This window comes from Rana temporaria, chromosome 1 (genome assembly GCF_905171775.1).
Source record: "Rana temporaria chromosome 1, aRanTem1.1, whole genome shotgun sequence".
NCBI lineage: Eukaryota > Metazoa > Chordata > Amphibia > Anura > Ranidae > Rana > Rana temporaria.
Genome location: NC_053489.1, coordinates 223,686,529 through 223,830,707, shown reverse-complemented (window position 1 = coordinate 223,830,707; position 144,179 = coordinate 223,686,529).

Genomic DNA, 144,179 nt, shown 5'->3' with positions numbered 1-144,179 from the left:
GTATCTACAGATATGCCGTTGTATCTCTGAGTTGCGCCGTTGTATCTAGGCGCCTGATTCATAGAATCAGTTACGCATAGATTTCCCTTAGATCGGGGCGTGGCCTGGACAGCGAACAGGATGGATGCACACTAAAGGAGCTCCGTGCTAAGGACACAGCCGAAAGCCTTTTCATCTGCTACTTGGTCTCCAGAAATGGGCAAGCTGAGTTACCAGTCCCCGCACACCAGAACACGCAGCAATTCGACCGCATCCTCATCCAGGAGCATCCCGGATCTGTTCAAATCCGCCTCTGCCTCACGAAGCAACGTGGCTCCTCTCAAGATGGCGCGGCCCCAGCATGAGGATGAAGACTTCAGCGAGGACTCACAGTACAACGCTGAGGACTCAGGTAGGAGCCGCTCCCGCTCTGGAAAGCCCCTGACTGTTGCTGACATGTCTGTAATAGCAGCAGACATCAAAGCCACCTTTTCGGCGGCGATTACAGACCTAAAATCCAACATCCTTGTCCTGACTGACAAGATGGAGGCAGCCGAGACAAAAGGGAAACAGAGGGACAAGGCCATACACAGGCTAGAAAGAGTAGCAGACACTTATGCGGCCCATTTTATTGAAATGAACCGGCATTTAGAGGACCTGGACAACCGTGGGCGCAGGTGTAACATAAGGGTGAGGGGGATACCGGAATCGGTGTAAAATGACCAAATCGTCCCTGCACTACAACGGGTATTTAATTCTTTACTGGAAAGACAGGAGGACACTGACATAGAATTTGTCAGAGCTCACAGAGCTCTCAGAGCCAGAGGACCTGACGATGCGCCGCCAAGAGACATTGTTTGTTGCCTACAGAGCTTCCAACCTAAGGAAGATATAATGAGAAAAGCACGCAGAAATTACCACATTGCATTTAATGGTGCCAACATTATGCTATACCAGGACTTATCCCAAATAACACTAAAAAATCGGAGAGCGCTGCGCCCCCTGTTGGAGCACTTAAGGGAGAGGGAAATAAAATATACATGGCGATTCCCCTTTGCTCTTGTAGTCACTGTCTCTGGCAAACAACATATTCTCCGCTCACCAGCAGACCTGCCGTACTTTTGTGAGGCTCTACACCTTGATCTCATGGATCTACCCGATTGGTATCAGGAGTATACCCTACCACCCCTCACTAGGAGTCCTCCTGAATCGCCCTTCTCTACACCCGACAAACAAAGTGCTAAAAAACAGAAACATGGCCGTGGAGGAAACTCCCAAGCTGGGACGCCTGCTCCCCGTTCCACCCCTGCAAGGAGCCGTGCTTATGAATAACTGCTGTCAGATTGACTTAACCACCAAAACAAGGGGGAGAAAGAAAAAAAAAACAGAGAAGGAAAAAGCAAGTGTAAAATGGGATTATAGCATATGAGATTTATTCCCGATGACATACAACCTGAGATAACCACTGATGAGCCGAACATTAGGCTGTATAAGAACTGTGCAGGAGAAGATGGAAAGAAGACTTAAGTTCTGGGGTCTGACTTTACAACCTTTTTTTCCCTTTCTTTAGGTTAGCAGAAACCCTATTTGGCCCATGCCAATGTGACTAATTGGTGATCATCTATTACTCGCTAGGAACATTCGAATAGATATGCCAAACCTAGTGTCTGAATACTGCCATCTAGCGGCGGACAACAAATTGACCCGAGCCTCAGGCTTTTTCTTTATTTTTTCCCCTTTTTTTTTTTTCTTTTTATGCTTGATTCTTATTTCTTTGTCTGGCTTCATCTCTTACTGCACGTTTTGTCTCAGGATCCACCCTTGCTATGATCTCTGTGAAATACTTCCATAGCGAATTTTTCATGCCTATGCTATTTTTCACTGGCGGATTGCAGTTGTAACTCACCATTACTAACTGGACCAAGTTTTCAAGTTTTCAAGTTTTCAATTTTGAATTTTTTTCTTTTTTTCTGGTTGATTGCCTCTCAGGAAGGCTGTGTCTTTTTCACGATATGTTCTACCAATAGTTTGTTTCATATAACCTAACCACTAGGTATATTGGGCCAGATCCACAAAAACCTGACGTAACTTAAAAAATCCAATTTAAGTTACACTGGCTTAAAGTTTCTACCTAAGTGCCTGATCCACAAAGCACTTATCTAGAAATTTCAGGCTGTGTAACTAAAATTCCGCCGGCGCAAGGCGTTCCTATTCAAATGGGGCGAGTCCCATTTAAATGAGGCGCGCTCCCGCGCCGGCCGTACTGCGCATGCGCGTCGGCCGTACTGCGCATGCGCGAAGTTACGTTACGCCGAGTTTTGAGGATCGCGACGGCTTAAAGTTGCGTCGGGGGAAAAAAAAATGACAGCGGCATGCATTCCTGAGGGAGAACTCCATGCCAATTTTCAAAGAAAAAACCGGCATGGGTTCCCCCCCCAGGAGCATACCAGGTCCTTAGGTCTGGCATGGGTTGTAAGGAGACCCCCCCACGCCGAAAAATTGACGTAGGGGGTCCCCCTACAATCCATACCAGACCCGTATCCAAAGCACGGTACCCGGCCGGCCAGGAAGGGAGTGGGGACGAGCGAGCGCCCCCCCCCCCTCCTGAGCCGTGCCAGGCCGCGTGCCCTCAACATGGGGGGGTTGGGTGCTCTGGGGCAGGGGGGCGCACTGCGGGCCCCCCCACCCCAGAGCACCCTGTCCCCATGTTGATGAGGACAGGACCTCTTCCCGACAACCCTTGCCATTGGTTGTCGGGGTCTGCGGGCGGAGGCTTATCGGAATCTGGGAGTCCCCTTTAATAAGGGGGCCCCCAGATACCGGCCCCCCACCCTAAGTGAATGGATATGGGGTACATCGTACCCCTATCCATTCACCTGGAGGCATAAAGTAAAAGTTAATAAACACACAACACAAGGCTTTTTAAAATATTTTATTATTCTGCTCCGGACGCCCCCCCTGTCTTCGTTATTAGCTCAATTACCAGGGGGGGCTTCTTCTTCCACTCTCCGGGGGGGCTTCTCCGCTCTCCGGGGGGCTTCTCCGCTCTCCGGGGGGGTTTCTGCTTCCGCTCTCCGGGGGGGGCTTCTCCGGACTCCGGGGGGCTTCTTCCATCTTCTCCCCTCTTCCGCTCTTGACTCGGCGAACCCCGGTTCTTCTGCAGCTCTCCGGTGCCTTCTTCTTCAGCGCTGGCTGCCTGCTATGTTTGTGTGTTAGCTCGATTTCAAACAGGCAGCCGGCGCGGTCTTCTGTGGCGTCAGGGTCTTCTGGTCTTCTGTTCTTCCGATGTTGTCTCGTCGCCTGTTGTCGCTGTAATGATGGAAGCGCGCCTTGCATCCCATTTATATAGGCATCACCGTCCCATCATGCTCCGGTAGGTACCCACGTGGTGGGTGCCTACCCACGTGCACCCACCACGTGGGTACCTACCGGAGCATGATGGGACGGTGATGCCTATATAAATGTGATGCAAGGCGCGCTTCCATCATTACAGCGACAACAGGCGACGAGGCAACATCGGAAGAGGGGAGAAGAACAGAAGAGAAGATGACGTCACAGAAGACCGCGCCGGCTGCCTGTTTGAAATCGAGCTAACACACAAACATAGCAGGCAGCCAGCGCTGAAGAAGAAGGCACCGGAGAGCTGCAGAAGAACCGGGGTTCGCCGAGTCAAGAGCGGAAGAGGGGAGAAGATGGAAGAAGCCCCCCGGAGTCCGGAGAAGCCCCCCCGGAGTCCGGAGAAGCCCCCCCGGAGAGCGGAAGACCCCCGGAGAGCGGAGAAGACCCCCGGAGAGTGGAAGAAGAAGCCCCCCCTGGTAATTGAGCTAATAACGAAGACAGGGGGGGCGTCCGGAGCAGAATAATAAAATATTTTAAAAAGCCTTGTGTTGTGTGTTTATTAACTTTTACTTTTTGCCTCCAGGTGAATGGATAGGGGTACGATGTACCCCATATCCATTCACTTAGGGTGGGGGGCCGGTATCTGGGGGCCCCCTTATTAAAGGGGACTCCCAGATTCCGATAAGCCTCCGCCCGCAGACCCCGACAACCAATGGCAAGGGTTGTCGGGAAGAGGTCCTGTCCTCATCAACATGGGGACAGGGTGCTCTGGGGTGGGGGGGCCCGCAGTGCGCCCCCCTGCCCCAGAGCACCCAACCCCCCCATGTTGAGGGCACGCGGCCTGGCACGGCTCAGGAGGGGGGGGGGCGCTCGCTCGTCCCCACTCCCTTCCTGGCCGGCCGGGTACCGTGCTTTGGATACGGGTCTGGTATGGATTGTAGGGGGACCCCCTACGTCAATTTTTCGGCGTAGGGGGGGTCCCCTTACAACCCATACCAGACCTAAGGGCCTGGTATGCTCCTGGGGGGGGAACCCATGCCGGTTTTGTTTTTTACAAATTGACGTGGAGTTCTCCCTCGGGAAAGCATACCAAATGCCGTCGCTGCAATGGGCCTTTACAAGGTGTGACTAACTTTACACTTTGTAAAACGAGCCCTAATTTTACACTTGCAAAATAACACTTACGGCGCAAAAAAGAAGCTAGAAAGCTTTGTGGATCGCCTTAAGTGCTAATTTGCATACTAGCAACGGCATTTCGACTCGAAATGCCCCCAGCGGCGGATGCGGTACTGCATCCTAAAATTAGGCAGTGTAAATCAATTACACATGCCGGATCTTCTGTGTAACTTTGGAAAAAGCCTTTTGAGGATCGTTTCCAAAGTTACACACAGACTGAACAGCACTTAAGTCGGAGTATCTCTTTTGAGGATCTGGCCCATTGTTTTCGTATCTGGGAATCTTGGTTGCTGTCATCCTACGTTCCCACAGAGTGCGCTTTGAGGGAGATTTCTCTGTCCAGGTGTACTACTTTATTTCTACTTTAGAAAGTGTTGTTAAAGTTCTAAAGTGTACTGAAAGTTTATCTCCCGCTGCTGGATCTATCTCCCAGTACTCATATCATCTCTCTCTTATTTCACCCTTTTCTTCTGCTCTTCCCCACCCTAACCCCATCCCCACCCCACTTCACCTTATACCTGAAACGCTGACTAGTTTGTGATATTGTGTCCCCTGACCGACACAGATTGTTAACATCATTTTGAAAGTCTATTATAGGGTCACTTTTGGTGACAACTTTTCCTGAGAGCGATGGCCTACTCATCCCTGGGGAAGGACCCGTTGATCATTTCACACAACACAAAAGGTTTAAACATACCTGAGAAAAGGACATCCTTACTCAGAGAACTTAAAAGAGGTAAGCCCCATTTCGTCTTCTTACAGGAGACCCACTTCAAGACAGGGCAAATCCAAAAACTGACCAACACCTACTTTACTACGGCCCACCACGCGACCAATGACAAGGCTAAGACTAAGGGAGTAACAATCCTGATCAGCAAGGACGCCCCCTTTACCCTTACAGACCGTCTGATAGACCCAGAAGGACGATATGTTGTGTTAAAGGGCACATACCTAGGCAAACCTATAACTCTGGCGAACGCATATTTACCAAATACCGCACATGTCACCTTTTGCAGGAAACTAACACGAGAACTGATGGGATTCATGTCAGGTCCCCTTATACTGGGTGGTGACTTTAATGTTCCCTTAACACCGTCCATGGACTCTTCATCGGGTAAATCTTGTATTACGTACCGGGTACTTAAAACGCTCAAAAAACAGCTTAACTCACTACAACTGATAGATACGTGGAGATTCCTACACCCTGACACAAGGGACTTCACGTTCCATTCAATCCCGCACAAACGTTACTCCCGGATAGACTACCTGTTCATTACTCAAAGAGACCTTCACCTGGTGAGGGGTGCACATATCTGCATCCAATCCCTTTCAAACCATGCCCCAATCTCCCTGACACTAGACTTCGATCGAGCAACGCATAGGTCAAATACCTGGAGGCTGAACGCCTCGCTCCTTACTGATCCGGAGTTGCTTCCGGGGATCACCTCCTCCCTCAGGGAATATTTCCACATCAATAACACACCTGGAATTGACAGTATGATGGTCTGGCAAGCACACAAGTGTTACATGAGGGGGGAGTTGATTAGACTGGGGTCCCTAAAAAAGAAGCAGCGCTCCCAAATGGTCATGGACCTAGCAACCAAAATACACAAATTAGAGAGCAAACACAAACAATCCCTGTCACAACAATCTGCATCAGAACTCCTGGAGGCCCGTAAAGCCCTTCGAGAACTATTTGAATTCAAAACGAAAAGGATGTTATTTTTTAAAAAGATGCTTTATTATGAAGCAGGCGACAAATCGGGAAAATTCTTGGCAAGAGCCTTAAGGGAGGCGAATGCTGTTAATCACATTCCCTGCATTAAGGCAAGCAGTGTGTTAGGATTAAGTTCACCTGCTGGTGGCACTATCCTGCTCTGGGCTGTTTGCTGCAGTTCCAGTGTCCACCAGCAGGTGTCTCCCAGAAGCCAGCAGGTTCTGATCAGCCACACCTGGCTCCAGCTGCCAGGTGGATATTTAAGGCTGCTCCTCCCTTCCCCCAGTGCGTTATGATTCTGGTCCCTTCCTGTCTGTCTGCTACCAGCTTGTGCCTGATAACCTGCCCTTGTCCTGATTCATCCTGCACCCTTCTTGCCTTGTTTTATGCTCTTGTCCCCAGCCGTGTCCCTTTCCTTGCATCCCTGTTGCCTTTTCCCTTATGTTGTAGATATTGTATATAGATAGCTGTTAGGTTATTAGTAGTTCTTGTTTGCTGGAGTGGTTTATGTTTTCACTGGTTGTTGTGTATGTTTATTGGTGTATGTTCACTGTAAATAAATATCACTTAATATATATATCCTTTGTTTGGTCTCAGTTCCTTTGTGTAGCTACGTGTCTGGTCACCTTAGCTGCTGATCCTGACATAATCGTAACGCCCACTATCGACCAGATCTGCTACACTTGGGGACTGAGAGCCAGTTGGTTTGGATTTTTGCTTTTCCTTTCACAATGTTGAGGGTGCAGGTTATTTGCCGTGTGCAGCTTGCAGTAGAGGATAAGGATTTGTGTCATTCACTGTGGCAGGATCTCACTGAGGAGGAGCTGCTTGGAGGCATTCTGACTGCACATGCTTTAGCCATGGAGGGTAGATTTTCATTTGATCAAGTACAACCTTTCATTCAGGTCTGTTCTGAGCTACTATTTCAGGTTACCTCTCAGGGCCATGATGTTTTCACTCCTCCATTTACTTTGTACCAGGCTGGATTTTTGGGATGGTTGCTGAAAAATTGTGCAGGTTCGTTTCTCCAGCAGTATGCAGCCTATTCACAGCAGGTGGTGTTGGATTGTATTGCTTCTGTGCATTGTTTAATTGAGCAAGGGAGAGACAGACTGACTTTAGTTCAACCTCTGCTACAAGCTTGGTTAGAGATCATATCCCCAGTGCTAGATAAGTCACATAAGTACCCTGCCACCAGAGGGCACACTTCCCCTGTATGCAATCAATTGAAAGCTACCCCTGCAGTACCGTTACCCATGGCAACATCTCAGGCCTTTTCCAGTATTTCTGATACTCTTCCCTCTATTCCCCCTAGTATTGTTACTACCTTCCCACCATCAGCAGTACAGTCTGGTCAGCACAAGGCAACTCCATGCAGTAATGCAATATCTAAGCCTAAGAAAAAGAAACAAAGTTCATCTCCTGCTCTTATATCTGTGCCACTATCCATGTTGCCTGTTGATCCTGTTCCCACCGATCCGGTGCCTGATGCGATCCAGACCTCCATGTTGCCACCTGCTGATGCGATCCAGTCCTCCATGTTGCCGCCTGCTGATGCGACCCATGCCTCCTCCATGTTGCCGCCTGCTGATGCGACCCATGCCTCCTCCATGTTGCCGCCTGCTGATGCGACCCATGCCTCCTCCACGTTGCCGCCTGCTGATGCGATCCATGCCTCCTCCACGTTGCCGCCTGCTGATGCGATCCATGCCTCCTCCATGTTTCCCCCTGCTGATGCGATCCATGCCTCCTCCATGCTGCCGCCTGATGATACGATCCATGCCTCCTCCATGCTGCCGCCTGATGATGCGATCCATGCCTCCTCCATGTTGCCGCCTGCTGATGCGACCCATGCCTCCTCCATGTTGCCGCCTGCTGATGCGACCCATGCCTCCTCCACGTTGCCGCCTGCTGATGCGATCCATGCCTCCTCCACGTTGCCGCCTGCTGATGCGATCCATGCCTCCTCCATGTTTCCCCCTGCTGATGCGATCCATGCCTCCTCCATGCTGCCGCCTGATGATACGATCCATGCCTCCTCCATGCTGCCGCCTGATGATGCGATCCATGCCTCCTCCATGCTGCCGCCTGATGATGCGATCCATGCCTCCTCCATGCTGCCGTCTGTTGCAAAGCCTGCGGCGGGGGATCTGCCATCTGTTGCCAAGCTTGCCACAGCGGGTTCCCGGGCTGCCGCTGACCAGCTGGACTATGCTGATTGCGGGGCTGCCACCCCTCTGGACTATGCTGATTGCGGGGCTGCCGCCCCTCTGGACTATGCTGATTGCGGGGCTGCCACCCCTCTGGACTATGCTGATTGCGGGGCTGCCACCCCTCTGGACTATGCTGATTGCGGGGCTGCCACCCCTCTGGACTATGCTGATTGCGGGGCTGCCACCCCTCTGGACTATGCTGATTGCGGGGCTGCCACCCCTCTGGACTATGCTGATTGCGGGGCTGCCACCCCTCTGGGCTATGCTGATTGCGGGGCTGCCACCCCTCTGGACTATGCTGATTGCGGGGCTGCCACCCCTCTGGACTATGCTGATTGCGGGGCTGCCACCCCTCTGGACTATGCTGATTGCGGGGCTGCCACCCCTCCGGACTATGTCAAATTTCTACTTGCTGTCAAACTGGTCACTGATTGGGTTAAACATCAACCTAATGATGTGTCTGAAGCTTCTAAAGATCCAGTGTTATGTGGCCTAAAGGGGTTGTCTGGGTGGGTCAAGATCCCTACATTTGCTCATCCCAAGTTCTTTTTGCAGCCAGAGGATCCTGTTGTGCCAAGGCCAGGTGGTCCAGATCTCCCCTTTAAACTTGAGAGCCAAATCTACTGTTACAGCCCCGGTAGTAGAGGTCCCATGGGGAAGGACAGTGTTCCATTTGAGATTTGTTCTGACCCAGGGGTAATCTCTGCGATCCCTGGTGCATTTGGGGACCCGAGTGGGGTAACCTATGCGCTGGGTAGACCCGAGGTACAGTGCAGAGCGGCCTCTCGTAACAGAGGAAGAGAATTCCCTGGCATCGGGGTACCTGCACAGACCAGGGACTCTGGCATTGGGCGGTCGGGTGTCCTTTGGTGTCCCGGCATTGGGACACAGGCTGCTTTTAAGAATGTACCTTTGGTGTTGTGCCTCATTAGGGATCTGACCAGCAGAGAACCCAGACAGTTTTGGGACCCCGGCGGTGGGGTTCTCACCAGGCCTTCAGACATGGACATTGGAGTGCTCAGTCAGTTTGCAGATCCTGGTGGTGGGGTCCTATGGAGCGTCCAGAGGCCGCTCCTTAAGGGGGGCAATCTGTTAGGATTAAGTTCACCTGCTGGTGGCACTATCCTGCTCTGGGCTGTTTGCTGCAGTTCCAGTGTCCACCAGCAGGTGTCTCCCAGAAGCCAGCAGGTTCTGATCAGCCACACCTGGCTCCAGCTGCCAGGTGGATATTTAAGGCTGCTCCTCCCTTCCCCCAGTGCGTTACGATTCTGGTCCCTTCCTGTCTGTCTGCTACCAGCTTGTGCCTGATAACCTGCCCTTGTCCTGATTCATCCTGCACCCTTCTTGCCTTGTTTTATGCTCTTGTCCCCAGCCGTGTCCCTTTCCTTGCATCCCTGTTGCCTTTTCCCTTATGTTGTAGATATTGTATATAGATAGCTGTTAGGTTATTAGTAGTTCTTGTTTGCTGGAGTGGTTTATGTTTTCACTGGTTGTTGTGTATGTTTATTGGTGTATGTTCACTGTAAATAAATATCACTTAATATATATATCCTTTGTTTGGTCTCAGTTCCTTTGTGTAGCTACGTGTCTGGTCACCTTAGCTGCTGATCCTGACACAGTGTTAAATTGGAAGTCACCACAGAAGCCATAGCCGCACAATTTCATAAATTCCACTCGATAGAAGGTGATAGGACGATTGCCATACTAGACTACCTGACTGAAAGTGGCCTCCCCAAACTGGACGACCTGCTGCTGGACTCCCTGGAAGGGCAAATAACAGTCGAGGAAACTCAGTCGGCAATCAAAGATTTGAAATCTGGGAAAAGTCCGGGACCGGACGGATTCACGTCAACTTATTATAAAACTTTTTGTGACATCCTGTCGACACATTTGACCGGAGCTTTAAACACTCTGTCCTCCCCCAGATCAGTGCCGACTGACTTTCTTTCTGCTCATATCACACTGATCCCGAAAACCAGGGAAGGACCACACAGATTGTTCCAGTTTCAGGCCCATCTCACTACTGAACCTGGATCTTAAGATCCTGGCGAAGGTTATGGCCAACAGATTGAGACCCTTGCTGACTTCTTTGGTAGGACAGGAACAGGTGGGCTTCATCCCGGGAAGGGAGGCAAGGGATAATGTGATTAAGACCTTGCTTTTGACGGATGAGGCATGCAGGGGGACAGTCGGAGGTCTTCTCCTGTCTACTGACGCGGAGAAGGCCTTCGACAGAGTCGCATGGGACTATATGAAAACCACTTGTGAGTTCATAGGCCTCGGCCCTCACATGTTGTCCTGGATTAACGCCCTATATAATAGGCCTACAGCCAGACTTAAAGTAAATGGATTGCTATCGGAAGAAGTACTGATTTCAAACGGGACAAGACAGGGCTGCCCCCTGTCACCCCTCCTGTTTATTTTGACATTAGAACCCTTCATCAGGACGATTAACAAGGATAACTCAATAACAGGCTTTAAAGTGGCTGGAACTGAATACAAGATCGCGGCTTACGCCGACGATCTACTTTTTTTTCTGACAAACCCCCACATTACGATTCCCAACTTAATGAAACAATTCTCGGCTTACGGATATGTCTCAAACCTTAAAATTAATTTTTCCAAATCAGAGGCAATGAACCTCTCATTGACAAAGGAATCACTAGCCAAAACACAAGCGAACTGCCCCTTTAAATGGGTAACAGGAGCACTTAAATATTTGGGCGTCTGGTTGACCCCTACAGTGACCGCTGCCTACGAACAAAATTTCCCTATACTGCTTAGAGACATTCGTAAGGACTTGCAAAAATGGAACGCTGAGTTTTTTTCGTGGTTCGGGAGAGCAGCGATCCTGAAAATGGTTATCCTACCGAAATTGCTATACCTTTTTAGAGCACTCCCAATTAAAATTCCTCAGTCATTTTTTAAATCTCTGCAGTCCACTCTCATTCAGTTCCTCTGGAAACATAAAAAATCTAGAATAAAATTCTCACTCCTCACCAGACCAAAGGAGAAGGGAGGAATGGGATTACCGAACTTCTACCACTACTATCTAGCCTCACACCTCATGAGGATAATTGATTGGCACTGCCACAGCAGTTCTAAAGACTGGGTCAAACTGGAGGGCTCCCTGTTTGAGACTCCCCTCTTGTACTCCCCCTGGGTCCCCTGGAGATGTCAACATGATTCCATAAAAAAAAACCCTTTGACAGGTACCACCTTAAAGTTATTTTGTGAAGTAGCCACCAAGACAAATCTGACTGATGACATCAGCCCACTGACGCCACTACGGAATAACCCGGATTTCCCCCCAGGCATTCAGAACGACAGATTGTTGCCCCCTAGATCCAAAGATCCCATACTAATGGCGGATTGTTTCTCATGTGGGAAGTTTAAAAATCTAACGACACTTAAACATGACAGTGGACTACCGACACTGCCCTGGTTGACGTACTTTCAAATCAGGGATTACGCCAACTCAGGGGGAAGAAGGCCTCTCTTCTCAAGGGAGCTGACTGATCTCGAAAAGGCGTGTAAGGAAGGGACTCAATTTGATAAGGCAACCTCCACAATATACTTATGGCTACAAGATGCAACTACCACATTAGATGACAGGTTCAGACGAACATGGTCAAAGGATCTGAATATTGCCATCACGGACAAACAGTGGACAAATGCCTGCTCCCTAGCACACAAATGCTCTATAAGTACCCGTATACAAGAAACCTCCTATAAATTATTGACACATTGGTATTCCACCCCTGACAAACTCCACAAATGGTACCCACAGACTTCAGACAAGTGCTGGAGATGTGGGACTGACACGGGTACCCTTAAACACATATGGTGGGACTGCCCAGTCCTGCAAAACTACTGGACTAAAGTGAGAGAAATAGTGAAGCGAATCACGGAGACCAGCCTAGATTTAGATGCAGCGAGCTGCCTCCTACATATCAACAATTTCCCCACGAAGCGATACAAGTGTTCACTCACAAAACACCTTTTGAATGCTGCCAAATCTTTGATCCCTCTCCTCTGGAGGAATACAAAACCCCCTTCCATTCGAGAGTGGCTTAAAAAAGTATCTGATACATGTTACATGGAAGATACCTCAGCCCAAAACTCAGATAAAGTGGATGCTTACCACAAAACATGGTCTACGTGGTTCGCTTTTAAGGCCTCCTCAGAGTATGATTCATTGCTAACCCCCTGAATCAAACACCCGCTGGCTCATGCCACGGTCTCAGGAAATGACCTACCCTACCTGAATAGATACTATAGCTTAACAGCAGCCCTCAATTACCCCCCAACACCCTACTCATACCTCTCCCTCTCCTTTCTACCCCCTTTTCTCTTTCCTTTAAGCTGAATAAACTACATGTTATGCCATGTTTCACTGGCCCATATTAACAGTATTGTTGATTATTCGATTTCACTCCAATCTTGGTCGCTGTTAAGTGCCTCCACGGACGAAGGAGTGAACGCATTATGTCACGCATATGTCATGACTAGATCTGGAAGTTTACATATATAACAACTGAGCCGAATGCAACATTCCATTTACATTGCCATTCTGTGTAGCACTGTATAACATGTTTACCTTATATTGCCTTTTGTATCGCAATCTTTGGCCTTAATAAACCTTTTGATGAGAAAAAAGATTTCCCTTAGATCTGTCAGGCGTAAGTCTCTTACGCCATTGGATCGTAACTGCATATTTACGCTGGCCGCTAGGGGCGTGTACGCTGATTTAGGCGTCAAAATATGTAAATCAGCTAGATACGCGAATTCACAAACGTACGCCCGGCCGACGCAGTAAAGTTACGCCGTTTACGTTAGACATTTCCGGGCGTATAGTTACCCCTGCTATATGGTGGTGTAAGTGCGGCGTACCAATGTTAAGTATGGCCGTCGCCGCTGCAACTTACGGAGCAAGTGCTTTGAGAATACAGCACTTGCCCGTCTAAGTTGCGGAGGAGTAACGAAAATCGGATACGTTACGCCGCCACAAAAATACACCGCTGGACGAGAATCTGGCCCTAACTGTCTAATAGCACTGAACAGTGCCCTGTTCTATCTCTCTTCATGCCTATATCACACTAAAAATGGCCACTATTGAAAGAAAACTTTTATAGTGTGGGGCGGGACTAACAGCAATGAACTATGATTGGATAGAGTCATCATCAGGGCTCTGACAGTGCTCTGTGCCCTGATTTGGCAAAGATTTTATTGCTTCAGACAATCAGGGCTTTCAATGCACTGTGCAGTGGCACAGTGCATTGTGGTAATTCGGTGGGCTGAACAAATGGTCGTATGCCCTGATAATTCGGTTGTTCGGCGAATGTGCAAACAGCCAATGTTCGGCCAAAACTCATGCTTAGGCTGAACTGTTTGCCAATCCCTAATCCTCAACAAGCATGGTCAGTTTTTTCTAAAAGTGGATGTAAACACAAAAAAATGTTTATTTTTTTGCTGTCACAATGTAGATTAAAAGCTGTTGCATTGCTGTAAGTGACAGGTTATTTACATATCTCATGCACTAGCTTCCCACCCCCACTCCTTTTCTGAAGTCATGTGGTTACTTTTCTGGATTTTGACTGGATGTTAGTGATCATAGCATAATTCAGTGTAAGGGGAGTGTAGAGGTGGGCAGGGAGTCTACTGACATCACGACTCCACCCTCCTAGCTTCAGACAACAGATCCACCCACAGAATCTGCAGTTTTTCAGTTCTTATAACAGACAGAGTAGAGACATTTGACAGGTAAGGATACATGCAGGAGGCATCTATATAGCTCAGCACTATGACAGTAGTTTAGAAAGGATGAGAGTGGGTTTACATCCACTTTAAGACATCTGGTTGCATAGTGTGAATAACTCACTTCCTGGTGAAGGCCTCTTTAAATGTGTACTGAACAGGAAAACATTTAGGCCCCATACACACGAGAGGATCGATCCGCTGGAATTGATCCACGGACCGGCTCCAGCGGATAGATCCCCTGGTGTGTACGATCCAGCGGATCTGTTTCCGCGGATTTTTGTCCCCGGGGATGGATTTCCAGCGGATCAAAATTTCTTGACATGCTAAGAAATCGATCCGCTGGAATCCATTCCAACGGATTGATCCGCTGGTCTGTACAGACTCACCGGATCAATCCGTCCGAATCCATCCCCCGCATGCGTCGTAATGATTCGACGCATGCGTGGAATTCCTTATATGACCACGTCGCCGCGTCATCATCGCGGCGACGGCGCAACACGTCACTGCGGACGGAATTCCGCTGGGATTTTGATCTCATGGTTAGTACAACCATGAGATCAAAATCCGCCAGAGGATTTATCCGCGGAAACGGTCCCCCGGACCGTTTCCGCGGATAAATCCTCTCGTGTGTACCTGGCCTTAGGAAGAGTAAACAGTTTATTAGGAGTTTTCCAATATCCCTACAGAGACAGAGAAGTACATTTATAGCCTCCTAAGTACTGAGCCAGCAAGCATGGTTGCAATTTGGCTCATAAAATTCTAGCATAGCTTTGGAGAACTCCTCTTTGGGTAAGACAGAAGAGGGGACCTAACCTAATGGAGCTAAAGAAAGACTCTGAAGTATGTACAGTAAAACCTTGGATTGCAAGCATAATTTGTTCCGGAAGCTTGTATATCAAAGCAAATTTCCCCATAAGAAATAATGGAAAATCAAATGATTTTTTCCACAACCATTTATTCATAAGTCCTTCAGTCTATAGTCCATATAAAAAGCACATAGCAATGTGATAGGTTGTGTAACCATAAAATGTCCATCCACAAATGGAAGCCTCCACAAGGGGATTAGAAGCAAAGTCCAGCAGGAGCCACAGAGAAGAGAGGAGCCTCTGAATGTGGCAATATGGTTACATTTAATGAAGTTACAACATTTAGCAACTCACATGGTTGATGATTAAAAAGAGTCATATCTAACATACATACAAGCATTTGGGGGAAAAGCTGTCCACATACACCGTCCTCTGCACCGCCGACTCTCATCGCTGTCAGTCTGCAATCGTGACCAGAAAGACTACCCTGCAGAAGAGCTATCTGAAAGCGAGGCTTGAAGTGCTCATAGAGCACAGTGTGGAAGGGATGACGTTGATGGCAGTGCGGGGGATGGTCTATGTGGACAGCTTTACCCCGGATGCCTGCATACTTAGATGTGCCTGTATAATCATCAACCATGTGAGTTGCTAAATGTTGTACCCTCATTAAATTTAACCATATTGCTACATTTAGAGGCACCTCTCTTCTCTTTTATACTCAGTTGTGACATGACACTACTCTTATATCAAGACATTGCTTGTATATCAAGTCAAAATGTATTAAAAAATGTTGCTTTTACTCTCAAACCAAGGTTTTACAGTATATATAAAAAAGCTACCCAATCTAATTAACAGGAACTGTTGTACTGTTGAAAATAGTGTCTCTTTTTACTTTGTAATACCGTTTTTTCTGTAAATGTGTTTTGCACTTTATTTTTATTTTTTAACTGTTTTTTAATAAACTATTTTTCGAAACAGTTAATAGCGTCTGTAATAAACTAAGACAGAACTTAGTTAACCAAACCCAACATCGATTGCTCTCAGTATGCTGGAACTTCAGTGTGGTCCCAAACTTTGAGCTAGATTCACGTAGTTCGGCGTATATTTTGGCCGGCGTAGCGCATCTCATATGTGCTACACCGACGTAAAATAGGGCGCCCAGACAAGTATTCAAAAAGATCTGGCGCCGTACGTTGCGCATGCATGCTCAGTGTCACGTCGCATATACTCCCTAAGATACGTTGGCTCAATGCTTTCGACGTGAACGTAACCTACGTACAGCCCCATTCACGTACCACTCACGAAACGACGTAAATTTTTACGGCTGTTCCGATGTCCATACCTTAACATTGGCTGCGCCTCATATAGCAGGGGTAACGTTACGCCGGACGTAAGCCTTGCGTAAACGGCGTAGTGGGCGCAAGTACGTTCGTGAATCGGCGTATCTAGGTCATTTACATATTTTACGCGTAAATCTACAGAAGCGCACCTAGCGGCCAGCGTAAATATGCACCCTAGATACGATGGCATACTAACACTTACGTCGGTCGGAGGAAGCTATAATTCAGGCGTATCTAGCTCCCAGAATGGCACGCATAGATACGGCGGCACATCTTTCAACTTACGCGACGTATCTATAGATACGCCGACGTAAAGCAATGGTGAATCTAGCTCTTTGTGTGCAGGGTGATGCTGAGAGAGCCATCATCCCGTATCAGTGACAGCGCTGTGTGAGTTTGACCAATTCATTGTCACAAACTGGTGAAGGTGGCCAGGACCTGACAACACATTTGCTGCAGAAGATAACTTGCCAAGAGGGACCTCCCTGCTAAAGTAACAATGCACCTTTTTCTTATGTTGATGAATATCCCCTGTTTATTCATTCACAAATAAAAATGGAAAAAGTTAATAACTCTACCACACAACTTACAAAAAATCCTTTAAAAACTGCACTGTAACAAAGTCCTTTAAATATTAAAGGTCTTTAACTATTATGAAAAAAACAGCCCCACAATATAAATAATAATAATAATTACATTGGGCCAGATTCTCAAAGAATCTGCGTTGGCGTAGTGTAAGCCATTTACACCACGCCACCGCAACTTCCATAAGCAAATGCCGTATTCTCCAAGCACTTGCTCCGTAATTTGCGGCGGTGTAGTGTAAATGGCCGGCGTATGGCCACGCAATTCAAAGGGGGCGGCTTGTATTAAAATTATGCGCGCCCCCGCGCCAATCGAACTGCGCATGCGCCGGGCAGAAAAAGAGCCCAGTGCGCATGCTCCAGCTCACGACGGAAAACGTCAATGACGCCGACGTGAGCGTCATTGACGTAAAGTCGTATTCGCGGACGACTTAGTAAAACGACGTAACTGACGGAAAAAGACGATGCTGACCCGACGCCATACTTAACATGGCATACGGCGGACTGGCGTAAGGTTACCCCTCATATAGCAGGGGTAACCTTAGGCTTACGGAAACTACGTAAACGATGACTACGCGGCGCAAATTCGTTCGGGAATCGGCGTATCAGGCTCATTTGCATAGTCAAATGAGAACTGAACGTAAACGCCACCTATCTTGGCCGTATCTATGCGAAAATTATTCTAGGAATCACTCGCATAGATACCCGGGGCCAAAAACAGAGATACGACTGTGTTTCCTGAGATACACCGTCGTAACTCTTTTGAGAATCTGGCCCATTGTCTATATACCAAATATGGCCATGTCATCTGTCATTTGCAGTGAGAAGTCACCTAGACCGGATGTGTCAGGGTGAATGTTTTTTTTTTTTGTGGATCAGAGTCAGATGTTCATGGTGATTTTCCTGGATCTGGACATCGCTGAACAACATGATTAAAATGTAATTACAATTGTGGAACCTTTATTTTATGGTCATGGTGTGCATAGTTTCTTTTCTCAACAAAATATATTAAATGCAAATGAAATAGTAGAAAGGAACAGTGAATATTTAAACATACTGAGACAACCACCTAGTGCTTATGCCTTATCAAGGCCGTTCATGTTAGAATGATGCTGTATAATCCAAATGATAATTTTTATCCTAGGTAATGTTTTGAATTTAACTGCTGGCTTCACTTCTAGTCTGCTATGTTCTTCTTTCCTTTTACTTTTCTGTCCAGAGGATCATTTTTCAGACATCACCATTTCTCTATGTTACAGTCAGACTGTTTAGTCTGGTTTTGGTGACCCTGTCTGAAAGAGTATATGCTCTCAGGTTACACTACTTTTGCAGTCACCATTCTGTTTTATCAATATAATAAGGCCCTTTTACATTACAGGGATTTTCTGAGAAACAGGCATTTTATATACAACAGTCTGTAAAGTAGAAATATCCTTTTCATTTCAATATTGTAAAAGTACATTTTCAAGTTTACAATAAACATAAGTACTTGTCCCTGAAACATACTGTACTATGTTATACTGCTATGCACGATAATGTTTAAAAAAAATGTTTTACACATTTACAAGATCAATGGTAAAAATTGTTTGCATAAATCCCAGTCGATTCCTGCCATTCAGTACATCCTCTTTAAAATGTTTCAATAGAGGATATGCATTAACGTGTCAGGATATGCATCAATAAAGAATTTAGGTGCATTAGAGGTTGCAAACACATATTGGATAAGGAAGTATATATAGTTTATTTTGCCAGTTCATATCCTGACCAGTTGGCTACAGAACCTACTGTGGTTGTCACTAGCTCCAAGCACCCGAAGTATATGCCCCACATCTTTTGTTGAGTGCTAAGATCCTGATGCTTCAGTGTCTTAAATTTTTCTTGTTTTGTGTGCTTTGACAGCTGCAGGCTTCATTTCCATCTGCCAACCTACTGCCTGTGAAACAGAGGTGAGGGAAATGCTCTGAAACTCCTACTTGGCTCTCTGTTTGACAATCAGAGAGTAGGCTGGCAGTTAGGGACAGAAGCTAGCAGCTGCCAAGGCACACAAAATAAATACAAAAATTTGATAACTAAGTTGCAGCATTGGGACCTGGGTACTTACCAGATGTAAAGCCACACCAAAGTGAAGAGATGTAAAGCAATATCCTGCTGAACAATAATATTGATCCATGCATGACCGGCTTTACTCTTTACATACTATTCATTACTGTGCCTTGTACATGAACTCTACATTACTGTTGAACCCTGTGCTTTGTGCATTTTATTGTGGACCCCGCTCTCAACCTTGCATACTCCTACGTCTACTGTAATTATTGTATAGTTTATACTCCTAATATATACTCTTGAGGAAAGTGTTCACGGTCTCAACAGTTGCTAGTTGCTAGGCAGTCCCAAACTATTGGGAGGGGCCTCACACATGATGTCGTTTTTCAATTTGGGCTAACCACTTGGACCTGCTGGTTGTTTGTTACACATCCATCACCAGAAATGTCTAATTTTCAATATAAGCCTCCACCTTATAGTTTTTGCTTACCGACCCAAATTCACCCCTATTACATAGTGTCAATCTCACTTGTGGCTAATAGCCTCTACTTATCCAGGAGAACCAGGAGATATGTGTAAGAAATCCACCACTCTAAGAAGACTCAGTCATGGAAGATCCCCAAGAAGAAATAAAACTTGCCATAGCATAAAATACATTATACGTTTATTTGAATAAAAAGGTTGCACTTACAGCATAAACTTAAAAAACATGCATGAAATCTACAAGCCGGCTGGCTCCAAACAGCAGCCCATCTCCTGGGAATTGCATAAGCGGTGATGTAAGCATGTCAATCCACCCTACATGCTTTGTCACAATCTGACGTCGCCCTGGGGCATGGGCGGCGTAGTGACTCACCGCTATAAATAGGAAAACATAAAGAAACAACGCCTCGGTCTGAGCCTCGGGTAGTCTATTATGGATCTGGCATCTTGAAGGAGGGTGATGCCCATACGTCTACCACTATATTGAATAGATTTAAATTTGGGATAACAGGTACTATAATCTTGAACCTGCCTTCTATAGAACAGACACAAACCTCCTGCTAAAAGTAGTATATATAAATTTGCAAAATGCAACACCGACGTGGCAACCACACTGGTGTCACAAGCTAAACTACAATTTAATAAAAATGGTAAAAAAAAACTTAAATACCCACAATGAAAGGGAACTAAAAAAATATATAGTATTAAAACAATGTGCAAAACATGTAGAGGTTTCATATATGGGGCCATAGCTCACAAAATAATAAGTGACCCCTACTAGGATGGGGGGGGGGGGGGCAAAAGTATCCTATAATGAAGTGAATGTACAGGAAATGTGGAAATTGCAGAGAAGGGGCCACAACCTACAAAAAAGCAGATGACCCCTACTGGCACCAGCAAACACTCCATACATACAGTATACAGCCAATATATAAAGGGCAAAATGAACTTAGACACAGCAGGAAATATATAACCACAAAGAGGGGTGGCATCCAGATAAATAAATAATGAATGTCCCCAATAAATAGGACACAATGAGGCAATAATAACTTTGGATATTGCATGGTTATTATTGTAAAGGATTTTATGCTATGGCAAGTTTTATTTCTTCTTGGGGATCTTCCATGACTGAGTCTTCCCAGAGTGGTGGATTTATTACTCATATCTCCTGGTTCCCCTGGATGGCTAGAGGCACCAGCAGGGTTATAAGCCACAAGTGAGATTGACCCTCCTTAATTGGGGGGCAATTTGAGTCGATAATCAAGCAGTTTATAAGGTGGAGGCTTATATTCAAGATCACACACATTTCTGGTGATGGATGATTAATACATTGTTTCAAGACGTTTTCACTATATGGACTATCTTTACTAAAATAAACCTTTGATTAGTATTAGCGCAACTTTAGGAGTGATTATTGTTGTTACTGTGTGTGTCTTGCAGGTTAGTTGCTGCTGTTGGTGTTTTATCCAATAGCACAATTTTTTCCACGTTTGAAATTGTTTGTAACACATGCTGTTTTAACCTTTGGAGTTTGTAAGTGTAATTTCATTGTTTTATTAAAATCTATTGGTGAAATACTACACTATGTGGATCTCCCTTTGCATTTTAATCCTCTCAGTGGAGTCTTTTTCAGCTTATGTGTTTGGGGAGCTTTAATTCTGGATCATGGTGTATGTGGCTGCTATGCAGCAAGGCATTTAGTGATCTCCTTTGCATAGATTAAGAGCAGTTGGCAAGGAACTCATTTAACAGTTTGTGGTGATTCCCTTGGGGGAGCAGTTTTCATGGTGGTGCCTACTATCATAATTTTTCACTGCAAGGGAGAATAAATGCTGATAATTTGGAACTGAGCACTTTTTTGCACATTATATATGAACTTTATTTTTATGAGTTTTTTAATATACTACATTATAAATGTATTAGATGTTTAAGGTACTTTATTTTGTTTCTTGTGTATCCATTTGTATAAGGACAGCTCACTTTGGAATATTGTTTTATTGTAGTCCCTAACTATGTGTTAGTTCTGTCTATATTCATATACAGTATATAACAAAGTAAATAGGATGAAAACGGGGTAGGGGAAATTTAGAAGAAAGAATGGGGGAATTGAGTGAAAGGGAGGAAATCAGCCAATAAGGCTTAAAGGGATTACTATAGGCAGCACTGTAGTGATCAATGGTAAGGACAAAGATACATTTTAGTAAATTTATTTGTATCAAAAGTATGAAAAATAGGCATTAAATATTACAAGTTACATAATGGGTACTAGGTTGCCATAAAGATAAATTGAATGTGGCTACCTTAAAAATTCAGATAAACACTAAAAATTAAAGGACAAGACAGAGACAAACATTTAACAGAGAACGTGATCCGGACACGTGGTGTTCAGACCGATCATGTATTGACACTAAAAGTGTATGAATTTTAGTGCAGTTCAAGTAGTAGGATAGAGGGTGAATAACAATAATTATCCACTCTGCAAGGTCAATAGAGTGTCAATAGTAAATGATGGGGCTGAACACAGGCATGGTGGAGGACAGGAGGTAGGAGGGTTAGGTGAGTTGGGGTGGATATGCACGAATCATGCATATATTGTTGGTCGACTTTGCGCTTGATGGTTTGTTAGTTCACAAAGAGTTCAGTATTCAGAAGTTTTGGCAATAATTGAAAATATATTAAATTAGTGAAAAAAGAATTGTGTTGAACAACTGGATATTGATCGTTTGTCAATGTGACATTTAGGAGAGCACTGATAAATTGCCTAGTATTGGTTAGTATATGTGAATATACCAGTGGTTAGTCCAGGGAAGTAAATATTTACTAGGCAATAAAAATTGGTGTGCCAACAGAGGAGAAACGGGATCATTCATGCACAGAAAGAAGTCCAACCCGTATTAATGTACTGAACCAAACACCAGAATCAAAGATAGCAGCTGGTAAGAGTGATGAGAAATTACATGACTGGCCGTCCCATAGAAGGGAGGCTAATACGTTACCAGTCCGCTGCTTGTGGAGTTAATGGGATAAGTCCATCCATGAGATGCAGCTTTTGTCAGATCCACTCTGGTGCTCTGCTTATTGCTGGCTGGTTAGTTGTGATGTGCAGTTGTCACATCAGTGACATGCCGTACCAGGTTCTGTGAGGTGCGTTCATCCCTTGATGGCAATCCACTTAAGGTCTCCTCTGTGCCGTGTGACGGCTTCCGGCATCAAGCGCCACTTACAGGTCGACCAAGACAATCCATCCGATGCGGATGCCCGTAGGCTTCCGTCCTCCGTCCAGCCGGATAAACTTCAGGGGTCACGTGATCACGTTGCTTAGGTGACGTCAACGCGTTTCGCCATGCGCACTGGCGTAGCTTCGTCTTGGACGTGTTGGGCGCAGGCAGCGGTGCTTTAATTTATGCAAACCGCTTGTCAACGCCCATCACCAATCGGGAAAAGGGAAGTACAACTGTCCTGTTGCAGCCGTGGTGAGCAGCTTGTGTTGCTCTTCAGAGCCATTTATTAAGATTTCTTTTCTCTTTTCTGTAACTTGTTCCGGAGAAAAAGGCCATCTTCTAAATGAAGGGGTACATCTCCAGATCAATCCATTTTGGCTATGTTTCTCATCTATGGATGATTGGAGATAAAGAAAAAGAAAAAGACATAGGGAAGGGGTAGGGGAACATACACTGGGATAGACAAAAAAATGAGGGAGGGGGGAGGGGAAGGGAAGACATAACAGGGAAAAAAAGAATAATAAAATACAAAGAAAGGGGAACATCCTTATAGTGAAGAAAAGCATATATGGCTTATTGCGATGATGGTTTTTCATTTTTCAGAGAGCCCAAAGTCAGCAATCCAGAAGAATATATATAGGGATGCTTGTAGTTGGGTTAACATAAAAAATGGATGTAAAGGTCAGGAGTGAAAATAAATAAATAAATATTATACAATAAATATAGGAAGGGGTGGGTATGTTCAGAGGGGCATATTTTACAGTGATTTAAGTTGGGGTCCATTATCAACAGTGGTGTAGAGCCACCGTCGGTTAGAGATGGAATTCATTGGTCAGGGGTCTAGGAAGACCTGCAAGTTGAGTTCTGTATTTAGTCCTACGGGCACCAAGGATTTTAAATGGTATACCCACCATTTCTCTTTTTGTAATAGGATGCGATCGAAGTCGCCTCGACGGTTAGGAAGTTTAAGGGCGTATATGCCTTTAACCGTCAGGCCATCCGAGCACCTATTGTGGCACTGTGCAAAGTGCCTGGCGAGAGGTTTCTCAGGTTCTTTCACTTTTTCGTTTATTTCCCTTAGGTGTTCGCCCAGACGTACACGCAAGGGTCGTTTAGTTTTTCCCACATAGATTTTGGGACATGGGCATGTAATAAGATAAATGACGCGCGCTGTCGAGCAGTTTATTAAGCTCCTGATTTCATACGATCCTTTACCATGGGCATCAGTAAAACTTGATGTTCTGTCCACATAGGGACAGACCTGGCATCGGTTACAGGGGAACATGCCGAGTGACCTTGGATAATTAGATAACCATGTGGTTTCAGGTTCTTTAGTAAATTCTGATCGTATTAATATGTCTCCGATACTTTTGGCCCGGCGGGCAACTAATTTTGGGGAATCACCGACAAAGTCTGTCAGGACGGGAGCATTTCGTAAGATACCCCAATGTTTTTCGAGGACCTTACGGACATTGTCCCATTGGGACCCGTATGTGGTAATGATTCTGATGGGCTCTATCGTCTCATGGGAGATTTTGTCGATGGTTCTCTTTTTGGTAAGGAGGTCCAGGCGGTCACGTATCGCCGCCCTTTTTCGAGCTTTTTTAATTTGTCCGTGGGAATATCCACGTTCACGAAAACGTGAATATAATTCTTGACTTTTGCGCCTGTAGTCCTCTGGATTTGAGCAATTCCTTTTGATACGGAGAAACTGACCCACCGGGATCCCATTTTTCAGCCAATTAGGATGATGGCTAGTGGCATAAAGTAGATTATTCGCTGCAGTATCTTTACGATAAGTACATGTATGTAATTTTTTATTTTTTAGTGTTATTTGTAGATCCAGGAAGGACAGTCTCTCCGCATCGTAGGTATATGTTAAATGTATATTGCGTGTATTGGTGTTTAGTTGCGTTGCGTGTAAACACCAATACACGCAATATACATTTAACATATACCTACGATGCGGAGAGACTGTCCTTCCTGGATCTACAAATAACACTAAAAAATAAAAAATTACATACATGTACTTATCGTAAAGATACTGCAGCGAATAATCTACTTTATGCCACTAGCCATCATCCTAATTGGCTGAAAAATGGGATCCCGGTGGGTCAGTTTCTCCGTATCAAAAGGAATTGCTCAAATCCAGAGGACTACAGGCGCGAAAGTCAAGAATTATATTCACGTTTTCGTGAACGTGGATATTCCCACGGACAAATTAAAAAAGCTCGAAAAAGGGCGGCGATACGTGACCGCCTGGACCTCCTTACCAAAAAGAGAACCATCGACAAAATCTCCCATGAGACGATAGAGCCCATCAGAATCATTACCACATACGGGTCCCAATGGGACAATGTCCGTAAGGTCCTCGAAAAACATTGGGGTATCTTACGAAATGCTCCCGTCCTGACAGACTTTGTCGGTGATTCCCCAAAATTAGTTGCCCGCCGGGCCAAAAGTATCGGAGACATATTAATACGATCAGAATTTACTAAAGAACCTGAAACCACATGGTTATCTAATTATCCAAGGTCACTCGGCATGTTCCCCTGTAACCGATGCCAGGTCTGTCCCTATGTGGACAGAACATCAAGTTTTACTGATGCCCATGGTAAAGGATCGTATGAAATCAGGAGCTTAATAAACTGCTCGACAGCGCGCGTCATTTATCTTATTACATGCCCATGTCCCAAAATCTATGTGGGAAAAACTAAACGACCCTTGCGTGTACGTCTGGGCGAACACCTAAGGGAAATAAACGAAAAAGTGAAAGAACCTGAGAAACCTCTCGCCAGGCACTTTGCACAGTGCCACAATAGGTGCTCGGATGGCCTGACGGTTAAAGGCATATACGCCCTTAAACTTCCTAACCGTCGAGGCGACTTCGATCGCATCCTACTACAAAAAGAGAAATGGCGGGTATACCATTTAAAATCCTTGGTGCCCGTAGGACTAAATACAGAACTCAACTTGCAGGTCTTCCTAGACCCCTGACCAATGAATTCCATCTCTAACCGACGGTGGCTCTACACCACTGTTGATAATGGACCCCAACTTAAATCACTGTAAAATATGCCCCTCTGAACATACCCACCCCTTCCTATATTTATTGTATAATATTTATTTATTTATTTTCACTCCTGACCTTTACATCCGTTTTTTATGTTAACCCAACTACAAGCATCCCTATATATATTCTTCTGGATTGCTGACTTTGGGCTCTCTGAAAAATGAAAAACCATCATCGCAATAAGCCATATATGCTTTTCTTCACTATAAGGATGTTCCCCTTTCTTTGTATTTTATTATTCTTTTTTTCCCTGTTATGTCTTCCCTTCCCCTCCCCCTCCCTCATTTTTTTGTCTATCCCAGTGTATGTTCCCCTACCCCTTCCCTATGTCTTTTTCTTTTTCTTTTTCTCCAATCATCCATAGATGAGAAACATAGCCAAAATGGATTGATCTGGAGATGTACCCCTTCATTTAGAAGATGGCCTTTTTCTCCGGAACAAGTTACAGAAAAGAGAAAAGAAATCTTAATAAATGGCTCTGAAGAGCAACACAAGCTGCTCACCACGGCTGCAACAGGACAGTTGTACTTCCCTTTTCCCGATTGGTGATGGGCGTTGACAAGCGGTTTGCATAAATTAAAGCACCGCTGCCTGCGCCCAACACGTCCAAGACGAAGCTACGCCAGTGCGCATGGCGAAACGCGTTGACGTCACCTAAGCAACGTGATCACGTGACCCCTGAAGTTTATCCGGCTGGACGGAGGACGGAAGCCTACGGGCATCCGCATCGGATGGATTGTCTTGGTCGACCTGTAAGTGGCGCTTGATGCCGGGAGCCGTCACACGGCACAGAGGAGACCTTAAGTGGATTGCCATCAAGGGATGAACGCACCTCACAGAACCTGGTACGGCATGTCACTGATGTGACAACTGCACATCACAACTAACCAGCCAGCAATAAGCAGAGCACCAGAGTGGATCTGACAAAAGCTGCATCTCATGGATGGACTTATCCCATTAACTCCACAAGCAGCGGACTGGTAACGTATTAGCCTCCCTTCTATGGGACGGCCAGTCATGTCATTTCTCATCACTCTTACCAGCTGCTATCTTTGATTCTGGTGTTTGGTTCAGTACATTAATACGGGTTGGACTTCTTTCTGTGCATGAATGATCCCGTTTCTCCTCTGTTGGCACACCAATTTTTATTGCCTAGTAAATATTTACTTCCCTGGACTAACCACTGGTATATTCACATATACTAACCAATACTAGGCAATTTATCAGTGCTCTCCTAAATGTCACATTGACAAACGATCAATATCCAGTTGTTCAACACAATTCTTTTTTCACTAATTTAATATATTTTCAATTATTGCCAAAACTTCTGAATACTGAACTCTTTGTGAACTAACAAACCATCAAGCGCAAAGTCGACCAACAATATATGCATGATTCGTGCATATCCACCCCAACTCACCTAACCCTCCTACCTCCTGTCCTCCACCATGCCTGTGTTCAGCCCCATCATTTACTATTGACACTCTATTGACCTTGCAGAGTGGATAATTATTGTTATTCACCCTCTATCCTACTACTTGAACTGCACTAAAATTCATACACTTTTAGTGTCAATACATGATCGGTCTGAACACCACGTGTCCGGATCACGTTCTCTGTTAAATGTTTGTCTCTGTCTTGTCCTTTAATTTTTAGTGTTTATCTGAATTTTTAAGGTAGCCACATTCAATTTATCTTTATGGCAACCTAGTACCCATTATGTAACTTGTAATATTTAATGCCTATTTTTCATACTTTTGATACAAATAAATTTACTAAAATGTATCTTTGTCCTTACCATTGATCACTACAGTGCTGCCTATAGTAATCCCTTTAAGCCTTATTGGCTGATTTCCTCCCTTTCACTCAATTCCCCCATTCTTTCTTCTAAATTTCCCCTACCCCGTTTTCATCCTATTTACTTTGTTATTACAGTTATCGATTACAGCAACACAACCCATTTGGGTATTAGATCAGTTTAGAGAACCTACACTATTCTCTATACACACTAGTGGATATTTTGCACTCATTCCTTCCCTGTCCTTTCCCCCTTTTTTACATACATATACAGTATATGCCTTTACAATAACACATTCCAAGCAATCTGATAATGCTATCATAAAATATCATGGGACTGTTCATGGCTGGGCACAAAGAGCATCATGGGAATACATTGATCACTCATGCACACAAGGCTCTACAGTAAATAAACATACTAATAAGCTCTTAGTAACGCAAGTCATCACTTTATTGTGATTTGGCCCCTCATTAATTTCTCAATAATTTACACATGGACATTAGGGATGGGCGAACATTGCCCATTCAGGTGTTTGCTGCACATTCAAATTTTCTGTGCACTTGGTGTAATATTCGCCTGTCGAGTGCACAGTCAATAGGTTGTTAAGAAGCGGGGCTGGAAAATGTCCCCATGTCCTTAACAATGGATGAATCGTCAGCTGTCAGCGGGCTTCCCCGCTGACAGCTGAATGAAAAAAAAAAGCCAAATTTGCAGACAATAATGTTTTTTTTTTTTTAAATGGCATGGTGCCCCCCAATCCATACTAGGTCCTTTGGGTTTGGTATGGATTTTAAGGGGAACCCCACACCAAAAGGTAGAAAAACACCAGACCTTATATTCCAGACCTTTATCTGAGCATGCACTCTGACAGGCCAAGAAAGGGGGGATGAGCAAGCGAGCAACATGGGGACAAGGTGATTTGGGATGGTTTGAAGAGCCCACATGCCCTAAAACACCCCTCCATGTTGAGGGCATGTGGTCTGGTATTGTTCAAGGGGGGGGGGGGGGGGGCTCTCGCTCGTCCCTTCTTTCAAGGCATGCCAGGCTGCATGATCAGGTAAGGGTCTTGTATGGATTTTGGGGGGGACCTCATGCCATTTAAAAAAAATATAGTTTCTATTCTGCAAATTTCTATTATGTTAGAGGGGAAGCCCAGCTAACAGCTATGACTCATTTATTATTAAGGATTCGCCCAAACAGGCGATGTTCAGGCTGAACTTATGCTCGACACGAACTGTTCACCCATCCCTATTTCTAAGTTGTTGCTTGAAATTCATTTCTGGGGCGAACCTCATTCTTACTGTTCCAGATGTATAAGTATGTGAAAGGTTAATTACTGCGCTGTCTTAAGAACCACTCTACCTCACTGTAGTGTGATGTGTAATGAATACTGCTGCAACTTAAATGTGAGACACACACAATAAATACATTCTAAAAAAATAAGCTGCGCTGTGTAAGAGATAAGTGTAGTGACATATATTCACATATACCATGCATCAACATCAGTAGGGGCTATAATGCCTCCCAGTATGCTCATGCTATAGTAAACAATGAACTATAATGCTCCAAAGTGTGCATATGAATCACAAATAAAATGAATAAACTCAGATAATAGTGAAAGTGAATCACAAATTCCTCAAGGCTGAGTGCCCTATAAAAGTCCACAACTCAAATATTACTGAGAAGAAAGTTCAACAATCATGCAACACTCCCAGGGTCAGTTCATATGGGAGATCCTCAACTCGCTGATCATCGGTGACTTAAAATGACAAAAACACCCAAGAAAAAGTGATGAGTTGAGATAGAAAGGTTCCTCCACCTACAAAACCACTGCCACTTACCAGCTGTATTGATCTATTTTTTAAGAGATGGCTTATACCCCAGCCTGGGTCTCTGTGCTTGCCAGCAAGATGTCCCATCTCTTCTGCTCAAGGTATCCTCAAGGTATCCTTGGTATTGCCCACGGTCAGTAGTTCCCCATGTTAGAATGAAAGAAGGCTTCCATAGTGCAATTCAATAAACATTTAATAAATATAAAAACAGAATTGAACTTACAATGTATGGTAGATAAAATAGCGTGTCATAAAATGCATCCGATCCGGCTGACTCTCGATAACTGCCCGTTCCTTCCAGGACTTTGTGTTATTCGCAGTGACGTCAGCACGCCGCTCCTTCCTACGCCGATTTGTCACAGATGACTTCGTCCTGGGGCACAGGTGGCATGCTGACTCCCCGCCAATTATACTCTGCATCAAGTGAGAGAACGCCGAGCTCTGAGCGCCTCCTTTTCAGAAACCGCCATTTTAAAGTGGGGCAACTGCCCATACAATGCGGAACACTGAACTCTGCCGGATCGTGGAAATTAGCTACTCTAAACCTAGTGAGTGTCCACACATTTCCATACTACGTGACTTGATAGGAAATGGTGTTATCACACAATTGTTTGCATGATATATATCTGATTCTCTAAAAAAACATGGTCGTGTTGCACAAACCAAATTGAGTATGTTGACAGAATCACAGCGTCCCACTGTATATAAGCGTGATTATAATTGAATACAGACTATAAACCCAACTTAATTTTTTTAATCAAGGGATCGGATTATGTAACAATATGATCCCAGATATACCACCCATCATATGGGATTTATAATTTGAATCCCATGATGCAGTGATAACAACTCACTTAATCGCTCCTGGTCAATTAATCCAAGGGATATCCCCCCCCAGCAACTCCCAGCGGTCTATCAGCACATATCAATGCAGCATTTAAGCTGCAATGTAGTTGTTTTTCGATATTTAAAATTAAGATTGAAAAAATTTCAAAAAGAAAAAAGTACAAAAAATAAAGAATCTGTATCCTATTTATGTACAAAAAGAGAAAACATTTTGTTGTAAAAATAAGAAGATATTTGTATATGTTATCTTTTATTTACCTTTTATTTTCAAAAAAGGACAGGAAAAATGCTCTCTATTAGAGATGACTGGGAAATGATGTGACATCTCCAATAGAGGAGGGCCCATACCCCAAACAGGGAAGTCAGATTCTGCAAATCCTAAAGTTACTTGTAATTACACCCAATGTTAAAAACAAGTAATTATAAACACCCAACATATAAACTTATATAAATTAATAATGTGAAATGATGAATTTACCAATGCAATGGGGGCCATCCGGGAGCTCAACTCTAGTTCACATTCATAATCCCTAACCATTATCAATGAAAGCATTGACATCTGTATCAATATTGAGGCCATACCCTATGGATCCTTGCCATCTCAAGTCTTTATAGCTTCCTAATTAAGGAACCACCCCTCCAGTGGGCGCTATATCTGTCAATTACCAGGAACAGTGTGTTTGCCAGATTATGATTGTGATGAGTGTCATATTGTTCAGAGATGGAATGATATTAGAAACAAGTTTTGATATTAGTGATGTGCTCTCCCAAGCGAACCTGCATGGATTGCTTGGTCCTGCCAATATATTGAAGCCCACACGGGCGTTGTAATACATAAACAAAGCCCGTAGAGCTTCAGGTGAGAAATGTTTCGATTTTATGTTCCAATGTTTGCAAATTATTTTTTGATCAAGTAATGTGGAGTCGAATAGGTTGTGATAAAAGGTATAACAGGTCTATCCTTAGCCTCCCTGGGACCTCCATAACCCTTGCAGTCTATTCTTCACAATACCAGCTTGGAATTTTTAATTCTCCATCTCCGTGCAGTTTCATCTCATCTTGACGAACTGGCTCTTTGTCACTGACTTCAGCCAGGAATCATTATGGCAGCTGCCCATGGGTATAAAGGCATTATGATCAGTTTGTTTAACCACTTACCCCCCGGACCATATTGCTGGTCAAAGACCAGAGCACTTTTTGCGATTCGGGACTGCGTCGCTTTAACTGACAATTGCGCGGTCGTGCAACGTGGCTCCCAAACAAAATTGGCGTCCTTTTTTTACCACAAATAGAGCTTTCTTTTGGTGGTATTTGATCACCTCTGCGTTTTTTTTTTTTTGAACTATAAACAAAAATAGAGCGACAATTTTGAAAAAAATGAATATTTTTTACTTTTTGCTGTAATAAATATCCCCCAAAAATATATAAAAAAAATTTTTTTCCTCAGTTTAGGCCGATACGTATTCTTCTACGTATTTTTCGTAAAAAAAATTGCAATAAGCGTTTATTGATTGGTTTGCGCAAAAGTTATAGCGTTTACAAAATAGGGGGTATTTTTATGTCATTTTTATTAATATTTTTTTTTACTAGTAATGGCGGCGATCAGCGATTTTTTTTCGGTACTGCGACATTATGGCGGACACTTCGGACACTTTTGACACATTTTTGGGACCAGTGGCATTTTTATAGCGATCAGTGCTATAAAAATGCATTGGATTACTATAAAAATGCCACTGGCAGTGAAGGGGTTAACACTAGGGGGCGGGTAAGGGGTTAAGTATGTTCCCTGGGTGTGTTCTTACTGTGGGGGGGTGGCCTCACTAGGGGAAACACTGATCTTCTGTTCATACATTGTATGAACAGAAGATCAGCATTTCCCCTGCTGACAGGACCGAGAGCTGTGTGTTTACACACACAACTCCCGGTCCCTGCTCTGTAACGAGCAATCGCGGGTGCCCGGCGGCGATCGCGCTCGCCGGGCACACGCACGGGAGTCGGGGGTGAGCGGGGGGCGCTCTAATGCCGCGTACACACCATCGCTTTCTGCGATGGAAAAAAACGTCATTTTCAAAAACGTCAATTTAATTGACCGTGTGTGGGCAAAAACGTCGTTTTATGTCTTCTAAAAAACGACAGAAAAAAATTGAAGCATGCTTCAATTTTATGTGTCGTTTTTGGCCGACGTCGTTTTCTGTGTTCTAAACATTGACCGTGTGTACGTAAAAACGTCGATTTAAGCCTGCGCATGCTCAGAAGCAAGTTAGGAGACGGCAGCGCTCATTCATGTAAAACGACTGTTCAGAATGGAATCAGCACATTCGTTAAGGTGTTTTTCAGCTTATAGACAAGAAAATAAAGCGCTTCTTTAACCCCTGCTTTTAACTGCTACCCAGAAATGGACGTTTGTTGCGGCTGATCTTGTTGCATAGTTATGACAAGCTTTTAATTAGTTTCTTTCTTGTTTGATAATGTTTATGTTTGTGTTCTGTTATTTAGTTGTATCTTCCATCTTAAACATTTTAAATATATATATTGGTCCACCTTTTTTTTTATTTTTTTATTTTTGTCACCAATTTGATTAGTAATCTCTATTTTGTTTTTATTTAGGAGTGTGTGAAGTGTCTGCAACAACCTAATTTTTTAGTTAACTCACCCACAAGCATGTTTTTTTACCTTGTTAATGTTTGCATTATTTATTTTGTAATGGGTCTGCCCACTCAATACTGATCTCTCAAATCTACAATAAAGAAACAAGTTGAAATTTGGCTGAAAAATTAATTTTTATTTTAGTCTTCATAAAAATTTCAAAAAAAAAAAAGTGGCAACCCAAAAACACAACATAATAAAAACAAAGATGCCAAGGTAGGCAGCACTTTAGAGCATGCTTGTTTTTTTCTGAAAACAAGGGTCCCCGAAGCCACAAATACAGCCTGTGAGTCCACATTAAAATTCCATCAGGGGCACCGTATTATTTCTTCGCCCTTTTCTTCCCAGCAGCCTTCCCTGCAGTCTTCCCTGCAGCCTTCCCGGTAGCCCGAGTCCTTGGGGGCTGGGTTCCTGGAGGAGATGATGTGGCAGGAGCCAGAGCAGCCTCATGAGGTGGAGGAGCAGGAGCAGGTGCAGGAGCAGGAGCAGGAGCAGGAGGAGCAGCAAGGACAGGAGGAGCAATCCGCACAATGTGGGTGTCGTCATCGAGCTGCCCCAGGGATGCCATGGTTATGGCTTGGAAGATGAGGAGTTCGCAGCGCACACGCTGGCTCTGCTCCAGATTGTACATCTTGGCTGCAATGAGCGCTGCGAACCCCTCAACTTCACTGGGTGGCTCTCGGATGGCTGCAGTAGCTTGGCGAAGCAGGCCCTGGGTCTCCTCCTCCATTTGTCGCATACTCCTGAGCCGTTTATTGGGATTGCGGAATGGAGGGATCCGGGAGATGGTATCCCGCCGGCGTGCCTCCTGGGTCCCACTGGGGCCTGCCACCTCCTGGCTCCCAGTGGGCTCTGCCACCTCCTGCCTTGCAGTTGGCCCTGGCTCCTCCTGGCTCCCTGTGGGCCCTGTCTCTTCCTGGCTCCCTGTGGGCCCTGGCTCTTCCTGGCTCCCTGTGGGCCCTGGCTCTTCCTGGCTTGGGTCTGCCTGTGTATCAAAAATAGGAACATATGTTATTTGTGTTTGTCATTAATCACACACATTTTTACAATCATGAGTGATGCAAATTGAATGTCAATATATATTACACACAGGGTCGCCATCCTTAATTATGTGGCCCCTTAAACACCTTCAGACATGGTCCCCCTGGAATTATGTGGGTTGTTGCATGCCTAATTTAGTAAATAAGTGGCCTTTTCCCCAAAAATTAATTTATTCAATTTAGTGTCAACTAGATAGTACTCAAAAAGGGTGTCTTCCATCTGGGACCCCTTGCAGGTGTATTGCGTTACTCCCCCCTACTGGCCTATCTGAAAATGCCACCCACTCCTTCATAAACATTATTAATTTGCCCATTTTGACCCCATCATGTTTTCCCACTACTGACTATTGATCCTATCCCTAAACTTACGAGATTCACATAGAATTTAGAACAATAGTAACATACATTTACCATTATTACTATACTTGTCATATACTAACTAAATTCATACAAAAAACACATACCATTCTCCATGGCTCACAATTGGGGTCCTCCAGGAACTCTTCCTCTTCCTCCGAGCTTGCCTGCTCTTGTCTGCAGGGAACACTGGAGGATTGGCTGCTGGGAAGCTGGGAGCTACCTCTTGGGGGAAGGGTAGACATGGATGTCCTGGTCTCAATGTGGTCGTCCAGGAACTGCAGCTGACTATAGTACCACAGGGTTGGTTTGTATATGGAGTCAGCTGCAGCCCCAGACCTCATTGAGGCCAGGACTTGGACCCGTTGGGCCCTGTAGGTGCCCCTGATGGAATTGATTTTACTTTTCACAGTGGCTGTTGTGGCGTTGGGGACCCTTGTTTTCACAAAAACAAGCATGCTCTGTCTAGCTTTCTCCCTGGCATCTTTGTTTTTATTTATTGTGCTTTTGGTTTGCCACAGAACTGGATGTTCCTTCCATTTTTGGATGAATTCTGTCAGGAAGTCCGCATCCTTGAAGGCATCCATTCTTTCTGCACATGAAACAGAAGCCAAAACATAATGTAATTAAAGGCACTAGCTTACTTCCCCTAACTAGCCCACAAACTCATTCCCTATTCACTATAATAAAGTCGGAATAAAAAACTTACGTCTCGTCGTTAGGAAAGATCGTGATTTACGCCTTCTTCCACAGACTATGCACGCCGTTTACAAACACGTCCCATCCCTTTTACACTACGCACGCGTGACGCTCCGCACGACACCCCGCCCCTGACGTTCGGTATCGTCCTTTCCACGCCCCTTCTCTGTCGTTTGGTGAGTGAGAAAAGATGGACAACATGGAGGTGTATTCTAGCTCAAGCCAGGAGGCAGGCCAGGCCCAACCACGCCGCAGATTCCGCTGCAGAGCCTCCAACATGAGCTTTAATGAAATGGTGGAGATGGTCACCATATTGAGGAGGGAGGACTATGATGCCAAGCATGGCCCCTACATGCATCCCAATAAAGTAAAAGCCCAAATTATGGAGAAGGTCATCCGTAGGCTCCAGCGGAAGTTTGGGAAAACCAGGAGCAGAGAGCACCTGCGCAAAAGGTGGTCGGATTTAAAAAAAAGGGAACCCCACCAACTTTACAGAATTAATAGGGTGATTCGAAGAAGAAGTAAGTTTTTTCCATGTGTATTTAATTATTTTGGTGTGTTCTTTGTGCCATTTTTTTTTTTTGGCCAGGTTGACCATAAAATGAATATTATGAATGTGGACGCATGATGCAGTCGTCGTAGTCGTCGTTCATTCGGTGACTTTCAATAATCCAAGACCATATTAATGAGAAATGGCATCATGCCTAGTTTGCATGTGCAAAGGGGAGTTGAAGCACTGTATCTGAACAAAAATCGTAAATTTATGAATTGTGGGCGAATGAACGACGACTCCTATGACCAATTAGTCGACACAAATATGAAAGTTGTGACATTTTTGGGGCTTAAAAAAAAGGTGTATTTAATTCTGGAATAGATGGAAATGTGTTTCAGCTTATTTTAGAAGAAACGTAAATACCTTGAGATTCACAAAAAGGAGCGTTTGCTACTCCTTTTTTTATTGAACATGTGTACTCAGTAGCACAATTGTTTGTCACAATCACAACCTATGTTGGGTCACACACAGGGGTGAGCAGATCCAGGGGAGACTTGTTTAGCTTACATATCTAAAATTAAAAATTGGGTTAACTGATTTGACATTACTTTGTGAATGGATTAAATATTGGTCTATTTTCTTGATAATTGTTTAAAAATCAACAATAGTGACCTTTTGTTTATCATTTATTAATTTTTGGGTGTCATTTCATGCCGCTCGTAATGGTTGAACCTCATGTTTTCCCTTTCTTCAATCTTGTAGGGCACAATGAAGCAGAAAGGCAGGAGGCACAAGCCAATCAAGCCACACCCCCGAGGGATGTAGAGGAAGAGGAACCTGCCTCAACATCCGGTAAAGTAACATCTACCACATTTTCTGTGAATATAGATATAGGCATACAATCTTTTAACACATGTTTTGGTTCCACATTTCAGGAGGAAATCGGGCTGGTCAGGGACTGGACACGTATAGTGCCCAGCTCCTCATCGGCGAGGTTCTCACCTGCAGGGCCCAAGTCGAGGACATACGTCTGGCCTGCCGTGAAATACGCCACAAAGCAAAGACGCTGGAACGGCAGCTTAAAAATTTTATTAATGTTTTGGGGAGGGTTTAATTGTTTGTGTATTTTCTTTTTTCCTTGAATTTGAAAAAAAAAAAAAAACTAAATTATATTTTGTACTAATCAAAAAAGACCAAAAAAACAAAAAAAACTAAATTATATTTTGTACTAATCAAAAAAGACCAAAAAAACAAAAAAAATATATTATATTTTGTACTAATCAAAAAAGACCAAAAAAACAAAAAAAACTAAATTATATTTTGTACTAATCAAAAAAGACCAAAAAAACAAAAAAAACTAAATTATATTTTGTACTAATCAAAAAAGACCAAAAAAACAAAAAAAATGATTTGTTGTACTAATCAAAAATAAAAAAGTAACAAATAAATAACATTTTGGACTCCAAACAATTTGTGTGTAGTTATTGGTATCAATGCAGACTCATTCAATTACTCAGGCATATTTGTAGAGTTATTAAGATTTAACACTCATGGGAATTTATGACATCCCAAACACATGGCTGGATGAGAACCTAGGAAAAAGAAACATTACCCCCCAAAACTTACAAATAACTAAAATCAAACAAATAAACACTGTTTCATCAAACAAAAAGTAAATTTAATTATTTAATCAAGATCAGGCATTGCAATGGCCCCCCTCCCCATAAAATAGTCCACATAGGATTGACGCACTGCACGTGCAGTTTGGGGGGCCAAGCCTCTATGGCTAGCCTGATGTCCCGGCTCCGGAGCCACAAGATCAGCCTCATCAGGCAATACCGTCAGGTAAGTTTGAGAATTTCGTTTCAAAAAATTGTGCAAAATGCAACAAGATAGGATGATGTAATTCCACTTGTATTCCGCCAGGTTTATTGCTGTTAAAAACAATCTGAATCGGCTGGCCATGATTCCAAAGGCATTCTCTACCACACGTCTTGCTCTGGCCAGCCGATAATTAAAAACCCTCCTCTCATGGGTGAGGGTGCGTACGGGAAATGGCCTCATGAGGTGGGGACCCAAACCAAAAGCCTCATCTGCTACAAACACGAAGGGCAGACCCTCTTCGTTCTCCTCCGCAGGTGGCAATCCTAGGTCCTCCAACCGAAGCCGTTGGGCGAACTCCGTCTCCGCAAACACACCGCCATCCGACATCCGGCCATTTTTCCCAACATCCACGTACAAGAACTCGTAATTTGCAGACACCACCGCCATCAAAACAACGCTGTGGAACCCCTTGTAATTGAAGAAATGGGATCCACTATGGGGTGGGGGCACAATGCGGATGTGCTTGCCATCAATGGCTCCTCCGCAGTTCGGAAAGTTCCAACGCTGGGAGAAGTCCGCTGCCACAGTCTGCCATTCCTGTGGCGTGGTGGGGAACTGGATAGAAAGAAAAAAAAAAAAACATTATAACAAAGATTTTGAACAGAATATAGCTAAAATTACAAGGGATCCCACCAACAATTCCACAAAAAAGGTTAGTATTAAAAAATAACATGTGAACAATTAAGCATATTAATCACCCCCCTCTGATGTTGAAAAAATATATTTAGGGGGAGTGGGGCTCAAGATGAGTTTCTCACATGAGAAACAACCCCCCAAAAAAAATCTAACTAAGAAAAATAATTATTAGTATGTAGTTCAAAAATCTAGGGGGGGGGGGGGTTTGGACAATGGAGGCCACAAATAAACGGGGATATAGGGACACACAAAATGCAGCACTACAATGGAGGCCACAAATAAACGGGGATATAGGGACACACAAAATGCAGCACTACAATGGAGGCCACAAATAAACGGGGATATAGGGACACACAAAATGCAGCACTACAATGGAGGCCACAAATAAACGGGGATATAGGGACTATGCTAGGTGGGTTTGGCCACAACATAGAATGATGGACAGGTTGGCTAAATTAAATAAACATGTAGGGCTTTACTAATTGTGTAGAACAGCATACATAGAGACAAAGTGAGCATTCTGAGCATATTAGAAAAGTTTTTTTTTTTTTTTTTTTTTGGGACATAGTTTGACCATTGAAAGAACACCACTTACCTTAACATAGTCCTCCTGAAGAACCTGAATGATGGCCGAACAGGTCTCAGGGATTATGAGGCCCAGAGCCTGGGGGGAGATGCCCGTCGAGAACTTCAAGTCCTGCAGACTTCTCCCTGTTGCAAGGTAGCGCAACGTAGCAACTAGCCTCTGCTCAGCAGTGATGGCTTCCCGCATAACGGTGTCCTGCCTGGTGATATATGGCGACACCAAAGCCAAAAGCTGCTGAAATACGGGGTCAGACATCCTAAGAAAATTCCTGAAATCATCAGGGTTATTTTCTCGGATCTCCCGCAGCAGAGGCATATGAGAGAACTGGTCCCTGCGTAGCAACCAGTTCTTGGTCCACAACCTCCTCCTCACCCTGTTCATGGACCGTCGCTGGGATGCAGCACACATCCTAACAACAAGCACAGCACGATCTCGGCGACGAGTTCGTACCCGCAACATGGCTAGAAAACGGTCGTCAAATCAGATCAGACTAAAAATTACGCCCTGAAGTAAAGAATGGCCTTTGAAGAACGACCTGCTAAACAGCACCGTGCACACAAAACGTAATGCCTAAACAAATATGTCCTTAGTACAAGCACTGTATCACAGATCCGACAACAAATAGACAAACTGTACGACAGAAAACGAAATTTAAAGCACAGTCACTGAAAATCACGAATCGTATCTCACCAAACTTTTACTAACACGCAGCAACACGATATCAGCAAAAGAGGCCGTCTTCCGCATGGAAACGACCCTTTATAGTGACGTCGTGCGTGATTGACGGAACTGCGCTGTGCTAGAGCGTTGTGAAAAAGCGATGGTGTGTATGCTACGTCGTTGTTCAAATTGAAGTTTGAAAAATGACGTTTTTTTAAAGCACATAAAGCGTCGCATTTTTCCATCGCAGAAAGCGATGGTGTGTACGCGGCATAAGAGCCAACGTAGTATGACGTGCTCTCGCCCAGGAGAGCTGACCTGCCGCCGTAGAATGACGGCGGCTGGTCGGCAAGTAGTTAAAATAAGAAATTGTCCTGAAGCAGCCCTCACCTTTTGTTATTGTAAGGTCTAATTTTTTTTTCTTGGCTCGCTTCATGAACAAATCTGATCCCTCTATCATTGTCATTAATGGAGGAAAATAACTAATTTAGCTGAGAGATGGTTCCATCCCATAGGAGGAGGACATCATCAATGTACCTTGCCCAAAAGGTTTAATGTGGGCTACAGTTCATATACATGACATCCTCCTCCCATAAAAAGGTAATTATGGTCAAACCAAAAATAATTATGGTTTGCAGCAAATTCGAGCAAATCCATGATAAATGCCTGTTGTTGTTGTTGAGGTATTTTTGAAAAAATGTTTAAATAATACTTAACAGTTGATGACCCCAAATTGTGCAGTATAATGGTGTACAACGGTGTAACGTCCGCTGTCACCAACCAAGTGTTGCCACTGGGCTTTATTTGAGACAACAGATTGATTACATGTCTTGTATCCTTCAGGTATGATGGTATTTGCTGCACTAATAGCTGGAGAAAGTGGTCTATATACTTGCCCACTTACGAGCAGATGTCCTGGGGGCAAGTAAGACTGTTGTCCCTTGCAATAAAGCACTGGGACTCGTGGGGCCTTGGGAATCAGAAAAATGTTCTTTCTCATTAAGAATAACTAACTGGGACCCCCTCTGGACTAATACGTGTAAGGTTTTTTTTTATACTGAATAACCGGATTGCCAGATAGGGGAATATATGTGTCCTGATCATCAACGATCTTGTGCATTTCCTGAAGATAATCTTTCCGATCAAGGACAACAATTCCCCCACCCTTATCCGATGGGCGGATAACCAATTCTTTATTATTACAAAGTGAATCCAGTCCTTCTTCCCGGTTCTTCTCCATCTTACAATTAGTGTTTTTAATAGATTCCAAGTCCCTCAAGTCCATGGCCCGGATTCACAAAGCACTTACGCCGACGTATCTCGAGATACGCCGCGTAAGTGTAAATATGCGCCGTCGTATCTGTGAGCCGTGCCCACAGAACTAGATATGCCTGAAAATAGGCTTCATCCGACCGACGTAACTTTCCTATGCCAGTGTATCGTGGGCGCATATTTACACTGGCCACCTCACTGCAAATATGCAAATGAGGAAGATACGTCGATTCACGAACGTAGTTGCGCCCGGCGCATAATATACGCGGTTCGCGTAAGGCTTACGTCCGGCGTATAGTTATTCCCCATCTCTGAGGCGCAACAAAGGTATGGACCAGGGAACAGCCGTCGTATTTTACGTCGTTTACGTAGTAGTACGTGAATAGGGCTGGGCGTAGGTTACGTTCACGTCGTAGGCAGTGATTCGACGTATCTTAGGCAGTTGTTTCAACGTGATTCTGAGCATGCGCACTGGGATACGTCCATGGGACGGTGCATGCGCCGTTCGTTATTCGTATATTTATGACGCTCAGTCCATCATTTACATGGGGTCACGCCTCATTAGCATGGCTCACGCCCACTTCCACCAACGCTGGCTTACGCCAAGGAATCGCAGCATAGATTTGAGAGCCAGTGGGGGCGAGTGCTTTGTGAATACTGTGCTTGCCTCTGTGCGCTGCGTCGGCGTATATTCGATACGCTACTCCGGCATAAATATGTGCCAAGGTATGTGAATCTGAGCCACGTCTCTAAAAACCCTCACGAGGGGGCCAAAACACCAGGGGGATTGAATGTGGAGGCGTTTGCTATCCTGAGTGCTGGTATTCATGTTGGGCTGATCCACCTTGTCTTATCGGTATGCTCGTAAAATGTCTTTTGATATTGATTCCAAATGTATAATAATGAGAAAGATGTGGCATTTTTGGAAATCTATATTAAATGTAATATGGTTCCAAGGAGCCAGAGATGGGAAGTTTGCCCTCAAAAAGGCGAACTTGAATTAGATCAATGGTTCTGGTATTTCAATGATGCCGGGGTCAGTTTCCTCTGAGTTCTGGTCTCCAGAAAAAATAGTAAACTGGTCAGACTAGATGGAGAGATAAAGGTTTTGAAGGACAGTCTTCTTCCATTTAAAGATGGGGAGGAATATAAGGACAGAACCAACAATCTTTTAAAAACTCGTAACAAAGAGGAGAAGGAACAGAAAATTAAAATGGGAACAAAAATACAATAGAGATTATGGGGATTGCCAGGCGAATAGTGTATTTGACTGGCAAAAGAAACTGGCTGCCGATTGGGGGTGAAACTCAGAAAACTCCTAAGAAATCCCAGACCAATAATAATCATGGGAAAAAAAGGTAGACATGTGTCCTATCAGTCACCGCAGAGGACATCAGGACCTGAAAGAGGAGGGCAATATGCAAGAAATTCATATATATATATATATATATATATATATATATATATATATATATATATAATATATAGATATATCTATATCTATATCTATCTATCTATCTATCTATCTATCTATCTATCTATCTATCTAGATAGATATAGATATATCTATATCTATCTTTATATCTATCTTTTTATATATATATATATAGATAGATAAATAGATAGATAGATAGATAGATAGATAGATAGATAGAGATAGATAGATAGATAGATAGATAGATAGATAGATAGATAGATAGATAGATAGATAGATAGATAGATAGATAGAGATATATAGATATAGATATATATTATATTTATTGGATTATTACATTACAAAATATAACCATTTACACAGTGGAAAACATAGCGCTGAGAAGCGTCACAGTATTAAATCAATATATAAGATAAAAATATTTTTATTTTCAATCACAGTCAGTATTGAAAAACCTTTTCTCACTAAACAAATGTATTGAAGCTTGGAAATGATGTACGCTATTGTATTTTTTGTAAACTGATATTGGAAAACACTTTTCTTGAAGAATCTATATAAAGATAACAGGGTCTTTAAGGCACTATACGCTCAGTGTAGGGATAAAGTAACAAATTTACTATTTGAATTTTAGGCACCGCCAAATTTTAGAACATGCTATATACATATTTTACATAGGCCTGATTTTCAAAAAAAATTAATACGTTATGTATGTAATTTTAACCTTTAAGTTCATCTTAAACAAGTTAGTCACTAAAAACACAGAATGCTCATTAAACCAAAAACACAGAACTTACTGGCCTCATGAAGCATGTTAATTTATTTGTTATTCAAATTCAAACAATATATACTAACAAACTAATAAATAAAGGATGGCAAATTACAGGGGTTCCGTACCCTAGTTTCTGCAAAACCTATTAATTTTTATATTCACAGTGTATCAATCCAAATCCTCATTCCTTACCCAAAGGGAAAACACAGGTAATTGCTCATAGTGTGAATGGGCCCTGAAATGCACCCCACAAATACCCCACCCTTCCAGCCCTCCTACCCCCTTCATACCACTACCAAATCAGTCCTCGAATTAGACTCCACTAATGCAGGGATATTTCCTCCCAGTGACAACACAGACACAGGGATATCTTTTCCTTTTAGTGACACACAATGATACTGGGGCATTTCTTTCTACGTCTCTGTTATCCCCATATTTTACTGTGAGAATAGATTATGTTTAGCTATTAAACTCATAGGCACGGCACAGAACGGCACTGGCGGGAAGGCAGGTATATATACGTTGCTTTGAATCCTGACCCCTATCGGGCTTGCGCGCCCGGCACAGTCTCCGTGACTGTGCCCGCGGGAACCGTGGACTCGATGTCCCCCGGTGTCCTAGCGATCGGGTCACAGAACGGCAGGACGGGTGGATTCCTTTGTAAACAAGGCATATCCCTGTTCTGCCTGGTGACATGTTACTGATTGTCTGCTTCCTCTCATCGGAAGCAACGTGTCACAGTAAGTCATGCCCCCTAACAGTTAGAATCTCTCCCTAGGACACACTTAACCCCTTCCCGATCCCTAGTGATTAACCCCTTCCCTGCCAGTCACATTTATACAGTAATCAGTGCATTTTTATAGCACTGATCGCTGTATAAATGTGAATGGTCCCAAAATAGTGTCAAACGTGTCCGATGTGTCCGCCATAATGTCACAGTCACAAAAAAAATGCAGATCGCTGCCTTAAGAAGTAAAAAAAATAATAATAATAAATGCCATACAACTACCCCTTATTTTAACCAATCAATATACGCTTATTGAGATTTTTTTTTTTACCAAAAAAAAAATTAGAAGAATATGTATTGGCTTAAACTGAGAAAACAATTGCTTTTTTGAAAAAAAGATTGGGGATATTTCACTCTATTTTTGTTTATAGTGCAAAAAAATGAAAACCGCAGAGGTGATCAAATACCACCAAAAGAAGGCTCTATTTGTAGGAAAAAAAGGACGTAATTTTTTGTTTGGGAGCCATGCCGCACGACCGCGCAATTGTCAGTTAAATCGATGAAGTGCTGAATCGCAAAAAGAGGCCTGGTCATTTGGCAGCCAAATGGTCCGGAGCTGAAGTGGTTAAAATGGTTTTGCACAGATCAGCCGCTACTCTTCTTGGGTCCCCCGTTGGCACTTCAAGCTCCTCCTCCCTGCTGAGTACCCCCAAAGCAAGCCGCTTGCTGTGGGTTCACTCATGCATACTCATTCTCGAGCCCCGCCCCCCACTCCCTTGTCACCACCTGTGATTGTCAGCAGAGGGAGCCAATGGTTCTGAAATACAGTACTAAAAATGGTACTGAGTTAGGTTACCAAGAATCATAAATGTCCTCTGAAACACATCTCAAACATTGTATAAGCAGTACAATCACAGTTAAAATAATTGTAAAGGCAGAAGGTTTTTCACCTTACTGCTTAGAATTCAGCTCCACTGCAGCCATCCTAGTTACATATCTGAGCCAATGAGGAGGGAGAGAGCCGAGAGGGCCCGACATCGGACTCAGATATGTAACTTGGATGGCTGCAGTGGAGCTGAATTCTAAGCAGTAAGGTAAAAAACCTTCTGCCTTTACAATTATTTTATAAATATAATATATATATAAATATAAAAGCTGTACAGTTTAACCAGTGGCGCCTGCTCCTTCTTGTTGTTTTTTTACAATTATTTTAACTGTGATTGTACTGCTTATACAATGTTTCAGTTGTGTTTCAGAGGACATTTATGATTCTTGGTAACCTTACTCAGTACCATTTTTATTACTGTATTTCAAAGTTTGCATACTCTTTAAAAATTAGCAACAGGCCAAGTGTTTTTAACCACCAATACATTACAACACTTGGACATTGTAGCCCTGAATTGCAGAAGTATATATATATATATATATATATATATATATACTGTATAATATGTGTGTGTATATATATATATATATATATATATATATATATATTGTAAAGTTTGGGGAACCAGCTAGATCGCAGGACAAAGGCGTTTTAATCAAAAAGGAGGTTTATTAAACTTAAATAGCTTCACAGCAGCAAAACAAAAGAAATAACAGTCTCACCGACTTGTAGAGCTCAGAACTGCTATCACAGTTAAACAGTCCTTACTTTATGTTGCATGAGAGTTCCCCAGCCAGCAGGCTTCCAGGCAGGACACTGCCAAGTGCTTTCACAGCTTTTCACAGCTTTCACACCATTCCCCATCCACAGTCTCCACTATACTCCTCCACACCCACCTACAACTACCTGTCTTGCTTTAAAGGGTCACTAAAGGATTTTTTTTTTTTAAATAACACAAATGTTATACTTACCTCCACTGTGCAGTTCGTTTTGCACAGAGTGCCCCGATCCATGTCTTCTGGGGTCCCTCGGTGGCTGTCTCTGGTCCTCCCCACAATTAGTAACCACAGTCATGCGAGAGCTCGCATGGTGGTCACTAATTGCGGGCGCGCTCCCGTGATACAGCAAACGGCCATAGCCTCTCACTGTATCACTCGGCCCCACCCCTCGGCGTGCCGCGTCACTGGATGTGATTGACAGCAGCGCCAGCCAATGGCTGCGCTGCTCTCAATCCATTCGCTCTAGCCAATCAGCGGCCAGGCTGAACGGCGAAGAGGATATCGGGACCGCGCGGGACTTTCAAAGGGGTCAGGTAAGTATAACGGGGGCTCGGGGGGAGGCCGGCAGCAGCAGATGTTTTTTCACCTTAATGCATAGATTGCATTAAGGTGAAAAAAAATTCCTTTACAACTCCTTTAAGCCACTTCCTTGGACAGGTGCGTTAACCCTTTCTGTTCCCTTAAAGGGACCACAGTCCAAACATAGGGGAAATATAGCGTGCTTCCAGGACCCAGCCACGGCATCCTGTACATACCCCCCTGTGCCCCAACGCCAAGGAGGTGGAGGCAACAGTGGAGCTCAATCAATGGACTCGGGAGAGGGTATCTGAATTTTGATGCAGTCTCCCGGGCCTATTCTCCACTACAAACTTAAATTCCTGGAGCGCCAGGAACCAACGGGTAATCCTGGCATTAGTCCCTTTACCTTGCCTCATCCATGTTAAAGGGGAATGAACAGAAATCAACCTAAACTTCCTCCCCAAGAGGTAATATCTGAGGGACTCCAGAGCCCACCTAATGGCCAGACACTCTCTTTTAATTATAGTGTAGTTTTTCTCCGCTGGTGTCAACTTCCTACTGAAGAAGACTACTGGGTACTCCTCACCATGAACAACCTGTGACAACACAGCTCCCAATCCTACATCAGAAGCATCAGTTTGGACAATGAACTCTTTTGAAAAATTGGGTGCTATCAGGACAGGGTGTTGGCACAGTGCTGATTTGAGCTCCAAAAAATCCTTTTCAGCGTCTGCATTCCACTCTACCATGACCGATTTCCGACCCTTAGTCAGATCGGTCAATGGAGCCACCAATGTGGCAAAGTTGGGTATGAATCTTCTGTAGTATCCCACCATGCCCAGGAATGCACGTACCTGTTTTTTTGTGAGGGGGCGGGGTCAACTCTTTATAGCCTCTACCTTGCTGACCTGAGGTTTCACCACCCCTCTACCCATGATATAGTCCAGGTATTTCACCTCCTCCATTCCCAAAGCACATTTTTCAGGGTTTATTGTAAACCCCTCCTTCCAAAGAGAGTCCAGTACTGCCTGGACTTTGGGCAAGTGTGATTCCCAGTCTCTGCTAAAAACGACTATGTCGTCCAAGTACACTGAGGCATACTCCCGATGAGGTCGTAAAATCCTATCCATTGCTTGCTGGAATGTGGCTGGAGCAGTTTGCAGTCCAAAAAGGCATTCTTTTGTACTGAAATCTCCCCTGTGGGGTAGAAAAAGCAGTTTTCTCTCTAGCAGCCTTAGTTAACAGGATTTGCCAATACCCCTTGGTAAGGTCTAATGTTGTGATAATGCTGGACCTAGTCTCTCAATAAGTTCATCTACCCAGGGGATGAGGTAGGCATCAAACCGTGAAACCTCTATAAGTTTCCGGAAATCATTGCAGAATTGCAGAGTCCCATTGGGCTTTGGTACCAACACAATCGGGCTCGACCACTCACTCTGCGATTCTTCAATGATCTCCAGGTCTAGCATCTTCTTCACTTCCTCTGAAACAGCCTTTTTTTGAGCCTCTGGGATGCGGTAGGGCCGGACAAAAACTTTGACTCCAGGTTGTGTGATAATATCTAGCTCTATGACACTAGTTAGCACTGGCAAGTCTGACAACTTATCTTTATTTCTCTGCAACAACTCCTTGCCTGCTGACTTTGGATTTTAGACAGGGTACTTGCTACTTGGACACTATCCGCCCCAACCTGGGGCTTAAGTCTTGCACTAGCTAGGGAGGTCACCGGTTCCCTGTCTGTCCAGGGCTTTAACAAGTTGATATGATATATCTGATACGGTTTCCTCTTGCCTGGCTGGTGGACTTACCTCTCCCACTTTTTCCACAACTTCAAAGGGACCTTGTCATCTGGCCAAGAATTTACTTTCCACAGTGGGAATTAGCACCGCTACTCGATCCCCCACTTGGAAGTGCCTTATTTTAGCAGCCCTGTTATAGACCCATCGTTGAGCCATATTCCAGGACACTCTTATGCTGAACAGGTTCACTTTCCCATTCCTCTTTAATAAAGTCAAGTAGTCCGCGAGGTCTCCGCCCATATACCAACTCAAAGGGTGAAAACCCTGTGGAGGCCTGGGGCATTTCTGGGATAGCAAACAGGAGAGATGGTAACACGCAGTCCCAATCTTTATCATCCCTTTTTTTCCACTTTCTTGAGCATAAACTTAAGGGTGTTATTAAAGCGTTCCACCAACCCGTCCGTTTGGGGATGGTAGACCGATGTGCGCAGCTGTTTAATCCGTAACAGCTTGCACACATCGGCCATAACCCTTGACATAAATGGGGTGCCCTGGTCTGTGAGTATTTCCTTGGGGAAACCAGTTTGTGTAAACAACTGGAATATTTCCCGGGCAATGGCCTTAGAGGAGGTATTCCACAGGGGTAGCGCCTCAGGATATCGGGTGGCATAGTCAAGAATCACCAATATGTAGGAGTGACCTCGAGCTGACTTTACTAGGGGACCCACTATATCCATGGATATCCTCTCGAACGGGACCTCAAATATGGACAGAGGGGCCAAAGGGCTCCGGACGTGAGTCACCGGAGCAGTCAACTGACAGGTGGGACAAGAGGTACAGTATTTCTTTACCTCTGCTTTCAGACCTGGCCAGTAAAACCGGTCGGTGATCCGTGCCTCCGTCTTCTCAACTTCCAGGTGTCCCCCTAACACATCGTCATGGGCCAGGTCTAGAACCTTTCATCTATTTTGTTGGGGTACCAACAATTGTTCTACCACATTTTCTCTCTCCTTGGTAACCCGATACAGCAATTCATTATATATTGCAAAGTGTGGCCACCGCTTATATATATATTGTTAGGCTGCTAGTTCAACTAGACCCGGGTTTAAGGATATTCTGAATGTATGGAAAGTCCGCAATGCATTGCCAGTCAGAAGCACACGCACTCATGGTTTGTTCAAGACTAGCTTTTTTTCTCCTGCGTACTTGTACATAAGAAAATCATACAAGCAAGGGATGCTCTAGTCCCAGCCAATCATATAAAAGTAATTAGGTTATACAAGTAATATTCGTCACAATTATACTACGTGCATAGTATACAGCAATACCATCTTTGTGCCCTGTTTATCTAATTTCTACTGCAGCTAATCTTAATGTTTTTCATTCTTCATCTAGAACATAATAACAAACTGGCAAGGTTGTTTCTATGTAACTTGTCCTAAAAGCTCTAGACAAAAGGGTACATAAACATCATGCATTTATCACTAAGGGGGAACTCTAACAAGCCTTATAATGCATTATTAGTACAGGGGAACTATTAGCCTATCAAGACATATGGGGGAACTCTAACCGCCTTTCAGTCCCTCCTTTGATTGCGTCGGCTCTAGCCTACGCAATCACTCATTATACCATTTCTGCTCTATGGTCAACATCGCCATGCTGACACGCTCACCCCTTTTCGCACAGGGTTTTGTCAATCTTCCAATAGTGCAAAGGGTTATTTTAGCAATCAGATATATAACAAAAGCGCAAATCAATATAATTTTCCTGGGGTTGCAATAAGGAGAACACAACATGTAACAATCGGTGACAAAGAAAAATATTCTGCAATTTGGGCCAATATGGAGTTGGACGTGGTCTGGGACCGAAACGGGGGAGCAAATTGGGGGTCAGTCTTTGACAATGTTCAAGGTAGTTGCACTGTGACCTGTTCCAATCCTTGGATTCAGTCCTCCAGTTGTGTGGCTTGTTGGTCCCTCCTTTTCTGCTCTTCTGTTGGTGCCTCTGAAGTTGGAAGGGGGAAAAAAGGGGGTTGTCTTTATCAGGGATGCACGGATCCATTGTGGTCCCTGGGAAGTAAGTACAGCCGTTCTGGAGACCTTTTTCTACTTTGTGTGGGCTGGTGTAAACGGGTCCTATATGTCTTCTCACTGCGAGTTGATCTATTAGGACTTTGTCTCCCAGTATGACCCGGTGGATCGGATCTGTGGAAAGAGGAGGAAAGGTGACAGCCATTGCTTCATAATTTTCACTAAGTGTACTTACCAGATCTTTCACGTACTTTTCCTGTAAAGAATATAAGTTAGGATCCTGCCTAGGGTTCCTATCCTCTCTGTACCATTTCTCCTTCTGAATAGGCTTTCTCATTAAAGTTCATTTCTTGAACTAGGGGTGTTTCTGATTCGATATAGTATCGAGGGTAAGTGTACTAACCAGTCTTCTAAAGTTTCTTGCGTGGCTTTCCTATATTCAATGGACAGCCCCACCTAGTATGTGCGTGAGTATGCGCACTACTGTCTATGTGTCTTCTCTTGTGGTTTTGAATGCTTCCACCCATCGTGAGAATACATCCATGATGACCAAAAGGTATTTTTGCTCTGTCCCTTTCTTTGGCATGTGGGTGAAATCTATTTGCAGATGAGTGAAAGGAGTAGTAGGATATGGGAGGTGTTCATGTTTCACCTTGTGTGGTATGTTTGCATGTGATGTGATGTGATGATTGAAGAAATCCTTCAGTAAAATTTCACATGTGTTCTGCCAACCTCTATGACCATAAACAAAGATGCACTAGCTGCGGGGGTGCATTGGCTAGCTGCGGGGACTAGCTTCCCCTCTTCGAGGAAAAGTATTTTAATGTCTTTTCCGAGCCAGTCCCCGCCCAAACTTTCAAATCTTTCATGTGTCTGGAGATCTAATAATGAATGATCTAGCAGTGCTATTGTACTATAGTGTTTAGTACTGGCATTTGGGTATGTGCCGGCTGCTCTAGTAGCTGATTCTGCAATGTACAATGTACTCTAAAAACAGCAGAATCTACAAAAAACCCTTGTGTATATCAGGAAAATCAGTGGAAGTCATAAGTGACCTGGGACAAACGTCCCGTTGAGCAATGTGTATATAGTCATGCTGTGACACTACCTCACCCTGTTCTCCTGCTTAATCCCAAAAAGGCATTGAAAATCCTAGCCTTTGGAATAACTCCATATCCGCCCAAACTTTGAGCAGACATGGGCGTGAATATTTTTATTATAGTTGGCCCGCCCAGCGTAAATGATGTTGCCGTCCCCTACCACCATCGCTCAGGAGGTATGCCCTGAACCTGAACCACTCTTGGAAAAAAGACCCCACAGGGCAAAGCTCTTCACCATGTTCTTTTTTGGTGAGGACACCTGCCATAGTCCTACAATTGTCCCCTGCATACAAACATAACGAGGAGGCCAAATCTGGGTGCTACAACCACAGTACTATTCAGATACCTTCACTTGTGCACCCGGATATATCTCTCATATTTCCGGAAGGGAGGTTCAACCCTTGGTAATACCTTTGGTAGCAGGTAAAACAAGAAGTGGTATATTATAATACCAACTGTGGTGAACTTTGGTGAAGTTAAATTCAACAACGAGTGAAGGTGACGGACCTGTGGGGAGGTTTCTGAACAGGATTTTATGTTTAAGTTTTGAGTATTGAGGAGAATGATTTCGTAACCGCTTGCTCTTTGGGCTGACATGTGTTGTGGTGTTATGCTTTGCATAAGGTGTACTACAGAATGTGTCGTGTACAGTGTCATTGGGTACCCTAAGGTGAGCTTTGAAGCTTCTTTTACTGCCATAGCGCAGGCCGCCAAAGTTTGTAAACATGCTGGCATCCCGGTGACTTGTAGTGGCATTTTCTTCCCAAGGTATGCTACTGGTCTGAGAGAGTGACCATGGGGCTGTGCCAGGACTGCAGCGAACGTGTCTCCCTGCACTATTGTGTACAATGAAAAATGCTTCCCGTGATTAATAAAACCCAGGGCAGGTGCACGCAGTAGGGACTGAGTCAGGGAGGTGAAGGCCTGTAGCCTTTCCTCTGTCCAATCAATTTGTTTAGGAGAGTCAAGCAAAGTAGCTGGTCGTAGCAGGGAGTTGAAGTATGAACAGTCTGGGATCCACTGCCTGCAGTAGACGATTGAGCCCAAAAATGAGAGGAGGGCTGATTTTTCCTTTGGAGGGCTCAGGCAAGAGATGGCATTGACTTGAGCTGGTGACACCAGGCGTTGACCCCGGATTCTACACCCCAGGTACTCAACCTCAACTTTGCACCATTGGATCTTTTTTCGAGACGCCAAATGACCGTTTGAAGCGAGGTGAGTTAATAGGTGCTCTGAGTCCACGGCACAATCCTCTAGATTTTCAGAGCACAGCAGCAAGTCATCTACATACTGGAGCAGGGTGGATCCTTCTAGAGCTGTCCAGTCAGTCAAGGATTGGTTCAAGACCATAGCGTACGCTGCTGGACTGTCAATAAAGCCTTGTGGCAAGCGGGTCCAAGTTAACTGGCCCTGCCCCCAGGCAAATGCAAATAAGTCCTGTGCCTCAGTCTGTACTGGTACACTAAAAAAACGCGTTTGACAAATCAATCACGGTATAATAGGAGGACCCCGGTGGTATGGAAACAAAAATGGAAGTAATATCAGCCACTAAGGGGGGTAGTGGCTGAATGCCCTTGTTCACTGTCCTGAGATCCTGTACTAACCTCCAGTTCCCCATTGGCTTTTCTGACAGGGTTAATGGGCGTGTTCCATGGGCTTACAGTGGGTCTCAAAATCTAGGATGGCTACCTCAGCAAGAACCTGGAAAGCTGAAAACAGACAATCAATCTAACTTATTGCTTGATTGATTTACCTGCCGAAGTAAAACAACTTCTGGCCCTTTAAGTGGAACCAAAAAAAATTATATATATAAATATATCCACCGACCTCAAGTAAAGGTTTCAATGACTCTGAATACAGAGTGTCATTCTGGGTGTAAACTCCACCCGTCCTTACAACCGGCCTCCAAGGAGTAACTACATACTGCAGCAGAGCCGATCTATGTGCAGGTGTGTCTTGTAGGAGGGCTTGCGAATGTGGTCTGGAGCATAATTGCGTAGACCCCAAAGGTACATAACCCTGTGGATATTATCCACCAGGTTAGTCATCAGCCGTGAAGGATACATTTTCAAAAGATTGGCTAGTTCATAAGGGGATGCCCTCCCCTCGTCCACCAGGACGCTAAAACATATTTGCTGAACCATTCACTATGAAGTGAAAATGGGTGACACAGATTAAGCTTAATAAGCATTTAAAGTGTTATGTTCTTTTAAGATGTGATGTTTGCAAAAACCCTTCATGTTTCTTTGGCAAAATGCCAAATGGCAATATTTTGCACGGAGATACCTTATGATGTGGCTGTTAATGTTCAATAATCAGTTTTTTCAAAATAAACTTCTTGTCAAGGAAAAAAAATATTTATTTGGCATAATGCCAACTATTTGTATGGGACCCATCCCTGATTCCCAAATACAGTCAGGTCTCAGCTCATCCTGCCTCATTTCCTTGTCCCCTATCTCACTTGTGTGTCCTGTTTCTGTCAGGAATAGGGGGGGCGGGGGGGGGATTTCGGGGGGGGGGGGGGGGGCGTGTGGATAAAAATTCTATATGGGTTGTGGCTTGCACCTGAGTACTAGGGAAATTTTGCCAGAAACTTGGCATCCTTCTTAGGTTGGGTCTGAAGACAGAATTCTTCTTCTCTGACCCTGAACCCATGTTCAAACCAGTGCTTTGCTATTTTCAACCTATCTCCTTCCATAAAAACCCAGAACTCTACATACATATACAATATAAACAATACAAATAATAAATGCACAAGTTCCTTTTAATATTCTGGCCTGCTCAACCAACCCGGTCACACAGAATATTTTTTAATTCGTTCCAAACTCCTTTTTTCCTTCACAAGTACGGAAGGAGGGGTGATTTTCATCACAGAGAACCCTGAGGAACTTCTGCGGAACTTTACTCACACTTAACATTTTTCAAATGCTTTGTTTCTGTATTAGCCAATGGACCCCAGACACCGATTAATTATTAACCGCTCATAACAAAATTATGACAATAACCATTTGCCACCGCGGCCGCTTCTTCTGTTAAAAGCGGGGTTCACATCTTTTTTGGTCTGGGGTTAGCATTGACCCTAACTATCAGCATTCCTAATTTTTCACATTTACTCATAGAACACCTTTGTTCATGGAGGTACAAGACTTTCATGTACCCTCACATAATCACAAACAATCACTTTGTTCACTTTAATTCAATATCACCCTTACAAACAAACAGATTATTTTATATTTGTCATGCAAATATTTCTCTCCCTCACCCATAGTTATTCCCACTACTTAAACTGTTGAGGTCTAACAAAATTACAGATCCTACATAAAACGGATCGGTATCAGACCCGCTTCATGTATCCATACATTTTTGAACCGTGCCCAGTTTTCTATCTGCAGGCTATGGCTGCGGGGAGGAAGGTTCTTACTTCCTTAAATAAACAACCTCTACCGATCCTATATTTCTACTTATAATATCTTTAATCACTTAATTAAAACTTTCTTAAAACTTTTTTTAAACCCAGGGTCTTTTACTATGTGCTTCCAAAGCACCGTATATATTCTTGTATATATATATGGGACACAGTCTATGACCAACAAAGTTATACAGATGGTCGAAATTTAGCCCCTTCTAGGGTAGACTTGTCCCTGACCAGGTTGTCCCTTAAATCATCTTTTACTAGACAATTTATTCAACCTATAAACTGTCTAGATTCTGTCTATGTACCTTTAAGATGCAGCAGGGGGTGTAACTTGTAAGTCTGACCCCCCCTGCTGCCCCCCTTAACGATCCCATGTCCGTGTTCATACTCACTACTCCAGGAATATCCCTTTCTGCTATGGGGGAACCGAAATAAGGGATCCTTACTGATCCTTGAATGATACCCACCCTGCACACTTGATATTAAATATGTGTGACTTCTGTAATAACAAAACAGTACACCCACAACACATTCAGAACATCTATGAGACATTAATAACGTTCTTATACTCTAAAATATGTCTGATTACTGAAATAACAAAACAGTCCACTCACACTCTGTGCACTTACCAGGCACCAATAATATTCTTATACCTCTATACCAGATTATACTTATCCCTCTATGCGATAGAAAAAATAAGCAAAAGCAAACAGATATGTATTTTTATGTATACACCTTTAAATTTAAGTTTCTATTAATAGCCACCTAGGACCTAGGGATATACAAACATGTAAACAATAAACCAGTTAAGCAGTAATCACATTTAGATGTCATATATACATGTATATACTTTCAATCATATAACATTTAAAAACATATAAAAATGGCCAATCTAGAAAGTGATTATATAACCCCTTAGAGTTTCCATACATCCGTCCTTTTGTGGGAGACAGCAATAGCGCTCTCACTCCCTACTCTAGTCCGGCCAACCTAGCGGGACAATATCTATCTTAAACTTAGTCCGGCCAACCTAGCGGGACAATATCTATCTTAAACTAAGTCCGGCCAACCTAGCGGGACAATATCTATCTTAAACTAAGTCCGGCCAACCTAGCGGGACAATATCTATCTTAAACTAAGTCCGGCCAACCTAGCGGGACAATATCTATCTTAAACTAAGTCCGGCCAACCTAGCGGGACAATATCTATTTTAAACTAAGTCCGGCCAACCTAGCGGGACAATATCTATCTTAAACTAAGTCCGGCCAACCTAGCGGGACAATATCTATTTTAAACTAAGTCCGGCCAACCTAGCGGGACAATATCTATTTTAAACTAAGTCCGGCCAACCTAGCGGGACAATATCTCTTACCTTTATTCCGGCCATCCAAGCGGGAAAAATATCTCTAATCTACACAACCCTAACACCTACTACAGGGAAGGCCAACCTAGCGTCCCCTGAGCATAAAATAATAAAAAATATTTTTAAATTAAAATATGAGTGCGATCAATCGCTGACAGAGTAAGTGAATATTCTTTGCAAATAAAATCTTTACAAAGATCTTCACCTACCTGCAAGACGACTATCCCACCGCTGCCACCATCTGTTAGGCTGCTAGTTCAACTAGACCCGGGTTTAAGGATATTCTGAATGTATGGAAAGTCCGCAATGCATTGCCAGTCAGAAACACACGCACTCATGGTTTGTTCAAGACTAGCTTTATTTCTCCTGCGTACTTGTACATAAGAAAATCATACAAGCAAGGGACGCTCTAGTCCCAGCCAATCATATAAAAGTAATTAGGTTATACAAGTAATATTCGTCACAATTATACTACGTGCATAGAATACAGCAATACCATCTTTGTGCCCTGTTTATCTAATTTCTACTGCAGCTAATCTTAATGTTTTTCATTCTTCATCTAGAACATTATAACAAACTGGCAAGGTTGTTTCTATGTAACTTGTCCTAAAAGCTCTAGACAAAAGGGTACATAAACATCACGCATTTATCACTAAGGGGGAACTCTAACAAGCCTTATAATGCATTATTAGTACAGGGGAACTATTAGCCTATCAATACATATGGGGGAACTCTAACCGCCTTTCATATATATATATATATATATATATATATATATATATATATATATATATATATATATATACACACAGGTGTGCGCAGCCAATTGTATTAGGGTGTACACCCCAAAGCGCAAATACATATCCATTTCTCTGCAGCCTCAGCTGCACAGGGCAGTGAATGAATGGGAAGTGCTCTGTGCTGAACGTCTTCCTGTTCATTCACAAATTGAAGCATAGTCAACATAGAACTTCCCCATTATAGTGCCGTTGTACGTCACCGCGCTTTGGACGGTGGGATTTTGTATGACAGTCTGTACGCAAGACAAGCTTGGCAGGAATCCCATCAAGCTTGGCAGAAAGCCCGTCGGGAAAACCAATGTTTTTTTTTCAGAGGGGAAAACCGGTCGTGTGTACAGGGCTTAATAGTTGTGCCACTTCCCAGGTAGGGTCAAGGCACCCCTCAGGCATATCATTTACTAAAGTTTTGCATTTTTAATATTTTACTTTTAAACATTATTAAAACTATTGCTCTCTGTCAAATAACACTTTTACATTTTTACATTTTATTTATCTTTATTTATTTTTTTTGCATTGGTACATGTTCCCCTATGTTAGTGCTGAGCCCCATGCCATTTTTTGACAATCCCTTGCCCATTATCCTAGCAAATGATTAGAACTGTTTTCTAACATTTGTCTCCCATTGACTTTCATGGGGTTCAGATTCAGCAGCTAAACTTGTCACATTCCCTGTTTAAACTGGTGCCAGGAACATTCGGCTCATCGCTTCTGTAGATGGTGTGGATCCCTCTCCTTTTCTTTTAAAATTAAAATAATACCTGGTGCACACTAGGCTGGGCTGAACGAAAAAAAAACAAAAAAACAAACAAAGAGGATCTTGTAAGGAGGTCTCTGTACTAACTATAATACAATGTACAATAGAATGTAATCCTGCCAATGTTTTTCTGGCAAGTCGGATGTTAGGCTTCTGTCAGACAGGCTGCCTTGCACACAGGCCAATATTCAAACCCATGTGTATCAGGCTTTAGGGTTAAAGTTAGGTTTATGGTTACAGATAGAGGTTATTTTTGTAATCATTAAAGTTAATGGTTAAGGTTTGTTATAGAGTTACTATTAGAGCCTATTCACACAGGGGCAACGCAAATTTCAGCGCGACTTTGGGAGGCAACTTGGACACAACTTGAGTATGAATCACAGCACGACTTGGGGCGACTTCAGCATGACTTACAACGCTACTTGAAGTCGCCTTCAGGAGGGGGAACTTCATGCCAAATTTTAAATAAAAAAACGGCATGGGTTCCCCCTCCAAGAGCATACCAGGCCTTTAGGTCTGGTATGGATTTAAATGGGAACCCCCTACGCTGAAAAAAAGGTGTGGGGGTCCCCCCAAAATCCATACCAGACCCTTATCTGAGCATGCAGCCCGGCCGGTCAGGAAAGGGGGTGGGGACGAGTAAGCGCCCTGTGGCCCCCAAAGCACCCTGTCACCATGTTGATGGGGACAAAGGCCTCTTGCCGACAACCCTGGCTGTTAGTTGTCGGGGTCTGCGGGCGGAGGGCTTATCAGAATCTGGGAGCCCTCTTTAATTAGGGGGCCCCCAGATCCCGGCCCACCTCCCTATGTGAGTGAGTATGGGGTACATCGTACCCCCTACCCATTCACCTGGGGGTAAAAAGTGTCAAGAATAAAAACACACTAGACAGGGTTTTAAAGTAATTTATTAGGCAGCTCCGGGGGTCTTCTTCCAACTTCAGGGGTCTTCCAAATTCTCCGCTCTCCAGTTCTTTCTCCCTTCTGCCCTTCTGCCGGGCACCTCCGCTATCTTCTTCCAGCTCTTTTACTACCTTCTTCTGACTTCGGGGGGTCTTCTTCTGACTCCGGGGGGTCTTCTGACTTCTCCGCTCTCTTCTCCCGCTCTCCGGTTTTTTCTCTCTTCTGCTGGGCACCTCCGTTGTCTTCTTCCAGCTCTTTTACAATCGGGGGCCCGGTCTTCTGCGTCACCTTTTTTCATGTCAGAGCGACTGTAGTAGTGTGCATTAAGACGGCTCCATTCACTTACATTGATTTCTTCATGCAGCGGGACTTGAGGCGACTAGGGGCGACCTGGGGCGACATGAAGTCGGATCCAAAGTCGGACCTGTCTGAATGGGCTCTTAAGGTTAGCTTTGTTTACTGTATGTACTGTATATCTTTGTTTACCAAAACAGTCAACATTACAAAGTTTGCTGACAACATTGTCCATTCATTCCTAAATGCACCTAGTTAAACAAACACATTGGGGGTTATTTACTGAAAGTGCACTTGGAAGTCCCTGTAGATCTAAGGAGGACATGCAAGAAAAATAAAAAACAGCATTTTAGCTTGCACATGATTGGATGATAAAATCAACAGAGTTTGCCCTCATTTCAGAGCTTCCCCTCAGATCTACAACGATCTACAGCGACTGCACTTACAAGTGCACTTTCAAGGGCACTTGCAGTGCACTTGTAGTGTAGAGTGGATTTCCCTTTAGTAAATCAACCCCATTGATTCACATTATAGCACAGTGATAATATATATTGTGAGGTTGCAATTAATTTGGCATATCATTCATTGGCCATACTGCTTATGATTCTGCTTAGACTTTATCTGTGTCCTATATTTTGATTATACCCCTTAAAGGCTGTCTCCATATGTACCACAGATCACCTCAGAATACTATAAACACTAAAAACAACACCAGCAGTGTAAGGCATAATCAGGAATCTATGGGTAGGTCTTATCCTGAGAGAATCCCAGGGGGTGTAAGACTTCCAATGGGTGTCCATCTTGAGATCAGCCTTTGGGGTTGTCTAAAAAAACACTTTAATGCTAAAAAGTTCTACTACAAGGTCAAGCCATATGTCAATGTCATTCTAAAAGTAGTCTGTTCATTTACTTATTCAAAGTGGTTTATTCTATTTGAAATTTAGATGTGTTGGAAACAAAATCTTGTATTTGATCATGTTAAGCCATTAAACTGAAAAGAAAATGTTTGTGATTTCTTAAGTGATTCATTGAAAAATAATCTCTTCATCTTCCTACAACCATCTTGAAATCTCTTCAAGTGAAGGAGCCTGCAGCTAAAACAATAAACACCTCAGCCACAACCTGTGCCTCATTTACATAGTAGCAGGTTTAATTTTGATGAAATATGCTAATGTATGCAAAATGAAATTCATCTTCTAATGGCACAAGACGATTAAACAATTTTTATGCTTAAATATTCTGTTTAATGAAATCAAACAGACCTGTGGGTGTGTGACAAATTTGCCTCAGCATGGAGAAATTAACGGATATCAAAAAAGACTAAGGCAGAATCACAAGCGCTTTTCCTGATGTGACGGGCATTTAAATGGATTTGCATGATATGAAATAAACTTAATTTTGGTAGGTAAATAATCTCATGGTTCAGCCTTAAAACTATATTACAATTTATATACATCTATACTTTTGATCCAATATATTCTGTATTGTATATTTCTCAAATGTATTTTCTCCACAAATCCAAATTCCACATGATATTACCACAATAAATTGAAAAAAAAATTATTTGAAACATTTGCTATTAGGCATGGGTATGATAAACCTAGCAAAACAATTTCCTCTGTGATTACCAGTTTTGCTTTCAATTTCACTCAATGATACATTGGTGAATTTTGCTTGGAAACAAATCTATCTATGGTCTTTCATTAAAATACATTTTATTGGGTGGTGTATTCATAGTAATTTTATTTATTTTCATTTTGTTTTTTTGTATTTGGCTTAATTTTTTGTGTATTTGATAATTGTTATCAAATTTATATTTTATGTTCTGAAACTGTATTTTCTTTATATGAAAAACACTTAAAATAATAAAGCTAATGAGGAGTAATTTTTTGGCACAAGAAAAAGTTCAAATGAGTTAAAAGCAGGTTTTGCAGACTATAGGGGCCATGTCACATTAACAACTTTGTATTATAATTTGTAATAGCTACAAATCTCTCTGCTTTTTTCTCTAGTGAAAATATCCCCAGTGTAACAAGGTCATTTAAAGCCCATTAATACTTTAAAACCCACCTTAAAGAGGATCTTCAGCACCTCCAAAAAAACTAAAAGTCAGCAGCTACTAATACTGTAGCTGCTGACTTTTATTAAAGGGACACTTACCTGTCCAGGGATCCAGCTCCGTTCTCATCCAGGCTTGTTCTTCACCAGTCTCGGGTTTACTTAAAAAATAATTATTTACCTTCAATGTTATGTGTTCCTTGTGTTGTTGTGTTCTGGTTTAGCAGAAATCTCCCTCCTCCAGTGCCCCCACCTCCACTGCCATAATATTCTGGTGCGGTGGGGATATTAGAACTATGGGAGCTGTGACATGCTTTAATCAAGAGTTACTGACTATACCCAACCTTTCAGCCTAGCTCCTCCATTCAAAGAAGCCAGTACTGCAGATCCTATGCATGAAACATGATCTATGAATGGAGGGTTGAGTCATTTTAATAATCCACCTGTCCTCTATTCATAGGTCACATTTCATTCATAGAAGGTATAGTGCCACAGGAGCTGGGCATAAAGGGCATGCATAAATTCTACTTATCCTGTTAAAGGGGATTGCTACTTGTATTTATTTTTTTATAGAAAAAATAGGGTCGCTTTAAACTCTTTGAATTATACAAGTAAGCATGTTAATAAATATTTGCTACATTTATGATGTCACTACACATCTGAGTCTTATGAATAGCAATACACATTTCAATCTAAATGTACAATCTCCTTTAGGTTGACTATGCACATTACAATTTGACTGTAAAACCTGACCTAGTTGTTGGTAAATCAGTACATTGTACAGATATTGTAAATTAGATTGTATCACATTACCAGGTTTATCTTAGGTGATTTTTAGGGGGTTTCCTCACAGCCATCAATTAGACTCAAGCCTACACTGGATAATTACAGATTAAGGGCCGGATTCATATAAATTGGCGCATATTTATGCCGGCGTAGCGTATCTTATTTACACTACGCCCGCCCAGCGCGGAGAGGCATGTACTGTATTCAGAAAGATATTACTCACCAAGATGCGCCAGCGTAACGTATTTTCTATGGCGTAAGGCAGCGTAAGTGTGCGTCACCCCATGCAAATGATGGTCCGACCGTGTTGCAGAGAGATACGACGGGGGCGTATCTTAAACGGCGCATGCGCTGTGACGAGGACGGATTGTCTGCCCCCATCTGCGCATGCGCACAACTACGCCCGGCGTAACCCTTAAGATACGTGGCCCACTGCCTATGCCCAGTGCATAAATACGCCCAGAGATGCGCCCGTCAAGTGCAAAAGTACACAAGCATTTTTCAGTACTACTAGTACTTTTGCATTTTGTTGGAGGCATGTCTGCACCAGGTGCTAAGAGAAGGAGGAAGCTAAATTTCTCCCCTGCTGAGAAGGGTGTGATTATTGAGGGCCTCAATAAATATGGGGCGTGCCTCTGTGGGGCACAGGCTGGCACTACCAGCAAGGTGGAGAGGGATTGTATTGTGCTGGAAATAACAACCCAGGTGAATGCCCTTGGCGTTACGGCTCAGGGATATCAGCAAAAAATTTAACGATCTGCGGCGTCTTGTCAAAGAGAAGCTGGGCAAGATCTGCAGGCATGCCAGTGGCACAGGAGGAGGACCAGCCACCAACCTAACCCTCACTGCCGATGAGATGATCATTGCCAGGTGCCTGGATAGGGAGCTGATGGAGGGCCTGGAGGGCTTTGATTCTGTTGATCAGCCCTTGAGGACAGGTAAGCGTGTTTTATCTTCTCTCTGGTGTGTAGCATGTGTGGGGGGGCAAGGGAACATGTTACAAGTGTGTGGGTCCACCAACATGTGAATGTTTTGTGTCATCCTCAGATGTCCAGGAGGTAGCTGGGCCGTCGTCGGCTGCTGGGCGACCGACCCTATCCCTGGAGGAGAGTGACCCCTCCTCACCTGTTGAGGAAGTGGAAGAGGAGCAGGTAAATATTGAGGACGGGTTTTTATCGTGGAGGAGACCCCCATACCTGTTCCCTCCCCAACCTCCTCCCCCATCAGGGATAGCCCCTCAGGGGCCACCATCCCCATCAGGGATAGCCCCTCAAGGGCCACCATCCCCATCAGGGATAGCCCCTAAAGGGCCACCCCATCCAGCCTGCCCCAAGCCTCCTCTGCCCCAAGGAAGGCTACCCGGAAAACAAGGGGTGTTCCGGAGGCATTGGAGGAGAATTTGGCCAGGGACTAGGCCCTCCAAACCCACCATATGTCAGTATTAGTGGGGGACCTGCACAAGGTGGCAGAGAGCCTGGCCTCCTCGGCTCAGACCCAGGCTGCCTGTGTGCTATCAGTGCAGCAGGCCCTCACCCAGCAGGAGGGACATAATGTGGCATTCAATTCTAGCCTGCAGGACGTGAGTGCCAATTGCACTGGCATTCTGACATGTATGGGGGATCTTCAGGCCACCACATCAGGTCTAGTGACAGAGGTGCGGAGCCTGGCAGAGGCAGTCCAGGCCAATACGGCTGCCATGCAGGTGGAGGGGAGGAGCCTGGCAGCTGCTGTACATGAGGAGGGGAGGCAGGCACGGCGCCACCAGCGCAATAACACCACCCGCCAGCTGCGGATGCAGGCGGTGACTAACACCTAACTCCGCCGCATTGCCCTGGCATTGGAGGGCAGCCAGGCAGCCAGGGACAGACCGGGGGATGTCCCTCCACCAAATAACCCCCCCCCCACCTGAGGCTCCCCCCAGGCGACTGCGGACCAGGAGCTTAGGCACTAGGCACAGCCCACGCCAGGGCAGATGATTTTGTTTTGTTTTTCTGTTCGGCTCAAATGTTGATTTTTTTTGATTTTGTATACTCAGGTGATGAGTCTTGTTATTATTTGCACTCAGGTTATGAGTTTTATTTTAGTTATAACCCCTGCATACGGTCAGTAGTGCAGACTACAGTGTGACTGGTGTGTGAATGTGGGGGTTGACACTCCTGCCAGTAAGGGGTGTCACCCTTGTTCGTTGGGGAGATTTTATCCCCACAGCCGTGTGAATGTGGTATGAATGGTCAGCAACATAATTGGAGCCTTGCCGTGGCGTTGCTGCTCCCAAGTCCTGGTTGGTGGACTTGGGCTAATCCAATGTGATGAGGATGTGGGGTGTGTGAGCTAGGGACCACAGTGGTGTGCATGCGTGCATTCTCCTTGTGCCATGATGAATGTGTGTGTTTAACATGCAAAGAAGCCTACCACGAGGCATCTCCTGACTGCTGATCCCTCAGCAGACGGGGTACCCTCGAGCAAGGGGGGACTGTGTGGTTGGGGGGTCAGGTCATCACGTAGGTCAATCTCCAGGCCCTTTCTCATGGCGTAGTTGTGTAGAATGCAACATGCACCGATGATCTGGTACACAAAGTTTGGGGAATACAACAGGGTCCCCCCGGACTTATCCAGGCATCGGAAACAGGACTTCAGGAGGCCAAAGGTGCGTTCCACCACTGCACGGGTACGTGTGTGCATCATTGTATCTTCTCTCTCCTGGGGTTTAGGGATTCCGGAATGGAGTCAGGAGATGGGGCCCAAGTGCATATGCAGAGTCACCTGGAAGGGAAAAGACAGGAGGATGTTAGCCGTGCATGTGCCCCTCGTGATGTCTGCATCATGGAGGCGGACAGTCATGCCTGACTCCCATGTCACTCACCAACCAGCCAGCTGTCCCCGTACACGTTCTGTTCGAATTCGGTTGGGATGGTGCTTTGACGGTATATGTAGCTGTCGTGGCTGGCCCCGGGGTGTTTGGCACGGACGTGCCATATGAGGCATTGGGCATCGGCTATCACCTGTACGTTGATGGAATGCTAATTATTACGATTGCAGTATATGTGCTCTGTGTCACAGAGGGGCCGTAGTGCCACATGTGTGCAATCAATGGCCCCCACGGTGCGTGGGAATCCTGCAATTCTGAAGAAATCTGCCATTGCCTTCTGCCGCAGATGCTCCTGGGTGGGTCTGATGAAGTGGTGGGACATGCGTCTGAGGATTGCGGGGACAACCTGGTGCACACATCTGCTCATGGTGGATTGTGACATCCCAGCCACAACTCCACTTGTACGCTGAAAAGATCCACTTGCAAGGAAATGGAGTGTTGCCAGTACCTTGACCAGTGGCTGCACTGCATGTACGCGGTGTGTCTTGCTGGTGATGTCATCATGTAGGGTTCTGGCTAATTCTAGGATGGCATCAGGGCTGAATCTGAAGATGCGATACACCTCCGATTCCCCCATGCCAAAGACGTCTATGCGCATTCGGTATATCCTCTCCCGTGCCCTCCTACGTGCCCGTAGACACAGTAGTGCTATGACCACAGCTGCCCCTGGCATGTTAGCATACAGATGTGTTGTCCTGCAAGTGTGGTTTCTCAGCTCGTCTGAAATTGTGCTGCTGTAGCTGCTCTCCAGCTGACTTGAGCAAGTCTGGTGCAAAGTTACCCCTGCTTTATGAGGGGTAACTTTACGCCAGATATTCCACTTACGCGCACCTCGCGTAGCCTGCGCCGGCCAAACGTACTTTTCTGAATCGGCGTATCTCCCTCATTTGCATATTTGAATACGAAAACAATGGGAGATGCGCCCATCTTAAATATGCGCCTACGATACGCCGCCATAAAAAAATTGCGTCGGTCGGAGGAAGCCTATTTTACGGTGTATCTAGTTTTCTGGGTACGGCGCATAGATACGACGGCGCAAATTTACACTTACGCCGCGCATCTCGAGATACGCCAGCGTAAGTGCTATCTGAATCTGGCCCTAAGTATTTAAGTTTGCATCAGACCAGTGGCCATGTGAGAACACAAACATTTCTGAGACATTTCTTAGACAAAATTACAAATTAGATCAGTGTTTTACATTTCTTCGTTTTCTTGCGATGTCATTGCTGACCATGTCTGAATACATTAAGGACTAGTTTAGGCTTGCTGAACTAAGCACTTGCCTTTATATGATGCATGTGTAGTGCTATTACTATAACCATTCAACATATATTGATTTTTAGATGACTAATAGCTTTGTTAATGATGTCCCAAGCACACTTACAGGTCAATAAGCTCCTAGACATGTGAACTTTAAGGTGAGATTCTTTCCACAGGATGGTTGCCAGTCACTTTTGTTAGAATAAATTGGAACAGGTTTGTTTGTGAAAAAGGAAGGTGAAGAGTGAATCAGAATAATCAAGATGCAAACATCAGACTAGGCTCTAATACTCTTCTTAGGGTCGCTTTGCTTCTCTCAAAGTCTCTCTGCCATGTAGTCACAGACTATGCTGCCTGACTACCCATACCATTCTGTCACCTTCAGGATTAAGGTTCTAAATGAATCCTAAACATGGTACTGTATTTCAAGGCAGGACAGCTAAAAAGGTTTATGTGGGGCTTTGAATCCAGCCACTCATTCATCATCTCTCTTCTGGGGGACAAGGGGACAACCATAATTGTTTTCTCTAGGCCAGGCACTCTATAGCCTCCAACACCCAACTTCTTCAGCAATACTTCTCAGGATGAAAGGTCTTCTTTCCAACTCTTATGCTGCGTACACATGATCAGAAAATCCGACAAGAAAACCGCAGATTTTTTTCCAACGGAATCTTGGCTCAAACTTGTCTTGCATACACATGGTCACACCAAATTCCGACCGTCAAGAACGCGGTGACATACAACACTACAATGAGCCGAGAAAAATTAAGTTCAATGATTCCGAGCATGCGTCAAATTGATTCCGATCATGTGTGGTTTTTGGTGCGTCGGAATTGCATACAGACGATTGGAATTTCCAACAAGAACTTTTCTTGTCGGAAAATTTGAGAACCAGCTCTCAAATTTTTCTTGGTGGACATTTTGACAGAAAAATTCAAATGGAGCCTACACATGGTCGGAATTTCCGACCAAAATCTCCCATCTGACTTTTTTTGACGGAATTTCCGATCGTGTGCACGCGGCAATAGAGACAGATCTTTACAGTGGCATCTTCACAGGACAGAAGTGAACAGAAAGTGTATCAATTATTTAACAGATCTCCAACACACATCGTCAGGTACCCCCATCTGCTATATGGCTTGGCCATTAAACATTAAAAGCTAAGACTTTCAAGGACCCTGTAAAACAAGATTTTTGGTTAACATATTTCTTTACGGTTTGAATTCCCATTTCTAAAACTGTAAAGCTGTGCTTGCAATGGTTTTGTGGATTACTAATATACTTTCAGACCAATTCAAGGAATATTTTAAACTGCAGGACTGCATAACACATGGACAGCATTTAAGAGTGTAAACCCACTCTCATCATTTCTAAACTACTGCCATAGTGCTGATCTATAAGGATATACATGCCTCCCGAGCCATGACTAAACACTGAAATAGTGTGAAACGCATCGGCTGTCCCTTCCTTTGGCTGTGTTTTGTGATGCATGTCCATTTTTACCAATAAAGACAACTTTTGAAATTTCCTTGGAGTGCAGCTGTCCATCCCTTCTGAAATTCTACATTTGCATGTATCCTTACCTGACAAATGTTTCCCCTCTGTCTATTATAAGAACTGAAAAACTGCAGATTCTGTGGGTGGATCTGTTGTCTGGAGCTCTGTGGGTGGAGTTGTGATGTCAGTAGACTCCCCACCCTCCTCTACACTCCCCTTGGCAACATGCATTTTTTCCTGTGTATTCCTTACACTAAATTCTGCTATGATTACTAACATCCAGTCAAAATCCAGAAAAGTAACCACATGACTTCAGAAAAGGAGTGGGGGTGGGAATTAAAAAATAATGCCTGTCTCCAGGCTAGTGCATGAGATATGTAAATAACCTGTCAATCACAGCAAGGGGGTGGAATGGACTAAGGTTTTTCTTTGTAAGTCCGTTTTATTTCACTGAACAATAAAAGAGGATTGCTCAGAGCTGGATTAACGCTGTGTGGCAAGACTGAGCACAGATGATAGGAAATCTTATACTGTATATTGTGACATAAAAAAAAAATTGGCTTTACATCCACTTTAAGAGATAAAGCAAAAGTTATTGTAATGAGTATTTATTACTAGCCTTATTTAGATTTTTCTTTGTGCCCAAGTGAAATGTCTCAAAATGTTCTTAGTGCTTGCAGACACATCAGGATGCTTCCACGTATTGACTGGTGCAGTCTGGTCTCGTCAAATATCTCTCACTTTCTCATTTACTATATATTTCTTTTGGTTTACAAGAAAACAACATTTTTCTGTTCATCTGTAAATGTTATATTCAAATTGCTGTCCCAGAATGCCATATTCCTTACTAAAATAATATTTATTAGGCAGAAAACTGACCTTGCTTGGAAGTTTTTCAAGTATTCTGAGTCCTGCAATTGGAGAAATTGCTATTATTATTACTGCAATGATATCGTACAATCTAAAGTATGTTATGATGACCATATACAGTAGTAAAAATGTTGTCATTGCAAATGAAAGGAGCGTGGAAAAAAAGTACAATAAGGCCTCAGGCCCATGGAGAAGTCTATATAAGGTTTTCTTGGAAATAGCTGTGGAAAATAGCGTTCTCACACTAATGTTATTGTTGTTGTGTATGAGTGTGATTCCGTTTTAAAGCCAAAAGACATGGTGCAGAAAATCATTTTTCACAGTTTTCCCATGACTTACTAAGATGTATCATTCAGACATCAAAACATAAGTGAAGTTTAAACTGCCAAAGGTGTTCACTCACCCCTTGTGTCCCAGCATCATAAAGAATGCCTTGCCAGCTCTTGGCATTTCCCCAAATGAGAATGGGATCTCTAATGTTTCAGGAGACAGTAAAAAGTAGTGAAAAGCAAAGATGCAGCAGAGCGAATGGGATTTTTCTTCTTGAGAGCGAGAAGGTCACAGCTCTTTAAATCAAGCTGCACGGTTGGCAAATTCCTTTATTAATATGTGTCTCAGTCTGGATTTAAGGGGGTACTATCAAGTATTCATTTGAAATCTTGACATCAGAAATAGCATTACTGGCCACATGCTGGGTAACCACAGGATAATGTTTTTTTGTTTGTCAGCCAGTTTCTTATACAGAACATTTACACTGTAATTCTATAGACCTCTTTGTTCCCAAATTGTGACAACTTAGAGGATGAACTGCACATTAGAAAACTGAAGATTTATATTTACAGCAATATTGGCTGAATGTTCTTCAAAGGACATTTTTCCTCCATATTATCAAAAGTTTGAAGTAATTATTTTAGAAGAGTATTCTTACGCTGCCAAACATTGAGTTATTTTTAATTTGAACTCCAAACAGCTAAATACATAAATGAAATACACATATAGGTGTTGTTTTACCTGCCAAAAGATTTATATTTCTTTCCATATTGTCCTAAGATTTACTTAGCTCTGCCAGGCAGCTTGGTGACCTGACTTCACTCTACTGTTTCTGAAGTAACACAGATACGTCATCCACTTGCTCCCAGACTGTGATTGGACAATGAAGGAACAGTAGGAGACTGATGATGTCATCCCTGTTCCTTTTTTATCTTCTCTTGTTAAAATATGCCTAGTCAGTGCATGTGCATGCAGGACTCCTGACTGGTCTCAACTACTGTTCATTTTTTCATCAGTGTGGCTGCCATACACATGGGCAGAATATCGGCCAGTTCAACATAAACCGGCCAACATGTACACCAGCTTGTGCAACAGAAGCTGGCCAAAAAGGACGGCTTCTGTCGAATAGGCATGCTGGAAAGCCAGCATCCAATCAGCATCCATTCAGTGTTGGCAGCCTAAGGTTGCCAGTGTTGACCAATGTGTGTTCTGGCAGGGGGGCAAGTCCCACTGTCAGAACACAATTGCTTAGCAAAGGGATCAATGTACTAACATCACATAGTTAGTACAGCAAGCTCATCCTGAATTTCTCAGTGTTAGTGTGTACCAGGCTTTAGGGTTTGGTTACAGACATATTCTGTATTAAGCATACATACTTTATAAGTGGCTACTGTATGGTATTAAAGATATTGAATTTAGAGCCATGTTTTCATTCTAAGCTATATCACCCTATGGCCAATATTTGCCTCTGACAATTTGTTTTTAAAAGTTTTAGAATGTATGTTTTTTTCATGTATATATTATACTCTCTCCAGTAAATGAATTGATTATATATGTTTTTGTGTTTGACATCGCGTGACGTTTGGAACACATGCATATATCCTACATTGAAACAAAGTTTTCTGTAGCGAGGCGTGGAACTCATTCAGTTTGGCGGGATTGAGGCGTGGAATGCACGCCTGCCTGTCATCTGGACAATAGGAAGTATCTGCAGTTTTCTACAAGGGCAAAAAACTGACATGACATCAACATTGGTTTGAATAGGGCACATAACTGACACGCAAAACTGATATCAACGTGCATAAAAACTGATATCCACATGCATGAATACTGATGCAAACTAATGTAAACTGATGTCTCTGCAAGTGAAATCGACATGGTTTTCCCATTATTTTTCATGCATGTATTGTGTGAACAGTAATGTTTTTCTTACTTTGCTTTCCTCTACTGTTTATTTCTGGGAAATTGTGAACAAGTTTCTAGGGGAGATATGGATGCAGAGTTTGTTGAGTCATATAGCTTTTTGAAGCTAAGGAAGCATGAAACAAGTGCTTCCACTATTAGTGCATTGTTGCAGAGAATCCTAAAATGCTTTACAAAAAGGCTTATTAATTCAGGTAGCATTATGATAAAATACAGTCTTACCTACCTTCCAGTTATAGCTGTAAGCATTCTCCACGTTTAGAGTTCAAAACATCTCTGAAATTGCAATAGCAATACTTGCCCAACTAATGGATGACTTCAGGGAAAGAAATGGTAGTGAAACTTTTGCTACCTTGATCAGACCAGCCTTGTCCAGAAAAGAGCAGAAACACCAGGATTAGATCATATTTGAGCTCTCTCTTTGATATGTTATTCACAACACTCTGCTAGAGTATGATTGACTCGCACATTGCCAACCATACTTTTGTCAGTCTAATGCACCATGGTTTCTAAGAGGCTAAAGTAAGATCACAGGTACCTATACTAGCAGTATTTAAAAAATACAATTTTAATGAATAAATAACTTAATCAAAGTGTAGCTATGCCTGAACAGTGAGAGCTGGAAAAACTATCTTGCTGATGGGTGAACACCTAAAAGAATTAACCTAATAAGTAATAGCAAAATCCAAAGACAAATGAGAGAGAAGATCACCGCTCAAGGTAGGTCTATTGTAGGGTCGTTTCACAAATATAGGACTCCAAGGGTGCAGGCAATGCACTAAGGCAAATATTGGTATAAAGATGAGGGATGGACAGCCGCACTCCAAACCAGCCATGAATAAGCACTGAAGCCAGTGCGAAACGTCGGTATTCTCCTGTTCCTATTGCTGTGATCTGCTGTGTTCTTGCTGTTGATTTGAATAAAGACAACCCGTCTGGTTTGGAGTGCGGCTGTCCATCCCTCATCTTTATACCAATAATAAGTAATAGCAATGCTGGTTCCTATGGAACTGATCTAGAAGGGCAATGAACATTGTAGGAAGTCCACAGCAAGGAGTAAAAAAGTGACTGTCAGCTGAGGGGCTGGATAGTCTTTCTGTGAGATGGATGTGCACCGTGGATCGTCCCACATAATGCCATCTGAGGTAAGAGGGAGGGGGCAAATACAGTCCCTACAAGCAAGATACAGACAGTCAAAGTCACATGTAGGATTCAGCAATTACATCCTATCCGGCCAGTGTATGAAGGGATCCCAAGGCTCTGGTTATCCCACACAGACTTCCGATATGATCGGTCATGTATAGAAATGTGTAATTACTGTCCCGCTCTTCAGATGGAGCTTGGATATGTGTGGGTGATTCCAATCCTCTCATATTCCACACAGTCTAGTTAGAAGGAAGAGTAGGGTCTTCTGTGCTGTGGGTCATGCATGAGAGTCTTTATTTGATTTTATCTGGACTGAGTCGGAAATAAATGATACTGAGAAGTACTGGGTAACTTGATCCTGGATCCTGTGAAGTATCTTTTGGAGTACTCCTGCAGTGCTTATACTCAGAGATTTGGGAAGGCTTTGTTTGACCTTACCTTTATTTGGGCTTTTTATGCGGTAAGAGGCAGTCTGAACAAGTGGTGGAGCACAGTGGTGGAACACTGATTTTTGGCACATGAAATTGGATTGAAGCATGCGTGTTTTGGTGCACTTTTTTAGTTTGGTGGATGTACACAAATAGTGGACTTTTATTCAGCATTTACTATTCATTGATATATTTCAACACTGATTTCAATTACAATATTGTGTGTGTTTTATCACCGATATATATTGCACAATTTTTAAATATATTTCAATGAAAAGTATAGGATTTTTGCAGATTTATATTTACAGATGCTGCGTCTATCCCCCGCTGGCTCTAACACTGAGAACCGAGTGATCTAACACCACAAATCTCTCGGTTCTCACAGCTCCCAGAGCAGAGAGCTGCTGAGTGTCAGTCTCTGCTCTTTTCTCTGCCCTCTCCTCGCTCACTGGAGCATTGGGCTGTGGAGAGGGTGGGAGCGGCCAGCTCAGGCTCTCAGTGGATCACTGAGAGTCTGAGCCGGGTGGAGGTCCAGGCAACTCCAGTGTTACGATCTTGCCCGAGCTTGGATTAGCTTTGCGACATCAGCAGACAGAAAACTTCAGCCCGCTGTCTGCTAAAAACGGGGTCACAGAAGTGCAGAACAAACTGCACTCCTGTGATCCACAAGAGAAATACAGCCACACAAGCTTTGTTTGAATTTCTCCTTTAAGGTTTTGGGTTGTGCTGCACTCTTAGTTGTTATTACACCCTATAAATAGCTCTCCCACACTATGCATGCTTAGCCAAGGGCTGTGCAAGTATATCATTCCTACGAAGATGCTTTGCACTGTACATGGCAAAACAGCTGACCATAGCAAGCAGGTTGAGCTTGGGCTACCTCTTAAATGACCTTCTAGACTTCTGGTTAATCAGCAATGAGCCACCGGGTATGTCTTCTGGCGATACCTAATTTCGGGTGATCTCAGCCCCACACAAGCCGTGGATCCTTATCCTTTTTGACAGGCCCCCGGCTGTCCAAGATGGCCAACGGATCCCTCAAAGATCTGCCTACCATGCAGCCCATACTGCCCATCTATCCCTGAATATCACAGAAGAGCAGTGTGCCAATATGACTGAGTCAGTAGCGGCCCTGCTCTCCCCCACCATCACAGCTGCAGTGAACAGAGCTGTCACCTCAGGTATTGAACAGCTCTGGAGGGAGATTAGAGAGCAGGAAGGCTCACTGACATTGGAAGCATATATCAGACCTAGGAGGAGCAAACACAGAGCTCCCAAGCCACAGCACACCAGGCTTCCCAAGTCCAGCAATACATTTAGGAAAAGTAAGATGACATTGAAAATCGTTCACACTGCAACAACCTTAGAATCATAGGTCTCCCCGAGACCTACAACTTGGGATCATTGACAGAGCTATGCAATACCTGCATCCCAGTGGCCCTCGGCATAACCACACCCTGCATAGTGGAAAGAGCCCACAGGGTGGGAGCTCCATCTAACGACAGATGCACCTCCGCCCAATAATTGTTCGATACCTAAACTACTCATACAGAGTTGCCATATTAAAATCTTTCCGGAATGCCAACTCCCTTCAATTGGAGGGTTGTACCCGATACCCATTCACATAGGGGTGATGGGGATCTGGGGGGCCCCCTTGTTAAAGGGGGCTTCCAGATTTCGATAAGACCCCCACCCTCAGACCCTGACAATCCCAGCCCAGGGTTGTCGGAATGAGGCCCTTGACCCCATCAACATAGGGACAAGGTGCTTTGGTCCCCTCCCCTTTTCCTGACCTTCCAGGCTGCATGCTTGGATAAGGGTTAATATGGATTTTGAGGAGCCCCACAACTGTTTTTATTTTATTTTTTATTTCTTTATTTTTTTTTTTACCGGCACTTTTTTTTATTCTTCTGTCAGAGGGGAAACCCATTAAAACGAATTACTCATCAGTTGTTAAGAATGCTGCGGCCAGCTTCCCAGCTCCATTGCTTAACAACCAGCTTACACTGCACCCTGATTAGGCAAAGCTTTGCCTAATCAGGGTACTAAATGCGCTGTGCAGGGCTCAGTGCATTGCAGAGTTTTTGTCTGGGTGAATGTTCGGCTCAAATTCATGCTCAGGCTGAACCGTTTGCCCATCCCTAGTCACGAACCATATGCAAAAATCGCACTCGTTCCTGACATGCAGACAAATGCTCTGTTTTTAAGGGTGCCATTAATTTCTAATAGTACCCCACATGTTGGCAAAGACAAGGTGTTTTTGAAGTTTTTAAAAAAAATATGCTGCCCTGCTCAAAGCATAGCAGGCTGCACAGATAAGAAAAGGGAGGAAATTAACATCTTTCAAGACTTGTTTTTCACAATCTACAGAAAACCATTGCTCTAGTGGCAAAGTAAGTATGACCACAGTTTAATTCATTTTATATAAACATAAAATCTTACATACATTTAAAAACATATATAGACCAAAACATTCAAAACTCTCTTAAATGTAAATACAATTAATTAACTAATTAAATCACAACTTTTTTATAGACCTACTTTGTTAAATTTAAATACAATAAAATTAACTTACTAAATCACACATGTTTCACACATATAATACATCATGGTAATAAATAAGAATGGGAATATAACTATTTGGTAGGACCACACAGTAATTAGGAAGGAATAGGGGTAGAGGGTCTATGGCCCTCCCTCCCTCTTAACACAGAGGAAAGATAAGTAAAGTAAAAAATGTTAAAGTTTCACTATACACACAGTTTAGTCATTTTGGGTGTTCACGTTTTGTATAAAGGGATGGTTAACATGGGGTGTTGTATGTTTTGTGGGTTTTGTGGGGTTTTTTTTCTTTCCAGGGGTGGGATTGATTGATGGTTGAAGGAGGGAAATTGAATACACTTAGGCAATGTGGGGCTGTTTCTTAATCTCCCTTTAAGGGGAAAGCTTTTAAGAGGTTATATTCCAGGAGCCATCCATTCTTTTGTACTTTGAATGTTTTTTATATATGTTTTTGAATGTTTTGGTCTATATATGTTTTTGAATGTATGTAAGGTTCTATGTTAATATAACATGTATAAAAAATACGTTAAAGACCACCATTTAATATAGCATATATTGAAAGTTTATAATTATTTGGTTTGATGACACTTTAAATATAAAACATTTTTATTGTACCTGATGGATCTCATGATAACGTATGCTGCTTTATGATATGTGTAACACTAATTCACACTAATAGGTGAATATTTATTTTCTACACAGTGGTTCATAATTTCATTGTCCAACATGTTTACACATTTAAATTAGTATTTGTTTGTCTGGCTATTGGGACTAAACATGCAGCAGTTTAATGTATTTATGAATATTAATTTACAATATATTACTTTAGTTTGTTTTTATAATATTAATATAAAAAAATACACAAAGTTAAAGCTGTTAAAAGGATAAATGAAACCGATGAAGGTAATTATTTATGAATCATCATAATGCACAGTGCCCCAGTGCAGTGCACTGAAGTGTAATCTAGATTAGATGTACCCAAATCACTCTAGACAAAATTATTTACTTCCCAATATACTTGTATCCTTGTGTTTTAATTAAGTCACAAACTTCCCATTGCTGTTACTCATTCCACTCCACTAATTATAATGGTTTTGCATTACAGACTTTGATTTAAGCATGCCTGAGGATGAGGCACTGGAGGGCACTTACGCTAAGCTGAAGAGATACAATACACAGACGGCATTGGCATTCATTGCTTATTCCACACTTCATCTGTTATTTAAAACTATTCAATACTTAATCTGCTATCATAACAGATAGTGTAAAGTGATCACTTATGTACAGGAAAACGTATGCTATATTTTGTTTTCATTTACTTTTTCTTTTTTAACACATTAAATTGACATAGTTTTCTGTTCAAATGTAAAGAGAGTTTTTTCTTCAATTATTTTGATTTACATTTGACTTATTATACATAATAATTGTTTCTTATGAAAAACTGAATATAAACAATTGGCATTAATAAACAAAAACAGCCTGGCTGTAAGTGTTTCAAATCATTTTATCAATTGAACTTAATGATAAACCATGAATGGCAATTACAAAGTCCTTTAGTGTTGATGACTTCTGCTATTCTTGATAACTCTTTGACTAGATATGTGAATTGAAAGTGTTTGTAAAAGCAGATGGTTTATCTTAAAGTGGCTGTAAACCCTATTAAAAAAAAAAAACCCTGCAAAACAAAGGCATGATGAGCTATTATGCAATAGCATACTAGCTCATTATGAATTACTTACCTTGGATCAAAACCCCCGCAGCGGTCCTCGTACCCCCTTCCTGCCGGTGACATCTCTCCTGGAGTGACTTCCGGGTATCGCAGGCTCCGGCGCTGTGATTGGCCAGAGCCTCTATGACGTCACTCCCACACATGCGTGAGGGGTAATGGTACACTGACTGAAGCAACGGCACATATGTGCCGTTGCTTCAGTTTGCTTTAGTGTGCATGTGCCGATGACATTGGCACATGCAGGGGACAGGGGATATCTCCTAAACCGTGCAGCTTTAGGAGATATCATGGGTAGCTACAGGTAAGCCTTATTATAGGCTTACTTGTAGCAAAAAGTTTACAACCACTTTAATGCATTCTATGCATTAAGATAAAAAGCCTCCTGTGTGCAGCAGCCCCCTCAGCCCCCTTAACACTTATCTGAGGTCCCTCTCTGTCCAGCGATGTCCACGAGTGCCTCTGCCTTTAGAGATTCTCCCTCCTAATTGGCTGAGATACAGCAGCTGTGCCATTGTAAACACAGAGATTCACATCCTGTCAGGGAGAGGAGACTGATGCTGTGTCCCTTGTACATAGGGACACAGATCGGTCACCTCCCCCAGTCAGTCCCCTCCCCCTACAGTTAAAATCACTCACTAGGGTACACATTTAACACATTGATCGCTCCCTAGTGTTACCCCATTCCCTGCCAGTCACATTTACACAGTAATCAGTGCATATTTATAGCACTGTTCGCTGTATAAATGTGAATGGTCCCAAAATAGTGTCAAAAGTGTCAGGTGTGTCCGCCGCAATATCGCAGTCACAATAAAAATTGCCGCCATTACTAGTAAAAAAAAATGCTATAAATCTATCCCCTATTTTGTATTTTGCTATAACTTTTGAGCAAACCAATCAATATATGCTTATTGCGATTTTTTTTTACCAAAAATAAGTAGAAGAATACAAATCGGCCAAAACTGAGGAAAAAATGTGTTTTTTTATATATTTTTGGGGATATTTATTATAGTAAAAAGTAAAAAAATATTGCTTTTTTATCAAAATTGTCGCTCTTTTTTTGTTTATAGCGAAAAAAAAATAAAAACCACAGATGTGATAAAATACCACCGAAATAAAGCTCTATTTGTGGGGAAGAAATGATTAAAATTTCATTTGGGTAAAGTGTTGCATGACCGCGCAATTGTCATTCAAATTGTGACAGCGCTGAAAGCTGAAAAATGTCTTGGGCAGGAAGGGGGTGAAAGTGCCCAGTATTGAGGTGGTTAAACAGTCCACATTCAGTGAAAGTTCATGTACTGAAAACATTTCATTGGCACAGTGGCTGCATTTGATGGTCATAGTGGCTGCATTTGATGGGCACAGTGGCTGCATTTGATTGGGACAGTGGCTGCATTTGATGGGCACAGTGGCTGCATTTAATATGCACCGTAGCTGCGTTTGATGGGCACAGTGGCTGCGTTTGATATGCACAGTTTCTGCGTTTGATGGGTACAGTGTCTGCATTTTATATGCACAGTGGCTGCGTTTGATGAGCACAATGGCTGCATTTGATGGGAACAGTGGCTGCGTTTGATGGGCAGAGTGGCTGCATTTGGTGGGCACAGCGGCTGCGCTTGATGGGCACAGTGATGGAAATTGATGCCACAGTGGCTGCTTTTGATGGGCACAGTGGCTGCAATTGATGTTTTTTTTTCAGTTTGTTTGCGCCACCCCAAAAAAAATTGAGCACCAGCCGCCAGTGGTCCCCAGTGTCTCTCCCTGTCCCTGGTTACCTGAAAGATGGGTTTAAAATGTTTTGACAAGGGTGCAGTTTCAGTGCTTGCCATAGGCACCATTTTCACTAGATACGCCTCTGTCTGGATCACAGGAAAAGCCTTAAAGAATTACAAGTTATAGTAGGTTACACAATTTACACATGTGTACTTCAACTGTGGTTCAACTGTTTTGTCTGGATTTGATCTTTAATGGAGGCAGGTACAAGAAAGAAAGTAGTACTGTAAGGGGAACATTTGTTCTACACGCATGAATGGACTTCCTGTTTCCACATGTGATGGATAAAAACTGAAATCTGAGAAGCATCAGAATAATACTGTAAATACAATACTAAGTGCCACTATGATTATTTTGAATATTGTTACAATGGTTCCATAACATTGCTGAATGAATACATTTTGAGGCATGAACCCTTTAATAGGGAAAAATAAACAACAACATATAAAAAAGTAAATAGGATGCTAAACTGAACTTTGCATGTGTACATCTATAAAAAGTGCAGGTTATTTGATAGTCATACAAGAGAGCTGTAATGACAGATTCTGCTGTCCTGGGCATGGGGGTGTACTTCCACTGCTCCATGTTGAGAGCCCTATAGAACTGCAGTTTCCAGAAACTTGCCACACCAAAGAACAGCTTACCACAGTGGTACTGTGAACAGCTCCCTTCAAAATGATGAACATATTAAATGCTGGTCACTTCCCATGCTAGTGGAGCACAGCTGTGTACAAGCCCTCTCGGAACAGAAATATTCAGGCTGCCAATGCTGACTTACGAATGCCGCGTATACTCGATCAGAATTTCCGACAGCAAATGTTCGATGTGAGCTTTTGGTCAGTTATTCCGACCGTGTGTATGCTCCATCGGACATTTGCTGTCGGAATTTCCGACAACAAATGTTTGAGATGTTTCCGACAACAAAAGTTATTGTTGGAAATTCTGATCGTCTGTATGCAATTTCGACTCACAAAAATTGTAGGCATGCTCGGAATCAAATCATTTATAAAATTGCAGTATAAACTTCAGAAACCAGTGACACATGTTCACTGATGTGCTCACTTTTAAAGCTACGTGAGTAAACACAGTGTTGCAACACATATCACTGTTATACTGCCATTTTATGAATGATTTGAATAAAAAGCTTTCTTGGACATTCTGGATAATCATTTTTAGGTTTTCAAGACAGATGGCCAGAGTGTGGGGTCATGCTGGCGGGGAGAGGACATATGTCAGTGCCCACCCAGGTAGAAACAATTTAACTATAAATAAATTCGCACTACGAAGTTCATTAGCAATAGTGTTGTTTTCACCCATTTACATCTGTACTTACAAAAGCAGTGCAGCTTGCAGTAAGAGAAAGATGCAACTACTGAAGAATAGTCATGAGTGAGACCAGTATTCCTCATTATCTCAGGACAACTAAAACAAAGGACTGTATGTTTCTCTGTCTGTGTACTGCTGGGGAACAAAAATTCTGTTGGTAGAGGTGTACTAGGTCAGAAAGGAAAGCTTAACCATTCCTATAACTATCATTTTAAAAAATAGTGCTCCACTATTTCAGTATATATATATATATATATATATATATATATATATATATATATATATATATATATATATACTGGTGATTCATGTCTCTCCCTTTCTACTCTTCATCATGTAAACATGTAAACATGTACCCAGTAGTGTGACAAGAAAGATAAATGAGGTGCCAGATCTGTGTAAAATAGAGGTTAACTACACAATTGCCTCCTTGGACATTTGTCCACACAATAACCTCGCTTGGCATTTGATGGCATGTCTTTTTAATAATTGTGGTTTGCACTACAGTAACCAGCTTCTTTCCAGCCATCACTTATAAAGTTCACACATGTTCTCATATGACTGGGAAATTTCTGTTCAGTTTTCTCAGAAAATGTAATATAGAATAAATTAGAAAAGTAGTAAAGGATAGATAAATGTTTAATATTCCCCTGTGTACTGACTGCAGAACTGTGCTTCTGATCCAAAATTGGAACACTCTACAAATGGCATTGACCTACACCATGGTATGAGTGGGATGTCTGAGGAAAGGCACAGTGCTATGGGTTATACAAACTGGGCAGAGCATGGCAATTGTATCTCCAGCTATCTGTTTCTAAAGTCTATAAGCATATTAAACTTTTTGATCTGAAAAGAACAGTGGAGGGATGCTCTAATGAGTTTTTAGTGCACTAAGGATTTATTATCAACCTCTTAAAGGGAGACTGACCTATTTTCTTTACCAGGCTTCCTGGAGCTCACAATCTTCACCTTCTCTGCCATTTTGCCTGTAACTTTTTCACAGTGTGTATAGTCAATAAATGTACTGTACTCTTTGAGTAAGTCACCTTAAAAGCCCTTAGTGTGTGTGTGTGTGGGGGGGGGGGGATGTTGCTAATGAGCTAATGAGCCATAACATGCTTATTAGGCTTACTGTGACTAAGGTTTCATCTCTACTGGTAGGATAACAGGTGCATCAATTTGCTAGTAATGCACATGTTCAAGTGACTTAAATTGACTTGCAGTTAAAAACATAAGGGCATGGGAATCAACAGTGACAAACTCTAAGCATTTTGAGCACTGCTAAATTTCATTTTCTAAGTACTCCACTGTGCCTTAAAAAAAATCACTGTTAAATGCCAATACCACCAAATTTCAGCAATGTTAATTCTTAAGAAATAATGTCCATCGCAGAGAAGATGTGAATATTAAACTTCAGAAAGTTACACAAATCAGACTGAACTTTTAAATCCAGATGATAGTGTGAGTGAAAATTGATGACAAGCAAATTAATTTCACCCAAATACAGAGTTGCATAAAATTTGGGTCGGTTTATTAAAGAGAAAACGGTATTGTTTGGCTTGTTTTAAAAAAGAGTTATATAACTTATTGGTATGGTATTTGAAAACAAAATAGTCAATTTAACTCCAAAGCAAAATCTTCATGTTACAGAATGGCAGTGTGTTGCACCAAAAAAATACTTTTTTTAAGTACTGTAGTGAGCAAGATAATTGTTGTCCATACACATCTTAAAGTGTCAATTTTTAAAATCATTGAAATGGCATTGTTTTGAATAATGTCACATTACCTAACAATAAGCTATTGCGAGATGGCTTTCCTGTATTTCAAAAATGTGACAAGGATCCAGCCAGCGTAAAACCGTTTTTGTAAACAATTATAGAAACTATGACAATGCTTCTGTATCATAATTTATTGCAAGTTTTCACACATTTTACTGATGCGCCTGATGTCAATTCAGCTAAATTGGATAACAAGCTACCCCTTTCTCTCTCTCTATGAGTTCTCCAAGAGTCTCTCAACAATATTGACAATACATAAATACATGGTCACTTCCTCTCTGACATCCATTACCATCATTATGTAATTTCTCCTTTTTTCAGTTTTCCTGGATATAACTAGATTATTTTGCTTTTTGTTCTTTTAGAATTTTGATCATTATTTCATATACTGTATTTTCATTTTTATAAAAAAAAACATATATTTCTTTGTTTCTGCCCTTATTTTATCATTCATTATTACATTATTCTCCAGAACAGAGCGTTTTGCTAGAGTTTCCCTTTAATTCATTCAGTTAATTTTTTCACAATTCTTTGTAGACTTTAGTAAATAGCATTATAAGGTTATATTTTCTTATTATGATTTTCTTTAGAAGATTTCTCATCAATGTTGTTTTTTAAGAGATACATTAATAAAGATTTTTTAATGAAGGTAGAATATTTACAATTAAGTCTTATTATCACACTTCTGCACATTTGTTTCTGCATGCAAGAAGCTGGCCATTTAAGACTTATTTTCAACCAGATCTTCTATGGGTGCTCTGTGTATGCACACAACCATTTCACAAGCCTAATTTGTATTCTTTAGCTGAGAGGTGGCCGATGATGCATTTATTTACCCCATGAGTAAGCTCCAGTGGAAGGAGTTAAACACATTGGGGGCGTGGTCTGGTGGGGGTCCAGGCTGAGACTGCCATTCATATCATACAGCAGGTCTTGATGTGAGGCTCCCTGGATACCTAGTCACTCTCTACCATTACCTGGAACATAAACAAGCTCCCTTCCTGGCCTCACAGCGGTGGGCACAGGACTCCATTCCCATACAGCCTAAGCACACATATCCTTGGAATATAGGAAAAGTTAATGTAAAGACAGACCAGAAGCATACGTACAGGGCCTACATGTCTGGGTTTACAGCAGGCTTGGCAAACAAATGGGTTAGAACAGTTTAAGGACAGGTTAATGAGGTTAATGGCGAATATGTATTCCATTAGGCATTGGTCGTTGAGCAGTGAGATTACTAATAGGATGGTGGGTGGGGTAGAGCTTTTCCAGTTACAGGCAATGGAAAGTCTTGCCGCTATCAGGATGTGGGTAAGTATTGATTATAATGTGGTTGGCCAATCGGTGACTCCTATTCCCAGCAGAGCCAACTGTGGCATTAGGTGGGCATTAACACCTGTGACTGAGCAGATGAGGTGGTTTACATCTTTCTAGTATTGTCAGAGAGCAGAACAAGCCCATCTGTGTCACAATTCCTCTAGCATTTAGGGGATGTTGAGGGGTAAATGACTGCCAGTTTGGTGGGAGTATAGTACCAGCGGTGGTAGAGCTTCATAAGTGTTTCCCAGTGGAAGACGTTCCTCGAATGGGCTCGGGTGCTGTTGAGAGTATGGTGCCACACCTCCTCTGGTGTTGAGAAATGTAGAACATGGGCCATATCCACAAAAGAGATACTCCGGCGTAAGCCGTCGTATCTCTGGTTCTAACTTTGGAACTGATCCTCAGAAGCAGTTTTCCTAAGTTAGGCAGAAGATCCGACATCTGTAAGGGACTTACACTGCCGGATCTTAGGATGCAGTACCGCATCCGCCACTGGGGGCATTTCGAGTCGAAATGCCTCTGCTAGTATGCAAATTAGCACTTAGGGCGATCCTCAAAGCTTTTGTGCCTAGTTTTTTCGCCGTAAGTGTTAGTTTGCCTGGTGTAAAACTAGGGCTGCTTTTACAAAGTGTAAAGTTAGTCACACCTTGTAAAGGCCCATTCAAGCGACGGCATTTGGTATGCATTCCCGAGGGAGAACTCCACGGCAATTTGTAAATTCCAAACCGGCATGGGTTCCCCCCCAGGAGCATACCAGGCCCGTAGGTCTGTTATGGGTTGTAAGGAGACCCCCCCTCCGCCGAAAAATTGACGTAGGGGGTCCCCCTACAATCCATACCAGACCCGTATCCAAAGCACGCTACCCGGCCGGTCAGGAATGGGAGTGGGGACGAGCGAGCGTCCCCCCCCCTCCTGAGCCGTGCCAGGCCGCATGCCCTCAACATGGGGGGGTTGGGTGCTCTGGGGCAGGGGGGCGCACTGCGGGCCCCCCCACCCCAGAGCACCCTGTCCCCATGTTGATGAGGACAGGACCTCTTCCCGACAACCCTTGCCGTTGGTTGTCGGGGTATGCGGGCGGGGGCTTATCGGAATCTGGGAGTCCCCTTTAATAAGGGGGCCCCCAGATACCGGCCCCCCACCCTAAGTGAATGGATATGGGGTACATCGTACCCCTATCCATTCACATGTAGGCAAAAAGTAAAAGTTAATAAACACACAACACAAGGGTTTTTAAAATAATTTATTATTCTGCTCCGGATGCCCCCCCTGTCTTCGTTATTAGCTCAATTACCAGGGGGGCTTCTTCTTCCACTCTCCGGGGGTCTTCTCCGCTCTCCGGGGGGGGTTTCTTCTTCCGCTCTCCGGGGGGGGGCTTCTCCGGACTCCGGGGGGCTTCTTCCATCTTCTCCCCTCTTCCGCTGTTGACTCGGCGAACCCCGGTTCTTCTGCAGCTCTCCGGTGCCTTCTTCTTCAGCGCTGGCTGCCTGCTATGTTTGTGTGTTAGCTCGATTTCAAACAGGCAGCCGGCGCGGTCTTCTGTGGCGTCAGGGTCTTCTCTTCCTTTCTTCCGATGTTGCCTCGTCGCCTGTTGTCGCTGTAATGATGGAAGCGCGCCTTGCATCCCATTTATATAGGCATCACCGTCCCATCATGCTCCGGCAGGTACCCACGTGGTGGGTGCCTACCCACGTGCACCCACCACGTGGGTACCTACCGGAGCATGATGGGACGGTGATGCCTATATAAATGTGATGCAAGGCGCGCTTCCATCATTACAGCGACAACAGGCGACGAGTCAACATCGGAAGAGGGGAGAAGAACAGAAGAGAAGATGACGTCACAGAAGACCGCGCCGGCTGCCTGTTTGAAATCGAGCTAACACACGAAGATAGCAGGCAGCCAGCGCTGAAGAAGAAGGCACCGGAGAGCTGCAGAAGAACCGGGGTTCGCCGAGTCAACAGCGGAAGAGGGGAGAAGATGGAAGAAGCCCCCCGGAGTCCGGAGAAGCCCCCCCCCCGGAGAGCGGAAGAAGAAACCCCCCCCGGAGAGCGGAGAAGACCCCCGGAGAGTGGAAGAAGAAGCCCCCCCTGGTAATTGAGCTAATAACGAAGACAGGGGGGGCATCCGGAGCAGAATAATAAATTATTTTAAAAACCCTTGTGTTGTGTGTTTATTAACTTTTACTTTTTGCCTACAGGTGAATGGATAGGGGTACGATGTACCCCATATCCATTCACTTAGGGTGGGGGGCCGGTATCTGGGGGCCCCCTTATTAAAGGGGACTCCCAGATTCCGATAAGCCTCCGCCCGCATACCCCGACAACCAACGGCAAGGGTTGTCGGGAAGAGGTCCTGTCCTCATCAACATGGGGACAGGGTGCTCTGGGGTGGGGGGGCCCGCAGTGCGCCCCCCTGCCCCAGAGAACCCAACCCCCCCATGTTGAGGGCATGCGGCCTGGCACGGCTCAGGAGGGGGGGGGGACGCTCGCTCGTCCCCACTCCCATTCCTGACCGGCCGGGTAGCGTGCTTTGGATACGGGTCTGGTATGGATTGTAGGGGGACCCCCTACGTCGATTTTGCGGCGGAGGGGGGTCTCCTTACAACCCATAACAGACCTAAGGGCCTGGTATGCTCCTGGGGGGGGAACCCATGCCGTTTTTTTTCGTTGAAAATTGGCATGGAGTTCTCCCTCTCAGGAATGCATGCTGAGCGACGCTGTCATTTTTTTTGTAAATTATTTGTTTTCCCGGCGCGTCTTTTTTTCACCCGTCGCAACTTTAGTGTCCCGTCGCAATCCACAAAGCCGCCCGGCGTCAATTGCGTTCGCGCGATGCACGTCGGGAAAATTACGTCACACGCATGCGCAGTACGGCCGGCGCGGGAGCGCGCCTCATTTAAATTGTAAACGCCCCCCGGAGAGGAGGAACGCCTTACGACGGCGGCACTTAACTTACACGGCTTGAAATTTTTACGTAAGTGCTTTGTGGATCAGGCACTTAGGTAAAAACTTTAAGTCAGTGTAACTTAACTGCTGAAAGTTAAGTTACGCCGCCTGGCTGAGGATTTGGCCCCATGTTCCCAGTGTTGCATAGCTGTAGAGTTAACCTCAGATTGAAGAGTGGTAAGTAGCGAATACATAAAGGCCAGACCTTTGATGCAGGGATTTTTGGCGGCAAAAAATTGCAACAGGATGTTGGTGATTTGTTTGGAAGACCACTTAAGTGAAGATAGGGTGTGCCGGATGCGCAGGTATTGGAAGAAGTCATGGTGTGGTATGTTGAAGAGGGTAGAGAGACCTTGAAAGGTATTGAATTTCTGAGGAGTGTACAGGTCATTTAAGTTGCAGATGCCTGCTCTGATCCAGTGGCATAGGGATAAGTTGGGTGTTAAGAGTTCCTGAGCAGTGAGTGTCAGAAGTTTCAGAATTTGAGAGGAGATGCCTTTAGACGTTTGTTGGATTGATCGCCAAACTCTCATTGTGGCGTTGACAGTGTCCAAGAAGGACCTAGGTGGGTGCTAGTTGAGCCATGATGCACATAAAAGTAGTTGAAGATCCTTAGATATTGTGGTATGTTCAATTTGTTTCCAGGCAGGCGACGAGGACGAGTTCCACCAGTATTTTGCTTGGTGAAGTATTGACGCTTTATAGTATGTTTGGATCTCTGGGACTTCCATTCCACCATATTTGGTCTCTAGGTACAATGTTGAATGTAGGCGAGTTGCTAATAGTTTGGCGTAAAGCTTTAGATTAGTGTTGAGTAGGGATGAGCCGAACATACCCGGGTTCGGTTCGCACCAAAACGTTCAAACAGACCGTCCGTTCGCACGAACATTTAGAACCCCATTGAAGTCTATGGGACTCGAACGTTCGAATTCAAAAGTGCTCATTTTAAAGTCCAATATGCAAGTTATTGATGGAAAACGTCTTTGAGAACCCGGGTCTTGTCCCAGGGAACATGTATCAATGGAAAAAAAAGTTTTAAAAACTGTAGTTTTTTTCTTGAGCAGCGATTTTAATGATGCTTAAAGTGAAAAAAAAAAATCCTTTTAAATATGGTACCTGCTGGGTGTCTATAGTAGTGGCACATGTTTAGAAATGTCCCTGCACAACATGAGATTACTCTCAGAAAAAAGTAATTTAATACTGCTTGCGGCTTTAATTTAATGTTTGGTCCTTGCAATATGGATAAAAATCATTGAAAAAAATAGCATGAGTTTCCCCACCACCACTCCCCCCAGGTCATTACAAGACCCAGTGCCGATCCTGACCTCCCTGGGGCCCTAAGCAAAATGACATGGCACATTAAAAATGAGAATCAGGGGGGCGCTGACAACAGTGACATGTCACATTAAAGAAAGTTGAGAAGCGGGTGTTCTGCTGTCGGAAATGACTAAGCCAGCGAGTTTAGAAGCGGGGTGAAGGGGCGAAAATGACTTCTCACCAGGCGGGGCCTCTAGTAATTTGGGGGGCCCTTTGCAGCTTTGCGGGGCCCTAAGCGGCTTGCATAGTGAGCCTATAGCGAGGATCGGCCCTGACATGACCTTTTGGCCCTATATACTTTGAACAGCAGTATACAGGCATTGCAAACAAGATAAGGACAATGGGCCATATTCTGAGTAAGGATACGATGGAGTATCTCAGGATACTCCATCGTATCTCTCTTTTTTGGCCCGTGTATCTATGCGACTGATTCTTAGAATCATTTTCGCATAGATACACTTAAGATCCGCCATTTGTAAGTCACTTACACTGTCGGATCTTAAATGTAATTACTCCGCCCGCTGCTAGATGGCGTTTATGTTCAGGTCTCATTTGTTTATGCAAATGAGCCTGATACGCCGATTCCCGAACGAATTTGCGTTGCGTAACCGTCGATAACGCCGTTTGTGTAAGCGTAAACTTACCCCTGCTATATGAGGGGTAAGTTTACGCAAGTCCCACGTAGGCCATGTTAAGTATGGCGTCGGGTCCGCGTCGTGTTTTTCCGTCGGCTACGTCGTTTCCCTAAGTCGTTCTTGAATACGACTTTACGTCAATGACGCACACGTCGGCGTCATTGACGTTTTACGCCGAGAACTGGAGCATGCGCACTGGGCTATTTTAAGCACGGCGCATGCGCAGTTCGTTAGAATCGGGGGCGCGCTTAATTTAAATAGAAGCCGCCCCCTTGGAGATACGCGTGGCTACGCCGGGCCATTTACACTCCGCCGCCCCAAACTACGGAGCAAGTGTTTTGGGAATACAGCACTTTCTCCTGTAGGTTGGGGTGGCGGAGTGTAAATGGCTTACGCGCCGCCCACGGGAAATCTAGGAGAATATGGCCCTGTAGGTTTCTTAAGTAGAATCAGAACCATGTCATACTTTGCTCCTGCATATTGCACAATTTCCTAAAGAGACCCTCAACAAACTACATGACACTTGTGCCTGATGAGGCCACTGATGTTCCAGTGGTGGTGGCCCGTGAGACTGTCCATACAGGCTTGGCCCCCCAAAGTGCACGTGCTGTGTGGCAACAATATGTCAATTGTTTTAGGGGTGGGGGGGGCATTACAATGCCAGATCTTGGCTCAATAAATTATTTTTTTGGGAAAGTAAAATTCTAGAAAAAAGGGGGGTTGCCATCCGGAGCCCCCTTTGAACAAATTCTGTGAAGAACTCTTGTTCTCTGAAGGCCTCCATTATTTCTGCAAGTAAAAATTTAGCAAAAAAAAAATAATGTAAGTCAAGCCTTAGCTTTCTCCCCATATCTAACCCACAATCTCATCCACTGATCATAAAGTCCAAAAATTAAGTTTCGTATCATCGTATTGCACGATCGTTTTTCCGACGTTTTCTACCGACTGTGAACGACGTTCTCATTCACGCAATATCCCTTTATACACTGCGCATGTGAGAAGCTCTGCACGTTGCCACGCCCATGACGATCGTTCTAGTGATTGACACGCCCCTTTTCAGTCATTCAATGCAAGAGTCAGAAGAAATGATGGAGGGAAGACAGCAAGCTGCAACCAGGCAGGAGAGAGGCCAGGCACACACCAGGAGGAGCAGGAGTTACAAAACCACCAACATGAGCTTCGAAGAGATGGTAGAGATGGTGGCTGTTCTTAAAAAGGAGGACTATGACGGCAAAAAAGGGCCTTACAAGAACCCCAATAAACTGAAGGCACAGATAATGGAGAAGGTGCGGAGGACTCTCCATGCAAAATTCGGGGTGCAGAGGTCCAGGGAGCAGCTGCGGAAGCGATGGTCTGATTTGAAAATCAGAGAGCCAGACCAGATGGGGAGAATTAGAAGAGTTCTCAGAAGACGTAAGTAAATTTCATGTGTACTCTGAATATTTGTTTTAATTATTTTGCGTCATTTGGTTTTCTTTCAGGTTGTGTATATAGACAGTCCAAGAATAGATGTTTCAAGGTTCCTGTTTGTGGGCATAATACTTGGTTGTTTTTTTTTCTTTTAAAGTGTATTTTGTGCGTGTACTCGAGAGAGGAGCCAGACTGCAGGAGTTGGGAGTAGGCAGGCCTCCCCCAGAGGCAATATCCCACACAGCCCGCCCTACCTGCTCCGCTTTGAAGCCCACCGGGGCAGAGGGACTCCCTATAAGGGAGTGAGAGGATCTAGCCCGCTCAACCAGCCCCGTTAGTCCTTCGCCTCTCTTTTTAGAGACCGCGTGGTCAAAGTGCGTGCATGTTAACCCAATTTCGAGTGCGTGTAAGTGTGGTGGTTTTTGTGGGAGGGGGGTGGGCATACTAAGCGCAAGCTTACCTCGCATAGCACACCCACCGGGAGCCGGGCTGAGACCACCAAACTCAATTCACATGTAGCTGAGACCGGGATCCGAACCTCTAGCTGCAGAAGTGAATGGCTTGTCAGCGCAGTGCCAATCGCATTGAGCCACCGCAGCTCCCCAATACTTGGTTGTTCATTGTATTTAAGATCTTTTTATGTGAGACCAATTTTTTATTGAATGTAGATGTGTTATTAACTAGATTTAAATAATCCGACTTAAGTCATTATACAGTAAAAGGAGAGTATGCTCAGTGCAGAAGTTGATTACACATATGGACTCAGTAGCACAATGGTTGGCATGGCCGATCCGCCCTATAGGCTCGCTATGCAAGCCGCTTAGGGCCCCGCAAAGCTGCGAAGGGCCCCCCAAATAACTAGAGGCCCCGCCTAGTAAGAAGTAATTTTCGCCCCCTCACCCTGCTTCTCAACTCGCTGACTGTATGGGAGAAGAGACAATAAGTCAGCACCCCTGGCTTCTCAATTAAATGTAAGATGTCATTTCACAACACCCACTTCTCAACTTTCTTTAATGTGACATGTCACTGTTGTCGGCGCCCCCGCTTCTCATTTGCATTCAGGTGTTAGTAAACTGCACACACGCAGTAAGAGCGACTGCGTTCAGGTGCTATGTAACAAAACAGGCGCAGTCACACCGACTGCGTTCAGGTGTTAGTAAACTGCACACACGCAGTAAGAGCGACTGCGTTCAGGTGCTATGTAACAAAACAGGCGCAGTCACACCAACTGCATTCAGGTGTTAGTAAACTGCACACACGCAGTAAGAGCGACTGCGTTCAGGTGCTATGTAACAAAACAGGCGCAGTCACACCAACTGCGTTCAGGTGGTATTAAACTGCACATGCGCAGTAAGAGCGACTGCGTTCAGGTGCTATGTAACAAAACAGGCGCAGTCACACCAACTGCGTTCAGGTGTTAGTAAACTGCACACACGCAGTAAGAGCAACTGCGTTCAAGTGCTATGTAACAGCACACACGCAGTGACACCAACTGCGTTTAGGTGGTATTAAACATCACCCACGCAGTAAGAGCGACTGCGTTCAGGTGCTATGAAACAGCACACACGCAGTGACACCAACTGCGTTTAGTTGCTATTAAACAGCACACACACAGTAAGAGCGACTGCGTTCAAGTGCTATGTAACAGCACACACGCAGTGACACCAACTGTGTTTAGGTGGTATTAAACAGCACCCGCGCAGTAAGAGCGACTGCGTTCAGGTGCTATGTAACAGCACACACGCCCTGCTGCCCTTTTGAAACAAGAATCTCCTACCTAGTATAGTCCATTCCCTGTAACCCCCCTTCCCCCCAAAAAAACAAAAACCTAAAAAAAAATAAAAACATAAAAAATAAAAAAAAACCTCCCCTCCCCCCAAACCCTCCTTAACCCCCCTTCCTTCGATCTGCCAGGCGGGAGGTCGACCTTTCACCTACTTTATGCCCTTACTCCATTCACGCCTCCTACATATTTTCCTCATTGTCGAAAATAGTTCCCCCCTCCTCAGAGGCCAAGAAAGAGTTCCAGGGCGCCCAGATCCCGGAATATCTTTCTTGCAGCATCTAGAAAATGACAGATGAGGGATTCTTTATAGCTCTTCTCTGGGATATCATTCACATGTAAAAGACAAAATGATGGGTCTTCCGGTATATCTGTAAAGCGTTGGAGAGTTCGTATAATCTCTACCCAGAAGGTTTTCAGCCTGGGGCAGTCCCAGAAGATATGTAGCATAGTACCTTTCTCCCTCTGGCATCTCCAACATAGATCTGGGACATCTGGAAAGATTTTATTAAATTTTGCTGGTGTTTTATACCACCTAGTAAAAATCTTAAAATTAGTCTCTTGTATTCTGGTGCATCTTGATGTCTCGTGGATCAGCCTAAACATCTTTTGTTGCTGTTCCTGACTGAAAACCTTCCCCAGTTCCCTTTCCCACTCCCCAATGCATTTCAAGGGGTATACTTCAAACTGTGTTATTAACCACTTCCGGACCGCCTCCTGCACATATACGTCGGCAGAATGGCACGGCTGGGCACAAGCACGTATATATACGTCCTATACTTGTACCCAGCCGTGGGTCGCGGGCGCGTGCCCGCGGCGCGCTCCCACGACCCGGTCTGAAGCTCCAGGCTCGAGTGCGGCGATCGGTCCCCGGAGCTGAAGAACGGGGAGAGCCGTGTGTAAACACGGCTTCCCCGTGCTTCACTGTGGCGGCGTATCGATCGCGTCATCCCCTATATAGCGGAGACCTGATCGATGACATCACACCTACAGCCACACCCTCCTACAGTTGTAAACACTCACACAGTGAACCCTAACTCCTACAGCGCCCCCTGTGGTTAACTCCCAAACTGCAACTGTCATTTTCACAATAAAGAATGCAATTTAAATGCATTTTTTGCTGTGAAAATGACAATGGTCCCAAAAATGTGTCAAAATTGTCCGAAGTGTCCGCCATAATGTCGCAGTCATGAAAAAAATCGCTGATCGCCGCCATTAGTAGTAAAAATAAATAAATAAATAAAAATGCAATAAAACTATCCCCTATTTTGTAAACGCTATAAATGTTGCGCAAAAATAGGTAGAAGAATACGTATCGGCCTAAACTGAGGAAAAAAAAATTATATATGTTTTTGGGGGATATTTATTATAGCAAAAAGTAAAAAATATTGCATTTTTTTCAAAATTGTCGCTCTATTTTTGTTTAAAGCGCAAAAACTAAAAACCGCAGATGTGATCAAATACCACCAAAAGAAAGCTCTATTTTTGGGGAAAAAAGGATGCCAATTTTGTTTGGGAGCCACGTCGCACGACTGCGCAATTGTCTGTTAAAGCGACGCAGTCCCAAACTGTAAAAACACCTTGGGTCTTTAGCCAGCATATTGGTCCGGGGCTTAAGTGGTTAATAATCCATAACACACCGAAAGTGTGTGGGATATTACTCCCTTTCCATTGCATAGTTTCTCAAAAATAGTAAGAGGTCTTACGAACATACCTGGGTCTGGGAGGGTGCTAAAAAAATGTGCGAGCTGTAGTGCATTCCAAAATTTAAGCCCAAATCTACTCCCTTGTTCCGTCATTTCCCCTATTGTCAGCCAGGCCCCTGTTTGGATGAAACTGGATGCATAGATGCAGCCTGTATCCACCAGGTGTCGAAAATCATTTTCTTCACATCCTGGTTGAAATATAGGGTTACCCAGTATCGGATACAGGGGAGAGATAGAAGACACTATTCCCAAAATGGGGAGCAACGTCGAGCTGAGCTTAGCCGTGTTTCCTACCACCGGATGCTCCCTCACCTCTCTAGGCAATGCTGTGTAACACCAAGGGGATCCACTTAAAGGAGTCCGTGATTGGGCTTGTTTAATTTGAACCCATAACTTAGTATTTCAGTGTCTATTCCAGTCTATAATTCTATTCAAATGTGCTGCTTGATAATATTTCCGTATATCCGGTACTGATAGGCCTCATTGTGTCTTAGTTAGAGTCAATTGCTTCTGCTGTATCCTAGGATGCTTGTGTGCCCATATAAACTCAAATATTATCCTCGGACACTGTTTAAAATAGCTTAAAGGAATGTATACTGGTAAAGCTTGAAATAAATATAAGAATTTGGGGAGTATGCTCATTTTATGATGTTACAGCGCCCTAACCAGGTGTGATAGCCCGGGTTCCATTTGTCTAATAACAACTTGACCTTTTGTAATAAGGGTAGGAAATTTAGATCAAAGATCTTTGCTACATTTATTGGTATTAGAGTGCCTAAATACGTTAGGGCTCTGTCCGTCCATTTAAACTTAATGTTTTGCCTCAGCTGTGATATCGCTATTTGTAAGAGGTTAACCGCCATTGCCTCAGATTTATTGAAATTAATACATAGGTTTGAAATCACACCATATCGTTCAAATTCTCTCATCAAATTCGGTATTGTAATCACCAGGTTCGTAAGTGTGAATAACATATCGTCTGCGTATGCAGAAATTTTAAATTGAGTATTCTTTATTTCTATTCCTCCAATATTCTGATTCAAGCGTATTGTGCAGAGAAAAGGTTCCAACGACAGGGCGAAAAGAAGTGGGGACAGGGGACATCCCTGTCGTGTCCCATTTGAAATATCAAAAGTTCCTGATAGTATTCCATTGACCCTTACCTGGGCCGATGGACAGGAGTAAATAGCAGAAATCCATTGTAATGCTTTATTACTAAAACCTATATACTGCAATACCGCCTGCATATAGCTCCAGTTCACCCTGTCGAAGGCCTTTTCGGCATCCGTGTTCAAAAACACTGACTTCGTCTTAGTTGTATTCACTATCTGGAGTAGGTTAATAGCTTTTGTAGTATTATCTCGTGCCTCACGTGCAGGGACAAATCCGACCTGATCTAGGTGTATCAAATTCGGTACATACTGTTGGATCCTATTTGCCAAAATCTTTGCAAATAGTTTAAGATCCTGGTTTAAAAGGGAAATTGGGCGATAACTTCCACAGAGAGCCGGATCTTTTCCCTACTTTGGTATCACTGCGATATGTGCTAACAAAGTTTCTTTTATTAAGGATGCTGAGGACCCCAGTGCATTGAATAACTTATTCATATAGTCAGATAATAAGGGAAGCATTGTTCTATAATATTGGGCTTTCCCCAGTTTTTTCGCTCCCACCGCTTCCTCTACTTCTTCTTTAGTTATAGGTTCATCTAATTTCTCTCTAGCTCCTTTCGGGAGTCTAGGCATTAATGACTCCGAGAGATATTGCTCTATCTGGCTTGCTGTAGGGGGTTGACTCTGAAGATTATACAGTGCATGATAATAATTTTGAAATTCTCGGGGCTATATATCCTGTGGTTTCATAACCTTTGAATTATTAGATGTAAAAAACTGGGGGATATAATTACTTAACTTCTGATCTCTTAAAGCTCTAGCTAGTAATTTTCCACATTTATCTCCTGATTCATATGAAATTTTCCTACATCTATGTATGTCTGCCTTTGTTTTATAATAAAGAAGATCTGAGATTTGTGTTCATTTTTTAACGAGTTCTCTCTCTACAGATGTTGAGCGTATCTGTTTATGCTTCCACTCCAATAGTGCTAGTTCTCCCAGTAGGCCTTTAAGCAGTTTTGACCGTTCCCTCTTAATCCTGGCCCCATGATTTATCAACACCCCCCTAATGACCGCCTTATGCGCTTCCCATATTATTCCTGGATCGCATTCTGGAGTGTCATTAGTATTGAAATAAAATTGTATCTCTTTGGTCACATCTTCCAAAACCTCTTTATTCCATAGTAAACTCTCATTTAGTCTCCATTGGTTTGTTCTTGGCCGAGAAAAATCTTGTAACTCATATGTCAAAAAAATAGGTGCATGGTCTGACCATGTGATAGACCCTATTTTAGATTCTTTTACTGAATGGATTTGAGCATGTGGGATCAGAAAAAGATCTATCCGGGAGTATGATCTATGTGGGATGGAAAAAAATGTATAATCCTTTTCTTTAGGGTGTAACAACCGCCATATATCAATTAATTGATTCTTGTGCAGAGTTTGAGCGATACGCTTTCGAGCACTGTGAGTAATTGGAAGACACTCCAGAGGATGTGTCCTCCTTTACATCTAGAGGAATGTTCAGGTCACCCCCTAAAATCAGGTTCCCATCTGTAAATTCCATAAGGCACACAAGGGCCTTATTCAAAAAAAATTCTTGACTCTCATTGGGGGCATACAGAGTGGCTAGGGTAACCCTTATGTTACCTATTTCCCCTTTTATAAATAGAAAACGCCCTGCTACATCATGTCTGGCATCTATATATTTCCATGGTACTCTCCCAGCTAACATAATAGATACTCCTCTCGACATAGCTGTTTGATTGGTAGTGTGGTAAACTGTAGGGTACCCTCGACTTTTTAGGTTCGGTACCCTATCGTCTCTAAAATGTGTCTCCTGGATAAATGCAACGTCTGTTCCCAGTCGCTGCAAGTCCCGTAAGAGAATCTTTTTTTTTCTTAGGTATATTTAATCCATTAGCATTCAGTGATAATATGTTCAAGGTCTCCATCCCGTCTCACGATCTAGCAAAACCCCCCCCAAAAAAAAAGCTATACTTTCCCCTTATCACCCCCCCCTCCCTTCCCGTACAGAAGAGATACTTCCCCCCTCTATCTATATATTAGCTCTTGCTAAAAGAAAAAAATGCTCACCGTTTCAGCGGTATCTGAGCGTAAACCTATTAGGGTAACTGTAGGCCTGAAATGGTCGGAGAGTTAAATTCCCAGTTTCCTCCGTGCCCTCCAAAGAAAGAAAGAAATAAAAATAAGTAAGAATGGAAAGAGATGCAAAGACCAGCAATGGTGCTCTCCCCTTAAAAAAAGGGGAGCGAAGAAAAAAGAAAGAAAACCCCCTGCCCCTCCCTGGGGGACCCTTCCAAAAACATGGGATGGGGGGCCCACAAATTTCATACCTATATACATACTGGAACTAAAATACCGTATACAAAGTTGCCTCTTACCCCCCCTCGGGATCTCTCTTTGTATAGTCCAACTTTTCATAGGTTATGAGGATTGTGGCCAATACAGTGGCCATGGATTGTCTCCTCCCAGAAGTTATGCTCAAGGACTTAAGTGAATTCAGCAGCAGTAAGGTCAATAAAGTGTTCTGCAGGATCATGTCCATGATCAGAGTTTTCAATGAATGACTGGCACCAGCAGGGGTTCAGGCTCCAGGCCCTGGGTAGGTGGAACACCAGGCCCTGACCATCAGCATGTTTGAAGACAGATTTGCAATAACTACAGTTATTTCTAATTATGCTGGTAAATGAGCTTTGGGCTAAACACTTTACTGGTAAGAAGGTTAATTTCCCATTCAATAGGTTTTTATTGGTAAATTATAAAGTTTCACAAACATACATACACTAAACATCATATGCTGTGAACAACATCAAATACAAATAAAAATAAAAAGAGAAGAGAAAAAGAAAGGACAAATCCTCGACATCAATTTGTATATGGTCAGTGGTGTATCTATAAACTTTCATAAAATAACCAGAACGCCACATATATGCCTCGGATGGGCCCAATAGACCCTTAAGCCAATGCCGCCACGGGCAGAGCGGAAAATGGCACAGAGAGGCACCCCCAGCACCCCCATGGGATCAAACTGTGCTCTCCTGGGGAGACCCCCCCCCAACCCCAACCCGCCCAACCCCGAGCCAGCAGGCCCCGAAGCTCCTAACATATACCATTTTCGAGGATGCTAAGGTATCCTAGAGGATAGATGAAGATGACTGTTAGCTAGAGGAGATGGGAAGGGAGAAGGAGGAAAAAGAGATAAAAAGAAAAGAGAAAGGAGTCAAAGAAAAGAAAAAGAGAACAGAAACAGATCATAAGTAGCTAAAGATACAATCTGGATCCACAATTATTTAGTTTATCATGTATTCAATTTACTTCAGAGGTAGGACCTTAACAACTATGTCACCCCTTGTACCACTCAGTCCACGACCTCCATCGCTCACAGGCCGAAAGGAATCTACCCTGTGAAGCTGCGAACATCCGTTTGTAGTCAATATGCGTGTTAATTATTGCAATTATCTCTTGTAATGTGGGAACTTTTTGGTCCCTCCAGTGGCGAGTGATAGCTAGTCTTGTACCCAGTAAAATATGGGAAACAACTGCTCTACTGATTTTCGGGATAGAGTCTATCCCCAATGAGAGGACCGCCAGTCCCGGGGATAAAGGCACTTCTATGTTCACCACTCGGGCAACCAGGGCAAAGATCTCCCTCCAAACTGGACGTATAGCAGGACATTCCCATAATATGTGGAACAGAGTTCCCACAAGACCACATCCCCTCCAGCATAGCGGGGAGACCTGAGAGCTAAACTTCGCGATTCTGAACGGGGTTAAATACCACCGCAGTAATATCTTTTGGTATAGTTCCCAAAGATTAATACTCCTGGTGGAGGCATATGTGGTACGTAAAGCTTGCTGCCATTGCTCTGGGGAGTATGTTATTCCCAAATCCCCCTCCCATGCTACTACATTGGTAGATTTCACAAATATTAGCTTATTGTTCATAGCACTATAAAATAGGGATATACCTTTAATATTAGTAAACTGTTTGGTGAGGTACAGCGCAATTCTCAACGGGAGTTGGATCGAGAGAGTCGGACTAGTCTGGAGAAAGTGGTTTATTCTTAGGAAAGTAAAGTAGTCGGACTCCCCCAAACCAAACTCCACCTGGAGTGATCTGAATGTCTTCCCACTCGGGCCTATCATCAAATCAGAGATGTTAACTATTCCCTTTTTAGTCCAGTGAGCAACATTTAAATCTGGAATAACACCAGTAAGACATGTCATTGGTATTGGGAGGTATGTCTTGGGATGTTGCACCTGGGATGACTTTAGGAGTACATCCCAGGCTTTCAAAGAAGCCACCATCGTAGGAGATAGTCCACCAGGGGGTTTAACTAAGAGTGTAGATGACATCAATAGGTCGTGCAAGCTACCTTGTGTATATTGGGCTTCCTCTAGATGCTATAGAGTTCCTAAATGCCCACCTTGCTTTTTTACCTTTCCATAGAAATCGATTAATTAGGGCCTGGATTTTAGTAAAGAAAGAATTAGGAGCTGGAATGGGAAGGGTCCTGAACAGGTATATGAGTTGTGGAAGGACCATCATCTTGAAGGCCGCTAATCTGCCTGACCACAGTAGTTCAGACTTAGCCAGTTGCTGCAGTTTAGTTGGTAGAGAGGCTAGAAATGGGGTATAGTTTCATGTAAATAGGTCTTTTGACGTAGTTGACAGGGTAATGCCAAGGTATTTAATGCCCTCGTTACTCCAGGCATATGGAAATCGCGAACTGAGTGAACGCCACACAAAGGTGCTAATCCCCATCCCCAAGATAAAAGACTTATTCTCATTGACTTTATAGTATGACGTTTTCCCAAACATTTGAAGTGCATCATGTACCGAAGCCAGGGAAGTGACAGGGTCTGAGAGCATTAGGATGATGTTGTCGGCGAAAAGACTGATAGTATGTACTTTTTTGGAGGAGGGGAAGCCACTGATATCCTTTTGAGTTTGTATGTATGAAGCGAGGGGTTCTAGGATCAAGTTAAAAATTTACGGTGATAAGGGACACCCTTGGCGAGTGCCATTAGTAATGGCGAAAGGTTTAGAGAGCGTCCCCGAAGTGAACACTCTAGCCGACGGCGTTGAGTATAGGGCCATTATTGCTGTGTATATGGGTCCTACGAACCCAAATTTCTTAAGGACCATTTCTAAATAGCCCCAATGGACCCTATCGAAGGCCTTCTCTGCATCCAGGGCAAGGAGCAGAGAAGGCCTTCGCTGAACATCCGCGAGATGTATAACATTGACCAGCCGTCTCGTAGTGTCTGAAGCTTGGCGCCCTTTTGTAAAACCAACTTGATCCGGGTGGATCAGTGAGGGCAGTATGTTCACCAGACGTCTTGCAATAAGCTTGGCATACAGTTTCAGGTCGTTATTCAATAATGAAATGGGCCTGAAGTTGGCTGGTGTATCAGGAGTCTTCCCTGGCTTGGGCAAGGTTACAATTAGTGCTTCCAGCATTTCTGGAGGGAAGGACGAAGAGGCGGCGGCTTTGCTAAATACTTTTTCGAGGTAAGGTGACAGAGTGGGCTTAAACATCTGGTAATATTCACTCACAAAGCCATCAGGGCCTGGGGATTTGTTGGGTGGTAGGGAGTCTATGTTTTTTTGTATTTCGTCCACCGTAAAGGGGGAATTCAGAGATTCTATTTGTGGTGAGGAGAGTTGAGGTAAGGAGACTTTGCTTAAAAAGTCATTTATCAGTGAAGTAGTGGGTTGGGGTGTGTCCTTATCATCTTTTAGATTGTACAGGGAGCCATAGTAATTGCTGAAGGCGTCGGCCATATCTTGAGGGTGGAACAGTTTTGTTTTATGTATGGGATGTAAAATATGGGGAATCTTGGTCTTAATCCTACGGCCCTTAAGCCTATTTGCTAACATTTTACCAGCTCTATTGCCTTGTGCATAATAATTAATTTTCAATCGTTTGGATAGCCTCTCAAAGTCCTCCAGTAGGAGAAGTCTGAGATCGCCTCTCATTTGCGTGAGCTTGGTGGTGAGTGACTGTGAGGGCAACCTTTTGTTCTCGCATTCCAACTTTGCAATTTCATCAGTAAGGTCCTTGATATTTTTATGCCGCTGCCTCTTTGCCCTAGCCCCCAACTGGATAAGAATACCCCTTATATACGCCTTATGTGCAGACCACAATGAAAATGGGTCTTGACCGAGTGTATCATTTATATGATAAAATTCCTTTAGATGCCTTTCAACAGTTAGTTTAGTAGTATCTTGTTGTAACAAAAAAGTGTTGGCCCTCCACACAGGGGACGGGTTGGTGGTGGAAGCATCCCCGATGGTTAGGGAGATCGAAGCGTGGTCTGACCAGGTTATATCATTGATAGATGCTGATACAGATCTGGTCAGAGTGATGTAGTCAGTCAAGAACAAGTCTATTCTCGTGTAGGTGCGGTGTGGAGCTGAAAAAAAAGTGAAGTCTTTCTCGTCCGAGTGAAGGCACCTCCACACATCGAATAATTCTGCAGCATGGACAGCTCCCTGTAGTGACACTCCTGCTCTAAGTGCTTTGGATGTTGTATCCATGGTTACATCAGGCACAGCATTAAAGTCCCCGCACAGTATAAGGAAACCCTTTTTGATAGGCTGTACTTTCCTCATAAGCTTTTTGAAAAAGCGCATCTGGTGAGCATTTGGGGCGTACCCATTCACAATGGTGTAGGTCACTGAGTTGATGTCACACACTAAAATCAAGTATCTGACGCCAGGGTCAGCTAGTTCCATATGTAGGGAGAAGGTGACTGTATCTCGTATGGCCGTTAATACTCCCTTGGTCTTAGTATTTGCATTTGCAGTAAATACGTTGGGGAAGTTTCTACGAGGGCACTGAGGTGGCGAGTCTTTGCTGAAATGTGTTTCTTGAGCGCAAATGATGTCGCTCTTGTGTAGTATAGCTTCCTTCCATAGGGATTTTCTCTTGACAGGGTGGTTCATACCCCTCGTATTAATAGATAAAAACTTAATCGCCATTTGTGTTAGAAAGAAGTGACGTGGGGTATGATAGAAACATTTTTGGAGGGTTCAAAGACTCTCTCAGTGAGCTAAGTAAAGATGTTTGCATGTGGTTGGAGCCGAGTGTACTCACTGTGGTCCCGAGTCGGTAAGTCCTCATGAAGAGAGTTGAGATCGTCCTAGGTCTGCGAGATGGATATCGAGTAGAGTCCTCAGGTGAATCCCAGTTTGAGGGTACAGGTGTGTCAAGCTTCCATCCGGCTCCGCTGCAGGCCACGCCCCCAGGTTATGTCAAGAAGGTTAATTTCAACTGTGACAAAATTAGATTGGTATCCATTAATAGCATTTTAGCTTCTTCACCCCCAGTAGTCCATTTTGCTTTGTTAATCTAGGTAAGGGCATGTTAGCATTTAAATTTGTTTATGTATGTAGTTCATGTAAATGGTTGCAATAACTTGTAGCTGAATGTGTTTGAAATGTTGGCACCAGGATCAGAGCATCTTGTGTCCCTTGTCAACAATATCTAAGGAAGGTAGTCCTATATTCATAGCTGTATTGATTTGCTAATTGTTGAGTAATCTTACATGGTCTGCAGGGGCAGTGTCTCTGTGGCTGAGGAGAACGTACACAGTTGCAACTTTGAAGATCATGTGTTGGTAGAAATCTTTTATGCTTAAAGGAGTTGTAAAGTCAGAAGATTTTTTTTTCTTAATGTACTCTATGCTATGCATCACTAGTATTATTATTATTATTATTATTATTATTATTATTAATATTATTATACAGAATTTATATAGCGCCAACAGTTTACACAGCACTTTTCAATATAAAAGGGAGACAATGCAGTTACAATACAATAACATGGGGGCGTGGCCTGGACCGACATGGTGTGAGGAGTGCTGAACGGGAGCTCAGCTTGCCACATATCCGTTTCTATATATCCTAGGGCTTATCCTGCTTCACAGCTTACCTATTTCGGGCTGCCCTGTCCCCTACCTCCGCAGGGACCATGTCGTCGCCAAAAAACAAGTCAGACGCCTCCGTAAAGCTGGCTAAATATCGGCACTTGGAGAAGGAGGCCGAAGAGGAAAATGGTGCCGAACCCTCCCCCCTGCAGACTGGGATGCCAGGGTATTAGAGGCAATATCCGACTGCAAAAGTACCCTGATGGGCAAGATGAAGATCGACGTCTCCCTGCTCCGCCAGGATCTGCAGAAACTCAGGGAGAGAGTCACGGAGACCCGTATCAGCCGCGTGGAAGATGAGGTGCCGCCATTGCAAATCTCCATTGCAGCACCAACTCACCATGGTCCTGGCCAAGCAGGACGATATGGAGAATCGTCTCAGGAGATGTAACCTCCGCTTTGTTGGTCTGCCTGAGGGTGAGGAGGGCCCTGACCCTCCTTCGTTTCTGGAGAACATACTCAATACCTCCTTTGGCAGGGCAGAATTATACACGTCCTTCATGGTGGAGAGGGCCCATAGGCTGGCTGCTAAACCCCCCCCCCCACAAGGCGCACCTCCTAGGACATTCATTGCCAAGATGCTGAATTTCCGTGACTGAGATGCAGTCCTCCGCCTCACCAGACCAAAGGGCAATATCCCATACAAGAATGGCGAAATCAGGGTCTTTCCGGATTTCTCGGCGGAGGTCCAGAAGAAACGAGCCGTCTTCAATGAAGCTAAACGCCAGCTGAGGATGCGCCATTGCTCGTACGCAATGCTTTTCCCGTCCAGGCTTTGCGTGGTCGGGGAGGACAGGGCACATTTTTTTGACACGCCGGAGGTGGTTTTTGCGTGGATGGAGAACAGACCGGCCCCTGCTAGAGAGATCACCTGAAGTTTTGGCTCACGATCACTGAACTGCGCCTGACCTGTGCTGGATGGATTACCCCGGTTACCTCTCCCCATTCGGTGGATACCCGAGAACCTGGACTGACTCACCTGCAGGTACTGTGCCTCTTGCCCCTTCTCCTAGGATTATCCTGAACTTTGTTGGAGATGCCCTGCCCCCTGCGGACACTGCTTATCCAACAATTCTCCCATATTGGCTGCTGTAATCCCTAGATGCTACTTGCACTGTTCTCCCCCTCCTGCCTATTTGCTCCTTCCCCCCTGCTTCTCCAATGCTTCCAGTACACACAGCCTTTTTGTGGCCCTATATTGATGCTCCCGTCGGAAGGCTTATCCCTGTTATGACGCCTGGGACGTGGACTCAAGCTTTGTTATCCTATTATGTCCACCGCACTAACTATCCTGGAGGCCTCTACCCGGGAGTCTCACTCCTCGTGCTGCTGCTCGCTCTGCAGCGATTAATCTTCCCCCTAGATGCGAGAGTCCTAAAGGTTCTCGATGTACTCAATTGCATTGTTCGCTTTTTTGCGCAAGTATGGTTTTCCTGGTCTGGCCGACTCTGGCATGTGGCCCTATGCTTTGCTGGGGGGCGCTGCCGGGTCAGACACCCCAGAGTGTTTTTACAGTTTTATTTTGTGTTTTATGTTAGTACTGTTGCTTTAACTTTGTATCCCATGCTGAAGAGTAAGGCCTATTGGTGTCTATTAGACAAACTGTGTGACTTGTATTGCACTGTTATACTATGTGTTACCATGCTCGTGCTACTGCTTTCCTCCTGGTCTACCCTGTGCCCCGTGGGTGGTGCCGTGCACATCCCCATTTTTGGGGTGCCCGGTGGCGGCTGCAGGTGGGCATCGGGTGGCGAGGACGATGATACTTTTACCAACTTTCAATGCCTAATGTGAAATGTCTTACCTGGAATGTGAGGGGGATCAGGGCCAAGCCAAAGTGTCTGTCAGTCCTCTCTTACCTTAAGGCACAGCGCGCATAGATCATGGTGCTGGTAGAAACTCACCTTACGAGTCAGCTTATGATGTCGCTTAAAAAACCCTGGGTGGGATGGTTGTATCAAGCCCCACACACCTCTAACTCCAGGGAGGTTGCTATATTGGTGGCCAAAACTACACAATTTACCCTGCTATTACTTAAATCTGACCCCCAGGGCAGGTACCTGTTTTTGCATGCTAAAGAAAATGGCCTGGAGGTGTTGCTGTTGGCGATCTTTATACCTCCTCCGTTCCAATTTATGGTTCTGAATGAGGGCCTGGCATTTATGTCCCAGTTCCCTACTGTCCCAGCAATCTGGCTAGGGGACTTTAATAATGTTGCAGACAGAGACTTGGACAGACTTTCAACAGACTCCTCTGACGCTCCCACTCATCCACACACTAGATTTGGCAGCCTTATATGTGATCTTGCATTGGTGGATACGTGGAGACACTTCCACCCCTCAGATAGGACATTTTCATGCTTCTCGACGACGTACAATTCCATGTCACGTATAGATCTCATACTGATTTCCCACACTCTCCTGCCTACTCTGGGCAATGTTGGCTTTAACCCCCGCATACTGTCTGACCATGCTTCCTATTGGATTGAGCTTTGGCTCGACTCCATCCCTCGGTCCCATACCTGGAAGCTTAACCCCTTTTAGTTGACGGTGGTCCCAGATTTGGCGGACACGGGCACTGAATGAGAATTTTTTTCCAGAGAGGAAGATCTTTTACGCCAAGCAGAGATCTTATGAATGCGGAGAGCGGGCGGGGTGCCTGTTGGCCTACATGGCTCATTTGGATCACAGGCCCCCAACGATGGTTTCCCTCCGGACTCCTGGTGGGAGTTTGTTGACGGACCCTGACGAGGTGGCTGGGGAGTTCCGTTCGTTCTTTGCATCTCTCCACACCTCCGCCACTAATAAGTCTAGGGAGGAAATTGCCATACTCTTGAGGGATATTGACCTACAATACAATAACATTCAAGAGGATTAGGAGGACCCTGCTCAGAAGAGCTTACAATCTAATAGAGTGGTACAAAAGGTTGTGACTGTTGGGAGTGAGCTGATGTAAGTGGTAAAAGATTAGTTGGAGGTGTGATAGGCTTCCCTAAAGAGATGAGTTTTCAGGGACTGCCTGAAGGCAACTAGAGCAGAAGATAGCCAGACAGGTTGAGGTAGGGAGTTTCAGAGGATGAAAGAGGCTCTGGAGAAATCCTGGAGACAAGAGGACGGCTTGTGTGATATTTGGAGACAAGATTGGTAATGTTGCTTGGGGAAGAGTTGTAAATAGCTTTGTATGTTGTGGTTAATATTTAGAGTTTAATTTGCTGGGCGTTTGGGAGCTAGTGTAGGGATTGGCGGAGAGGGGTGGCCGATACTGAATGGTTGGTAAGGTGGATAAGTATAGCAGCAGCATTCATGATGGAGATACTGTAGAGAGGTAGGCCAATTAGAAGGGAGTTGCAATAGTCAAGGTGAGAGATAACAAGGGAGTTATTTTGGAAATGTTACGGAGGTGAAGTTTACAAGCTTTGAACTAGACATGTGTACAACAAACATTTTTTTTTATTCGTTTTGTCTCGTTCCGTAGATTCGTAAAGATTCGTAATTTCGTAAGACGCAAGTTTTTCTATTCGGACCCGTTTGTATTTTCGTAACAGTTTTATTTTCGTTGATACTGAATGATTTGTAATTCTGTCTAATTTATTTTCGGAAATTGGTAATTTTGTTAGATAATAATTTTCGTTTAATGAATTCGTAATTTTGTACTTTTGTAAATACATTGCGGCACCGTCATTCGCAATCTCATATTTTAGTTTCATTTTCAACACGTGGCTAATCCATATTAAGATAGACTTTTTGCCAACAAACTGAGCTCCATCGGACAAACTTTTTCGGTTTTCATCGGACAAAAGTTCGCTCTGCAAATGAACAAACTTTTCGGCAACAAAAGTCCAGCCAACTCCCTTTGGACAAAAATCCACTGAAAAGTTTGTTTGAAGTCCAATCGTGTGTACGAGGCTTTACACTGTCCATTGTGACTCAGCACAAAAGAGAAAAGCTGATTGGCTAAGATATTAAGTAAGATACATCACTCATTAACTACACTGCCCAGTGCCCATTCGAAAGAACGATTCGAGTACACAAATTTATGAACAGACAAAGAAACGGATTTACAAAACACACAACTGAAAATACGAACATACGAATGAAAATACGAATATACGAAATTACGAACAGACAAAGGATTTAAAATACGGAATGCAAATCGTTCGTTATAGATGTAATTTTCGTTCTTCTACTGTTTCGGTGTTTCAGATTTTAGTAAGTTTGTCCAATCGTACGTTCGGATTTTCGCTTGTTCCTTATTTTGTTTATTCGTAATTTCGTAATTTTCATATTTTAGTACTTTCAGCTATTCATATGTTCGAATTGATCCAAATGTATGAATACTAACAAATTCGTACGAAAATCCATTTGTTATGAATGGAATCGCACATGTCTACTTTCAACAGTGATTGGATTTGGGACTGAAAGGACAGGTAAAATTACACCTAGTACCCTGGCATGAGGGGAGGGATTGATGGTTGCATTATTGATTATTATTGATCAAAATGTCATGGAGGGGGGCACGGGCAGGGGGGAATATTACCAGCTCGGTTTTAGAGAGATTTAGTTTAACAAAGTGGTACAACATCCATGCTTATATGTCAGTTAGTAAGTTAGTAATGTGAGAGGAGACTGAAGGAGTGAGGTGCGTAGCAGACAGATAGGTTTGGGTGTCATCCGTGTATAGATGGTATTAGAAGCCATGGACGGTTATCAAGTGACCAAGGGAGGAGTTGTAGATAGAGAAGAGAAGTGGTCCAAGAACAGAGCCTTGGGGGACCCCCACAGAAAGAGGAAATGGGGAGGAGGAGACAGAGTTGTAGTTAACACTGAAGGAGCACTGTGATAGGTAGGAGGAAAACCAGGATAGAGCAGAATCTTGGAGGCCAAGGGAATGGAGTTTATTGAGAAGGAGCGGGTGGTCAACAGTATCAAAGGCCGCAGAGAGCTCAAGTAGTAGGAGTATGGAGTAGTAACCATTGGTTTTTGCAGTTAGTAAATCGTTAATGAGTTTTATTAAGGCAGTTTCTGTGAAGTGCTGCAAGCGAAAAGCCAAACTCTAAGGGGTCAAGAAGGTAATTTTCACTGAGGTAGGACCTAAGATGGTTGTAGACTAAGCATTCTAGAAGTTTAGAAGTGAATGGGAGCAATGAGATGGGTCTTAAATTGTTCAGGTTGGTGAGGTAAAGTGAGGGCTTTTTAAGTTTGGGAGTGATCTGCGCATTTTTTAGAGGTGAAGGGAAGGTTCCACTAGAGAGGGAGAGATTAAAGATGTGAGTGAGGGAGCATGGGATAGAATAAGAGGGTGACCGTAGAAGTTGTAAGGGAACAGGATCCAGGGGACAGTTGATTAGGAGGGCATCTGAGAAAAGTTTTGTAACCTCTTCAGTAGTAGTCATTTTAAAAGAGGAGAGTGTTGACTGTGCTGTTAGGTGAGGTATGTTGAGTGGGGAAGATGTATGCACAGTGGAGGTGTCTTCACGTATTGCATCAATCTTGTCTTTGAAGTAATTGGCAATCTCTTGGGCGTGAGTTAGTGGGTAGATGGGGAGGGGGACAAAGCAGAGAGTTTAAAGTTAAGAAGAGCTGACGGGGATTGGATGACAATGTACAGTATTAATGAGAGAGACAAATTAGGCTTGTTTGGCATTGTATCTTAGGAGGGCAGATTTATATATGGTGAAGTCCTGCAGGCATTTTGTTTTATACCACAGTCATTCAAGAGCACGCCAATGTCTCTTGAGATTTCTAGTGTTGTCAGTTTGCCAGGGTTGTAACGATTCTGGGGCCTGATTCTGCATGTATTTAGAGGAGCAAGTGCGTCCAGTGAGGATTAGAGTGAACTGTTCAGAAAAGAGGTGGCCAGGTCAGGACAGGACATAGAGATTATGTCATATAGGTGATCAGTAGTAGAATAGAGAGGAGAAGGGTTAAAGTGGCGAAGGTTCCTACAAGTAATTGTTTGCTGCTTGGAGGGATGGGTGGTTTGAGGCATGGATACAATGAAACTGATGAGGTTATGTTTAGAGAGAGGAAAGGGGGTGTTTGTGAGGTTGCCAGGAGTGCAGAAATGGGAAAATACAAGGTTGAGGGTATTACCATTGGAGTGAGTAGAAGTGTGTGTCCATTGGGTTACTGTAGGTCAAAAGATGAGGTTAAGTTGATAAGTTGAGCTGTAGCTGGGCTGTTAACATTGACAGGAATGTTGAAGTAACCAAGAATGGGTGAGTATTTCACAGGAGAGAAAGTAGGGTAGCCAGGCAGCGAAGTCATCAAAAAGCACAATACTAGCCCAGAAGGCCGATACATTGCTGCAATACTCAGAGAAATGGGAGAAAACAGACAAATACAGTGCATCTTCAAAGAAGAGAGGGAGGGATGAGAAGGTGATCTATGGGGATAGAAGGAATCAAACTCCACCTCCTTTTTGTCTTTTGGGTCTCAGGGAGTGAGTTCAGTGGAGGCCACCATGGGAGAGGGCAGCAGGAGAAGCTGAGTCACTAATTATTCCTCACAATCTTTTCATATCAGGGCAATGATGGAAACTTTGTAAAAAAGTGCTTAACTCCGCCCTTCCTAATGGTGTAGCACTGCTCAGCGCACAGGAGTAGGCAGTTAAGGTTAATGATATACAGGTAAAGAGACACCTAGATACACAATAAGCAGCCGCTTAAATAAAGGAAATATTGCAAATGACAGTAAACAAAGGAAATGTATAAATGACTATGCAGTCAAAGCAGTTCAATGTGTACTGTAGCAGCGCTACAAACAGAGTGTGAACTCTGAGTAAAAAGTTCTATGTTGACATAGGTATCACAATAATGGTGCAGGTGGACAACAGCAGTAAATAGTGTCTTCATCAATGTGTGCTCCATTGAACTGCTTTGACTGCATAGTCATTTATACATTTCCTTTGTTTACTGTCATTTGCAATGATGGAAACTTCATGTGGGTTTTGCTTAGGAGGTGATATGGCAGATCAGCTGATTGGAATCTTAGTGCTATAAATTATGAATCCATCTTCATTTATTGTGACCACTGTTTTTTTGCTCATTGAGGTAGTATTGTTTAGATATGTAGCTCTTATGGTTAGGTTTGATTCACCCAATGTCTTCTGTGTTAGCTTCAGGAATATTGTTAGTGTATACTAGGTTTGTTTTGTTAGTTTACAGGAAGCTCACCTTTTCTGATATGGATGTCGAAGAATCCCTTCATCTTCTGGGGTACAAAGAGAACTGATGTCTTTTTGAATTACAGGCAGCTGGGAATTCCACAGTGTGAAGCCACTGTAAAATGGATTGGGGTGCCCAGTATTTTATGGATACTGGTTGTGACAGAGGTTCAACATTTTCCTCAGTTAGACAGCTCCTCCTCTTAATGCCTTACTAATCCCTGCCAGAGGTAATGAACTAGATTTTCAATCAATACAGAAGCTTATTGTGGATATCAAATTGTATTTATTTATTTTTTTGATTACCTTCATCCTTTACTGACATTAATATTGTGTGATCTCATTTTGGCATATACTCCTTAGCCTTTGGCATACAAACGGTCGGATTATCCGACAACATCCTGCCATCACACAATTCCCGTCGAATTATCCGATCGTGTGTACGGGCCTTAAGTAAAGGTGAAAACAGAAAGAGGATAGACATAGCAACCAAAAACACTCAAAGATTAACTTAACTTTGTGAATTAAGTGATTCCATGCTCACCTGAATCATCCAATTGTGTGCAATCATTTTTTTTCCATAAAGATTTTATTAGAGTTTTTAAGCATAACATACAGAGGACACCTTTAAAGATGTATCTATAATACAATACAAAACTGGGTTTAAAGAACAATGAAATAGACATCTGAATATCAATAACAGAACCCCTAAACATAAATCCTATATTGGATGCATACTAATTACCTGATATATACATGTATATATTCTTTCAGAGGATGAGAATGCATGTTCATTGCTGGGAATGTTATCTCTCTTAACTGTAGCCACATCAGGGCAGTCAAGAAGACTGCATCCTCCAGGCTACCCCAACGTATTTTCTGTTTATTGCAAATGTTATGTTATGGGGGAATGGGAAGGCAAAAAGGCCGCCAAGTCCTCCCACCATCTGTTACAGTAAGTGGGAAGGGAAGAGAAGAGAGTAAGTACAAAATAAGGAAAGAGAGAAAAAAAAGAAGAAAGAAAGAGAAATAGAGAAAAGTAAAAAAAGGGGGGGAGTGAATCTGAGGGCCTGTAAGGAGAGGGGGTGAAAAACCACCAGCTACCCTCTCCACCCACCATCGAACGCACCCCCAAGACCCCCCAAACAAAAAGTTTTTGGGTTGTGTGTGCAATCATTTTTACTTGCCCACGATTGGATATTCTTTGCAAAGTGAATTTTCACTTAGCATCCCCAAATTTACTAATCTAAGTAAAAATGTACTTTGCAAAGTGACTAACCAAAATGTATCAGCAGTACTAGTTATGTGTCACCTTAGTCAAGCTTGATATGCCTAAAAATGCTTTAATTGGTGCTACTTTATTACCAAATATACCATCTGTGCTATATTTGAATATGCACCATTTTTTGTAGGTACTGCAAAGTCCATGAAGAGATGTAAAGTCTAGTGTAAAAAGTAGAGAGGACTTTTCGAGTTTTGTTTGTATTTTGGTGAAACTGGCATTCTTATTAAACAAATGTAATCTGGACCCAAAATCATTTAAGCTGCTAACAAAATGAGAGACACAAACTCATATTTGCAAAGAAAGTGCAATTCTCATACAGCTGCTCGTATGATCTCATTTTTTAAGCACTGGTGTGGCTGGAGTAAATTTTACTCCTAGTACTAACCTATGTCTTCTTCAAATAACCCAGGATAATTTGATCTTTGCCTTCACGTGATATGATTTTAGAAGAAATACAGATTTAATAGACCAAGTGAAGAAATTATTTCTTAAGTTATGCTCATAGATCAGCAGAACCAAGGACTGACTGGAGATAATTGGAAAATAATGTATAGGTAGACACTAGTTATACTACTTACCGTATTTATCGACATATAACACGCACAGGCGTATAACACACACCCTAATTTGAAGAGGGTAGTTTAAGGAAAAAATGTTTTCACAGCTCCCTCCCCAGTACACAGCCCTCCCCATCCATTATACATCCCCCCATCCAGTACACACACCCCCCTATCCATTATACATCCCCCCATCCATTATACATCCCCCCATCCAGTACACATCCCCCTATCCATTATACAGCCCCCCTCCCAGTATACAGCCCCTGTCCATTATACACCCAACCCAATGGGTGGCTCCTGGGGCAGACTGCCCGATCCCCACCCCCTATTGGTAAAACATGATATTAGCGTATAACACGCATGCACTGTTTACCCTCTGTTTTCAGAGGAAAAAAGTGTGTGTTATACGCCGATAAATAATGTTTTCTTTTTGCTTCTACTGGAGACTTAACCTAAAGTGTAAAAGTAAATAGACTTGTTTTGTTTTTTTATGCATTACCATGCATTGTCAACTGAAAATGTGTTAATCAAAAACAAAACACAGTAAGGTAGTAACTATTCCTTAAATGTTCTGGATATATTTTCAAATAGCCAACTGAGTAACTGATTTAATCAAATTATTCTGTATTAAAGATTGCCAAAGAATTCAACTGCTTTTCTTTATTAAGACCCAGCTGGGGTTTAAATGCTAATCAATGTACCTATTCTATTTTCCGTTTATCAGCTTGCCATTGCTTGCTTTTCAAGTACTTTGCAAAACCTGCTTTTATTTACTTACAGAATATTTTGTTGATTAAAGACAACTTGCACTGAGAGAAATATTCTTATCATCGTTAGTCTCTATTTAAAGGATAAGTTCACTTTTGGAACATGTTACATGTTCCATCCATCCAGCTCCAGTAATAATTAGCGTGATTTAAACTTTATATTAGAAATGTGCAAAATCCGTGTTATGACAAAAATTGTTAGGACAAAAAACATATATTATAAAAAAATAAAAATAAAAATAAAAGTGCTCTGTGCTATGCTGGTAATAAACCAATAACATGTGCTGATAACAACAGTCCATGCAAAAGGAAAAGGAGAAAGTGCTTTGTGCTTCGTATGATATGCAATTGGCAGGTGTTCACTCTGTGCTCCCTCTTCGCATGCTCTGGTAGTTCCCTCACTCACCAGATCCAGGTACCCTCAAGGGGTGTAAAGCCTTCACAGTGTTAGCCTTGTGTCGCTCTCTGGAAACCTCCACTTATGCTCATTCAGTCTGGGGTATGACTCAAAAGAGAGAGAGTGCCCACATGGTGTGATATCGTTTAAAAAGTATTTATTTTACGGAAAGAAAAAATCCAGGTACTCACATTTGCCACATAAAATTCAAGCCTGTCAGTATCTCATGAGTGTTTGCAACTGGAATCATCTGCTGCTCGACCGGTTTCGTCTAATGACATCATCTAGACACCACCTACTACCCCAACCTCATTAATTTTTCACATTCCATCTAGGTGGAATTTCACGTAGGGGCTGCCACCTATACTAATAGCACATACCTACTAGCAGCACCTTGGGAATATTAGATTCGTAGCGCGGGTTCTACTACCCCTCTTTTACATGCCCCAGCTCCAGCTCCTGCCTTCTCTCCTCATGCTCCCCTCCCCCCCCATGACAGCAGGTGGAGGATTATTTCCTCGCACCCGCTGTCAAAGTTTGAAAACAGTCTGGCTGTGTAGGGCTCCACCCAAAAGGTTCTCTGAATTAATGAACTACAAGTATCATTGGTCTTTGCAGTCGATGGCTTGTAATTTTCAATGTAGTTCCCAACTGTGAGGGTGCTGGTGAGCACTCCGATCGTGGGTGCAATGCCTTTCAGACTGAAGCGTAAAAAATAATAAATGCACATTTTTTTACCTGCAAAAATTATTATTATTTTTATCAAATAAAGCTTAGCCTTTAATACTTCTAGTTGCCTGGTTTCCTTTGGCAAAGCTCTATCATGAATGAGGACGCTTGTGTGTCCTCATTCATAAGAAAGCATGTGATGTCAGAGATGGGGTGGGAACAGAGCAGGGCTGGGAGAACGAACATGGACAAAGTCAGCTGCAGAAGGCAAACGTTGATGGAAGAGAGGAGGGTTGCCAAATGGTGGGAATGGACAGTTGTTTCAGCAATCTGAAAACTGGTTAATATAAAAGTTTAATATATTGACCAAGTAAATAAAGGGGAGATTTTTTTTTTTACTGAAATCTCACTTTAAGTTTAAACGATTTTGGTGTTATATTTAAAGCTTGTCTAAAAACCAAACCATATATGTAATCAGTGGCGGCTGGTGAAGTTTTATGATGGGGGGGCGCAATACCCCGCCCTTCCACATTTGGTCCCTCCCATTTCTCATAAGCCACACCCCTTATAGAATCCACCACTCCGTCCCCTGTATTCCACTTGCTTCCACTCAATGTCAGGAGTATACAGCTCAGCGTCACAGCACAGAGTATATAGCCCCAGCATCACAAATCATGGTATATAGCGCAGCCTTACAGATCGGTGCAAACAAACTAAAATATGACACTGTTAGTAATGAAGGACTCGAAATGGGCAGGAGATTAGACTGCGGACATACTGCACAAGATTACCAGAGACTGCGGACATACTGCACAGGATTACCAGAGACTGCGGACATACTGCACAGGATTACCAGAGACTGCGGACATACTGCACAAGATTACCAGAGACTGCGGACATACTGCACAAGATTACCAGAGACTGCGGACATACTGCACAAGAGTACCAGAGACTGCGGACATACTGCAGAAGATTACCAGAGACTGCGGACATACTGCAGGAGATTACCAGAGACTGCGGACATACTGCAGGAGATTACCAGAGACTGCGGACATACTGCAAAAGATTACCAGAGACTGCGGACATACAGCAGGAGATTACCAGAGACTGCGGACATACTGCAGGAGATTACCAGAGACTGCGGACATACTGCAGGAGATTACCAGAGACTGCGGACATACTGCAAAAGATTACCAGAGACTGCGGACATACAGCAGGAGATTACCAGAGACTGCGGACATACTGCAGGAGATTACCAGAGACTGCGGACATACTGCACAAGATTACCAGAGACTGCGGACATACAGCACAAGATTACCAGAGACTGCAGACATACTGCACAAGATTACCAGAGACTGCGGACATACTGCAGGAGATTACCAGAGACTGCGGACATACTACACAAGATTACCAGAGACTGCGGACATACTGCACAAGATTACCAGAGACTGCAGGAATTACTTGTCCTGCGACTTGGGACTTAAATGTTGCATGACAAGTCGTACCCCATGATTTCCAATGAGAACCGTTCATATCTGTGCGACTTCAAAGTAGTCCCTGCATTACTTTGGTCCCACATTGATGCAACTTGAGGTCCCATAGACCTCCAGAATACACAGGCATTGCTTTAAGTCACATCAGAATTGCAGTAGAATTGTGCAACTTTCAGACTGCATTAGCCTGAAAGTCGCAAGATTCTGCCACAATTTTTTGGTGCGATTTTGCAGCGATTTGAAGCAATGCCTATGTATTCTGGAGGTCTATGGACCTCAAGTCACATCAAAGTGGGACAAAAGTAATGCAGGGACTACTTCAAAGTTGCACAGATATGAACAGTTCTCATTGGAAATCATCGGGTCCAACTTATCCTGCAACTTTCCAGTCCCAAGTCGCAGGACAATTTGCAAGCGGGGGGTGGGGTGGTGTTGACGGCCGATATTTTCCCTGCACATTAAGTATAAAAAAAGTTTTTTTTTTAATAACTGGGGGGGGGGGGTGGGGTGGTCTGGTGGGGTAGTGTTACCGCCCGCTATTTGTGCTGTAATGAATTTTTACATAGAAAAGAAATGTTGTTAATAAATGGGTAAATGAATTATAAAAAAAAGATTTTTTTAATAACCGTTATTGGAAAAATCTTTTTTTTATAATTCATTTACCCATTTATTAACAACATTTATTTTCTATGTAAAAATTCATTACAGCACAAGTAACACTACAGCGGGCGGTAACACTACCCCACCAGACCACCCCCCCCCCCAGTTATTTAAAAAAAAACTTTTTTTATACTTAATGCTAAATTGAATCAAATATAAAAAAATAAACTGTTAATAATCTTAATATATTTAACTAATATTAAATAAAAAAAAACATTGATGGGGGGGGGGGGGGGGTTGTTGCCTGGCATTATTTTCGCTGAATATTAAATATTAAAAAATATTTTAAAAAAATATAAAAAAATATATAAAAAAGAAATTGGATTAAGCAGGGGGGGTGGAGGGTGGATGCCAGCCGCTGAATAAGCGGGGGGTGGGGGGGGCCGCCGAATAAAAAAAAAAAAGAGTTTTAATAAGCGGGGGGCGGGGGGTGGGCCGACAAATAGTAAATGCAAAAAAAGACTATGAATAAGCGGGGGGGGGGGGGCCGCCGAGTATTAGATAGAAAAAAAACTTTGAATACGCGGGGGAGGGGGGGGGGGTGCCGGGCGGCCACCAAATACGAATGTGGACATACGATAATGGAAATCCCGGGAGGGGTTGAATGCTGCTGTGAGACAGGCAGGCTTACCTGTTCCTCGGTCGGGCGCAGTGAGCTCGAGCTGACCCGACGTCACTTCCGGTTTTTCCAGTGACGTCGGAACGAGCACAGAGACGGGCGGGTGCACACAGACAGTGTATGCACCCGCCCGGCCATAACAATACACTCCATCGCGCCAGAAGCAAGTGGCGCGATGGAGAGCGCCACAAAGGCATATTTTTGGTGCCAATGTAGCGCCGCGTCTGCAATCCCGTGATTGCACAGACGTGGCGCTACTCCTAAAGGACTGTTCCCGGCGTCCGGCGCGCGGACATAAGGCCCTTTTTTGGGAAAAAAAAATTTCTTAAAGGGACAGATTTAAAAAAAAATTTTTTTTTTTTTTTTTTTTTTACTGACTGTGTGATGGGGGGCGGCGCCCGGGCGCCCCTATGGACGGGCCGCCACTGTATGTAATGTATTGAAGCGTACCAATCCTTAAGTGAAGTGACTGTAGTTGTTTACTTTTATGTCAGCTTTTTTTTTTTCAGGCCTTTGTTTTTCCCTGGTAAACCTGCAAATAACAAAGTTTTTAATAATGGCAACACTCAGTTTTCTACTGTATCTATAGAGGGGACCATGGTTGTTACCCAGATTGGGCTACCAATATAACTGTTATTACTCATCTATATTACAGGGTAGTGGGAAATAGGTGGTCTATAGAAAAAAAAATAACATTATTTTTTTCCTTTAGGGACAGTTCACAGCACATGCAGTCCATTTTCTCTGCATCAAAAATGCATGGAAAGTAGGTTATATGGTTTCCAATGACATAGTTCACACCATTGCTGTCAGTTTCAGTGTGTTCCAGTTGAAGATAAAAAAGGAGAACATGCTGCATTTTTCGTGCACTGGACAGTAACAGTAAAATTAATCAAAAATGCACCGAAATGCACCAGAATGCAGCACAAGCGCATCAAAAACACACTGAACCCAGTACAGTAAATAAAAAAGAGGAAAATTAATCAAAACATCTGGAATGCATCTGGATACGCATTAAAAAAAACACAAAAAAAAAATAACCTGAATGCATAAAAAAGCATTACAAACGCACATGCAGAAACATATCCGGAACAGATCAGGAGTTGTGGTGTGAACCAGCCCTTAGGGTGAGCTATCAAAAAAGGGATAAGGGCACTATATTTCACCAGGTATTTTTTGCTTACAATGTTCTTAGCCTGAAATATAAAAAAATCAAATGCAGCTGCTATTTTAAAGGACTAGTAAACAGCAAAATTAAAAAAAATGTTGTTCTTTGTGACCCATATACAAAACTTGGAGCTCCAATCAAAGCACTGCAGAACTTCCCTCTGCAGTCCAAAGCACAAATCGGTTCACACATGCTGTGGCCACAGTTCACAGCATGGGGTCCGGTGTGTTCTGGTTCAACAATTCAGGTGCAAATTTTTGCCTGGATTTTTACCTGAATTGGAACCTGAATCAGTGAACAGGAATGCACTAGACCAGGGATATGCAATTAGCGGACCTCCAGCTGTTGCCAAACTACAAGTCCCATGAGGCATAGCGAGACTGTGACAGCATCAAGCATGACACCCAGAGGCAGAGGCATGATGGGACTTGTAGTTTGGCAACAGCTGGAGGTCCGCTAATTGCATATCCCTGCACTAGACCATATGTCGTAAACCGTGGCCGCAGCATGTGGAAACTTTTTAAATGCAGACTGTGGCCACCCCAGAGGTGTGCGAACCAGCTCCATTGAGAGCCAGACACACTCTCCTGCCATGCGAATTTGATGTGCATAAAACCGCCTCCAATTTGCATATGTGTGAACCCAGTCTGATAGAGTTCAAACAAGCTCATTTATGCTAGCTAAAATAGATCCGAAGACAAAGGGTAGAAATGCTGCACACAGGAACCCAGCCACTATGTAAAGAGGTAAAAATACAGCTTCAGCCTGAACTCCAGGACATTTTGCAGATTTGCACTACAGGACATGTTCCATAGGGAACCATGTTAAATGGACTAAAGAGAAAATCTGCAAATTGCAAAAAGCACTGAGGCTCGATTCACAGCTATGCATGTTGCTTTTGAGCGTTTTTGCAGTGCTTTTTGCGGTGCTTGCTGTGTTTTTTGACTTGCGTTTTATTTATTTTTTTCCATCAATTTGAATTTTTTTACATTTCATTTAACAACCAGCTATAAACAGGTTAAAAAAATGCAAAACGCGAATCGCGGCAAAATCGTGGAAAAAAACACGGTAAAAACGCGGTATGGATGCGGGTCCATTGAATTTTACTACATGCAAAACTCTGCTTTTTGCGGGAAAAAAGTCCCCGACCCTTTCCAAAAATGCAGAGGCACAAAAAAGCATTGATGTGAACATGTTCCATTGGAACTCATGTTAAAAAATGTCCCTGCTTTTCTGCAAAATGCACCAAAAAACGCATTAGTGTGAATGGAGCCTTAGGCCTTGTACACACGACCGGATCTGTCCGCTGGGATTTATCCGCGGATCAGTTCCAGCAGACAAATCCGGTCGTGTGTACGGCCTAGCGGACATTTTTCGGCGGACATTTGTCCAGCCGACCGGTTTTGAAGCGGATAAAAATTTCTTAGCATGCTAAGAAATCTATCCGCTGGAAACCTGTCCGTCGGACGTGTTCGGTCGTCTGTACAGACTCACCGGACACGTCCGACCGTCCGCCATCCCTCGCATGCGTCGTACTGATTCGACGCATGCGTGGAAGCTTTGAACTTCCAGGGCCACCCACGTCGCCGCGTCATCGTCGCAGCGACGGCGCGGCCACGCCCCGCGTATTGTTTACGCACGGATTTCTGTCTGATGGTGTGTACACACGGGCGGATTATCCGCCCATGTGTACGGGGCCTAAAACTGCATAGGTGTGAATCCAGCCTAAGGCTTATGTCAGGGGCAGCTGCTTCATTTACACACACTCCTAGCTGCCGTAGTTTCTCCCTGTTTTATGACCTAATGCAGTTTGAAAGCATACCATGTTTGGAATCTCTCTACTCAATACAACCTTATCTTTTATATTTTACCCAAAATTTTGTTAACCACTTCAGCCCCGGACCATTTTGCTGGTCAATGACTGGACCACTTTTTGCGATTCGGCACTGCATCGATTTAACTGACAATTGCGCGGTCGTCACATGGCTCCCAAACAAAATTGGCGTCCTTTTTTCCTACAAATAGAGCTTTTTTTTGGTGTATTTGATCACCTCTGCGTTTTTTTTTTTTTGCACTATAAACAAAAATAGAGCGAAATTTTGAAAAAAAAAATATATTTTTAACTTTTTGCTATAATGAATATCCCCCAAAAATATATATAAAAAAAAAATAATTTTCCTCAGTTTAGGCCGATACGTATTCTTCTACATATTTTCATAAATAAAAATCGCAATAGGCGTTTATTGATTGGTTTGCGCAAAAGTTATAGCGTCTACAAAATATGGGATAGTTTTATGGCATTTTTATTAATATTTTTTTTACTAGTAATGGCGGTGATCTGCGATTTTTATCAGTACTGCAACCTTATGGCGGACACTTCGGACACTTTTGACACATTTTTGGGACCTATTGCATTTTTATAGCGATCAGTGCTATAAAAATGCATTGATTACTGTAAAAATGTCACTGGCAGGGAAGGGGTTAATTATGTTCCCTAGGTGTGTTTTAACTGAAGGGGGGGTGGAACTGACTTGGGGAAATGACAGATCGCTGTTCATACATTGTATGAACATGCGATTAGTCATTTCTCCCCCTGACAGGACCGGGAGCAGTGTGTTTACACACACAGCTCCCGGTTCTCGCTCTTTAACGAGCGATCACAGGTGCCCGGCGATGATCGCGCCTGCCGGGCACGCGCGTCGGCACAAAGGGCGAGCAGGGGGCGCGCGCAAGGCCCTAATGGCTGAAATGCAAAATCACGTAATATTACGTGATTTTGCGCAGCCGACCCGACCTGCCGACGTAAAACTGCGGCGGCTGGTCGGCAACTGGTTAATATATCACATTTGTGTGCAGTGGTGGCCAGTCCATAAGAGGCGCAGGGGGCGTCGCTCCCCTGATTTGCATGTGGGGGCGTCGGACTCATCATTTTTTTTTCAAACCACAGGATTAGAGCCGTAAGTTCTAATTGGCTTGAAAAAGGTTGGGCTCAGGGTGCAGAGCACTGTGTCCTGAACCCACCTTCTTGTGACACTAACGAATCAATATTTGCTATTGTCTTCCGTCTTCTCCTCCTGGCCAATCAGGTAGATCGGGTTGGCTGGGAGGAGTAGCTGAGGAAGTTGCAGAGGGGCTGAGTGTGGGGAGATCATGGAGGGGTGAGGGCGGGGGGACTGGGGAGGGTTTGTTTGCCCCCGCCAAAAAAAAAGTTTAGCACTATCTGTCACTGTTTGTGTGCACTAAAATTAACTTTTTGTATTTCCTTTTAAAACTATGTTTTAATAAAGCACTGCAACAGACAATTTGCAACTACAACTATTTTAATCCCTGCTTTCAGAAAGTAAATAATGTTTAGGGGTTTTTAACTAATCTTCAGGCTTAAAATGTGCATTTTAACAAATGTGCAAAAAAAATACAAAAATGTCTCTGGCAGCAAAGGGGTTAAATGTTTTGCTAAATGTTATTGGTCAAGCTAACACATCAAGGGGATGTTAGGTGCATGAGTTATATCGAAAGCCAAGGAGATGCTTTTTGTTTCCAATTGTTTTTGGTGACAAATGTACTGACCCAAGAAATATTACTACCAGTCTTGTACTAGAGAAAACTAATCTGCTCTACATACTGTACCTTTAATAAAATAAATACATTTATATACCATTTAATGACCACATGGATAGAATAGCAATTTAATTATTTTTTTCTTCTGATTTTAAAGCAGGAAGTATGGCCTTTCCTTCTCTGCAATAAATAGTGAGCAATTACAGTCTATTTTTTCCCCAAAGTGCGATTCCAGCATTGAGCATTTTCATCCTTCTGTCACCTTCCATGCCATAAACAGATTTGTAAAAACTGCTTTTGACGCCCCAGCTGCCATTAGCCACTTAAAATCCCATAATTATCATCCTATCATGGGCCTGTTAATGAGCAGTAAAAATAAGGTCATTGAATATGGTAATTTATTCGTGAATTAGTCTAATTAGAATAGGTTTCTGTTTACTTTCAAGCTGCTTATTCCTATGCAGTGCAAACATTCTACACAAGGCTAGAAATCCTCTTTATTAAGTTATAAAATCTTCGCCTAGTAGAGACTTCACAGTTTTCTTAATTGAGTGGATTTGTTAAATTAACTCCACAGTCGCAGTTTTGGCCCATTAAGGTTGACATTTTCTTCTGTTCTTAATAAAAGGTAATCTGTCTTTTATTTCTGTATTAAAAACAAAATTAAACATTAATGCATCAGTAATGTTTACAGTTCACAACAATTACAGACATATGTATATAGTTTGAATTTTCCTCATTTTATCTTGTTCTTTTCTTATGTTTAATGATAACAGTTAAAAAGTTAAAATGCATATTTTTTTTTTTTTTTTAAGATTCTCAAGCTAAAAGACTAATCATCTGTAAATACAAGAAAAACATTTTTTATTTGTATGCTATTCATTGCTACAAAATAATTAACAGAAACAGAAGCAATATTATCATGGGAATTTAATAAAAAATAGCCCAATTTAGATTTACCAGACTCAGGATTCAGTAATTAATTACAAAATCTTTATCAAATCCAGAATTTACATGGGAATACACAAGGTGAGCTGCTATCTTTTTTTTCTAAACCTTTAAGCTAACATTTAGGCTGGGTTCACACTTGAGAACGCAGCGGCTCACAGCAGGAGTCCGGTACGTCTCTATTCGCTGTTTCAGGTCCGATTTCAGACCAAATTTTGGGCTGAAATCGGACCTGAAAACGAACCAAAAAATGCACAGGGCTCCTGAACCACTGTGGAGATGTGTGAACCGGCTCCATAGTGAGCCGGTCACAACCTCCTGACATGCAAATTGAATGCACAGAAATCCGTATCCAATTCGCAATAGTGTGAACCCAGCCTTAAACCTGGTTCACATTTGTGCATTTTGACATGTCAAATCAGCAGCAATTGCCGACAATGGCACCATCATCGGTGCGATGCTGCATTTGCGGCGAAGCACTAATTTCAAAAAGTAGTTTCTGTGCATCTTTTTGCGATTTCAGGGTGCGAGTACCATTGGCATCTGTGCAGAAACCCGCACTGATGTCTGTGAAATTGCCGCCGAAATCGGGACTCACATGAGGGAGTGAAATTGTTTGAGTTCAGCTGAACTCGCCCGGCTTTATTCCCGCAGCTCAGTGTGAACCTGGGCTCAAAGTAGTATTAAACCCCAAGCCAAAAATGGTATATATTGCGGCTTACCAATTATTTGTTTTCTTTTTTTTTAGGCTTTTTTCACCTGGTGATCTAGGTAGTAACACCTCCATTATTAGAGAGCCTCCACTCTGAATCAAGCAGCAACAGAGATACCTTTGCACAGCAGTGGTTGGGAGGGGAGTGTTAGGCCCCTTTCACATGGGGCGGATCAGTAAGGGATCGCTCCGTTGATCCCTGCTGAGCCTGCGGATGACAGGGCGGTCCCCGCACACTGTGCAGGGACCGCCCTGTCTTTTCTTCGCTCTCCCCTATGGGGGGGATCGGATGAACACGGACCGTCTGTCCGTGTTCACCCGATCCGCCAGACGGATGGAAAAGTAGGTTTTTCCTCCGTCACACTTTGGCGGATCGGAGCGGGTCGGATGTCAGCGGTCATGTCACCGCTGACATCCGTGGCTCCATAGAGGAGCACAGAGCGCCCGTTCAGGTCCGCCTAAAAAACTGGCAGGCGGACCTGAACGGGCTGCCCGTGTGAAAGAGCCCTTAAGCGTACCAACACATTTAAATTTGCCAAATCATCCAAATTGACGCCAAACTCGAGCAAACACTTTATAAGCAGTTATAGCAAAGAGTTTTTTTTTTTTTTTTTGCTTTTGACATAAAGTTTTTACATAAATAAATAAAAGCTGATCATTGTAGGTGCCCCTGTCAGCGGTAAATGGTTTGGCTCATCCCTGTAATTGCTACAACTGCATTAGGCTCCATTCACACCCATGCATTCCTTCAGGCATTTTTTTTAACATGACCACATCAATGCATTTTTGTGCCTTTGCATTTTTGGAAAGGGTCAGGGACTTTTTGAAAAGCAAAACTGTGTTTTTTGCTTTTTTGGTTTAAAATACTTCAATGGAGAAGCTGCAGAAAAGCATGTAGAGCGTTTTTGCCACCACTTTGACATGATTTGCATTTTGCGATTCTAAATCTGCCCAACAAAATTTTTTTCCCCAAAAAAGAAAAATACAAATTGAGGCAAAAGTCAGGGTAAAATTGCCGTAAAAAAACCCTGCGGAAAGCAAAGCAAAAAGCACTGCAGAAACGCTCAAAAGCAATATGCATTGATGTTAATGCTGGTCATATACGCACAGAATTGTGGCTGTTTGAAGACTAAACAATTGTTAGGCAGTCAAAAAGCGAATTGGCCACTAACTGACAGAATAAACTTGTTTCCATGATCGTAGTGACCGTTGGATAACAATAAAAACATACATAAATTATACAAGACAAAATATTCTTATCATTTCAATTACAACATGTATATATACACTTTAGTTGAAACTGTAAATGTTTTTGCTTTGGATCCATGGATCCAGCTGGGCCCATAGTCAAAATCATTAGTAAAATTTGGTCCATTAACGGCACGCTTGTCGAACAATCCTTCCGAAAACGACCAGTTTCGGCCAAAATTCTGTGCGTAGGGTTGCCACCTCATCCCTTTAAAAAGGAACACATATTAATTACACAGGTTCTGTGGCTAATTAAGGAGGTAATTAGACTCATTTGGTGCCTTTCCTGCATTAAATTAACCTCAGAACCTGTGTAATTCATATGTGTTCCTTTTTAAAGGGATGAGGTGGCAACTCTATCTGTGCGTGTATGGCCAGCATAAGAACTTGTTCTTTTGAAACCCAACAGACTTGATGGCTGGGTCACCAAGTGAAATAAAAAAAAAAAAGGAAACCAAATGCAGCCATCACATCTACAAATTGGTAAGTTGCAATACAATGTTTGCTTTTGGGTTTGATACTTGGGGACTGTCATTAAACCAGTCTGCCTATCTGTCAACCGCAGTAACCAGTTTGTTGTAATAAGTTTGCTCCTACTCTGGTGTGGAAGCCAGGCAATATAGCATTGTGTTTAAGTCCTGGGGTAACCGAGAACCGGTAGGCCCGCTTCCCTTATTGCCTACAGAAACTAGCTATAGTGCCTGACCACCTACATTAGGGGTAAGTGTGACATGAATATTCTTTCTTCCATTGATATCAGTGGCCAGTGTTACTGGTACATGAACAGAGTCCTACATTTGAGTAGCACTTTGAATGCTATTTTTGTATGCCTTAAAGTAATTAAAGTAATTCTAAAGGCAGACTTTTTTTCTTATCTTAATGTATTCCAATGTAAAGTAGTGAGCGTACAACTTGTATAACAGTGTAAATTTGCTGTCCCCTCAAAATAGCTCAATAACACACACCCATTAATGTCTAAACTACTGGCAACAAAAGTTAAAATGTCCAAATTGGGCCCAATTAGCCATTTTTTTCTCCCCAGTGTGATGTGACTCATTAGTGTTGCAAGGTCTCAGGTGTGAATGGGGAGCAGGTGTGTTAACCGCTTCAATACAGGGCATTTTCACCCCCTTCCTGCCCAGACCAATTTTTAGTCGCTGTTGCACTTTCAATGACAATTGCGCGCTCATGCAGCACTGTACCCAAATTAAATCTTTATGTTTTTTTCCCCACAAATAGAGCTTTCGTTTGGTGGTATTTGATCACCTCTGCGGTTTTTATTTTTTGCGCTATAAACAAAAGAAGAGCGACAATTTTGAAAAAAACACAATATTTTTTACTTTTTGATTTAATAAATATCACAAATTAAAAAAGAAATATTTGTTGCTCAGTTTTTGGTAAAAAAAATTGCAATAAGCATTTATTGATTGGTTTGCACAAAAGTTATAGCATCTAAAAAATAAATGATAGATTTATGGCATTTTTTTTTTTTTTACTAATAATGGCGGCGATCTGCGATTTTTATTGTGACGGACACATTGTGATGGAAGCCCAGGACGTCATATATGGAAATTGGTCTGCATGGTTGTCATCTAAAGATGATGCACAAGAAAGCCCACAAACAGTTTGCTGAAGACAATCAGACTAAGGACATGGATTACTGGAACCATGTCCTGTGGTCTGATGAGACCAAGATAAATGTATTTGGTTCAGATGGTGTCAATCGTGTGTGGCGGAAACCAGGTGAGTACAAAGACAAGTATGTCTTGCCTGCAGTCAAGCACGGTGTTGGAAGTGTCATAGTCTGGGGCTGCATGATTGCTGCTGGCACTGGGGAACTATAGTTCATTGAGGGAACCATGAATGTCAACATGTACTGTGACATACTGAAGCAGTGCATGGTCCCTTCTCTTTGGAGACTGGGTTGCAGTATTCCAACATAACGACCCCCAAACACACCTCCAAGACGACCACTGCCTTGCTAAACAAGCTGAGGGTAAAGGTGATGGACTGGCCAAGCATGTCTCCACACTTAAACCCTATTGAGCATCTGTGGGGCATCCTCAAATGGAAGGTGGAGAAGCGCAAGGTCTCTAATATCCACCAGCTCTTTGATGTCTCCATGAAGGAGGGTAAGAGGACTATAGTGGCAACCTGTGAAGCTTTGGTGAACTCCATGCCTAATAGGGTTAAGGCAGTTTTGGAAAATAATGGTGACCACATAAAATATTAATAAATAATGTAAATATTGATGCACTAAAAACCAACCCCTTACTATAGCACAATAATAATGAATACAATTGTATAAATAAAGTAATAGATGTGCAATCAACAACCTATAGATGAAGGTGAAATAGTGGTTCAAAAAGTGCAATGTGCATATAACAAACACTAACAAACTATATTGTTCCCCAAAGTGCAATAGTGCTGAAATTAATCCCTTTTGAAATAAGGAAGAAGGGAGAAAAAAGACCTCACTAGCTAGTAAAAAAGTCCAGACATCAGACCTGCATTGCTTAGTATAATTAGTCCATCCAGCAGAAATTAACTTCAGCTGATAAATCTCCTTAAGGCTTCCCAGTAAGGTGGATATATGCCCAGGGTTGAAATCGCATGCAAAGAAAGAAAAATACAAGGATCATTGCGCAATGCTGTACCAAGGACTATTCATCTGTCACATGTATAGCTAGCTATTCACTCACATATGACCGAGTTGTACCAGCGCATAGAAGACACATAGAAGACACTCAGGCCCAGATTCTCTCGAGATGCGCGGTGTAAGTGTATATATACGCCAGCGTATCTATGCGCCGTACCCACAGAACCAGATACGCCTGAAAATAGGCTTGTTCCGACTGACGTAACTTTTCTATGCCGGCATAGCGTGGGCGCATATTTACACTGGGCGCATCTTGCGCTCCCATTTATTTCCTATTCAAATATGTAAATGAGGGAGATACGCCGATTCCCGAACGTACGTGCGTCCGACGCAGGCTACGCGCGGTGGGCGTAAGACATTCGTCCGGCCTAAAGTTACCCCTCATAAAGCAGGGGTAACTTTGCTCCAGACATGCGCAAGTCAGCTGGAGAGCAACTACAGCAGCACCGTTATGGACGAGCTGAGCAACCACACTTGCAGGACAACACATCCATATGCCAACATGCCAGGGGCAGGCATGGTCATAGCACTACTAGTGTGTGCAGAGGCGCGTAGAAGGAGGAGGGCACGGGAGAGGATATACCAAATGCGCATGAACGTCTTTGGCATGAGGAATTCGGAGGTGTATCTTCAGATTCAACACTGATGCCATTCTGGAATTAGCCACAACCCTGCATGATAAAATCACCAGCCAGACACACCGCTCACATGCAGTGCAGCCATTGGTCAAGGTACTGGCAACACTGCATATCCTCGCCAGTGGATCATTCCAGCGTACAAGTGGAGTAGTGGCTGGGATGTCCAAACCAGCATGAGCAGATGTGTGCACCAGGTTGTCCCTGCAATCCTCAGACGCATGTCCAACCACATCATCAGACCCACCCAGGAGCACCTGCGCCAAAAGGCAATGCAGGATTTCTTCAGTATTGCAGGATTCCCACGCACCGTGGGGGCCATTGATTGCACAAATGTGGCACTACGCCCCCCCCCATGCCACAGAGCACATATACCGCAATCGTAAGCACTGGCATTTCATCAACGTACAGGTGATAGTCGATGGCCAAGGCCTCATATGGCACGTCCGCGCCAAACACCCAGGGGCCAGCCACGACAGCTACATATACCGTCAAAGCACCATCCCAACAGAATTCATAAAACATGTATGGGGACAGCTGGCTGGTTGGTGAGTGACATGGGAGTCAGGCATGACTGTCCGACCCCATGATGCAGACATCACGAGGGGCACATGCACGACTAACATCCTGTCTTTTCCCTTCCAGGTGACTCTGCATATGCACTTGGACCCCATCTCATGACTCCATTCCGGGATCCCCAAACCAGAGGAGAGAGAAACTACAATGAAGCACACATATGTACCCGTGCAGTGGTGGAACGCACATTTGGCATCCTGAAGTCCCGTTTCCAATGCCTGGATAAGTCCGGGGGGACCCTGTTGTATTCCCCAAACTTTGTGTGCCAGAACATCGGCGCATGTTGCATGCTGCACAACTTTGCCGAGAGAAAGGGCCTGGAGATTGACATACGTGATGACCTGACCCTTGAACCAGACATTTCCCCCCTGCCCGAGGCTACCCCGTATGCTGAGGGAACAGCAGTCAGGAGACGCCTCGTGGAACGTATCTTTGCACGTTAAACACACACATTCATCATGGCACAAAGACAATGCATGCATGCACACCACTGTGGTCCCTAGCTCACACACACCACATCCACATCACATTGGATTAGCCCAAGTCCACCATGCAGGACTTGGGAGCAGCAACGCCACGCCAAGGCCCCAATTATGTCGCTGTCCATTCATACCACATTCACACAGTCGTGGGGATAGCTTCTCCCCAATGACCAAGGGTGACACCCCTTTGCTGGCAGGAGTTTCACCCCCACATTCACACACCAGTCACACTGTGCAGTAATTTAGCAAAAAAAAAAACTCATGACCTGAGGAAAAATAAAAAAAAAACACTCAACACCAGAGCAAAGATAAGGCAAAACAAAAAAATCAGTTGCCCTGTCGTGGGCCAAGCCTGCTGCCACGGCTCCGTAATTGCCTGGTAGAAGCCTCAGGTGGGGGGTTGGGTCATCAGGTGGAGGAGCATCCCCTGGTCTCTCCCTGGCTGGCAGCCTGCCCTCTAAAGCCACGGCAATGTGGGTGAGGATGGAATTGGTCTCTGCCTGCACCAGCCTCAATGGCAGCTGTATTGCCCTGTACGGCCTCTGTCAGGGACTTCTGCCACAAGGGTAGCCGTTGTGGCGTGCAGCTCCCCCAGGCAGGTGATCACCGCTGCACTGTTGCCAGTGAGATCCAGAAGAGCGTCATTTATGAAGGCCAGGCTGTCTGCCACACAACGCATCTCCACGGCCATCTCACCCATATGGCGGGTCTGGGAGTCCTGTGCCCTTGTTAAATTTTCAGGAAGGAAGTCAGGAACCCCCCTGGTCTTCCTGGTAGGCCAGGAGAGGCTTGAGGCCTTGCATATGGGGAGGCCCTTGAGTGAGTGGATGTGATGGGGATGGATCCTGAGGGGCTGGACGAGATGGGGCATGAAGTGCGCGACGGCTCAGCCGATAGGGAGGATTCCTCCAAATAGAGGCACACCTCCTCACCCATAGGGACAACATCCTCCTCAACCACCTCTTCATTTGAGGTCTGGGCACCACTCCCCTCCACCAATGTCTCTTGGCTTCCCAGGGGGTCAGGCTCATGATGTTCAGGGGATGATTGTGTGGGATGGCCAGAGACAGATGATGGCCCAGCTCCCTCCTGGACATCTGTGGATGACACAAAACATTCACATGTTGGTGGACCCACACACTTGTCACATGTTCCCTTCCACCCCCTCACATGCTACACACCAGATAGGAGAAAAAACACACTTGCCTGTCCTCAAGGCCAGTTCAACTGAGTCATAGCCCTCCACTCCCTCCACTTGCTCCCTCTGAAGGCACCGGGCAACCACCTGCTCCTCAGGAGTCAGCCTAGGAGCAGAGGCTGGTCCACCTACAGTGGCACTGGCATGCCTCCTCATCTTGCCAGCTTCTCTTTGACCTTCATACGCAGGTCATTCATCTTTTTCAAAATGTCCTTGGACCTCCTTACCTCATTCCCAAGGGCATTGACCTGGGTGGTGATCCTCATCAGGATCTCATCCCTCTTAGGCCGGGTACACACGGGCAAACATGTACGATGAAACCGGTCCGTCGGACCGTTTTCACCGTACATGTCTGCCCGGGGACTTCTGTACGATGGCTGTACTAACCATCGTACAGAAGTCCGCGCGTAAACAATACGCGGGGGGTGTCCGCGCCGTCGCGGCGACGATGACGCGGCGATGACGTGGGCGGGCCTGCCTTTTAAATGAAGTCATTCGACGCATTCGAGGGGTGGCGGGCGCTCGGACATGTACGGTAGGTCTGTACAGATGACCATACATGTCCGAGTGGGCAGGATTCCAGCGGATGGTTTTAAAACAAGTCCAGGAATATTTGCCCGCTGGGAAAAGGCCCGGCGGGCAAATGTTTGCTGGAATTCTGCCCGCTCGCGCCTACACACGACCGAACATGTATGCTGAAACTGGTCCGCGGACCAGTTTCAGCATACATGTTTGGTCGTGTGTATGGGGCCTTAGCCTTACTCGTGCCTTTACTTTCTGCCCCATGGAGGCGAGCATCATACCTCTCCATGGCCGATATAATAATCGCCCTCTCCTCTGGGGAGAAGTTTTTCTTCCTCTTATCACTGGGAGGAGCAGACATGGCACAAAGTAAGACACAGCAAAAGTACTTACACCTCAAGAAACCAAACGGGTGTACTTTTTCACTCGATGGGCGCATGTCTGGGCGTATCTGGTATCTCAGGGTTTACGCCGGGCGTAGTTGTGAGCATGCGCAGAGGGGCGCGGGACATATGATCATGTCACAACGCATGCGTCGTTCGTTCGGCCCTTCATTTGCATGGGGTCACGCTTCATTTAAATGGATCACGCCCACTTCCTTCCTACTTTGAATTACGCCGGCTTACGCCAACGAATTTACGTTATGCCGGCGCAAAATTGGGAATACGGAATACGGTGCTTGCCTCTCTAACTTACATCAGCGTAATGCATTTGAGATGCGCTACGCCGGCATAAAGATGCGCCGATCTACGTGAATCTGGGCCTCAGTGTGTGTGGAGCACTTCTCATCGCTTGACACTTTGGGACCAATTTGGACATTTTCACTTAGGAGTGTACTCACTTTTGTTGCCAGCGGTTTAGACATTTAGACATCACACAGACTGTGTGAGTTATTTTGAGGGAACAGCAAATGTACACTGTTATACAAGCTGCACACTCACTACTTGTAATTTCTTCAGTGTTTTCACATGAAAAGATACTGAATAATAAAATATTTCCAAAAATTAGATACTGTAGGTGGACACCAGTAAAAAAAATAATACAAGCTAAACGATTAATAATAATACAAACATCCAATGTACAAACAGGTATAATCAGGAAAGGGTCCAACGAGGGCCCTGGTGGAATTGTGCACGTATACCTGGGATTACAGTATAATGTACAGTTATTAATAAGGACATATCCAGATGAATGTTTTAATAAAGTTCAGTTGCAGGGGCCTCTGAGGATGATCGCAAAGCAGTGTTTGTCTTGGTGTTGGAAAACTTAAAACACGATCAGCAGTGATGGGCAGGCCTGTCGCTACAAGGCAGACAAACCAGGCAATTTCTTGGGGCCCCGAGCTGGCCTGGGGCCCCAAGCAGTGTCCTTGCTTGCCGCCCTTGCCTGCGCGCTCTATAGAGAGCCTGCGGCACTGCTGCCTCAAGTCGTCACTTCCCCTTCTCTCTAGCATGGCCAAGCTCCTCTTCCTTCCTCCTGTCAGTCCAGACTCCGTCCAGGTACCGCGCGGTACAGGAGATTCAGTTTCCTGTTCCTGGCCGGACTGACAGGAAGTGCACACTCAGTGCGTACTTCATTTTTGTCCGACCAGGAACAGGAAACTGAATCTCCTGCTTCGCGGTACAGACCCGGTATTGCAGGCTTTGCACACATCTGTGCAGGGTCATCAGCGCCTATCAGTGCCACCTCATCAGCGCCCATCAGTGCAGGCTTATCAGCACACATTTTCCAAAATCTTCTGCAAAAAATATGCTGTTCAAAAGACTCATTATGCCTCATAGATTATACGTTGAGGTGTTAGCTTTACAAAATGGGGTAATTTTGTGGGCATTTCCATTGTTCGTTGTCCTGTGCTCCAGAGCCTTCAAAATTGTAACAGGTGGGGGGGCGTGGCTTGCGCGCGAGAGAAATGGCAGCTTCAGCCTAGAGCTCCCTGTAACCGGCCGGACATTCACAGCTAACGGACAGGTTTCCTGCCACCCCGAGGACCCGCGCTGCTACCGACAGCTGTGCAGACACTGCAGGAGCGATGTCCCGCAAGAGGAAGGAGGAGAGGAACCTCCAAAAGCTCACGGCACTATCGTTCATGCCCGAGAGACGGGGGGGTAAGCAAGATGGCGCCGCCGGAGCTAACACGCGGTGCTCCGCCGCCTACACAGACCTCCCAAGCAGCGATCCACAAGACGCAGAGGGAGGAATGTCCTCCCCCCTCCTCACCCAATCTCCTCTACTGTCTCCGGTGACACAGAGCCCTGCAAAGGCACGGATGCGCCTAGATACAGACACACTGGCCGGGACCGCAGTGAGTACAGCCTTGCACAACGCTCATGCCATCTCCTCCCTACAGTCCTCCATTGCTGCATTCCCCACCTCAGGGCAGCCTGTTCTAGACACTACGATGAAAGACATGCTGATGACCCTACAGTCCTCCCTCATGTCTAATTTTTCATCCCTGATCCACAAATTCACAGATGATGTGAGGCACTTGGGAGATAGGGTACATTACATTGAAGACAAGATGGAGGAATGTACTGATACTGTGAATAGCCTGGTGGATGAGTATGTCACAGAAGGAGGACACGGCCTGGATTAAGTCTAAGCTGGCGGACCTTGAGGACCGTTCACGCCGCAATAATATTAAAATTCGCGGGGTACCAGAATCGGTCCCCCCAACAGACCTCCACAAGTACGCCAGCACCATGTTCTCCACCCTGCTGCCAGAACTGACCGCCATAGAGCTAACCATTGACCGCATCCACAGGGTGCCCAAACCGCGCCACCTGGAAGACACAGTCCCCAGAGACGTGCTTCTCCGCGCCCATTTCTTTCAAGCAAAGGAGCGTATCCTCTACAGGGCTCGGGAACTCAATAATCTCCCTGCGCCATACACAGGAATCCAACTGTTTGCTGACCTGTCCCAGCATACCCTACAACTGAGGAGACAGCTGAAAACAGTGACCAAAGCCCTTGCCAATCACAACATCACTTATAAATGGCGCCATCCAGCCACTATTCTTGTCACTCATAACGGCATCCCTCACTCCATCTCCACAATTGAAGGAGGGATGAAGCTCCTCCATTCCTGGGGCATTGTCCCAGAAACCCAGCAAACCAACCACGCTCCTGCTGGAAAGGCTAATCCTTTTAACGCGGGCTCCCAACGAGGTGCCCACAAGGCACACTAACTAGCATATGCCTGTCCGAATTTACAACAAGGTAACACTTTAGGTCCGGTCCGGCCGATTGCTCGTTTCTCTACAGAGCCTGAACTTTCCCCCTAGTTAAATCAGCACACTTTTGAAGTTTTACTGTGCTGAACTGTTGATGTTACTGACTCGCTCACGTTTTCTTATCATTTTTCTTTTTCTGTCTGTTTTCTTTATTTGACTGCTTTTTGCTGATCGGTCCTTCTGCACCACTACGGATCCTGCGACAGGACCTCACGTGACAAGCAGAGCATTCTGACCACTCTGAGATACTAGTGCCTGAATAGTACGGACTGACCCACCAGAGACTACTGCACGATTTGAAGCGCAAAACTTCTTCAGAAGCATCCCACAGTACTGCTACTACCAACCGTGAGTTACTGAACTGCACCTGTTACACTTCCACCTACCAACATGTCCATCTCGATCCTTTCCCTAAATGCGAAAGGACTGAACCACCCCGCCAAGCGTTCATCCATGTGGAAATCTGCCGTGTCACATAACTGTGACGTTCTCTGTGTACAGGAGACTCACTTTGCCCAGGATCTTTCCCCTGCATGCAAACACAGACTCTTCCCCCATGTCTTCTCCACCTCTTTCAAGAAGAAACAGAGAGGCGTCCTAATAGCTATTCGAGATACTGTAACCTTCGAACTACAGAGCTGCACGTTAGACCCTGAAAGCAGATACATTATTTTGATTTGCAAGCTGAACAATGTCCAATATACCTTGGTATCGCTGTATGCCCCAAACCAACGACAAATGTCCTTTTTTAAAGCGCTCCTAAAAACCGTCAAAAGTGTCCAACAGGGCCACCTACTTGTGTGTGGTGACTTTAACATGGTCCCGGATTACGAACTAGACTCCACAACCGGAGCCAAGAGACGCGTATCTCCGTTAGCTAAGTTTCTTTTCTCCAATGACCTCTTTGATGTGTGGAGGTGCTGTCACGCGAGCGAACGAGATTATACTTTCTTATCGCCGCGTCACAACACATACTCACGAATTGACCTATTCCTGTCTGACAAAGTCTTACTGCAGAGAATCTCGGCATCAGCGATACACACAGCCACCTGGTCGGACCACGCTCCTATCAGCATCACTATTGATGCCCATTCACAAATTCCTAAATCCTTTCTTTGGAGGGTTAATAATTCTCTCCTCAACAATAATGCCTCTGAAAGCTCCATCCAACAGCAACTGATAGATTATTTTTCCTTGAATTCCCAGTCGTTGCCCGACCCGGTGGTTGTGTGGAACGCCCACAAAGCCGTCGCCAGAGGTATTCTTATACAACTAGGTGCCAGAGCCAAAAAACACAGGTCACGAAAAATTGACCAACTTTCTGCAGATATAGATACCACTGAAACACAAAACAAATCCCACCCCTCTCCCATCCTTCAAACCAAAATCTTTAAATTACGCCAGGAATTGCGCGCTCTCCTACTAGAATCCCATGAAAAAGCTTACACCAAACTGAAAGCCTCTACCTACGCTACTGGTAACAAAGCAGGCAGAATGATGGCCCTAAAAATTCGAGGACACAGACTCAAATCTAAAATCCCTTTCCTTTACCACCCCCATACTAAGAGTAAATTACTTAAACCTCATGAGATAGCCAATGCTTTCAGCACATACTACGCTGAACTGTATAACATAGGGAAAAACGCCAATGCCACGCAACCTTCCCAGGATGACATAGAGAAGTTCTTAGCACATGTCAATCTTCCCTCACTCTCATCATCACAGCTGGCCTATCTTAACGCTCCCTTTACGGTCGCTGAAATAATACAAACTATTCATCATCTCCCCATTTCCAAATCTCCAGGCCCGGACGGGTTTACTGGAGAATACTATAAAAAATTCCATCACATTCTGGCTCCCAATCTCTGCAAAGTCTTCAACTCCGCCGTAGCCTCTTCTTCCTTCCCCCAAGAAATGCTGAAGGCAATAATAGTCACACTTCCTAAACCCGGTAAAGACCCGACATCGCCCCAAAACTTCCGCCCCATTTCTCTACTCAATGTAGATGTCAAAATATATGCCAAAGTTATCGCAAACAGACTTATCAACATCCTTCCTTCTCTCATCCATATGGATCAATCCGGCTTCACAAAAGGCCGACAAGCCTCAGACGCTACAAGACGGATGATTGATATTATCCACCACGTTGGATGCTCAGGTACCCCCTCTGTTCTCCTGTCCCTGGACGCTGAAAAAGCGTTTGACAGGGTGCATTGGGGGTACCTCTCCTCAGCATTATTGAAATACGGGTTTTCGGGTCCAATCCACAGCGCCATTATGGCCCTATACTCTACCCCCTCTGCCCAAGTATATTCCGCTGACTCTTTATCATCCCCATTTCTTATTTCTAATGGAACCCGGCAAGGGTGCCCCCTATCCCCCCTAATATTCAATCTAGCAATGGAACCCCTTGCACAACACATACGCTCTAATACAAATGTCACGGGAATAACTATAGGAAGCCAGGAACACAAAATCAGCCTTTTTGCGGATGATGTAATATTGATGCTGACCAATCCCACTACTTCCCTGTCAGCGGTTCAGGAGACGTTAGCCTGGTTCAGCAGAGTCTCTTATTACAAGGTCAACGAATCCAAATCCCATATCTTAAATCTAGGGGTTAACTCTCCAACGAGCTTACTACTACAGCAACAGTTCCCATATACATGGACGGACCAAACCATAACTTATCTTGGAGTTCAGTTAACCAAGACTACTAAATTACTCTTTAAGTATAATTACATCACATTTCGCGACAAACTACAGGAGAATCTGCGCAGGCTCGCGTCTCAGGAACTGTCTTGGCTAGGCCGCCTAGCGGCATTTAAAATGTTTCACCTCCCCCAAATCTTATATTTATTCAGGACTCTCCCTATTGTCATCCCCCTTTACTACTTTAGATCTCTACAAACAATACTATCCTCCTTCATTTGGCAAGGTAAAAAATCTAAATGCGCACACCCCAGATTGGTCAAACACCGGAAAGCTGGAGGCACAGGATATGTGGATTTCCGGGACTACTACATGGCCTCGGTGCTCACCCAGGCCAGAGAGTGGTTCTTGCCTTCCCCACATACCATCTGGGGACAAATTGAATCCACCTTTGTACCAAGTGGAGACTTATCCACATGGCTACTCTCTACTTCCATCTCATCTAAAATTCCATCCTCCGTCCCTCCTACTATGAGGGCTACAATCCGAATGTGGAACAAGTTTGTAAGCCTTAGCAACGACCACCCTGATGTAATCAAGCTAAAAATCCCCATTCTAGTACTACAACACAACGTTAGCCTGATCTCCTACATAAAATGGAGAGAGAAGGGCATCTTGCACATTAACGATCTTTTCAGTGGAAATGAACTTAAATCTTTCCCCGACCTGCAAAAGGCTTATCACCTCCCTAACTCAGACCTGTACCTCTACCTAAGGACACGACACTACCTCCATAAATCACCCTCATGGGAACGTACTATTCCCCGACCGGCTTGGCTATTTCTTAGTAACCCTAAACCCATCCTTAAAGGAATAACGCTTTTCTACAACATTCTCCAACAAAAAGATGTCTTCTCTAAAACAACCCCCTTGCTCCAGTGGGAATCAGATCTGGGACGCACATTTACAACAAAGCAATGGGCTGCAGCTTGCAAATCAACTTTTGACGTTACATGCTGCTCTACCCTGTGGGAAATGTCTATTAAAATTGCACAACGATGGTACTTGACCCCAGATAAAATATCTAGATACGGAACCTCCCAGGACAATCAATGCTGGAGAAAATGTGGGGAGAAGGGAGACATGCTCCATATCTTTTGGAGCTGTCCTTCCCTGTCTTGCTTCTGGGCATCCATATTCCGACTACTGTCCGAGATATCCCACCTACAGATAGCTCCGACACCCAGTTTAGCAATCTTGCTTCTTGATCTAGACCAATACCCAAAATACCTAAAACACACATTGGCCCACATACTACTCTCAGCGAACCTGAACATCGCTAGAAAGTGGAAAAGTCCATCCCCACCAACCCTAGGAGAAGTGATACAGACTACCCATCTACACTTTACCTACGAACACACATTGGCGCTTAGGAACAAAAACAGAGACAAGATCCTCCGAACATGGCACCCATGGTTGCACTGGTTCAAAAATAACCAGCTACTTCCTGTACATCCAGATTGTCTAAGCTAACTAACCAGGAATGTCAGGGTGAGCTGAATATATCTCTGATTACTGTTCTGTTTTTCCTCCTATACCACCTGCACTAACCCTAGTCTCAAACTTATAACTTGTTTGGATCTCACCTCTGGGGAAGGGGATACGGCCTGGATTCTGGACACAGTAGTGATCCCGCAAGGGGTGTCCAGGGGAAAGCCTAACCCCGCTACCCATAGTGTACCGTGTATGAGGCAACGTTTAACCTGTTTTACTGTTGAATGCTGAATTGGAAATCAAGCCTTGCACGACGCCATATACAGTGTTGTCCTTAATCCTTGTATACCGTGTAATGTTCACATGTGGTGCATTACAGGCTAAACGCCTGCAAATCTGTTTGTCCTTTTTGAAAAACAAAATAAAAATTTACTGTTGAAAAAAAAAAAAATTGTAACAGGTGGTTGAGAAATAAGGGGCCAGATTCAGCATTGAATTACGCCGGCGTAAATTCAAGCTGCGCTGGCGTATCTTTTTTCTGTATTCAGAAAGCAAGATACGCCGACATTAGCCTAAAATCCGACTGGCGTAAGTCTCTTACACCGTCGTATCTTAGGGTGCATATTTGCTTCCGTCGTTTTCGGCTTAGAAAATGCAAATTACCTAGATACGCGATTCACAAATTTACGTACGCCCGGCGCTATTTTTTTATGTCGTTTACGTTAGGCTTTTTCGGCGTAAGGTTACTCCTGCTATTAGGAGGCGCACGCAATGTTAAGTATGGCCGTCGTTCCCGCGTCGAAATTAGAATTTTTTACGTCGTTTGCGTAAGTCGTTCGCAAATATGGGTGAACGTAATTTACGTTCACGTCGAAGCCAATGACGTCCTTGCGGCATACTTTGGAGCAATGCACACTGGGAAATTCCATGGACGGCCCAAATGCGCCATTCAGGAAAAACGCCAATCACGTCGGGTCACCAAGAATCAACATAAAACACGTCCCCTTATCCACATTTGAATTATGCGCGCTTACGCCGGCCCCATTTATGCTACGCTGCCGTAACTTAGAAGGCAAGTGCTTTGTGAATACAGCACTTGCCTCTCTAACTTACAGCGGTGTAGCGTAAATACTATACACTGCGCCGCCATAACAATGCGCGCCCCTACCTGAATCTAGCCCAAGATGTGTAATTTATGCTCCTAGAACGCTTGAAGGTGCTACTTGAATGTTGGGCCTCTGTATGTGGCCAGGTTGTGCAAAAGTCTCACACATGTGATATCGCTACACTCAGGAGGAGTAGCAGAATGTATTTTGGGGTGTCATTTTTGCTATGTAAATGCTATGTGTTAAAAATATCTTATAAATGGACAACTTTGTGTAATAAAAATTTGTGTTCATTTTTTTCCACATTTTCCAAAAACTTCTGGAAACAAATTAACTAATAAAAAGACTCATTAGGCCTCGTAGATTATACTTTTTGGATGTTTGCTTTCCAAAATGTGGTCATTTTGTGGGTGGTTCCATTTTCCTGGTGCTCCAGGGCCTTCAAAAGTGTAATAGGTAGATGTGATGCTCTCTACATGTTGCCTCTCTATGTGGCTAGGTCAGTGATGGCGAACCTTGGCACCCCAGATGTTTTGGAACTACATTTCCCATGATGCTCAACTACACTGCAGAGCGCAAGAGCATTATGGGATGTAAACATCTGGGGTGCCAAGGTTCGCCCTCACTGGGCAAGGCTGTGAAAAAGTCCCACACATGTGGTATTACCATACTCAGGAGGAGTAGCAGAATGTGATATGGAGTGTAGTTTCAAGTATGCAAAACCTACTGCAATGAAAATTTTGTGGGGAAAAAAACAATCTTAATTTTGCAAAGAATTGTGGGGAAAACATGACAACTTCAAAAAACTCTCCATGCCTTTTACTAAATTCCTTGGAATGTCTACATTCCAAAAAGGGGTAATTTGGGGGGGCATTGGTACTTTCCTGGCTTGTTAGTGTCTCAAGAAATGAGATAGGCTGCCAGAATATCAGGTGTAATCAGATGTGATTATTCTTTTTTTTTTTTTTTATTATTTGCACCATAGCTTGTAGACTTTCACACAGACCAAATAATATCCACTAATTTGGGTTATTTTTTGCAAAGATATGTAGCAGTATAAATTGTGGCCAAATTTCATGAAGAAAAATTACTAATTTGCTAAATTTTATAACAAAAATTTATAGGGCAACAAAAAAAAACTGTGGTGATTAAAAACCACCAAAAGAAAGCTCTAAAGAAAAAAAGGACAACAAATTCATTTGGGTACAGTGTTGCATGACTGAGTAATTGTCATTCAAAGTGTGAGGCCCCGTACACACGTCCGAGGAACTCGACGTGCCAAACACATCGAGTTCCTCGTCAAGTTCAGTGTTGAAGCCGCCGAGGATCTCGGCGGGCCGACTTTCCTCATTGAACAACGAGGAAATAGAGAACATGTTCTCTATTCGGCCCGACGAGTTCCTCGTCGGCTTCCTCGCTAAAAAGTGTACACACGACCAAGTTTCTCGGCAGAATCCAGCTCCGACCGAGTTTATGGCTGAATTCTGCCAAGAAACTCGGTCGTGTGTACGGGGCCTCAGAGAACTAAAAGCTGAAAATTGGTCTTGGCAGGAGGGGGGTTTAAGTGCCCAGAAGGCAAGTGATTAAGGGGTGCATTAATTGTACTCCTTTTATGTATGTTCCTGCTGACTCTACAACCCTTAACATAGCAGTGACATTCTGGCACGTCTTCTTGTCTTCATGCCAGCGAGTTTTGGTTGTCACAATTAACCAAACTCTCCTAAAATTACAGTCAAAGTATTTAGTCAAGATACTGGTCTAAAAGTTGTACTTAGGATACAAGGATATTCTATTCGTTTTATGACATTCTCTGACACATCAGCAATCATTAGAGCTCTGGCTCATTGGCCAATCACTGCACAATTGGCCCAGGGTTTCGTCACATTTGATTCAATCTCATTAGACCTGCTGTTTAATTGTAAACATCCTGAACACTGTCTTTTAATAAAGCTGGGTCATACGGATACATTAGCTGATCTGAGCATATACTTTAGAATGAGCAGCATATCAAGTAATTTGTTGAGATGGTGGCTGATAACAACCACTGCTCTTCAACTGTACTGTATATGAAACACAAGTAAAGATGTAAGATACTGGTCCCAATTACAGTACTGGTGACCATTTAAGGGGTTAGAACAAACAGGAGAAGATATCCTGCAGCCAGTGGCTAAGCAAATGATCGGAATGCAGCAAGAGGATACAGCTGATAGCATATAGAACATTGCTTGCAGTAGGGTTGCCACCTTATCCCTTTAAAACCAAACACATATTAATTGCACAGGTTCTGAGGTTAATTTAATGCACATAAGGCACTAATTGAGTTTAATTACCACCTTAATAAGCCACAGAACCTGTGTAATTAATATGTGTTTGGTTTTAAAGGGATGAGGTGACAACCCTAGCTTGCAGGGACCAGGGTGTTCAGGGATCCAGTCAATTTATTCCAAATGCAGAAGAGGTGCATATCATGGCTGTCTGCAATGTCTGTGATGTGAGCAGGGAGAGCTGTCAGATGTAAACGGAAGCGTTGGTGACAGTAGTATGGGGCACTAATCTTGAAATAAAATGTAATATATTACAGTTATTAAACTGGGATGGGGTAGTTTCAATAATATACTTTACTTAAAGCGGTTGTAAAGGTAAAAAACAAATCCCCTAAATAGCTTCCTTTAGCTTAGTGCAGTCCTTCTTCACTTACCTCATCCTACCATTTTGCTTTTAAATGTCCTTATTTCTTCTGAGAAATCCTCACTTCTTGTTCTTCTGTCTGTAACTCCACACAGTAATGTGTGGCTTTCTCCCTGGTGTGGAGAAAGCCTCTTGATGGGAGAAGGAGCAGGCAGGAGTGTCAGGACGCCCACTAACACACAGTTCCTTTCTCTATCTGCAAAGTAGAGAGTGTCCTGACTTGCCTGCTTGCCCCCTCCCCCCTCAAGAGGCTTTCTCCACACTAGGGAGAAAGCCTTGCATTACGGTGGTGAGTTACAGACAGAAAAACAGGAAGTGAGGATTTCTCAGAAGAAATAAGGACATTTAAAAGCAAAATGGAAGGATGAGGTAAGTGAAGGAGGACTGCACTAAGGTAAAGGAAGCTATTTAGGGAAACAAATGTACCTTTAGGCTTCATTTCCACTGACGTTTTTACAGCCACTTTTCTGAGCGTTTTTTACAGCTTAAAAACGCCTGACCATGTTATTCTATGGCATCATGCCCACATAGGCGTTTTTGAGCTGCAAATGGCATAGGCGTTTTTGAGCTGTAAAAAAAACGCAGGACCAGGGCGTTCTGAAGCTCCAGAGTAGAGCTGTAAAAACGCCAGACGTTAAAAAACGATCAAAAACGCGTGAAAACGCTCAAACGCTACCGTGGCATTTTTAATGCTGCAGCTCACAAAAAAAAATTTTTTTTTTTTTTTATTTTTTTATAAAATAAACATGGACAGGCGTTTTTAAGCTGTAAAAAAGGCTAACAGTGGCTGTAAAAACGCCAGTGGAAATTAAGCCTTACAACTCCTCTAAAGCAGAGGTCTGCCCACTGTTGCTGCAATTTTTATTTTTTTTAATAATCAGACACTTACCTGTCCTGGAGTCTAGTGATGTCGGCACCGCAGATAATATTTTCATCAGCTGTCGGGTGCATGCCGCCTCCATTCCGAGTAAGGGAACCCGGCAGTGAAGCCTTACAGCTTCACGCCTGGAACCCTACTGCACATGCTTGAAGCTCTGCTCCTCTCTCCTACTGGCCCGGCGTCTGAGGGAGGAGGAGGGAGCCTGGGCGGTGATGTCAATACCCATGGCTGAGGCTTACGGAAGTGGGAACAGGATACCTGTGAAAGACAGACAGGTATCCTGTCCCCCTCCCCCCCGAAAAGGTGCCAAATGTGGCACCAGAGGGGGAGAGGAGTACAATGAGCAGAAGTTCCACTTTTGGGTAGAACTCTGCTTTAACCACTTCAATACAGGGCATTTTCATGCCCTTCCCACCCAGGCCAATTTTGAATAAAAATTGCACGGTCATGCAACACTGTACCTATATGAAACTTTAATCATGTTTATACCACACATAGAGCTTTCTTTTGGTGGTATTTGATCACCACTGGGTTTTTATTTTTTTGCAAAAAAAAAAAAATGTTTTTCTTCGTCTCTGTTATAAAATGTTGTAAATAAGTAAATTTTCTCCTTCACTGATGGGCACTGATAAGGCTGTGCTGACAGGCACTGATGAGGTGGCATTGATGGGCACTTATATGCAGCATTAATGAGCACTGATATGCAGCACTGATGGACACTGATAGGCGGCATTGATGGGCAGCATTGATGGACACAGTAAGATAGAGCTGATAGGCAGCACTGATGAGGAGGCACTGACAGGCATTACTGATGGGCACTGATTGGCATCCCTGGAGGGCACGGGTTAGCATTCCTGGTGGGCATCCTTTATGGGTCCACACTTATAATAGATGTGCTGATTATCAGCGCAAACCCCCCCTGTCAGGAGAGCCACTGATCATCTCTTCTCTTCTCACCTTGTTAGAGCAAATAGAGGAAAGGCTGATAAACTGCACTTCCTGGTTACGATGTAACCAGCTGTGATTAAACACAGCTGATCACATGGGAAAGAGCCTACTTCATAGGCTCTTTACTGAGATTGGAGAGGTGGTGTGTCAGAGCAACACACCGGAATACCGATAGCCGCGATGTGCCCCCAGGGGCGTGCATGTGCGGCTTATCCTGCTGGACGTCATATGACCCCCCCAGTCAGGATAACTGATCCCCTGCCTGGCTGTCATTCTGCTATAGGCCGGGCAGGATGTGTTTAAAGAAGAACTCCAGATTTTTCTCCCCAAAAACAACACATGCATTGTGCATGTAAATGAATCACAACCAGTGTCAGCTTATGTGTAACTTACTTCATTTAGCTTTATAAAGCAGTTTTCTGTGCCTGTGATGCCACTCCTTCATCTGGCTGAATTTCAGAGTTCTCTGACTTCCTGTTTCCTTCCTTTACCAGTCCTGATACTACATGTCCCATGATCCTTTGAGCCTCTATAGTTTATGGGCAGGCTATGGGAGTCACTTGTAATGCCGCGTACTCACGACCGTTATTCATGTCATGGAAAAAAATGGTTTTTTTTTTTTACGTGATTCCTCTCAAGCCTGTCTTGCATACACACGATCGTGAAAAAAAAAGCTCGAGCAAAGTGCGGTGACGTACAACACGTACGACGGCACTATAAAGGGAAGTTCCATTGGAATGGAGCCTTTGGGCTGCTTTTGCTGATTTCGTGTTACCGCGTGTTAGTAAAAGTTTGGTGAGAGACGCTTTTCAGTCTTCATGCTTTTCAGTCTGTTACAGTGTGACAAATGTGCTATCTCCATTATGAATGCTAGTTTTACCAGAACGAGCGCTCCCGTCTCATAACTTGCTTCTGAGCATGCACGTTCCCCTCCCCCCATGTTAAAGCGTTTCACAACGTAAAATGTAGAACCTGAAAAAATAGAGCAGGTTCTACATTTTTAACGGTCATTTTTCTCGTTGAGAAAAATGCTCTGGAGCATACACAATTAGCAAATTGCACTTTCAGCTGTGTAGAAAAAAATCTTTGCACCAGCCCTACAGTCTAGTGCAGGGCTTATGGTCCACTTTAAGGTAGGCTAAATTCATATTTTTACAGTGACATTTGTTTTGTTAATTTAAGCATACAGTAGCTCACAAAAATTAGTACACCCCTTACATTTTTGTAAATATTTTATTATATCTTTTCAGGTGACAAAACTGAAGAAATTAAGCTTTGCTGTAATGTAAAGAAGTGAGTGTACAGCTTGTATAACAGTGTACATTTTCTGTCCTCTCAAAATAACTAAACACATTAATGTCTAAACCGCTGGCAACAAAAGTGAGTACACCCCTAAGTGAAAATGTCAAATTTTGAGATACTGTATTTTATGGGTACAATACAATACTTTTATAATTTTTAACTGTGCTCCTTTAATCTCCTCCCACTGGTAACACTATTGGGCCACACCCACGTTCACTGAGGTACGCTATGCAAGCCGCATTAATACTCTCCTTGAGGCACCCAAAGGCATCCCATGTTTTTTACAATTCTATAGTGTTCTTATAGTTTCAAGCCTCACCTCTGCAGCAGGGTGTTGCTGGGAGGGAAGAATGCACAGAAGCAAGCCTTGGCTCACTTCTTCTTTTTCCAGTGGCGTCCCTACTAATCTGCTTTGGAAGTGAAACATGACATTTTCAAGCCTCACCTACAATATGTGGTGATTGTGTAGACCTTCTTTCTCGGGTGGGGGTGAAGGGGTGCCAAACTGAGTCTTTCCCCTGGATGAAAGAATGTTTAGTTTTGTCACTGCTCAAGAGGGCGAATCCCCTTATCATGAGGTCTGTGCACATTTGCACAGACAGCAGGTGCAGACAGCATGAAAATGGACCAGGGTTGGAGGATTCATCCCACCTATTGAAAAAAAAAAACCTTGGGGCTTCAGGACCAAATCCAGGATTTTGAGATCGTGGAGAAAACTGAAATGCTGGTGTTCTCCTAATAAGACACACATTCCAGGGAGTCCATCAAGCTGCATGGGAGAGAACCCAGAGTGACATCAAATCCTTTAAATGGCACAACCCTGTCATACTGGGCATATTTTAATAAAGCTCTATTGGTAATTTTTTTAAACCGCTGGCAATATTGAAAAACATGCTTGCTCTGATCAAATATTGTCATAAATCTAAACAGTATGGCATCTCTATTTTATTTATTTTACCAATGCAAGGTGTATTACATAAACTCAGAGTCAATCTTATAGTTAAAGTATGTACAATAACTCCAAAAAATGTTGTTGTTGTTTTATTCATATGTGCAGTTGCATTTAAATACATATTTACAATGCATATGTATTAAACAACCTACCACAAGCTCCCGGGTGTTGCTATGTCACCAGTAATTCTGCATTTGCAGTACTGTTTGGAAAGAAGTGATAGACCTATTGATGGTATCAATAGACTGAAGAGCAGACATGTCTTCTTGTGCTTTTGTTTTAATCAGCACAAAAGGAATCGTTGAAGATTTCTATTGACCCTGGTCATTAATTAGTTACATTAACCTTACATGTTAATTAGCTGTCATTCCAGTTTGGATTGCTGAGATGGCTACAAAGCATCTGTAAACAGACAAAATCGCTGTTTGTGATCAGCAATAGTTATACCCAAAGATACTGTATATAAATTAGTAATGTAAGGCCCCGTACACACGACCAAACATGTATGCTGAAACTGGTCCGCGGGCCAGTTTCAGCATACATGTTTGGTCGTGTGTAGGCGCGAGCGGGCCGAATTCCAGCAAACATTTGCCCGCCGGGCCTTTTCCCAGCAGGCAAATATTCCTGGACGTGTTTTAAAACCGTCCGCTGGAATCCTGCCCACTCGGACATGTACGGTCGTCAGTACTGACCTACCGTACATGTCCAGGCGCCCGCCGTCCCTCGCATGCGTCGAATGACTTTGACGCATGCGTGGAAGCCTTTAAATGGCAGGCCCGCCCACGTCTCCGCGTCATCGCCGCGGCGACAACGCGGACACACCCCGCGTATTGTTTACGCGCGGACTTCTGTACGATGGTGTGTACAACCATCGTACAGAAGCCCTCTGGCAGGCATGTACGGTGAAAACGGTCCGACGGACCGCTTTCACCGTACATGTTTGTTCGTGAGTACCCGGCCTTAGAGATAAGTGAGATTTAGTATGGTGGCTGCAGATACTTACCAACTTGATTTAAAAATGCAAGCTGCCAAGCTTTTAGGCTTGTCCTCTTAGCCACAGATCCAGAACAAGTATACTTATTGGGAAAGTCAGGCCTCGTACACACCAGCGGATCTGTCCGCTGAAAACGGTCTGCCGGACCGTTTTCAGCGGAC